Raw genomic sequence first — 124,783 nt, forward strand, 5'->3', positions numbered from 1 at the left:
TTAATTCTTGTATATTTTGTTAATAGGTAGTCACTATGAACTTTGAAGAAGAGAAAATTCATATAAAATACAATTAAACTAATGTTTGTAGGAATTACCAAAACAAGGAAAATTGTTCAATCATCTATACTATTATTTGATGAAGAGAGATTTGATTTCACATGCTTCACTGATAATTGGTAATTGTGGTTTAATTTGTAGATTTATCTTTTACGTTATTTTAAATTATTAATAAAACTTTAATAGGTTATTATGATGATGATACTCTTTACATGTGTGGTTTGGTGATAGAATAAATAAAAGATTTTGCAAATACCAAACCGTTATTTAAGTTGCGTTGTAATAAAAAAAATTATATCTTCCAATTAATTTAATATTTAAAATTATTTAAATAATTAAAATTTCTTATAAGCCATGTTCTCAGTAATTTTAAGTTATTTTGATTATTTGTCATGTTTTGTTAGTTTTAGAAACTTATTCGTCATATTCCATGATTTTAGGTTGTCATTAATTTTTATAAATAAAATTTTGAATTGTTAGTTTTTATACAATTTTAGTGATTATTTAATAAATATTTTAATTATATTCAGGATAATTATTATTAACGAGTATTATCAAATTTGAGCAATAATTTTATAGTTATGTTTATCTTATGTTTACTTTAGTAATATTAAATCTTTAATGTTTTTATTTAATATTTTGAAAAAGAAGCTTTTTGTTTTATGTGAGTGAACCATCTTGTCGTTGTAAATTAAAAAAACAAAATCCAGTTTTTATAAGACATATATAATATATTACTTTTGGTTTATATTTTTTTAGTTAAATAGAAATATGTTTTTAATTATTGTATATTTTGTTAATAGGTAGTCACTATGAACTTTGATGAAGAGAAAACTCATATAAAATGCAATTAAACTAATGTTTGTAGGAATTACCAAAACAAGGAAAATTGTTCAATCATCTATACTATTATTTGTTGAAGAGAGGTTTGATTTTACATGCTTCACTGATAATTGGTAATTGTGGTTTAATTTGTAGATTTATCTTTTACGTTATTTTAAATTATTAATAAAACTTTAATAGGTTATTATGATGATGATACTCTTTACATGTGTGGTTTGGTGATAGAATAAATAAAAGATTTTGCAAATACCAAACCGTTATTTAAGTTGCGTTGTAATAAAAAAAAAATATTTTCCAATTAATTTAATATTTAAAATTATTTAAATAATTAAAATTTCTTATAAGCCATGTTCTCAGTGATTTTAAGTTATTTTGATTATTTGTCATGTTTTGTTATTTTTAGAAACTTATTCGTCATATTCCATGATTTCAGGTTGTCATTAATTTTTATGAATAAAATTTTGAATTGTTAGTTTTTATACAATTTTAGTGATTATTTAATAAATATTTTAATTATATTCAGGATAATTATTATTGACGAGTATTATCAAATTTGAGCAATAATTTTATAGTTATGTTTATCTTATGTTTACTTTAGTAATATTAAATCGTTTAATGTTTTTATTTAATATTTTGAAAGAGAAGCTTTTTTTTATGTGAGTGAATCATCTTGTCGTTGTAAATTAAAAAACAAAATCCAGTTTTTATAAGACATATATAATTTATTACTTTTGGTTTATATTTTTTTAGTTAAATAGAAATATGTTTTTAATTATTGTATATTTTGTTAATAGGTAGTCACTATGAACTTTGATGAAGAGAAAACTCATATAAAATGCAATTAAACTAATGTTATGTTAGGAATCACCAAAACAAGGAAAAATGATCAATCATCTATACTTTTAGTTGATGAAGAGAAGTTTGATTTCATAGGCTTCACTGATAATTGGTAATTGTAGTTTAATTTGTAGATTTATCTTTTATGTTATTTGAAAGTATAAATAAAACTTTATTAGGTTATTATTATGATGATACTTTTTACATGTGTGGTTTGGTGATAGAATAAATAAAAGATTTTGCAACTACGAAACCATTATCTAAGTTGCGTTGTAATAAGAAAAGGTAAATTATATCTTCTGATTAATTTAATATTTGAAATTATTTTTATAAGTGAGAATGCTTACTTGCCATGTTCTCAATAATTTTTATTTATTTTGATTATTTTTCATATTTTATTAATTTTTAGAAGCTTATTTGTCATATTCCAAGATTTTAGGTTGATTCATGAATTTTAATAAATAAAATTTTGAATTGTTAGTTTTTAAAAAAAATAGTGATTATTTAATAAATGTTTTAAATTATATTCCGGATAATTATTATTAACAAATATTAATAATTTTTAGCAATATTTTTATAGCTATGTTCATCTTATATTTACTTTAGTAATAGTAAATTGTTTAATGTTTTATTTATATTATTGTTAAAAGGAAACTTTCTTATCTTTTATGTCAGGAAATCGTTTTTTTTTTGTCAACAGCATACACAGACTCAACTAAGACTCTGCAAACCATACTGGTAACTCGACATCCATATATGAACAACAAACAACGATTGCTGCCTAGCACTCTGTGCAAGACTGTCTGCCCTTGTATTAAGTGTCCGGGGTATATGAATGAGATCTGGGTGATTGAAACTTCTCTTCAGTATCTTGGTGTCTTCTAAATAACGAAATCGTCTTACCAATCAAAAGATATAAGTCCAAAGAATACAATTTCGGACCGTTAAAATTAAAAAAAAAAATCAGTTTTTGCTAGACATATATAATTTAGGAGAAATTTCATTTTTACCACTTTTATGGTATCATTATTCATCTTTACCACCACTAAATAGATATTTACAAAAATACATTTTTATTAATTGGCAAAAGACTTTTATACTCGTGTTCTCTATATATATAATAATAATTATTTAAATAATAAAATATAAATATTTTAAAAATATAAAATTTTAAAAATATAAAAAATATAAAAACATTTTTTTTTTATGTTTTTGAATTATACTTTTTCGAATTTGAACCTTTTTATTAATTTTTTTAATTTTAAAAAAAAGATTTAAGTATTTGTTTATATATTTATTAGAATCTCAAATTTAACATTCCAAAAACCCTACCCCACACTTCAACTCTAAACCCTAAGTCTAGATTAGTTAACCCTAGGGGTATAAATATCTTTTAACTCTTTATTAAAAGTGAACGTAAAAATAGTTTACGTAAACCTGAAAAGTGGTAATATAATTGTGGTATTTATGGTAATTTTCCTATAATTTATGACTTTTAGTTGATAAAGTTTTAGTCAAATAGAAGTATGTTTTAATTATTTTATATTTTGTTAATAGGTATCACGATCAACACCGATAAAGAGGAAATTTCATAGAAAATGCAATTAAACTAATGTTCGTAGGAATCATCGAAACAAAGAAAAATATTCAATCATCTATACTATTACTCAATGAAGAGGGGTTTGATTTCATAGGCTTCATGATAATTGGTAATTATGGTTTAATTTTGTTGATTTATCTTTTATGTTATTTTAAAGTACTAATGAAAATTTATTTGGTTATTATGATGATAATATTTCTTACATGTGTGGTTTGGTGATAGAATAAATAAAATATTTTGAAGTACCAAACCATTATCTAAATTGCTTTGTAATAAAAAAAAAGCTAAATTATATCTTCTGATTAATTTAATATTTGAAACTAATTAAATAATCTGGACAGAAATTAAAATTATGTTAAATTTGAATTGGTTGGAACTTTGTGTTTTTGAGAATTTAGTTTGAAACTTTGTGTTTTTGAGAATTTAGTTTGAAACTTCAGGTTGGTCATATGAAGCTTTCTGGGTTTTATCCTGCTGTGTATTCCTAATTGGGTGTAAATATTAATAGATCTTGGTTATTACACTGACCCGTAGAAGAAAAAACATTTACTTGGGAAAGAACCACTTCTGTTACAGCCTTGTTCATTTTCAGGCTCAACCAATCTCCAACGTATAATACTCCGTTTTACCAAAAAAAAAAACGTATAATACTCCGAGCGTGGTGTAACTTCTTCTCACTGTCCTTGGCTCGATTTCTCTGTTTCCACTCAGTGCAATGAGAAAGAAGAAGGATGTTCCTGGTGAAATATATGATCCAGTTTCTGAATAATTTCTTCATTTTTTTTCTTCTGTGTTTTTTCTTTCAGTTTCTTTGACATGAGCTAGGGATTAATACATGCAGCTCTAAGTCTTGTAAAGGCATCATACCAAGTACTGTGGTATCTTTTTTGGCTTATGGGCAGAGCCGGCTCAACATTTATTTAGCTTATGGACAACACAACGTTTTAAAGCTTTTAACATTTCTGTTTATTTAAAATTTAATTATATTTAAATTTTTTTATCATCAATATCTTTATAAAATTTACGATGAAAATAAATTGTGTAACTTAAAATATTTTTGGTGCCCTTTTCAACCAAATTTAATGAATATTTAAAATTTTATATCTAAAAATATGTAAATATATATAAAAATATTAAGCCCATTAACTATTAAGAAACGGTGGGACACGGATTTGGACGGTCGCACCGTTTGTCCCCCGACACTGCTTATGGGTTCATAGAGTACTTCCATGTTACCTGGGAGAAAGAAGTCAGTGAATGCTAAATTACCTCCTCCAAGATCAATAGGAGAGAGTAGGGCTGGGCAAATAAACCGAACCCGATAACCCGAACCGAATCCGATCTGATAAAAATGAATCCGAACCGATCCGAACCCGACGTAAATACCGAATGGATCTTGTTTTGTGGTATTTCGGGTTATGGGTATTATCCGAACCGAACCCGAATCTAAATGGATATCCGATAGAACCCGAAACATTCAAAACCTCGAAAAGATCTTGTACCAAACATGATCTCAATTCCTAATATGTATCCAAAATATACTAAAAATATTGAACATCTTAAGTACTTATCTATTACATGAAGGTTGGTGGTTCTATTACATGAATGTTGGTGGTTCTAGTACATGAAGGTTGATGGTTGAAGATGACCGTTGAATCTTAAGTATTTAGATTTGATTTTGTTTTCGTTAAACAATGTTTCTCAACTTGGTTTTCGTTTTATGATTTTATTTATTTGGTTTTCTTTTTATCAGTAAATATGTTTACTTTTCGTTTGATTTTGAATGATCATGGTTGATGTTCCTTATTTTTGAATCGATTTTACTTAAGTTTTGGTTACAAAATAAGTACGAATCAAGTATTTTAAAACTGAAGAAGTGATTTTACTCATGTTTTGGTTATAAAATAGGTAAAAATCAGGTACTTTTAAACCGAAAAACCGATTGGGACCCGAACCCGAAAGTATATTGGATTGTGTCGGTTCTTTGAAGATTTACTAACCCCGACCCGAACCCGATAGAATCCGAACCGGTCCCGAACCGAACTTTCATATAATCCGAATGGGGCTGATTTTGATAAACCCGAAAAACCGAAACCCGATTGGATAAAACCGAAACCCGATTGGGACCCCGAATGCCCAGGCCTAGGAGAGAGCCTTCTACCAGCCAATTTTTCAAAAGCTACAAGCGAGCCAATAGAAGTTCACGAAGATGGTTCAAATGTACCTATGGTTAGTATAGATCAATTCGGGTCTAATGATTCATCTCCTAAACCGACATTTTTTCAAGACAACTCTGCTACAATTGGTTCTATCCTTACTACGCATGTGGAAATGAGTAACGCTCTAGAAAAAATGAATGATGCTCAAGATGAAATGAGGTCAACTACAAGAGAAGCAGCCACTCTTCAAGAAGAAGATCTTTCACTAGTTAAAGAGGTGCCTCTTTTACAGTCTAAGCAAACTTTTTCACCATTAGTAGAGAATTCCTCTACTCCAGTTAGCGAAAAGATTATGGAGGAAACTCCATCCACAATGGTCATCACCGTGGTGAATAACCCGGAAGATGACGCTTTAATTGATCCACATCTTCCTCTATTCGACCGTTCACAAGAGTGTGGGGCTCACACTGTGAGTCCACAACTCACCTGAACACGACTAGGGGAGGGAGATCGATTAAACCAACTCAAAAAGTACAGGAAATGGGATGGACACTTGTCAAGGGAAGAGGAAAGCATATCTCGAGAGGTCGAGGTAACCGCAAAACGTAAGACGTGTGTTGGCTTTATTTCATTATCTAGCTTAATGAGCTTTTCTTGGATTGCGAATGTTGTAACTTGTAATACTCTATGGTTTCCATCAAACTTGTAACAAACTATATAGCCTAAATGCAATATCAGTTACCTTTATTTTAATGCATCAAATTAGTTCAGAAAAAAAAGATGGAGAGCACAATTCCAGAACTCAAACGTGAAGAGGAGCAAAAGTTTGCACAACAATCAGCAACAAGAAGAAGAAAAAATGACGCAATCAAGAAGGAGCCTATATCAGGAACAAGTGTGAAGTGAAACAAAAGTTTGCATCAAATTTGAGAAAACCAACCAAAACATTCTTTAAAGGAGTGAATGCAGCAAAGAGGGAAATAATTGGTAGAACTGCAGAAGCAAGACTTTAAGGGCAGAAGACTGTTTAATTAAACTGAGTTAAATGAAACTATCCATAAACTGAAACTTTTAAGGAAACACGTATTCATTTCAGAACATTCATCAATTCATAGTAAAAATTACTTGAGATAAACCCAACAAGGTGTTGTAAGATCAAACGTACTGTACCAAAACCCTAATCTTGATAATTACAATTCTGAGAAGGCACTGGACACAAACCTCAAGTAAAAGAAGTTATCTCAGAGGAACAAGGGCAAAAGAGAGAACTCCTCGGCACCTGAAAGACCAAAGACTAATGTTGTCTCCATCTTTCCAACCACAAACCGAAGCGTAGTTCCAAGAACCGTGCATCTCCCATCTCTTGAAAAACACACCCCACTTTTTAATGCCTTTATCAACAAGAACCGCTCCCAAACCCCATATTTTCTCTGTTGCTGATATCTTCCTCGATGATTCTCGACTCAGCAGGCGTCAAGAAGTCGTTTCGGATCAGTTTTGTGGAAAGGGATCGAGAGACGGCTCTGGCTTGGTTTGACATCTGTTTCAACCAGAGACTTCTTGACGCCGGCGTGTCTGAGACCTTTGCTTTCTTGAAACTACGCAAAGTTGTGTTGTGTTTACAACACTAAATACTGGCTTGACAGATTATTATATTCATTTATTATTGTTGCATGTATTAGTTATGGTCTCTTGCTCATGTCCTCTTTTCAAGGGGAGAGTAAGTCAGGATGTCCATGTTTCCCTTTACTTAATTTGCTTCCGTTGGAACTTATGGTTCTAATTTCTTTATTTAAATGAGAAAAACCAAAGGAAAAAATCAGCGAAGAAAATTGAAGTAACTTGTGTTATGTTTTATTAGTTTGTTTTTCACAAACTCTCTTACCTTTGAGAAGGAGCCTTAATTGGTATCAAAGCAACTTGTATTCAAAGGTATCAAAAGAGCGATTGGATTCACTCCTAACATTTTAGCAATTCGATCAGCTCTGATCAATGCAAAATACTTCGGCATCTCAAAAATCTTGTATAAAATCAGATTGTCAAGTGTTTGTCAAAGCAAGTAACTCAAAAGCTTTCTTCGGTTGAGATCTTTGGAATCGTCCGTGTCTCTTATCATGTTTCTTTCTATCTCTGTCTTTTCTTTTGTCTTTATTTCAAGAAATCTGAACTCTGCAGCTGACTCCTCGATAGCTAAAAGACTCTCTGTAATGGCTACTCTGTATCTACCACGTAGTTGGTAGCTTGAATTAATTTATGTTGGTGTTAAAAAAATCAATGGCGTCATGTATCAAACCGACCACACAAAACGCCCGGGCAGTTCAGCCGGATAAACTGGTTAATCACCGGTTCCGGATCCTAAATGGTCTAATCAGCCGGTTTAATACCAGACCGGAGTTTAGAAGTTCCATATTTTGGGATATTTCCCGTTCCGTTAGTTTTGGATCCGAAATTGGGGATGAACCGGGTCGGGTTAAAATACGGGTTGGAACGAAAGGCCAATGAATCTTGTTTTCTCGATAGGGGACGAGTTTCTTACGGCCATTCAAAAACTTACAACCAAAGGCGCTTTATCTATCTTGCTTGTTCCACCATTTAGCAATAATCGGATAACGTCCTTCCTCAATGGACGCCGCACTCTCCCCTCTCAAACCTCCATACCCTATTCAATCCAAGCGACCTCCACCACCTCAGTCCTCTAACCACTCCCTCAAATTCAGCTCCGCCACACTCCACTTACCTCCTCCTTCTCCTTCTCCTTCCTTCCCTCTCGATTCCCTTCTCCACCACCTCGTCCACCTCTCTTCCTCTCCCCGACATGCCACCTCACCCCCCGCCGCTCGTTTCCCTTCTCTCGAGGTCAAATCGGCGAAACCCTTCTCGAGCCCCGTTCTGGGTATCAACGGGTCTTTGAAGCTGCTGTGTAAGAAGGAAACTGTGCTGCTCAACTCCATCTTGGCCCACCCTTTGTCTGAATTGAGCAGCTTCTTCGATTCCGCGAAGTCCGAGCTGATTAGGACCGATGTGTTCAGTCTCGTCAAGGCTCTGGACGATTCCGGAAACTGGGAGAGAGCTGTTTTGCTGTTCGAATGGTTAGTTTCGGCTTCGAATTCAGGAGATTTGAAGCTAGATCATTATGTTATAGAGATTGTAGTTAGGATCTTAGGTAGAGAGTCTCAGTACTCCGTTGCAGCTAAGCTGCTCGATAAAATTCCTCTGCAAGAATACACGTTAGATGTTCGCGCTTACACGACTATTCTCTACGCTTATTCGCGTACAGGGAAGTACGAAAGAGCGATCAATCTCTTCGAGAGGATGAAAGAGATGGGCCCTTCGCCTACTCTGGTGACTTACAATGTGATCCTCGATGTTTTCGGGAGAATGGGAAGGTCTTGGGGCAAGATTGTACTAGTTCTAGACGAGATTAGAAGCAAAGGGATGAAGTTCGATGAGTTCACTTGCAGCACTGTGCTGTCCGCTTGTGCGAGAGAGGGTTTGTTAAGAGAGGCGAAGGAGTTTTTCGCTGAGATTAAGTCTAGTGGATACGAGCCTGGGACTGTGACTTACAACGCGCTGTTGCAAGTTTATGGTAAAGCGGGGGTTTACACGGAAGCGTTGAAGATTTTGAAGGAGATGGAGGAGAACAATTGTCCCGCGGATTCAGTGACGTACAATGAGCTTGTTGCGGCTTATGTTAGAGCTGGTTTCACCAAGGAAGCTGCTGGTGTCATCGAGATGATGACGGGGAAAGGTGTGATGCCGAACGCGATCACTTATACGACTGTGATAGATGCGTATGGGAAGTCGGGGAAGGAGGAGGAGGCTTTGAAGCTGTTTTACAGCATGAAGAGAGCTGGTTGTGTTCCGAACACTTGCACCTACAACGTGGTGCTTAGTATGCTGGGGAAGAAATCGAGATCTAATGAGATGGTGAAGATGTTATGTGACATGAAGAGTAGTGGATGCTCCCCGAATAGGGTCACTTGGAACACGATGCTCGCTCTGTGTGGGAACAAGGGTATGGATAAGTACGTGAACCGAGTGTTCCGCGAGATGAAGAGCTGCGGTTTCGAGCCTGATAGGGACACGTTCAACACGCTGATCAGTGCTTACGGGAGGTGTGGCTCGGAGGTGGACGCGTCGAAAATGTTCGGGGAGATGACGAGAGCGGGGTTCAACGCTTGCGTCACGACTTACAACGCCTTGCTTAACGCCTTGGCTAGACAAGGGGACTGGAGATCGGGAGAGGGTGTGATCTCCGACATGAAAAGCAAAGGTTTCAAACCGACCGAGACGTCTTACTCGTTGATGCTTCAGTGTTATGCCAAGGGAGGGAACGTTCTAGGGATAGAGAGAATCGAGAAGGAGATAGTCGAGGGGCAGATCTTCCCGAGCTGGATGCTTCTGAGAACTCTGCTTCTCGCAAACTTCAAATGCAGAGCGCTTGCTGGGATGGAGAGAGCCTTCGCGCTGTTTAAAAAGCACGGATACAAACCCGACATGGTGATTTTCAACTCGATGCTCTCCATCTTCACAAGGAACAACATGTACGACCAAGCGCACGAGATCCTCCAGTCCATCCGCGACCACGAGCTGACACCAGATCTCGTAACCTACAACAGCCTCATGGACATGTACGTAAGACGTGGAGAGTGTTGGAAAGCCGAAGAGATCCTCAAGAGTCTAGAGAAATCAAAGCTGAGACCGGACCTTGTCTCTTACAACACGGTGATCAAGGGGTTCTGCAGGAAAGGGCTGATGCAAGAAGCGGTTAGGATGCTGTCTGAGATGACAGAGCGTGGGATCAGACCGTGTATCTTCACTTACAACACGTTTGTTTCGGGCTACACAGCGATGGGGATGTTTGGGGAGATAGAGGATGTGATTGAGTGTATGGGGAAGAATAAGTGCAGGCCAAATGAGTTGACGTATAAAATGGTTGTGGATGGTTATTGCAGAGGAGGGAGGTATAGCGAAGCTATGGAGTTTGTATCAAAGATTAAAACTCTTGATGCTTACTTTGATGATCAGTCCATCCAACGGCTAGCTGTTCGAGTTCGTGAGAATTTAGAGTCCTAAATCAATTATATATTTGTTTTTTTTTCTTTGTAGATTTGTGAGTTTTTGTATTAAAATTTACATTTTACTTGAAATAAAAATAAGCAACTTTGTTCATGAATGATGAAAGGAATATATACTATGTTTTTACGAATTTCACATTTCTATAAATTATTAAAATATATTATTTTTATTTTTAATAGATAATTAATCAAACTAATTAAAAAAACGAACGTTACTTACATACATTATACACCATTGGATTATACATTGACTGAAAAAATCCTTAAACTTTTGGTTTGGTTTGGTTTGGTTTAATCTGATTATATCTGAGTATGAAAAGAAAAACAAAAGCTTGAACAAAAAAGAAAAGAAAAACAAAACCGAATAATTTAAAAGAAAAAGACTTTTTTTTATTGGTCTCTTTGGTAAGTGTGAGAACTGAAAAGTACATTTATACTGGAAACACAGAGATCGAACGAACCGTCTTCACTTTCCCTGTCTGCATCTTGCACAACTAGCTAGTACAGCTTCTTCTTTCTCAGAATCTTGTCTGCACAATTTGATTCCATCTTCTCTCAATCTCACCTCAAGATGCCAATCAACAAAGACCCATCAACACCTCCGCCTGTCATCGGAAAGATCGGGCCTTACACTGTCTTCATGACTCCTCCGGCGACTCCAAAACCACCTGAGTCTCCTGCCGCCGTGTCTCAGAAGGCTATCCTTCAACCGCCGGTTCTTCCTCCGCCGCAGCAGTTTAAATCGGTGGCTTCGTCCTCTGAACAAGACAGCTCAGTTTTGGGTTTCCTCAAAAACGCCGCCACAAAGGTTCAAAATGGTAAGGATCGCGACAAAAAAAGTTTCTTCATTTTCGGATCTTGAGGTCTGATTGATTGATCAATAAACTGATCTAAAGATTATATATTTAGAAAGTAGAATTGAGGACAAAAAAAAGAATTGTAACTTTGACATTCTTGTTTGTTTAATGGTTGCCACAGCACACTCAAGCGTGGATGATCACTTGGTGAGATGGTTTGGGTTAAACCAATCTAAGTACCAGTGGGCTTTGGACGAGTATTACCAAGACAAAGGATCTGTAAGTGTTCTTTTTAGTCTTTCATAGATTAGCGTTTGTTGTTTCCTTTGGATTCCTAACTTGTTATGCATAATGCATTGGTAGTCAAACGTGTCTTTGATTGGTTTTGGGCTTACTCTACTTTAGTCATTGATTTATGGCCTATTTAGGTAGAAATACAAATTGGAGAAGGTAATTGCATAAGTGTGCATATTTTATAAATAATTGGCGAACCATGTTAATTTTTACATGAGTTGCCAATTCTCTTCTTTAGCTACACCTTCTTCGTAACGTATGGTTACCTGCTACCGGGGTTGCTGGCAAAAAAAATAATTTTTATTGAAAACATAAACCGAATACATTCATGAGAAATTGGGACTCCTATACAAACATAACTGACTATTTTGCAGCTATGGAAAATTGACTTAATCGATGATGTATTTTTTTTTAATGGCAATTCTGCCCCTACTCCGTAATTAAACACTTACGTTTTTACACATATATAAACACTCTGTATATATATATTACGTACGCGTGAGAAAGCTTGTCAAGACAAACACGATAACCGATTATATGCATTTAATATAAACCGTAACTTCTCCTTTCTCTCTCAAAATCACTGTTCACTCATCTTCCCTTTTCATCTTGTTTTCTCTAGAAACCTCATAGATCATGATCTCCAAGTTCTTCCGAATTAAGGTTTCCAATCACATCTGTAACAGTCACATTTCGACTTCCTGATCAACGAACCTTCTTGTTTACTCCGCTGACCATTTTATCTAGTTTCCTCGCAAAACATCACCGGCATCTCTATCAATCCCTTTGGTTTCTCCGTAGCGTCGTTTCCTTTTTCTCACAATCTCCTCGAGTTCTCACCTCCTTGATATTTCTGCAACCGACGTTTGACGGGTCCTCTAATCGGTCGTTCCTTCCTCGTTAGTCTGATTTTACGATGGTAAGCTTTGTCCTACCTTTTATAATTTGAATTGAAGAAATTTCCAATATAAGGTCTAACAAATGCTTCTGGGTTTATTATTAATTTTTTTTTTGGAACATTACTACTGGGTTTATTCCTCTGCTTTGTTTTCTGTTCGTCTTCAGTCTCCTAGGAATCTACACCTTTTGCTTAGTTTTTTGTGGATTTTGTTTCAGATAAATATTTTTTTCATTTCTGTCTGATGTTTTATTTGATCAGGTCTCTGAAGATGTGTTAATCTCTGGAACCATCATTCAAATTCTCAATCACGTACATCCCCAAAAGCACCGCCGCGAAGTACGTCTTTTACGAGAATCCAAGGAACATCGTGTGTGGACTTCTCCGGACAGTGGGAAAGAGCTCTGCCGCAAAAATAGTGCTTTTCAACATCCCTTTAGTAACTTTTGTGATCAAGATTCTTTCTTTTCTTCTCTTTTTTTTGAGCAAAAATATTGAGCATGTGATGGTTCTATCTCTGAAGGGTTTCATTGCTTTGCAATTTTGGAGCAGAGGAGTTTCAACGAGCTTCTTCTTATCATGTTTTTTTTGTTGCCAAGGATGTTTGGCTTCCTGTGATATATGTGAAGATCTTCTGAAGTAAAACATGCATCTTTTGGAACATGAGTTTTGCCATTTCAAACTAAAGACAGTCAATTGTTCAAATAGCCATATAACAAAAAAATTAAAACCAGCTAAAAACATTGAGTGTCCGGTTATGTCGGAGGATAACCTTGCTAACTTATGATTGATGTTCTCAAAAAGTTTAACCATTCACCGATCGTACATGGACTATTTTAAATTATATATTTTTATAAAATAAATTATTCTTCAAGTGTCCAAATAGCCGGTAAACATAGCTATTTGTTAGTAAATAACTGTTTATATATATTGTTGACCGGCTAAACAAACGAATGTTATCCGGCTAAACTAACAAATATATTACATAAAAAGATTTGATTTGAATACGTTAAAATATATTTGTTAGCTGGCTAAACAAACGAATGTTAGCCGGCTAAACTAACAAATACCTAAACATATTATATATGTTAGCCGACTAAACTAACAAATATACTGCGTGAAAATATTTGATTCAAATACATAAAAATACATTTGTTAGCCGGCTAAACTAACTAATGTTAATGAATGTTAGCCCGCTAAATTAACAAACAGGTAAACATTAATAATTCATATTAGCTGGCTAATTATTATATTATCTTTGTGCGATGAACAGTCTCTATGGGGACTAAGGTCTTCTTGTTACGCCGTCCCTGTGAAGATTCTTGTGTCGACGAGCTTGTCTCGGGGATGGCTGTTCTCCGGGAAATCTCCCTCTTAGACGCTGAAGCTCTTCTTGGCCGGTAGACCTTAGGGTTTGTGCGCGGTGCTGTAGGATGTGTGTGACGGCAAGGCAGCAGCTGAACTTGGCAGAGGGAGTTTGAGAGTCGGGTCTCTTGTAGATTTCGGCGGTCGGGGCGCGAGGCAACTCTAGGGATGGCTGTTTTGGTGAAGACTAATCGTGGATGGATCGATGTACGGTTTCAAACACACCGGCTGCCGAGAAGCTGCGAGGTCATCGGATCCAATACCCATTTGCGTTCGTCGGGGATGGGGCAATAGCTCCTCTGTCTTTTTTCCCGGGCTATAATCTCCTCTCTTTAGATTTTGATCAAGATTTTGTTGTGTTTATGCTTGTTCATTTTTGCTGAATCCGGTTGTCTAGGGTTCTGACATTTCTTCGATATCAGAATGTATGTTTGTGCCGACGTTCCTTTATCGGGAAAGAATTAATTTATTTTTATTTTATTTATTTTAAAAAGAGAATGAGAGAGATATAAGTGGTAGGGTTAGCAGTGTATTTTCACACCTAACAATGTTGGGCTCCACCACTCTTTTCCATTCTTGCAAATTTCATTATTATTGTATATTTTCTATGCAAATCGCTCTACATTCATTTAAAATTATGATATAAGATATTGCAACCGGATGTAACTCTAACAATTGAAGAGAGAAGAGTTGTGAAATATTTTACAAATTGAGAGCTCTACCAGCGGTGGAAGCAACGCAATTAAGAAAACCAAAGAGATGAAACGAAGGCTCCGAGTTAGAAGCTAGAACTATGCTGGAGACGACGGGAAGCAGAGCATGTGCGTCATGGTCAAGAAGATCGGGTAGCGGAAGCCGTAGTAGAAGAGGAGGTACTTGTTCAGGAGGAGGACTCCTATGTTGGAACCGAACCAGGCGGCGATAATCGTCGCCGTGAGGACGGAGGGAGATACCGTGGGGGAGGAGAGGAAGAAGGGTTTTCCATTGGAGGAGGCGGAGGAGTGTGTTGGTGTTCCGGGGATGTCGATGACTGTTGGTGTGGTGGTGGCGGCGGTGTCGAACCTCGGGTTGCTCATCCGCCGCGTTGTCCATGATTGAGTTTCCACCATTTTGGTTAGAGAGAGTTTTTTTTTTCTTTGTCTGAGATTTGAGAGTGTGGTGGTCGCAAGTAGAAGAAAGAGGGAGATAAATGTATTATTGGACAGGGGAAATTTAGATTCAGCTGTAAACATGTTGAGTGATAAGGACATTTTAGGTATTACCTCAAATTGCACAGTTTCTTTACCATATATCCAATTTATTTCCATAATTTTGACATCTAGTGCAAAATCCCTTGATTTATTGTATATGTTACTCAAAAGTCAAAAGCATATTTGTGTGGTTAAGATTCATCTTTTATCTTCTTTTGCACATAAACGCAGGAAGGGAAGTGCGTGAAAGCAGAGGAGATGCCAGGGAAAGTACAAAGCGTATAAGCAACCATACGCTTGAGTCTTTATGAAAGTCATCTTGGATCATTGAATTTGTTTAACCTTGGAGATCTCTTGGCATATTTGAGAAACTATTGTAGTTCTTCATTTGGTGTTGTGAGTTTATAATATATATATATATATATATATGATGTCTCAATTCAAAACAGTCTAGCAAGCAAATATTTACTAAGTTGGAACCAAAACAAGGATCTTACATTGTCACCACTGGTTTATAGAAAAAAGCAATGCTAGGCAAAAAATACTTGACCCGAATCTGACCATAAGAAAAACCGCTCAATCTGAATCTGAATCCTACAGTAAAGTCGATCATGTCTTATTCAGTGAGAATTAGGTTAGGTACTTAGGTATGGGTAAAAACTAAAAAGTGATCTAATCTTGTTCAAAACGAAATATCCGAAGTTAACTAAATTCGATAACTTTCTTTTTACTGAAGTTTAAGTAATTCATATACTTTTGAGTGTTTTAGAAAGGTTAAAATAGTTCTTATACCGGACGTATAAATTTTGGATACTATTGAGTAGTTTATATAGTTTGACCCTATAAATCAATAACTATTTTAGATATTTATGAATATAATCTCTTAAACTTATGATGAGATGCCAATTAAAGAGTGTTTATAAAACATTAGGTGTCACTCTCTTAAGAGAAGTAACAATTTTATTTATATAGATAGCAATATAGTATTGGGAATGTGAGTCTTGAATTCCCTTGCAACTAGACTGTATTGGGAATGCATTTACATTGATCAACAGATCCAGAAGTGCCTTGACAATAGGAGCTTTTTTTCAAGAGTCAAACAAACAAGAAGCCAATCTTCACTAAAGCCAGTTATATATATCATGTCAGCAATTTCAGAAAGAAGGTTTAGATACTCAATAGTGAAGCTTAAATATTTGTATGATGCTCTTACCATCACCAATAAATCCTTCATCACATTCAAAAACATGGTTGATAAGAACTCTTCTCTCAAGAAGCATATATCATCCGCTTTCTTTCCATCTTCTACTGCCACATTCATAACTATCACACTTTTAAGGATCCTCTTGACAAGCTATTCAGCTAGTGTAAACGTTCTCTTTGTTTTACATCCGCTCAAACGCCATATTAATAAACAGAGAAAGAACTTGTTGGATATGACCATGATGATAACAACAAGCGGGGATAGCTCAGTTGGGAGAGCGTCAGACTGAAGATCTGAAGGTCGCGTGTTCGATCCACGCTCACCGCACATTACTTTTTTTTTCCAAAAACAATCTTTGAATGATTACATTTCTCAATCTTTTTGGTTGACAAAAAAAACATTTCTCCATCTTTTTAAAACGTATTGGGACTTTAGATAAAGATACAAAAAGGTTTAAGAACTTCTACGGATTCATTATGTGTAGTCTTGGACATTCGGATCTTTGGGTCGAGTCAGATTGTCTTAGACATTTGGACTCGACTAAGTACTTCAATAACTTTTGGTTCGGGTTTAGCCGGTTTCTATCAGATCTGGGTCGGTCTGAGTCTATAATTAAAATATATGTAAAATACTTAAAATTTTGGGTCCATAGCAGATTCAGATCAAGTTTGGGTATTTAGGATTCAGAAGACCAAAATATCTGAATTCCATAAAAAATGGCCGAAATCCTTCATATTTATTTTAAATTTTGTAAAATAGCCAAAAATAATTTGTAATAATTGAAAACTAAACATTTTTTAAATTCTAAATTTGACATATAAAGTTTCATATTACTTGAAAATGTTACAAAAACAATAATGAAGATTGCCAATAAAAAAGACATTTCAACTAAATTATAAAGTAAAATATATAAAACTAAAAAAATGTATGTCGGGTATGAACAAGTTTTTATCGGTCTATTAAGGTCAGTTTTGTATGTCCGGGTAAAATGTCCCTGCCTAGTTATGTGGACCGCTCTTTCGCTCTTTTTAAAGTCATGTAGTGAATTTGGTGGTTTCCCATATGGCCGAGACGTAGGGTTTACTTACACACACACTATGTGATCAGAACTTGTAAAACTCCTAGAGCGGCCCACAGATTCTCTCTAGTGTTTTCATTCACATATTTAAGTGCAATGCGATCTACTTTGTCCAAAAAGAGCAAAACAACCCATTCATCAAATTCTGTTGTTTACATGATAATTTGTTCTAAATAAATATTCTTCCAATCAATGCCGCTGCTTCATACAGAATCCTTGTCACCGCTTTCTTGATATGCAATCAGAGAATGTGTCGACGAGCTGCTCAGCTAAAGCTACTGAATCGTCCCCGAAAGCATCAATGAATGTCTTCACAACGTTCATCTCCTGAGCACTGGCTCTTAAGCTATACCAAGTCAGGAACTCCTGTCTGAAACTCTTATCAACATAACCTGAACACTCAAGCTGTCTCATAATCTTCACGCAATCCTCCAGCCCAAACCCGCAGCTTGTTGAACTCTTACCATTGACCACCTTCTCTGAAACAGTTTCTTCTTCTTCTTCTTGAAGGGTTCTTGTAGAGACTTTGGTTTCATCTACGCTGGACTGTTTGCCGCCTCTAAGGGAAACAACTTTGAAGCAACACTCTGGTGTATCTTGGAGAGATTTCAAAGCAGAAGAGCAAAGATCCTTCACTTTTGACGCTGAGCCAAGCCTGTTTACGTTTCCTCTACACATTGCCGATGGAAGATCAGTAAGAGGACCACCACACAACTCAGTTTCTAAACTCATCACAGCTTCCTCCACGGTCTCAGAAAGCTTTATGTACTTCTCCGTGCCCTTGAGAAGCTTCTGAGCCAATACAAGACGGTTACAAAGCACGTCAACGCTTCTGGTTTCCTTTGCAATCAACAGTTGCTTCTTCCAACACCTAAGAAAGAAAAATAAAATAAAGATCTGTCCAAACTGAACTCAAGAAGATTGATTGGTTGAGATTTTTACTCAAGCAAGCTGTTTGTTTTGCCACAGGAGACACAGTAGAAGCATCCATCAACGTCACTACTTGGCTTGAGACCTGATTTTTCATTCTTGAAAGCACAATCCAGATGGCAAGACAAGCCACAAGAATCACCGGGGAAGGGAGGATCAGAACCGCAGGTTAACCAGAGACTAGGATCTTTATTGTCATCATACTTGTGGCAGACACAACAAGAACACCTTTGACAGAACAAGTCTTCTTGTCTCAGCATAGCTTGACAAGCCAAGTTCTTACAGTAGATACCGCCTTTAGCTTTATTAACCGATTCAGCGCTCACATAGCGAGTAGGAGTAGCGTTCTTCCTTTGTCTTTTTGAGTTTCTCTTAGTTGTTTTTGTTGTTGTTGTTGATGAGTCTCTCTTCCTGTCTTCTTGATCTCCTCCAGAGTTTCCTTTAATAGGCGTTGGAGCTTTTTTCTCTGACACAGTTTTCAAGAGGCTGTTGATGAGCTGAGCTTTCGTCAAGTTCTTGTACTTTCTTTCTTTCCCTAACTCTGCGCATAAGACCTGTCGAATCTCTTCATGGGTCCACACCTGCAAGGCTTCGAAGGCTAAATCCGAATCTTTTGAGAGTTCATGAACAAGCTTTCTCTTTTCATCAACGCTCATTTTTCTGCCTTTCATGGAGTCACCTGCAGAGCTCATACATGATGAAAAAGGATGTAAATTTTACATGTTTTATAAAGACTGAACACTGTTTCTTCATGATAAGAAACCACATTCATTACTAAGTTCCAAGAACATGTACATATATATACAAAGAAAGTTTCATCCTTTATGGTACCATCCTTCATAAAACTTAGGAAAAGATTAGGAATCCATCATCTTCAAGAGTTAAAAACCAAAAAAGTTTCAAACTTTCAATTCCATTCGAGTTAAAACTAACGCAGAAACATCAATCATCTTAAAACCCACTAAGCACACATTACGACAAATCTTGCCAAGTTCTTGTTTTTCTTTTCTTGCAAGAAGTAAGAAACCTAAAGAGGACGTACCGTCGAGAGAAGAGTCCATGACAACAGAGATAGAACAGGAGGTACCAACCAGAATACTCAAAACCTGCAAATGGAAGAAAGAAAATGAGATTAGAGAGAGTGAGATCGTTCGTGCAAGAGGAAGCGAAGAAGAGGAACAAGAGATGTTATTCCACCATACAATAGAATCAAAACGGTCGTCCTTGGGAAGATTCAGCTGAAGCAGAGGAGAGACCGGAGAAGAGGAGAAAGAGACTACTTATAGTATGGGGCCCAACATTTAGTTTGCATGTCCATTGTATTCTTTTTTTTAAAGATAATGAAATTCAATACCAGATATATTTGGTCTAATTATTCCACAGAAAATAAATTTTACTCGTGAATACCTTCGGAAATTTGGATATTTGCGGTTTTAAAATAAAACTTTGAAGGTACTTCGGATAGATGAAATATTTGTATAAAACTTTGAAGGTACTTCGGATAGATGAAATATTTGTAATATTTGGTTCAATCAGTTATCCATATAGATCTTAAAAAATCTAGATATATGTAATTTATAAATTAAATCAAATATTAAAGTTAATATACATTAAAAATAACTAAAATCACAACTATTGATTTAAAAAAATTAATATGCAATCCAATAAATGCATACATATGTATATTATAAATTTATTTTCTTAGGTATGCAAGTTTTACAACATCTTTATTCACTAACTTCATTCTTTAGTTGAAAGATATATAATGAATACTTTTTCATTATGTATAAGATTTCTAGTTATATTTTATAATTTTTAATTTATATATATTTAATACTACAAAACAAATATTAGATTAAAAATATAGATTAGTATCTGATATCCAAAAATTAAGGTAATAAATAAAAACTAAAAAAAAAATACTAATCTAGACAATGTAAAACTGATAATAAATATTTTTAATGTGTCCTAATCATTTTTAACCATGACAATAAATTTGGTGTAGAAATTATACAAAATTTTACACCAGAACTAATATTATATACTTTTTAAATTTTTAATTGAATAATTTTAAGGGCAATTGTCAGTAATAGCAACTTTTGAAGTTTATGTCTAAAAAATAGCACTAGAAGGAGAAAAGTCACAAAAATGACATTCATTAAAGGGTAAAATATCCCTAATACCCTTGGTTTACAATTTTTTTTTTCAAAATTTTTTTTTTTTTATTTTTTTTTCAAATTTTCTTTTTATAATTTAAAAATACTTTTAAAACTGTTTTTAAAATTTTTATTTTTTATTTTAATATTTTTTTTTATAAAATTTTAAACCCTAATTCCAAAACCCCACCCCTTAACTCTAAACCCTAAGGTTTGGATTAATTAAATCAAGGGGTATAAATGTATATTTACCTCTTTAATGAAACCTATTTTTGTGACTTTGAACCTTGAGTGCTACTTTGGAACATAAACTTAGTTTGGTGCTAGTCTTTTTCTCTAATTTTAATTATTTGATGGATAAATTAAAGTATATACTTATCTGGTTGTTAAAATTTTTTGTAATTAATTTTTCTATAAAAATACTAGTTTCAATAAAAATATGAAATGTTGGGCCCTGCTCTCCGGACCGATATCAATGTAATGGACACTGGGCTATGAAATTGTTGCCGACAAAAAAACAAATACCTCATTGTTTAATCAAAAATCTTAAGACATGGCCTAAAACAGCTTAGTTTTATCATTGTTCCTCGAGTTCAATGAAAATAATATGACAAGCAAGTAGCACAACGACACACAACAGAGAGAATCAACAACAGAATTACAACATGTTTTTAGTATCTTGAAAACTGAGATTACATATAAGCACAAGCAAGGAAGAGAGAAGAATATCTTACTGTACAAATGAAGAAGCTCCACAAGAAGAAGAAACCAACACAAAAGACTTTACTTCTTCTGGGAAACTGTTATATCAACCATCATAAAGAAACTCTCAGACTATGTTTCTTCCTTCTTTTCCTGGAACCTTATTGGTCGTCATCGAGTTCAACAATCTGCGCACGTCTCTGAGCAGCTTTCCTTCTGATGAAGAAGCCCCATCTCATAGCTGCTTTGATCTTTAGCCATCCAACAACAGGCTTACCCGGCTGCGAACGGTCTTCTCCATAACCATCCATTGAAGACTGACCAAAAGATTGGAACCCTAACCCGTCTTCCCCCATGTTCATAGGAGTTTGCGGGCCACCACCACCACCACCACCACCGCTCATGCAAAAGAGTCTCAACAGCTGCTGCATATCATCGTTCTCCAGCATTTCATTACTTCTTGCCCTTATCTCCTCCTCTGATAAAAACCCATCACCTCCTCCTCTGTTCCCTGTGTTTGACCAATCATTAAAATGGTTGATCTCAGGAGGAGGCTGAACCAAGTGCTGGTTTTGCGATCCTGTTGTTTGACCTAGGGCCAGTCTCTCACCGCCATTGCTATTGATCATGATTTGTGATTCATGAGTGTTGTTAATCAGCTGGTCTTGCGGTGGTGCATATGAACTGTTTCCAAAGTGCATGTAAGAAGTAGTATCAGCTAGCTGAGACTGAGCCGGGAAGCTTGTACCCTGACTCTGGCTGTACACTGATGCTGAAAAAGAAAAAATGAATGACACTGTAACTTTGGTTTGACACCAAAAGAAAAATAATTTTATTTTATGAATAAAGGTTCGGGACGAAGCCCTATTAGTTTCGTCCCAGCGGTCACTCGAACTAGGGACGTCTGACACAATGGTCATGGTCCTGAGCTAATGACCCTTTGGTCAAAAAAAGAAAAGAAAAAAAAAGATTAGTGGCTAATGGATCTCTACCTTCACCAGAATAAGATGTAGAGGGTTGGCTTGGAACAGAAACTGGCATAGAGTAATCCAAAGCATCCACTTTGTTAACTTGATTGAAGTTCATAAGTGACTTGCTGTCATACTCAATAACTTGATCCCAGTTTTCATATGCTTTCCTCACCAATCCATCCACATAAACCTAAGTTATATATCTCAACATGTTACTATTTACCAAGTATAGGATAGAAGAACAAGTGCTCAAACACAAACCTTTTGGCTGTCAGAAAGAGAATCAGCAGGATAATACTGCTTCCCAGAGATGAGACCACTAAATTCATAAATATTGTTGAAAACAACACCAACCGAGTCCTCAGGATAGTACACATAAAGCATTTCACTCAAGACGCATGTCTTTGAATGCTCAGCAAGTGTCTCCCACATCCTATTTGACATCCCACTCCCAAGAATCTGAAAAAGATAGTAATAATCATCATCATGATAAATACTTCAAACATCTTTGATAAGATAATGCACTTACAGTCCTTAGCTTCTGAGCATCCTTGACCATAAGACGCAAGAACTCTTTAACATTGTAGATCCCTGCTTTGTTCAGTTTCTTATGGAACGCTCCGTCCTTTCCAATCTTCTCCAACCTCCATACCTCATCATCCAACGCAGGTGGATAATGTTTCTTGTACACTGTACATGAATAAACCAAACCATTAGGCCAAAAACAAGAATGGTCTTTTGCCTCAATGTGAAAGAAAGAACTTACACTCTCCACGATGGTCCTTGACTGTAAAAGCTTCCGTCTTCGCCTCACGCACACGCATCCCCTCACAGTAACCAGAAGAAACCTTCAACCCCAGCCTAAACTTTCTGCACCTTATCCAACTCGAGTTATCCGTAAAGATAAGCTCACCTAACGTCCCCACGCCTTCTTTCAACGTCACCTGCACGTCACCGGTCAAAAGAGGCCTCTTCCCTTGACGCTCTTTCACCAAATGACTTTCGAACTCTTCTTCACTCCAGCCTTCATCGTCTTCGTTGTTGAAATCACCGTCGAGCACAACGACATCGAGCTTAGCAGAAGCTTCGGGTCCTGTTGTCAGTACACGTCCTGTTGTGGAATCTAGAAGTACAACGTGGATGGCGGCGCCTTGCTCCCCTTCTATCTTCCCTCCGGTGAACAAAGGAACAGACAATCTAGACCTGAACTGTAGCTGTAAGTTTCTTCCACCAATGCCTTCGATACGTTTAGGAGAAGACCTGTAAAACTCAAATCATTACTCTCTAACCATTTTCCCTTAGAAATGTCATGTGTTTATTACCTCTCACTAACTCTTGCAGGGCCTAGTTTCGCCAATGCTCGCTCCACCTCTTCACTTACCTGTTTGACAAGAGAGGCTCAATAGACACCACAAATCAACAAAAGACATGAGAAAAGGCTTACCACTCGGCGAAGAATGGGTTCCAAAGAAGAGCAAAGCCTCTGTAAACTATCCATCTTCAGGGCTTCCACAATCACACTGAAAGAATCATACACAGTTATAAAGGCACTACCGTTTCAATCAATTTAGAAACAAAACAAAGTAAAGGGTTTGTAACTGATACAAGTATGAACATAGATTACCTTGCAAGAGCTGGCCTTTTACGCTCAGGCTGCTGATTGTTATTATCATCTTCTTCCTCAAGTTTTCTCTTTTCTCTCATACTATTAGTCCTCTCCATATACCTCGTATGCATTTTTCTCCTCAGCTAAAATCTCCAAAAGCTATCGATCTGTAAGATTGAGACAAGCAAAGACACTTCACCAATCTCAAACCCAATGATAAGGAATCACAAAGCTCTCGATTCTCCCCTCCAAATCCAACAATTACCACAGCAAATCAAACCTAGATTTTCACTTGAGCTTCTTCACAAACGTTAAGAGAGAGAAACTGGAATTCGATTTGAAGGAGAGAGAAAAAAATTACCTAAGAAATGGTGTTTGGTTTTGGATAGAGAGAGAGAGAAGATCCGAAGCTGTGTTGTGTCGTAATTAATTTCTTCAACCACTTGTCTTGGTCTGTCATTAGTCGAGTGCTTTGACTGGTTTTAGTAAATTTAAGATGAGTATCCGGTGCGGGCGAGACCACCGTAGTCTTGTATTGCCACCACTTTATTGTTTGTTTAATGGTAGTAGAGTAGACATTGTTGGCCCGGCGGCTACTGTATGTATTTTTAGCACATGCTACATTCTAAAGTTGAGAATATAAAGTTTATTGGGACTTTGGAGTTTGTATTCAAGACTAATTATTTGATTTTTGTATACGATTATAATAAGTGCAAAAGTACAAAACACATCACTGTATGACCGGAGATAAGATTCGATGTGGTTTTATAATGTAGATTACATGAATTAAAAGATCTAATTGCAATGGTAAACGATTAGGTTCACAGATTTCTTTATTTCTATGTTAACTTTACACAACACCTTTAAACGCTAACCATCACTATTTTTTCACATATTATTCTAATTGGTGTAGCTAACTTTAGTCTTGCTAAGGTTTTACGGTACTGGCATCAATTTAATTTAAAGTACAGACCGCACTTTATACTGATTGTAATATTATAATTTTCTATGCTATTTATAGTTTTGGGTTATAGGCGGTTAACAAACATAAAATTATACAAATCAAGACACCATATTTTAATTTAAATCAAACTGGTTATTTCTGTCTGAAAAAAAGTTGCAACAAATATCGTTTTCAATAAACTGTAATATAAAAACTCCAGTTTTTTTTTGAAAACCTATGACAATATTACGTCCATAAGATTCAACCAAGTTCCATAATTTTTCAAACTTGTCACTACATTGCAATATTACACGATCATGAAGAGAAGAAGGCATTATCAGTTAACTGAAGAAGAACTTAACTCAACATATATTTAGCAAAAGATTTGGAGATAGTAAAAACCGATCCACTAATCCTCGAGATAGTTTGTTGAGAACAGACATTACTTTCCCCTGTCAACATAGAAATGGATGATTGTGTTTTCAGTTTCTTGAACAAGTTGCTACATGAAAAAAAAAGAGAAAGGACAAAGTAGAGATTGTGTTAACTTACGTGTTCATCATCAGAGTTATGTTGTCTCCTTTGAGTAGAATCCTTCCTGCAAATAGTCATTTACATTCGAGTTACTGAAACAAAAGCAAACAAATCAAATTAGAGACTTGTTGTCAAAGAGTGAGTCCTCACCAAGTGGTTTCCTGGTGTTCTTCTTGATGCTCACTTCTTCAGCTTCATCCAACACTAGGTTCATGTACTCGTCAAAACCCTGTTGAAAAGGAGAGAAATTGAAACAAGGAATCAACCAGAATGTCATGATCTCAAATTTGTCCGAACTAACATAGATATGTGGGAAAAAAAGTATAGCGATACAAAAGTGAAAAGGAACATCTAAAGTCAGGTATGTTTAAGATTTAAACCAATGAGGATGCCGACATCATTTATCTCAAGTTTCTCTTAACTAGCACAGAGTCAATTTAAGAAAGGGTTGAATTTCTATAACTCAGAATAATAAAAGTATAGGAATAAAAAATGATTTCAAAGGGATATACAAAATCAATTACGCAACTCAATGTTTTAAACCAATGAGAATGATATAATCACAAATCTAAAGACACCTCGAAAGAAAGAAAAATAACACTCCGAAGAAAACTTTAGCCTTAACCCGAGAAGAAGTGAAACGAGGAACATACAAAGTAGACAACTCCAAGTTTTAGGAGAATGAGAATGACAATCTTAAGTTTCTCTGAATGAGCACATAGTCTAAAAAAAGATTCAGTCTTTAACTCAAGAGAATAAAACACTGTATCCAAGTGAAAGTAGGCAACTACATAATCAAGTAATAACAATGACACAATCATCTATGTCACATTTCTCTGAATTAACACAGAATCAACCCTAAAGAATAGCTTCATTTATAACTCGAGAAGAATCAAAGGAAAGCAATACAAATTGAAACAAGGAACATCCAAAGTCAAGTAAGCAATGACACAATCAAATTTTTTTTTTTTTTTTTGAAAGAAACACAATCAAAATTCTAAAAACACTCGGAAGAAACTTCAACCTTTTTTTTTGGTAAAAAGAAAACTTTAACCTTAAACCAACCAAGAAGAAGTGAAACGAGGAACATAAAAAGTAGACAACTCCAAGTTTGAAGGGAATGAGAATGACAATCAACATCTTAAGTTTCTCTGAAAGAGCACATAGTCCAAGAAAAGATTCAATCTTTAACTCTGAGAAGAATCAAATGATAGCAAAATACTGTATCCAAGCGAAAGCAGGCAACACACTCCTGAAGAATCAACCCTAAAGAACAGATTAAGTTATAACTTGATTAGAATCAAAGGATATCAATAAAAATTTGCAACAAGGTATACATTATTCAAAACTCGATTTTCAAACAAACTAAACGCGATGAATCTCATAAATTCATAGCTCCATTACTAACAAATTCAACAAGCAAAGTGAAAACTTACAGTAATCCTTCCTTCAATCCTCAGATCTTTCTGCTCAAATAGCCAAATCTGGATCCTAGCTTTCTGCATCATTTAACGAAACCACGAATCAGAACCACGCAAATCAATGCTTCTCCAAGTAAAGCAAAAGTCAAGAAGGAGCTTACACTTTGAAGAAACCTAAAAATCAAGTTCTGGATCCGCCGCCGGAAAACAAAGCGAAACTCAGTCAATTAACAGACAGAAAGTAAATCAAAATCGAAATCAAAGAGAGAGAAGAGTAACGTACGATAGGTTGGGTCATAATCCTCTGAACTTTGGTGCTCGCCATCGCTGCCTGCCGACGTTTGATTTCTCTCTCTCGACGCTTCGGGGGAAAAAGATCAAGTTAAACCCTAGAGAGACTGACGGAGAGGAGAGATACGCTCTTTATAACATTTTTTATTAAAATTCGTTTTTGGTCCTTATAGATCTTTCAAATGTAATTTTAGCCTCGTATAAAATAATACGACTATTTGAATCTGTCTGTGCAACAGATCTTATTCTGGATAGAATTTTCATACTTGGTTTAGTTCATTCAGTTATTCAAAACAGATAACTATTTAGTGGTTTACATTTTTAACTCATTCATTAATGGTCAATTGTCAATAATAGCACATTTTGAAGTTTATGTTTCAAAAATGGCATTAGAAGGAGAAAGTCACAAAATGGTATTCATTAAAGGGTAAAATATCTATAATACTCTTGGTTTAAAATTAAATAAACAAAAAAATAAATAAAATAAAAATAAATAAAATGATTTTTTTTTTATAGTTTCAGATTATATGTTTTCACATTCGAAATTTTTATAATTTTTTTTTGAAATTTTCTTTTTGAAATTTTTTTTTATTTTTCTTTCAAATTTTCTTTTTATAATTTAAAAATACTTTTTGAAACGGTTTTAAAAATTTTTATTTTTTATTTTAGTATTTATTATTTATAAAATTTTAAACCCTAATTCCAAAACTCCACTCCCCTTGACTCTAAACCCTAAGGTTTGGATTAATTAACCCAATGGGTATAAGTGTATATTTACCTCTTTAATAAAACCTATTTTTGTGACTTTGAGTCTTGAGTGCTACTTTGGGAACAAAAACTTGGTTTGGTGCTATCTTAGTCTTATTCTCTTTATTAATTTAGCAAATCCTGCAAGATTAGTGAAACATACAATGGTATTGTTGCCATAAAAATTCGCTATGATTTTTATTTGTTCTACAATTTAAATAAAATTTGATTGTAATATTGGGATTATGAGTTTCTGATGGATATCAGAGCGACTGCAATGGAGGTCCAAGTGTGATCCTTAGGCGTAATCCTTAGGTTAGTGATAATATAATAATATTAATTATCCGACTTAAGCTAAGGATTGACCCGTCGCGAAGGGTTTTAAGGATTTGATCCTTGTGTACGTGTCATGCGTTGAGTGGGCCGGTTTCGTTCGTGTTGCGTTGGGTCAAAAATGGTTAACTCATTTTCGACCGACCGCGTAGAAAAAAAGGGGCTCTCGAGAGAAAGGCGACAGGAAGGGCGATTCCTCTCCGTGTGCTTTACGAAGGTAGATCTCCCCGTTTTCTTCTTGATTCCTCTGATTTTTCGATTCACACCACGTTATCTTCTTGCTTTGTCTCAATCTGGTTGGGTTATGGGGTTTGAATCGTTTTCGTTTAATGATTAGGGTTTTGGGGTTAAAATTAGGGTTTCAAAACGATTTGGGGAGAGGGGTTTTGAGCTGGTTCAATCGATATGTTCTCTGTTTCGTTGCTAGTTGATTCCGTTTGATTAGGTCGTTGATTCCGGATAGAGTAGGTCGTTGATTCCGTTTGAGTAGTTCGTTGATTCCGTTACAGTAGCTCGTTAATATTTAGTTTTTGCTGATGATTATACGGTTTCTACTGGGGTTTTTGGTTGAATTCAAACCGCTAACTAATTTGTTTTTAAGCTCGTTCACTCTTCTTATAACTTTCTCTTATTAGTTCTCGTTGAAATCGTTTTTTGATGATGATTATTGATGTCTAGCTATGTTCTTACTTAATTTCTTTCAGGTTATCGAAAATGGGACAAGATTACAGCTATAGTCAGCCCTCTTCATCATCAGAGTCTCTAGACATAACCTCTCTTCTTGAAGCCGAATGTCAGATGTACGCGGATGAAGCTGACAGTGGCTACTGCAATTCATTGCCGGTTCAGTACCCACGTCAACCAGAGGCTGATGATGGAATTCCCACGACATGTTACTGTGGAGCTCAGCCTGTTCTCGGATGCTCTTACATTGTCTTTACGTGCGACAATGCGGATGATGGAGACTGCCACATTTGGAAATGGTGGGAAGTGGCAGTAATGGAGGAGATGATGGAGTTTCAGAGACAACTTAGGGATCTTAAGGTCCAAGGTTATGAGAGTGAGCAGAAGGTCCTTCACCTTGAGAAGACGGTACAAGAGTTTTCCAAGAACAAATCAGGAGTTAAGCTAACGGTCTGTCTGTTAGTTTTAATAGGTTTCCTGTTATTGATTGTGCGAGGCAAGTTCTCTCCTCTGTTTCTTTGTATTTTCTTAAATTTTGATGAAAACTTTTAATGTTGTATCTCATGTTTTTTTCCAGGAATCATTGGAAAGGTTTCAAAGGAGAGTGTCGGTCCTCGGGATTTTCTGTAATAAGGTATGATATTTTTTAAAAGTCAATACTCTTGTTGTGTTTGAAATGGACTTTAGTTTGCTTGTAACTTGCTATCTGTTCTGATTTGAGTTGCTTTAATTACATAGTTAGGAATTAATTCCGCCTTGCTTTGGTGTTAAATGATAGTTATTTGCTTTCCATCTACCCAACTGCTCTGATTTGATAGGCTTTAATTAGTAGGAAGTTAGCTTACTTAAGGGTCTTTGTCGGTAGAATAATGTCTCACACCAACTTGTAAACATGGCTAACATTTCCGGGTATGTAAACCTACTAACTAGTCAAATCCCCATTGACCTTGAATCACCCGGTAGCCAAGTTCCCGATGAGCCTGGTGACAAGATTAGGAGGAAATGGACTATCACAGATGATAAAATCCTTATTGGTGCGTGGCTTAACACCAGTAAGGGCCCTGTGGTGAGCACTGAACAGAAAGCTGATGCTTTCTGGAACCGTATCGTTGACTACTACAACGCAAGCCCTCTCCTGGTGGGTACTGAACCGAGGAAGCTTCGTCCTTGCAAGCAGCGGTGGGCTCGTATAAACGAGCAAGTATCCAAGTTTTCTGGATGCTATGACGGGGCTTTGAGAGAGCAGAGAAGTGGGCAAAATGATGATGATATCATGAAAGCGGCTTTAGACATTTTCTTCATTAATAACGGCTACAAGTTCGTCCTGGATCACTGCTGGAGGGAGTTGAGGCATGACCAGAAATGGTGCGCAACTCATACGGCTAAGGACGGTGGAAAGGAGAAGCGGAAACCACCTATGGAGGGTGATAGAGAAGAAGGGGGACACGGAGAACCAGAGGGTAGACCTCCCGGGGTAAAGGCTGCCAAAGCCGGATGTAAGAAGAAGAAGAGTGCTAGGGAGGAGGAGTTGACGAAGCTAGAGGCTGTTTTAGCAACTAAAGAAAAGATCTCTAGACATAAACTCCTAGATCGTTTACTCGCGAAAACAGAGCCACTCTCAGACATGGAGACTACTCTAAAACTCAAACTAATGTCGGAAATGTTGTGATTTATTAGTCTTGATTGTAGGTATTAATTTTGTTTTGTGAAGTTGGGACTTTTAAATTGTTTTCTATCGTACTAACTGTTGTCTTATTTGATGTGTCAGGACCGTGAAGGCATGTGAACCAAGTCACGGGTGCGTTGGGAGGTCTGAAAGTGTTTTGGTCGTTAGCGGATATGAAGCAAGTCACGGAATCTTCTGTTCAAGTCTAGTATTATAAGTAGTTCTCTTTGTTGCTCCACTTTGAAAACTTGTATCCTTTTGGTTCTTTATCTTTGTTAAAGAAGTAGAAGCAGTAGTTGTATCCTCTTCGTAGAAGAAGAAGAAGTACTTGTATCCTCTTGGTAGCTTCTCTTTGTATCCACCCTCGGTATTAGGTAACACTTATCACTCTTGGTGCTTAATCTTTCTGAACGTAAAAGTACCTTGTGTTGTTATAATCTTTCTGAACGTGAAAGTGTTACAAGTGTTACAAGTGTTAATCCTCGGTATTGCATTTTATGTTAAACTGAAACAAGTGTTGCATTTCGGTTTTGTTATAATCTTTCGGAACGTGAAAGTACCATGAAAATGAAAGAGAGTAAATAAAAGGAGACCAGAAACATGTGTTGCATTCTATAATCTTTCTGAACGTATTCATAGTCGTATAGTTTCATAGTCAAACAATCAGTGGTTTAGGACAGTTATTCATAGTCGTATAGTTTTCAAACCGCTAACAAATTTGTTATCGTAAATTTTTAGAATTTTGTTTTTACTCTTGCCTTGTATACATTAGATTACAAATAACTTGATGGCACATTCATATTATTTTATTAGTTCGCAATCGGGATTTGAATTTTCTCAAAGTGATTTAAGTATAGTTGGTCACATGTAGACGTCTTAAATGGTAATTTTTTTGAATTTTCACATGTCTCATAAACTAATATAGGTTTCAGTATGAAATTCTACTACTAACAAAAAAAAGTTATGATAACAAATTTCAAAATGCTGTTGTAATGTATATAAGTAACCAATACGTATAATTTTGGGTTTACGTAGGGATAAGATGTCATCATCCTCATCTGACAACGTCGATGAAAGATTGGACGAAATTATCGACGAAATTGTTGATGATACATACAATGACATTGTGGAGTCCCAACCCAATAAGCAGAAGAGGCGTGCTTATGTAGAGCGAAACCGTGAAGTAGGACACGACCGTTTATGGAATGACTACTTCAGCGAACATTCAACATTTTTGGCCCATTTATTCAGACGCCGGTTCCGCATGAGTAAGGATTTATTCTTGCGTATAGTGGTGACCCTTTCAGAGAACATTCGATTCTTTACACAAAGAAGAGATGCAACCGGGAGGTCTGGTCTTTCTCCACTACAAAAATGTACGGCGGCTATTTGTCAACTAGCTTACGGTTCAGCGGCTGACGCTGCAGACGAATATCTTCGACTTGGTGAAAGCACGGCTCTTTCATGTTTACACCATTTCACTGACGGAATAATACAATTATTCGGAAAAGAGTATCTACGAAGGCCCACACCAGAGGATCTTCAACGGTTGCTGGATATTGGAGAGAAACGCGGGTTTCCTGGGATGGTGGGAAGCATTGACTGCATGCACTGGGAATGGAAGAATTGCCCAACCGCTTGGAAAGGACAGTACGCACGTGGCTCGGGAAAACCGACAATTGTCTTAGAGGCTGTGGCTTCACAAGATCTTTGGATTTGGCACGCTTTCTTCGGTCCACCAGGTACTTTAAACGATATTAATGTCTTGGATAGGTCTCCTGTTTTTGATGACATTTTCGAAGGCCGAGCTCCCACGGTAGAGTATGTGGTCAACGGACACAACTATAACTTGGCTTACTATCTCACTGACGGTATCTATCCCAAATGGGCAACCTTTATCCAATCTATCACAAGTCCTCAAGGCCCTAAGGCAGAATTATTTGCTAAAAAACAAGAAGCAACCCGGAAAGATGTGGAAAGGGCTTTCGGAGTATTGCAATCTCGATTTGCGATTGTGAAGAACCCGGCTCTTTCATTGGACAAACAGAAGATTGGGAAGATTATGAGAGCATGTATTATACTATACAATATGATAGTCGAAAATGAACGAGATGGTTACATTCGGTACGATGATTATGAATTTGAAGAAGAAGACGGCCCAAGAAGTTCACGGGTCGGTAACAACATGCCTACAAATATCCATAATATTATCGGCATCCGGAATGATGTTCACGATACCCAGGCACATCATCGATTGAAATATGATTTAATAGAAAATATTTGGAATAAATTTGGTGATTCATAATCATGTTGTATTTTTAAATTTAATAATCTTAATTATTTATAAGATCTCATGTTGTATCTTTATATTTAATCATCTTTTTATTTAGACATGTTTTATTAAAATTTTCCTATCTAAATTTTCTTTTTTTTTTAAAATAATATATTTATATATCTAAGGACTCCGGAATGAGACTCACCATTGGACTCACCATTTCGATTCGGATCCTTCACTAGTCAAACAAAAACAAAAAAAAAATTAATATTTAACTACCTAAGGACTCCGCAATGGGACTCACCATTGCGGATGCTCTCATATGCGGCATAAACGGTATAAAAGAAGTAAAATATTTTTTATTATTACTATTATTATTATCAACCAAACCATTGATTATTATTTATTACAGTGGTCTACCAAATCCCAAAACAAAACAAAACAAACAATCCATCCATGCGACTATACCATTTTATGTGCGTCTCTTTAAAGAATTCAAGGCAATGCTCATGCTCCTATAAGCGAAGTAGTGGGTAGTGTCGTATACTCAACATCCCGCAGCCTCTCAACGTCTTCACCGTGGGGGCTCTTACATTGGAAATATGCAACGGTGTAAGTCATAAGTAAAAACATCGCCACAAATGTTAACACCGCTAGATACAAACCGGTGGCTAAGGTAAATGACTGGCTCCTATCGACCGATAGACTCACTAGAGCCACGATCTGAGCTAAACCAAAGATCAATAAACCGTAGAAAATATTCAAGAGGAATAGTTTTGGCTTCATCCCTTTAACAATCTTTGCAGCTTCTCCCAAAGCTTGTATCCCATAAGTTTCCTCCAGTACTGATATGACAATAGATAGGTACCAGACAGTAGCTAAATAAGACGCAAACAATAAGAACAGAACGAGTAAAACGAAAATCTTGGATACCAAGGAAAACAAGGAAGCAATACTCAAAGATGACAAAAGAATAGGAAAAATGATTATAAGGAAGAACAAGCAATAGCCAAGACTAAAGAGAGAAATGTAGAAAGAGGTCACAAGAGGTCCCTTCCAAGATTTAAGAATTAGAACCACAAAATCTTTGAACTTGACGTTCTCCTTTTTATAAGTAAGAGCTGAAGCGTGGACGATGACTAGAACGGATAATATGTTGATGATGAAGGAGACAGCGTTAAAGATGTCTGAAGAAACGACAAATAGGCGAAAATCTGCAAAGACCTTCATAAGTTGGGCCATGTATTCCGGGCTGCTAGGATCCATCGTAGGTAACAAATTTAAATCTTGAGTCAAGTTTGTTATCTCGGGTGTAATAGTAAGGACGTTGAATAAGTAAAGTAAACCATTGAGCACGAGATAAAATACAAAGACAGAGAACATCAGCTTCTTGTTCTTGAGAAAGAGTTTGCGGGATTCGTTTAACATACCCACCACCTCCTTTAGAAGTTTCCAAAACGAAAATAGACCCATGGTTTACAAGAAAGAAAGAAAAAAAATGAAAAACTTTTGGATATTGGTTTTGGAAATGAAGGTGAGGATTTATAAGATCACATATTCATACCCATCATCTGTTTATATACTACTAAGTTAGTGGTACTAACTACTAACCATAAGGCTGATTGATTGGTTCGCTACTTTTCAATGGAGGAAAAGTCTTTGGTTTGTATTTCTTCATCCAAAATTATAAGATAAAAACGAAGACTTAGACATATATAATATAACACGTCGAAGAAAAAGTCTAAACATGACTTCCTGATCGCGACATAAAAAGAGAGGAAACGAGAGGTAACATGTTCAACTGGCCATCCTCAAACACATGATCGTGACCAATACGCGCTTTCATAAATCCGTCTTGAAACAACGGTCAAGCAACACCGTCTGAATGTGAAATATCGAAACGTCTACATATATATATAAATCTTATATATACAAATATAATTAAATATTTTTTTTACCAAAATGTGATAATGTCAATTATACGCTAATATAATTGACAAATCACAAACCTAACCCTAAGATCATTTTGCCAGTCCCGAAAAAACGACAAAACCGCAAAAATGTATATTCTCGCCAAAACCACACAAAAAATATTTTTCCGATAAAAACGAAAAGTCGTATTTTTACTCGCCAATACCAAAAATTTCTTTTTCCAGCAAAAACAATAAAATTTGTTTTTCCACAAAAACTTTTTCCCATCAAAACTAAAAACTCTCGTTTTCATATCAAACCGAAAATGGCACTTTCCCACCCAATCCGAAAATATCCGCCAAAGCAAAAAAAAAAATTTTCTCGTCAAAATAGGAAAATCTCATTTTTTTCTCTAAATCAGAAAATATTGTTTTCCAGAAAAAACCAAAAATCTCATTTTTCTACAAAAACAAAAATAGCATTTTCGTGCCAAAACCGAAAAACACATTTTCACGCCAAAACAAAAAATAGTGTTTTCCTGCCAAAACAAAAAAAAAATCATGTTTTCCTTCAAAAATCGAAAATCTTGTTTTCCGCAAAAAAAAAATGTCGCTTTCCCTCGAAACAAAAAAAACGTTTTATCGTCAAAATTGGAAAATTACATTCCCTCAAAAACCGAAAAAGTCTTGTTTCCGCAAAAACCAAAAATTGCGTTTTTCGGCTAAAACTAAAAAAAATCTCATTTTTTGCAAAAACCGATAAAAATCGTGTTTCCCCGTGAAAACAAAAAAATGCGTTTCCACCAAAACCGAAAAATCACATTTTCGCAAAACCAAAAAAATTGTGTTTTCCGCCAAAACAAAAAAAAACACATTTTCCCGCTAAAAGCGAACAATCTTGTTTCCCGCAAAAATCAAAATCGTGTTTTCCCGCCAATACCAAAAAATGAATTTTCCGCAAAAACCTAAAAATCTCATTTTCCGCCGAAAATCATATTTTGCTGCCGGAAAATCATATTTTCCCGCCAAAACCAGAAAATGTTATTTCCCGCAAAAAACTGAAAAATTCATTTTCCCGTCAACATACAAAATTGTGTTTTCAAAAAAAATTGTGTTTTCTACTAAAACCAAAATTTCATTTTTTTCCTCAAAAATTGAAAATTTTACTTTTCCCGAAAAAAACCTGAAAACCTAATTTTAATATAGTTTCAATGTAAATATATTACTAAATAATAAAAGTCAATATAGTTAAAATTATCAAACATTTGATTAAATCAAAACAAGTGTATATTAGTAATTTGTATACTAAATTCATATGGATGGAAATAGAAATAAAGAAACTAACATAAGTCATTTCTGATGATTCATCTAGATGAACCATCTGGATGGACAAACAAACAGTCCCACAAAATTTGAATGGATCATCTGGATGGATCTTACAAATGGATCGGCTAGATGGAAATGACAAATTGTGAAACGAACCACTCCTTGGTTTACTATTAGATAAATAAAGGAGAAATAAAAATACAGGCCAATTGAGTGGCATTGTTAAAGAAGGAGAAAGAGCCCAACATGACCCATTATGACAATCTAATTGCCTAATACATTTTCTTAAGAAAATCATATACATAATGAAGGAGTTTACTCTCGTTTGCCCTCATTTTGTAGTGACAATAGCCCTCTTTTTTTTGTCTTAAAATTCTGTCACAATAGCCATCTTTTTTTGTAGTGACAATTATGAAAATTCTGTCACTACAAAAAAAGAGGGCTATTGTGACAGAATTTTGAGACAATTTTGTTTTGTCACAAATCTGCGACATTCTAGAGACATTAATGTGACTAAATTTTTCAGTCATATGATAGTAACTGTTTAGTCACAATATTGTGACAATCTAAGCCGTAGTTAATTTTCGTCACAAACTGTGACATTCTAGAGACATTAATGTGATTAAGAAGTTGTAGTCATAAAATAGCAACTGTTTAGTCATAATATTGTGACGATCTAAGCCGTAGTTAATTTTCGTCACAATTAGTAACATAACTATGACAAAAAGAGATTTCGTAACAATCGTGACATAGATCTTTTAGTAATATTCATTGTCGTTTATGTAATATAGTTATATAAAATTAAATGGAAGTGTTAGCAAACCTATGTTATGGAAACAAAATAAATAAAATGGCAATGGAGAGATATAAATTTAGTGATGCCAAGTTAAAGAAGGATTATGTTTGTATGGGAAATAAGAAAATAATTCTTACTGGAATTTTTAGCCCTTTCTCAGAAAAAAATTCTTACTGGAATTTTTAACTAGAGAAACAGTTTTCAATTTTAGGAGAGTATAAAATTTAGTAGTTGAAGAAAGACGGACGAAATAAGCACCAACTGTCATTACTCTTCGGTCATTGATATCCAAAGATTATCGGTCATTACTCATTAGTACCCAAAGATTTAATTTTACAAAGGAGTATAAGAAATTAATTAGAGAATCAAAGTGGTGCGATAAATCCCGGTAAATAAGCATTAAATCCGGGTTGTTACCGTAATAGGCACCAAACGTTATTACTCATTAGTATCTAAAGATTTAATTGAATACAATATATAAAAAAAATAAACAAGTTAACAACTTACTCTCTTCCTCATTCACAAGTTTACCTAAAAACCTAAGAACTGTTCTTGTACAAAATTGAAGCTGTCTCTTTTTTGGTTTCTAAATTTTCACAATCACTAATTTCAGTTTGCATTACGTATGGTTAATCTTCTGTAGGAGGTGTACATTTTCAATCAGTTCTTTAAACTGCTTGTTGTATTGAATCTCAATTTTTTTGGGCACTTGTAGATACATCTTCTAATCATCGGTGTGCGCCTTTATGAGAGAGGATCAAATTCCCAGCCTATCGATTTTGGAAGACCTTTTTCTCTTGGACTTTATCAAGAAGAGAAACGAGAGTCAACCCATATAAGATCACTCGACAAGATCACAAACCTCCCAAGATGGCCAGTTTATAAGATCGAGATTCTGTTAATAAGGCCGGTGCGGAAATAACACTACAAGATTTGATGAATCTATTCATTTGCTTTCCTCTGCTTCTGGGATTTTCTTCTTCGTTTAGTTTATTCTTTCTGATATTGTTTAACAGACTCTTGTTCTATGTATAATGTAGTATATTATAATAATCTTGACATCTATGTAAGTTTTTGTGTATGTTTTTCTTTTAATAATAATTTCCTAATTGTGTAGTTCTGATGAAAATTGTATAAATAATACTAATACGGAGCTAACATATTTAATACAAAATATTAACAGTTCATATACGTCAAATTAGTAGCTATATTTAAATGTGACAAAGTTTTAGTAATAGGGAAACCAAAATGACCGAATTGAGAAATTGTAATAATACTGATAATTTGAATGACGGATTCAAGACTTTTTTTAGTATGTAAATGTAACGAACTGATGACAATGCTGTAGGCACTATTTAGTAAAATTAGTAACTAAGTTATGTTGCAATTAATTACAAAATGGAAACATTTTAGTCGTCACCAAAGCCAATGTTTTTAAGACCAGATTTTTAGTCAATAATTGTGACGGTTTTGTTACTTTTATTTTTGTCACTTTTACTGACAAACTAGTTACTAGAATTATTTGTTACAAACTAAGACGTCTTTTTACCGCATAAATTTGTGAAGACATTATTGCGACTATTCATAAATGGTAACAATTCTGTCACAATAGTTATATTGTTACGGAACTATGTTTATTGTGACTAAAAAATTTGTCACAATATAAATATTTTCTTGTAGTCCTAAAGTGTCAACCTCAACATTTTTGTTGGTCCCACCAAAAAAATTTGGGTTATTAATTATTAATTTGGGGTTTTCTAATTTTTCCTTTATATATAATTGTATATATGAACACACTATTTTTTTTAAGAGCGATTTGCATAGTAAATAGCAACTAATTTGATAATTTGTAAAGATGGAAGAATCGTTAGCTCAACCGTGAGGCCCATGTCCAAAGCTTGCCAAATGACCATTTTATCCATACTTCTTTGTCATTTACAGAGGAAACGTATGAGTTTTGTAATGATGACATACATGCAATTATAATTTAGTCTATATATACAAACAACGTAAGTATTTGTGTAGCATGTACATGTCTGAAAATAGCCAGCAAATACTGACTAATACAACAACACTAATTGGCTATATTTTTTTTGGAGATTTGATCATTACATATACAAATATGCATACCATACAATCGATATATCGTGTATACCATTTCTGCAACGATCAATACATCGCTTCACAAGAATTTGTTTCTCTATTTGAGGGTTTGACATCATTTCAATTTTTACAGAAATCAACTACATAAATAATGGTATTTTACATAAAGAAGAAGCAGTAGATGTATGATCATTGTGATGGTCCACAATTTCACTTGCCTTAGAACTATATGTGTTTTACCGGGAAATAGTTTCTTAGTTAAAAATTTTTGTTTCTTCACAAGCCAGAATTTCATCTCGGGCGAGATTTCGGTGAGTCACATCGAAATTCGCCGTCTCAAAACACCCGATTTGAGTTAGTGGTCGGCTAATCTAAATGTATGTATATAATATATACCAATCAATACTATTAAAATAGAAGACCCTTTTTTAAGGTGCCCTTTTGTTTCAACAATATTTACAATTTTTTGCCACTGGATTATTTATAAGCTATGCTTTTAATTAAAATCAGTATTTTAGTAATTCTTTTTATTCAAACAGCAAGCAAGGGAATATACCCTAAATCCCTAATAATACTAAACGACATCTATTCTGTTTGATTTTATATCACTACTGTTGATTGTCGAAGATAATATAGATGAAGCTTGATACAAATGGTTTCGAGACTTCCATTCCTACGATTGGCAACAATATGCTTGATGATTTTTCTATTCTGTCCTCCACTGATCTTCCCCGAACAACATATGTGAATTTTATTTCTTTGATGAGATTCTTTTGTGTTCATCCGCTAAGCAGTGTGGGTTGTTGATTTTAGTTTTTGTTTGGGTTTCAGTTTGATGAGTTTAGTAAGAAGCTGTACAGATGGTGACGCCTGCTGAAGGAACAACCACACTCGATTTTTTCTTCTAAGGTGTCATGGTCGCTGCTGATTCTCGGGCTAGGAGAGGAGGTGAATCAATCGAGATGAAGGAAAGCCAACGACTAGGTATATACTTCTTTGCCCGAATTGTGTTTTTTTTTTTGGGAAACACTACCACTTGATTTTGCTAAGATCTCACTTTATGGTTTTGTTCTTGATTCCAGTGACTTGGTTTCTTTTGTTGATAAACGTATTGTTAGTTGAAATGCAATTTACTCGCACCTGTTCCATATTTCAGTGCTTCAGTGTCAATGATCTTTATCAACAAAGCTGTGATTATGCAATGTCCACACTCGATGACTTTTCTAACACTTCAGGTACTGAAGATTTTTAACAACAAAAGGTATCTCTCTCCTTTCGTCAGTCTACATTTATTATTACTCACTTTCCCCAATATTTTTTTATGATTTGGTCCTTTTGTTTTCTTCTCTTGGTTGTGTTGGCAAGTGGCTAATTCATCGCTTATACATTGTGGGAGACAAAATGGGACACAGCAGAGCCGACGTAATCATTTTGGCCACTTCAAAAAAGCTTCTCTGCGTTTCCATCATCTATAATGCTAATGTTGTATTTGTTCTTGCAAGGTTGAGATGATTCAATATTTTTTTATAGAGCAAATTAGCTCAATATACTGAAAAGAGTGGGATACCATTGAATTGGAAGAAAATGGTAGTGATGGGGGAAAAATTTTTGAAGGGAAATAATGTATGGAATGCAAATAAGGAGGAAGTTGTGTGTAGGGAGTACAAATACTCTTTTTTATATATCGCCATCTAAAAGACTTACTCCTTTTGATAGCCGGTTATATGTTTGGTAAACGGAATCCAACAACTCATGTATATAATATGTTCTGGAACTAGGACTGATTTATTACCTTCTTATAAACTTTATCATGTTTCAAACACTGAATATCTTGATCAAATCAGGTAGCTTCATATGTGCCACTAACAGCTGCAGGTTGTTTAATTTAAAATTTGGAGATTTGGTAGAGAAAACATGTATATGGAATAATTGTCGTATATTTAATCTATGACATTATTATCTACACTCCACGACATATTGATACTATTAACATATAGCATATTAACATCTTCGCTAACTGTTATCTTAACAGGTTGATATGGTCATTTATATGATATTTGACTCTCTCTTTTTGCCCCACGACATATTAGCAAACAAATATCTAGAGAGCCAATTATAGGATATGCTAAGTGAAACATTTGCTGCAGGCTTCCAATTTTTCTGAAAAGATTACATAAAAATAGATTTCAAAAAAAAATTTTAGGCTCCCAAATATATAATTTTTTTTTTACATAGATACAACTACGTACTCGCAAAATCTCAGGGCCGGTCCTGAATATCTATATAATAACATTTTAACCAATAACGCTTCTATGATATTGTATTGATATCCAAGAACACTTCTCAATAACTCCAAGACATATATGATAGAGGATATATATAGAAAATTTGTCGTATAAATATTCAGTATTCTACTTGGTATCTATTTAAGTATTTGGTAGAATATAGGCTAAATCTTTTCAATTTAAAACTAAAGAGAAATCTGGTTTAATTATTCAACAAATATTCTCGCACTAATAACACCATATAATCAATTTTATAAAAACTATTTAAAACAGAATACTAAATCTCAGATCAAACATATTGCCGAATCAACATTATTTAGAATCTCTTTACTGTGGCGATACTTTTAGCATTAATACTATTTACACAATATCTTAACAAACAATAAGTAAACAAAATATATTTCAAAACATTTGCAATCAGCCAGCTTTAATTTAATTGCCGTATAGTATGAAATGAATTACAATACAAAACGGTTACATATTTTTAGACAAACAAAAGATTTCGTTAAATTAAAAAAAAAAATCAAAAATATAAGTCTTCATATTTTTGGGTTGGCGGAAAAAACACTAATTTTAAAATTTATAATATATAAGTTATTTCAAATTCAACAATTAATGTCACTTTCAGAAAATACATGGTATTATTATAACAAATATAATAATAAATATGTCAATATTTATATACGTTTATAATACGGACACTGAAAAATTTAAATATATAAAGTATGTACACATATTAATTTTAATTAAATTTTTTGACAAAAAAAAATTAATTCTATAATGGGAAATGGGTGTCAAAATCAATATTATTAAGATAGAATAAAAAAATTGGATCCAACTTGTGTTTAAAATTGACTACAACCTTATACTATTTAAAATAAATAGGTAAATTTTATTCTGAAATTTCGAAAATTCATTTTAAACTATTTTAATTTTTTACTTTGAATTTTAAATATATATATATATTAATTCATTAAAATCTTAAACTCCATCTCACTCTAAAACTTCATCGCTCAAGTCTAAACAGTAAGTGTAGATCAATTAATCCTAAGAATATAAATGTTTGTTTATACGTAATCCTCGATTATACCATATTAAACATATTAACTTTTGGGATATGATCAATACATAGAATTAATATATAAATCATATATTTTTTTGCTAAAATTTAATAAATGATATTATAAGAAAATAAAAAAAGTAAAATATGTTCAAATCAACTTTTTCTAAACCCGACATATACATCAAACACTATTTTTGGTCATTAGGTTATTGTGCTGATCGCGGGTGAGCCATTGGTCAATAATTTATTTCATTTTATATAAATACATATATCAATATTAAATTACAAAAATCATGTTTAAAAAATATAGAAAAAATTAAATCAATTTTATTTAAATTGCTAAAATATAAATAGATCATTTAAACGATTTTCTAACAAGTTGGAGTTACGACATAATAAAAATACAATAAGATTAAAATTAATAAGTATTTAAATATCTATGCAAATATTGAAATTAATTTTTAAAATTTTAAAATAACAGTTTAAATCAAATACCATAAAAAAAATTCAAATTGGATTACACATTTGTCACCTATTGGTTCAACTGGTTGGCTTCTGGTGCCAGCATTTTTTTTTTTAGTTTTATAAGGTTATAAAATAATGAATATTTATTAAAACCAAAATTGGTTAGATATGGATTTACTGGTTCACATTTGGGTCTAGATCCGGTTTAAAAGGGTTGATTTTAAATAGATTTTTTTTTTACAAATCTAACAAACATTTATAACGTTGTTAATGAAATTTATCATCGTTAAATATCCCGCGCTTCCAAAGCGCGGGTCAAAATCTAGTTATCCAGTTATATTTAGTCGTCGTTGGTTCATTAGTTTAGTGGTCGACTAAGTTAAATAATTATCTGGACATTATTATTGTTAGTTGGATCTTTCGATAAGTATTTGATTATCACTATAGACTCAAACTTGTAGATTATTCTCGTATCTAAGAAAATTAAGTAGTGTATTTCAATTATACATATATTTTTATTGTTAGTTAAATTTTTCGATCAGTAGTCAGTTAACTTAAATAATTACACGGACATTATTATTGTTAGCTGGATAAAACTTCTTAAGTAGAACTAATGATTTTATTAGCAGTCGTTTGGAAAAGACACGAGAAGCAAGAACGAAGAGCTTTACACCATGACTCCTTCTCCCAAAAAATTTCCAAGGTTGATGTAAAACACACGATGTCCTTGTGCAAGTCTCACTCTTCTATAGAACCAAGGCCAACAAAGACCAAACACACTCATATCTTGTTCATGCATCTATGACTTCAAACCATCGGAGAATCCTGAATTCGCTGAAGAGTCAAAAACAGAAATCTGGAGAAAGCGAGAAGCTTTCATCGCAAAGCTTCAACGGATCCGAGGATGAAGATTAATGCAAATTTCGGCCACATGAAGATAAAATCAGCTAATAATTAGATAACTATTGATCTACAAGATAGACCAAAAATCTAACAAAAAAAGAACCATATCAATAAAAAAAAGAAACACAAAAAAAAATTAAAAAGGCACAACGACGAGACTAAAAAGTCGGACACTGGCTGGAAAACGTGCAAATGGTGGAGACAAAATTTCTATAAAAGAGATGCCGAGTGAATTAGAAGAAAGGAGAGAAATATATATTTGTGTTACAAGAATGAATGATATGGGTTAAACTGCCACTAAAAAAAACAGATCAGCAAAAAAATGTGAAGTTTCATTTTTGCAAATAATGCAGTTATTTTTGTATAAGAGCTGCAATTTCTTTAAAAAAAAATTATTATCATTTTAGAAAAAATAAAAACCGCACACACTATAACTGAACACTCCCCATCTTTTTATGTAACAGCAAACCTCAGAATAAACCTCACAGCTGGAACCAACTCTCCAAACTAAGTTATGTAAAGGTTGCTTCTCTAAAACATATCAAGGTCATTTTTGTCACAAACTTACACAGCCGTACAACTAAAGTGTTCTAAGATCAGAATGCCTCTTCACGCGTAAAGAGAATTCATAATGTGTCCTTTTATGTAACCTTCTCAAAAGAAATATTTACTCTCTCACACACTTTTCCAGTTTCTAATTACACTAAAGGTCACATTGGACTTGCTACACACTTTTTTGCTGTGTAAAGACATTGACACCCCTTAACTAAACAACTTACTCATGACAGACAAAAAAAAAACACCCTTAACTAAATAACTCTTCTTCCCCACTAGACCTCTATCTTCTCTAGCTTCAAAATAACTTTCTCAATTCCAATCCCAAATTAAACAACGGATGATAGATGTGCCAAAAAATTTGCCTACGAATATCAAATGGGTTGCCTACGGATGTTGTGGTCACCAAAAAATTTGCTCAACGTACGTCGTTTCTCTCCGTTTTATCCTCGGCGATCCTCCCTGATGTATCTGCAAATCTGAGTCCACTGTCATCTGGGTCACCAAGATTATTATAAGCTTTTCCATCTTCTTAATTGCATCTCTATTTCCATCAATAATCGAATATATTTTGTAATTAGCCCTCTTTGTAATTTGTTTTCATATTCTCCCTTTTTTGTATCATTATTTGAAATTTAAAACATATATATAAGAATCAAACAAGTTAAGAAAAAGAAAACAAATTATTTGTAAGAGTCTTTGTTAATGAAATAGTTATGGACAAGATACTTGTGGACAAGAGAATTATGTTAACTTTTTTATAAAGAAGTTATGTAATTGACTATTTGTGTTTCAAGTTTTTGTACAATCAAGTGGAAACTCAAGTATGAAATGTCTTAGACTTTGTGATCTTACGAACCATGTCTGAGAGCATGTGTACTAATTCAAGGATATCTGAAAACTTTCCTATCATCTATAATACTCATGGATGGGTGATTTGTGGACAGTGTTTTATGGATGAATGTATAGTAAATAGGATTCTCGTGGTTAGTGTGTCGTGGATGGTGTCTCATGAATATGTATGTGAGTATATCATGGATGAATGTATTGTGGAGAGTATAAACATAGCCGAAGAGAAACAAGTTACTCACAGCACCAAATATTTAAAAACAGGATAATCAGAATACAAAACTTTTATAATCGACGCTGAATGTATTTAAATGATGTTATGAGCGTATGAATCTTATTCAAGAAATACTTTCTTCGTCCACATATTGCTCTAGTAAATATTAAGAGAATGAATGATGTGGCATTACTTGTTCTACTATAGTTTGACTGAAGAAGAACTTGCTAGAATTCATGAATACAACTTTGACCATCCAGATGAGTCTGTCTTTTATAAATTGTACGCAATGCCACCTAATTAACTCATTTGTGTCCATCAAATGACGTCCACATAATGCATATAAACTGTGTCCAGTAAATTAATTGCATTTACTACGAATGCATCCACAACATTAATTGTCCATGAACCTAACCACCAGTGACTGATCCACCACGGACACATCCAGGACATTCCACTATGTTAACTTAAGTTAAATTTTTAATATAAATATAAATATACACATGGATATCAAAATAAAATGAAAAAAAAATCGTATTTTTGACATATATACTTATATATATATATACATATTTGAGAATTAGAAACTGATTATGGATCAAATATGTTGGGGTATGAAAAATTGATTTATTGTTAAAAAATAAAAAATTATGTAGAGAAATACATCAAACAGCAAACCTCAGAATAAACGTCACAGCTGGAACCAACTCTCCAAACTAAGTTATGTAATGGTTGCTTCTCTAAAACATATCAAGGTCATTTTTGTCACAAACTTACACAGCCGTACAACTAAAGTGTTCTAAGATCAGAATGTGTCTTCACGCGTAAAGAGAATTCATAATGTGTCCTTTTATGTAACCTTCTCTAAAAAAAAACCTCACAGATAAAATATACATTTGACCCAAAATATCATATGTAAACCAGATAACTTAATCTACTTGCCAATTTGACTCCATTTACTCTTTTTTTTTTTTGAAACTCAACTCCATTTACTTATACTCCTTTTTAACACTGGTGATTGGTAAAAAAGATAAAGAAAAAAAAAAACACTGGTGATTGGTACAATGGTTTAGCTTGGCGTCAATGATGGTAATGATTGTGCTTCCGTGTTTGAGACTGAAATAACCAAGCTCACCTCAAAACCTGCATCAATATCTCATTTTCGAGGTATTTTTGTCCAAACTAAACAACTTCTCTGACTACCATTAAGTGTATCAGAAATCACAACGCAAGTGAAATAATAAACTGAGAATATAATATATTGTACATGTTTGAGTGGGCTTGAGGAAAACGAAACAGTTCATTTTTCAGATATAGCATGATTATTGGTTAGAAACCATGACAGTTTCTAATAGAAAAAAAAAATTGATATTATACTTTTTTTATACTTAACATTTTATAAACCAATTGACATGTTAGTGGATTTTTTTTTTTGTCTTTGAGGGTTTTAAACCAATTGTTAAAAGTTCTGCATCAAAAGCTTTTCTCTATCCTCTTTCATATTTTCATTAATTTTTCTTTTTCTTAAACGATGAGAACTATCTCTATATACTACCGATAGAGCTATTCTACGACTTTCAAATTCACACTCTAACACCATGTTTCCAGCCTAAAAATGACAGATAAATACACCAACAAAGATGGTTCCATGATAGAGAATAGATTGATTGTTTAACATTTTATTGTCACAAAATATAAAATATTATACTGACAATTGTTTTTATTCTTACAGGTGACTGTCACAGTTTAGACAGACATTTCAAATTAATATAAACATACCCACCACTTCAGACAATAGTCAGGATGAAAAATCACCAAAGAAGAAAAAAGCAACAAAATCAGAAAACAAGGAATGGAAATCCGTCGCGAATATGGCTGTGATAGTGTTTCAAAATGATACACATCCCTCTTCCTCCATTTTCAGTTCAATTTATTTTTCTTAGTTTTAAGAATATTAGACCGTGTTTCTCTTAATCGTTAGTGCCTTTCTGCTAAAAAAAATTGGAAAAAAACACTCAACAAAATAGTGAAACTGAATAAAATTATAGATAGACCCCGCACTTGCTCGGGGTAAATTACCCTAGTGAAAGTAAGCGAACCCGATTGTCGAAACAGAAGTCTGAGAGGTACAAACCAATGGAGAAGATTGGCAGGAGAGGATGATTGACCCAGAGATAGGTAGCTATTCAGGAGTTCCAAAGCTGGTACATAGAAAAACTAAGGTTCGGGTTGGAGAGTCTGAAGCAAGCAATGCGATCTCTAACCGTATTTTCCAAGAGTAATTTGAGATTTTGAGGGAGGGATGCATGTGATCGAAAGTTGTTCCGATGGATTCTGTTGTTCCTCTTTCCATCCAGATAAAAGTAGATGGTTGCTTGCCAGACAAGGAGAGCTATTTTCGCTTGCGTTTCGATTGCATGCGTCAGGGTGATTAGAGATTCGATGGTGTTCCAGACCAAGTACTCGAAGAACAGGTGATCCCCTGTCTCGTCATGTAGCTTGACAAGTTTGTTTGTTTGTTAGCCATTGAAATTTGCTTCTTTTCCTCCATTAGCCAATAGTTAGAGAGATTTCCGTTGAGCACAATCTGTCTGAACCAAGCAACCCAAATAGATTTCCCTAAAGGACACCAAATTATTAAATCTTATGAAAGACCTTAAGGATATCTTATAAACCAATAAACAATTAGTCTCCTCAAAGGAATAAGTCATCATCGCAATGTTGAATCAACACATCATACTATGATACTATCTGACCAAACTTTAAAAAAAAACAAAGCTTCAAAAACATTAGGAACCAATATAAAGATAATAACTTACAAATTTAATTAGTGTCTAACCACAACAGAGCGCTTACATATTTACAACACTAATTCTCCTATCACTGCGGACCCATAATTTTTTTTCTGGATTATTTTTCAAAAAATAACATAAAACTTGTAGTTAAACACTTTTATGAAGTCTAAAGCGAAAATATTATACAAATCCTTTTTTGATAAGGACTAGATGATTTAGATATACATCATAAGATTTAGATAAGTTCTATTTCTAACTGAGATAGATCTAAGTCTTTTGTATATATACAACTCTCTTGTAAATCATTAAGCCACAACACAATAATATACTCATTCTAGAATTCTAAAGTTTGCAAACGAAAATTGCACATACTTTTTTCCAGATGGTGATGCGAATCTTCGTGGAAACTCTTCGAGGCAAGACCATACCTCTTCACGTCCGAAGCTCAGAAACCATTGCCAACGTCAAGACAAGGATACAATATAAGGAAAGAATCCCTAGGGACAAGCAGATGCTTATCTTTATCGGAATTCCTATGGAGGATCACCGTACCTTGGCTGATTACAATATCGAAAAAGATTCAACTGTATACTTGGTTCGTAGGATGGAAGGTATGCGAATCTTGGTAAAGGCTCTTACAGGCATGACCATTACTCTTAATTGTGTCCGAAGCTCAGAGACCATTGGCGACGTCAAGGAAACGATACAATTAAAGGAAGGAATCCCTAGCGACAAGCAGAGACTTATCTTTGGCGGCAAGCACATGGAGGATCACCGTACCGTGGCTGATTACAATATCCAAAAAGATTCAATTCTTTACTTGGCTTTACGAGGAATTATGCAAATCTTTGTTAAGTTCCTTTCAGGCAAGACCATAGCCCTTTTGGTCCAAAGCTCAGACACCATTGGCAACGTCAAGGCAAGGATACAACATAAGGAAAGATTTCCTCCCGACCAGCAGAGGCTTATCTTTGCCGGAATTCAGATGGAGGATCACCGTACCTTGGCTGATTACAATATCCAAAAAAACTCAAGTTTCCACTGTGTTCTCAGGATGAGTGAAAGTATGCGTATCATTATAGAGACTCTTGAGGGCAAGACTATAGCCCTTGATGGTGTCAAAAGCTCAGACACCATTGGCAACGTCAAGACCAGGATCCAAGATCAAGAGGGAATCCCTACGTACAAGCAGATGTTGGTCTTTGCCTCTCAGCAGCTCGAGGATGGCCGTAAGTTGTCGGATTACCATATCTGGAAGGAGTCAGTCCTTCGCGTCCACTTTTTACAGTGTCGAATGCAAATATTTGTGATAACACTCTCTGGTCAAACCATTGCCTTAGAAGTTGACAGGTCAGACATTGTTGAGGATGTAAAGACAAAGATTGAGAAGGAGGTAGGGCTCCCACCAGAGTTACAGAGAATCACGTTTGCTGGTAAACCACTCGAGGATGGTCGCACACTTGCATATTATAACATCCCAACGGAGTCAACATTTGACCTTTCTTTAAATCTCACATAAAATAGATTTTATCTATTCGTTTTTGTTTTTTGTTTTTCTTATCTTGTTTTTGGGTTTTATATCAAACTTTTTTCAACTTTTTTCTTATGGACATGAAACTTGATCGGATATTTGAACTCTGAGATGCCTTTCACTAATATGATGATGATCACCTATTCAAGAGTGATTAAAATACAAAAGTATAAAGACCCAGACACCCCTTTGGTAGGGGAATCAACCTAGGGATATGAGGAGCCTACAACTCCAGCGACAAGGGCCATTGAATCGCGAAGCACGGCAGAGATGATGAACTGCACGACCATTCCTGGATCTTGCCTTTGCTGTTACTACGGTGGTGGTTCAAATGTGTTCTTCAAAGACAGAATCTTGCCTTCTTATGCCTTTACTGTTTTGTTCTTTGTACAGTTTTCGCCAATTCTCCACCAACATCTCCCTCACGCACACTGGAGATTGTAATTTTTGCAAGATGACCTGTATTTATTTATTCAAAACAAAATTTTATGATTAATTGGGCCATAAACTATCTTCTAAATCAAGGACGTTGGCTCTTCATTCCATATTTTCTACAATAATATATACTTATCAGTCACAAAAATTGACCATTTACAGGAACCATATTCTCCAAATCAATGTATAGAATTAGGAAATATATTATTTGTAACACTATTGTAGTATTGTGACAATAATAAGTTGTGACTTACTGTGCATATTATGTAACTTGTAAACCAAATTAACACACAAGTTCATTTCTTTAAGAATATGTATAAACTTCAAATGACGTTGCTTTAAATTCTTGATTGAATGCCATCGCTTTAATTTTTCTTTTGATCTAAACATATATCCGGTATAAAGACGAAATCTATGTTCAAGAATAAAACTACCAACTTAATCCACTGAAAACGCTCTAGCGATGTTGATTTTGAATATATGCTAGTGTTGACTAAAAACACCAGTGAAAACGCTCACAAACAGTTTCATTCGGGTATTATAAAAGCCAGATCACGTACGAGACAGTCTTCCCGAGTCGGGGTAGGTTTTGGTTCTGATGTTTTATGAAGAGGATAGTAACTGGTTATCTGTTGTATCTGATGGGGTTTGGATATTTGAAACCAAAGTAACTACTCTTTTCTTATGTGTTAGTACGTATAAAGTTGGGCATTCTAGATTTGTATATTGTTTGCATTATGGAATTGCATATATTAGCTAAAGAATTACCGAAAAATCAGGTTTACATGAGTTTCATAACGTCCACAAAGAATAGAATAGATTTCGTCTTTTATGAAGAGCAACTTTTATGAGATTTATCTTCCGGCTTTGTAGTATAATAACTAAAAATATTGCTGAAACAATAATTTTATTACTCTTGTTAATAAAATAGTTTATGTGATACGCAATAACATATTTTCATTTGTTATATACTAAATCTAAATATCCCTTTTCTTCTTTTTGATCAAATAATTCATAAATTTTTTTCAATAATTAATTCTAAACATTATCTAACTAATATTTATATTTTATTAACCGTTGATAAGGATGTTCTGAGGCTAAACCTATTTAAGAAGACTACCCTTCATTATAAATCATGATCTCTTTTAAACTTATAAACGTAAACCCAAACAGTTGTGCAAGACTTTCATAATTCTTAAAAGGTATGTTGTTTCTTCAACTTTTTTAACCATATATTGATTGTTTTATGCCCTTAAACTAGATATTTTCTTCTTAGATAAAGATTCATTAGGATCTGTAGAAACTTTTGTATGATATGTGTGTGCTAACAAGAATTGCATACTTTTTTTTTCAGATGATGATGCAAATCTTTGTTAGGTTTGTTTCAGGCAAGAGCATAACCCTTTTGGTCCAAAGGTCAGACACCATTGACAACGTCAAGGCAATGATAGAAGATAAGGAAGGAGTCCCTGCTGACCAGCAGAGACTTATCTTTGTCGGAAATCAGATGGAGGATCACCGTACCTTGGCTGATTACAATATCCAAAAAGACTCAAGTCTCCACTTGGTTCTCAGGTTGAGCGGAACTATCCGAATCTTCGTAAAGACTCTTACAGGAAAGACATTACTCTTTACTTTCAAATCTCAGACACCATTGGCAACGTTAAGGCAAGGATACAATATAAACTTCGTATCCCTAGCGACAAGCAGACGCTTATGTTTTCCGGAAATCAGATGGAGGATCACCGTACCTTGGCTCGTTACAATATCCAAAAAGACTCAATTATCTATTTGGCTCTTGGGCCGGCAAGATTTATGCGAATCTATGTAAAGACTCTTATAGGCATAACCATAACTCTTAACGTCCGAAGCTCGGACACCATTGGCAACGTCAAATCAAGGATACAATTTAAGGAAGGAATCCCTAGCGACAAGCAGAGGCTTATCTTTGGCGGCAAACAGATGGAGGATCACCGTACCGTGGCTGATTACAATATCCTAAAAGATTCAACTATACACTTGGTTCTTAGGTTGGGAGGATTTATGAAAATCTTTGTTAAGTTCCTTGCAGGCAAGACCATAGCCCTTATGGTTCAAAGCTCATGCACCATTGACAGTGTCAAGACAATGATACAACGTAAGGAAGGATTTCCTACCGACCAGCAGTGTCTTCTCCTTGCCGGATATCAGATCGAAGATGACAGCACCTTGGCTGATTACAATATCCAGCAAGACTCAACTCTCCACTGTGTTCTCAAGTTGGGTGGAAGTATGCGTATCTTCATAAAGACTCTTAGGGACAAGATCATATCCCTTGATGAGGTCAAAAGCTTAGACACCATTGAAAGCGTCAAAGCCAGGATCCAATATAAAGAGGGAATCCCTAAGCACACGCAGATGTTGAGCTTTGCTGGTAAAGACCTGGAGGATGGCCGTTGCTTGGCGGATTACAACATCTGGAAGGAGTCGACCCTTCATCTCCGTTATTTAGGTGATGGAATGCAAATATTTGTGAAAACGCTCTCTGGTAAAACCATTACCTTAGCAGTTGACAGCTCAGACATTGTTGAGAATGTGAAGGCAAAGATTCAAGAAAAGGATGGGCTCCCACCAAACCGACAGATAATCACGTATGCTGGTAAACTACTCGAGGATGGTCGCACGCTTGCATATTATAACATCCAAAAGGAGTCAACACTTGAACTTTTTTGTAAATTTCACATAAAATAGACTTTATCTATTCGTTTTTCCTTTTTGTTTTGTTTTTCTTTTCTTGTTTTTGGGTTTTATATTAAACTTTTTTCTTATGGACATGAAACTTGATCGGATATTTGAACTCTGATATGTCTTTCACTGATCTGATGATCACCTATTCAAGAGTGATTTAAAACACAAAGTAGAAAGACCTAGATACCCCCTTGGTAGGGGAATCATCCTCGGGATATGAGGAGCCTACAACTCCAGCGACAAGGGCCATTGAATTGCCAAGCACAGCAGAGATGATGAACTGCACGACCATTCCTGGACCTTGCCTTTGCTGTTACTACGGTGGTAGTTCAAATGTGTTCTTCTTATGCCTTTACCGTTTCGTTCTTTGTAAAGGGTTCGCCAATTCTCCACCAATATCTCCCTCATGAACACTACCTTGAGATTATACTTTTTGCAAGATGACATGTATTTATTTATTTATATGCAAAATCAAAGTTTAATGATTAATTGGGCCATAAGCCATGTTCTTAATCAAGGACCTTGGCTCTTCAGTCTATTTTTTTTTACACTATTATATACTCATCAGTCACAATAATTACAATTTATAGGAACCATATTCTCCAAATTAATGATTAGAATTAGGAAATATGTTCATGTGTAACACTATTGTAGTTTTCTGACAAATAATAAGTTGTTACTTAGAGTGCACGTTATGATATTGCTTTAAATTCTTGATTGATTGCCATCGCTTTGATATTTCTTTTGATCTAAAACATATATCCGGTACAAAGACGAAATCCATGTTCAAAAATAAAACTACCAACTTAATCCAGTAAAACGCTCTAGCGATTGTTACATATGCTAGTGTTGACTAAAAACACCAGTGAAAACGCTCGCAAAAAATAGTCTCATTCGGATATTATAAAATACTAGATCGGATCGCGTACGAGTCAGTTCTCCCAGCTCCGGGTGGATTTGATCTGATGTTTATGAACAGGAAAGTAAATGGTTATCGGTTGATTCCTATGGAGTTTGGATATTTTAAACCAAAGTAACCAAATTACTCTTTTCTTACGTGTTAGTACGTATAAAATACCATTTCTAAACGTGTTTACACATGCAAACTTTTTCAATAATTTTTTTTCACTTTTCACAGTAAGATGCAAATATGAAAAACTATTAAAATATAAAATTTACGTTGGACTGAAAAAACAACTTCCGAACAAAAACAATACTCCAAATAAATAAATAAACAACAACGAAAAAAGCAACAACACAAATTTGTAAACTTATAATAGACAATCGCAATATCATTTTCGAATCACGACACCAGGCGACATTGTTTTGCCCATTCGAAGAGAGAACGATAAGAAGACCCACCTTGAGCCCAAGCTCGCTCGGAGCTAGCCCTCACCTCCTCAGCTTTAGCCCTTACCTTCTGTCCTTCTTCATCCTCTTCCACCATAATCTTTCTCACCAAAGTCGCCACTTCTTCTCGGCCAATCACTCTCTTTGATGGTAACTCCGACGTACGAACGGCCACACCGATGTCCTCCGTTAGCAACGTGGCATTCATCCATTGCTCCGCATAAAGAGGCCAAGCCACGATTGGAACTCCTTTAGTCAAGCTCTCTAACACGGAGCTCCACCCACAATGAGACAAGAACCCACCGATCGATCCATGGCTCAAAATCTCAACTTGCGGTGCCCATTGCGTGACAACAAGACCCATACCACGCGTGCGGTCCAAGAAACCTTCTGGTAGACCGGCACTTACCTGATCATCATCAGTCGAGCTCGCCCCAAGGTAAGAAGTGGGCCTACGCAGAACCCATAGAAACCTTTGACCACTTAAATCTAAACCGTAAGCGAGTTCCATAGTTTGCTCTAAGGACAGTGTACCACCACTTCCTAAACACACAAACACCACTGACTTATCCGGTTGCTTGTCCAACCACTCAAGTATGTTATCGGCCTTTTCAGTAGGCCCACTAGACCTAACAATAGGCCCAATACCATAAACCGGTGCTTTCATAACCCGGCTCAATTCTCCATCCTCCGTAAGGGCAGATAGTGTGTTTCCTTGTAACTCCTCCCAAGTATTTACCAAAACGCCATGGCTCATAGGTATCTCCATGCAACACCGCATACACTCTCGGTACTGTGGGTTTGACCGGTCTAACATTGTTTCCATAAGCTCGTCCGGTCCAACCGGTCTACAACCTGGTATTTTCATAGGCTCTTTGATATCAGTATATTCCCCTTCCACGACTCTATCCAATACCGGCGTGTACACTACTACAGCCAAGAACCACGCGTGGGAAGGGACGTACACGTACGTAGCGTTCACGCCAATATCATCAGCAATGGACATCAGGCCGGTACCAAAAATGTCTACGATCATGACCGTCGGTTTCCGATTCATTGATTTCACGGCGTCTTGAACCGCCGTCTTTGTCTTTGTTGCTCGCATCATCTCTATGATTTTTGTAGGTACCGTCGCATCTGGGGAGTGGTCTATATCAATTGAGGGTAGTTCCCTAACTTCGCATGTCCCTCTCGCCACGGCTGCACGTATGGCCTCTGTTTCTATTGGGGAGGAACCGGAGGTTACGGCGAGAATGGTGACGTGAATCTTGAGGACGGAGGAGAGACGGTTGCCTAGTTCGAGGATAGGGATGAGGTGGCCTAAGCCAGGGCTAGCGACTAGAACCGCGTGAGGCTGGTCCATGATCTATTCATGAGAAGGATGTGTTAACATGATTGTGAATCGAGAGACGGTTAAGTAAATAAAATGGTATTATTACGTGAGATCCTCCATCACTCACCTGTCCTTGTATAAGAAGTTGTTCCTTGCTTAGTTGCTTGTCAATGGCTGTGTATGAACTGGGATAAGACCATGCTATATATAAAGGGTCATTTTTAACAAATAAAAAGGGACATTTAGACCAAAAAAAATAAAAAGGGACATTTTACAGAGAGAGTATTTATTATTATTGCTTTTGAAGGGATGAATATCTAGAATAATTATTTTTTAAATCGTAATTGCTATACTATCTTTTTAAAAAACGTGGATTGTTTTCCATAGGGGTCACTGACAAGTGCATGCATGTAAGTGTTACACGTAAGACCAAAAGTTTTGTTAAAGAGACCTAGCAATAACGAGATTTCAATCTTTTGTACTGAAGCTAAAGTTCCGATCGAACGATAAAAATAGTTCTGCATATCAAACAAATCAAGAATAAGCGGAACAAAAACATATCAAACGAATTATGCAAAAGAACTGCAGATCAAACAGATCATATATCAAACGGACTAAACTGTTATTATAATTTTGAATGATAAAAATAGTTCAAATAAAATAAATTATATTTTTAAATAATAAAATTTACAATAAAATATATCACAACACATAATATAGTATATAATACATAAACAACAATAAATCTTGAACTAAAACCATGTTACTGTAATTTTAAAATCAATATATGAAAATGTTAAAATTTAATGAAAAATATATATATTTCTTTCAGTAGTATACATATTTAAATTATATTAATATATTTTGCTAATACATATAATAATTAAGTACACATTATAAAAATATAATAATTTAAATAAATGTAAAATTATATAACAAAAATAGAAAGATAAATATATAAATCAATGATATTTTTATATTGTTAAAATTGTAAGTAAAATAGAATAAAATTATTGTATTTATAAAAATAGATAAATGCATTTATTTTATTTATAAAAATAGATAAATGCATTTAAAATTAAATATTTGTAGATCTCCCACAAGCAACACCAAATATATAATGGATGAGATTTGCATGCAGATTTCATGCTTTTTTAGAAAAGAACAAAATAATTGAACTATATATAAATTTTTGTTTTGGACTAAATGTAGATTTTTTGCTATCTACAATGTAAAACCTTAAATGGTATAATTAATAGAATGATGAATGCAGTGTGGAAAAATTGCATGTTCAAATGATCTGCTCTTCTCCTGCTACAAGCCTACGCCATTCGAAGAACGTCCCGATATTTCTCAGATTTGTTCACATTAAGAAGAATAAATTGCTGATCCCGATGTTTCTCAGAATTGTCCAAGTTAAGAACACTACAAGAAAACATCGGGATACTGAGGGAAAAAATCGTCGGTATGTCGTCGGAATAACGCTATTCCGAGGACATACCGACGAAACAAGTCCTCGGAAACATCTCCTCGGAATTTTGTTTCCTCGGAATTCCGTCGGAAAATACCGAGGGAATTCCGATGGTCCAATCCTCGGAAGTTTCGACGAAATATTCCTCGGAATGTTTATCGGAAAATACCGAGGAACAAATGTTCCTCGGACTTTTCCGAGGAACTTTCTTCCCTCGGAAAATTCCGAGGGAGTGGAGTTTCTCGGAAAATTCCGAGGAACTTTTTCCCTCGGAAAATTCCGAGGAACTTAAAGTTCGTCGGAATTTGCCGAGGGGAGAAAGTTCCTCGGAATCTTCCGAGGAACTCCATTCCCTCGGAATTTTGAAAAAATTTATTTTTTTTTTAAAATTTATTTTTTTTTAAAATTAATTTTATTTTTAAAAATTAAAATTTTTAAAATTTAAAATTAAAATTAAATAAAACATAAAATAAAACATAGTAGATAATATTCAAATTTAAATAAAACATTCAGAGTTTTTGGAAAAAAAAAAAACCACGGGTCTTGAATGTTCGGAAACGTCTCGTTCGGGTACATCCTCTTCATCATCACCATCATCTGCTCGTTCAGCCTCTTCTGGGTCTCATAGCCCGCCTGTTGAGCTGCCATCTGGGTCTCCAACGCAGATATCCGATCATCCTTGTCCTTCAGCTGAGCCGTAAGAACTTCTGGATCAACATACGCATGTGGTGCAGAAGAAGGAGCAGCCGACCGGGAGCGACGACCCAAACCGACCAAACGTCCCTTTTTCTTTGGAACCGACTGAAATATAAATAACCAAGTTTAGATAATTTAAATTGATGATAAAATAAAAATCAAGAAATAATTAAATTGAACTTTTTAAAAAAAAAAACTTACCGATTCAACGATTTCGTTGATTCGAACCCGAGACAAGTTGGTCGAGGCCGTCGAATCGTCATCATCGGTTTGAAGCTGAGACACTTCGTCATACATCTGAGTTTGGACCAGGTCGACCACGTCCCTCACAAGACCATCATCAATCTGGCCGGTCTTCTTGTTGGTATACGCCCTTTTCATAAGGGCGAGATCATCAACTGGGTGGCCTTCATTTTCTTCCGCCTTGAAAAAAAATAAATTAGACAAACATTAGAAATTTGAAAATGCAAAAAAAAAAAAATTCTGAAACTTAAATAATTGAAGAAAAAGCGGTTGAGCTTACCATGCGATCCGCCAGAGTGGCAATAGATTGAGCACCCAAGTTATGCTTGTAGATGCCCTTTCCTTTACGGTCGCTCCTGCGGTTGTTGGAGTTGGTGGAAGAAGTTTCTTTCGTCTCTTCTTTATCCCAATGCGCACACAACTCCTTCCAGACCGTGTCGTTCATCGACTTTGGGACCTTTTAATTTAAAAAAAAAAGTTTAATAATTTTAAAAATAGTTTAATAAATTAAAAATTGTTAATAAATTAAAAACTACCTTGTTTACTTCTCACTTCTTCTTCCACTCGTACATCTGCTTCCCATAGTTGTCCATAACTTTATGGACAAAATGGTGATAGATAGAGAGCGTATCATCGGAATTCCAGTTGAATTCTTGCTGAAATAGTTTAAAAATAGTTTTTAAGCACAAAAATATAATAGTTTAATAATTACAAAAATCGTCGTTTTAATAAATAAAAAATAGTTTAATAATTAAAAAAATAGTTTAATAATTACAAATTTAAGTTTTAATAATATTTAAAATGTCTAATAAATATATAAATTAGTTTAATAATTACAAAAATAAGTTTTAATAATATTTAAAATGTCTAATAAATATAGAAAATAGTTTAATAATTACAAAAAATAGTTTTAATAATATAAAAAATATAATTTAAAAATTAGAATACTTACCGCAAACTGACGAAACCACAGATGCTGCTTCTCGACAGGGAAGTGAGTGAAAGTCGGATGTCCGCTGTCGAGGGCCGAGTACATCATACGGTTGATCCATGCGCTGATCCCGTTCCCGGATCGGTTGAACCTAATAAAAAAAATAAATTATTAATAAAAAAATAGTTTAAATAAAAAATAGTTTAAAAAATAAAAGTTTAAATTACCATGTTTGACCATGTCCATGTGGATACTCAGTGAGATAGGGAAGATGGTCACGACCGGGCTGTCGAACCAACTCCGCAACCCTCATCACTCCCGGAGGACCGGGTGCAGCAGCGGGACCAGGAGCGGGTGCAGCAGCGGGAGCGGGAGCAGCAGGAGCGAGTAATGGAGAGGGAGATGTATGGTATGAGCTGTGGGGCGAAACGGAATCCTGAACATGGCTGGAAGAACCCCGAGACTGGCTCCCCATACCACCCCGGCTACGACGCTGGCGAGGCCGGATCTGATCATCATTAGACGTGTAAATTAAAAAAAAAACATATTTAAAAATTAGTTCTAATAATTTTAATTAAAAAAAACAGTTTAAATAAAAAATAGTTAAAAAACATAGTTTTTAATCACAAACATATAAATAGTTTAATAATTAATAAAAAAAGTTTTAATAAATTTAAAATAGTTTAAAATTTTTAAAAATAGTTTAAATAAATCCCAAAAACATAATAATTACGAAAAATAGTTTTAAAAATGTTTAAAATGTTAAATAATTACAAAAATAGTTTTCATAATATTAAAAATGTTTAATAAATATAGAAATTTATATTTTACATATAAAATACATAAAACGTTTTATAACCACAAAAAAAATGTTTTTAAATATTATATAAATGATTTTTAATCTTAAAAAAAGTTTTATAGATTTTAAAAATGTTTAATAAATATATAAATGAATTTAAAATGCAAAAAATAGATTTTATATACAAAAAACGTTTTCAATATATATATATAATTTCAAATTTGATTTTTATAACTACAAAATTAATAAAAACTAAAAAAAAAATTCAAATCAAGTGAAATACATAATCAAACTCGATTTTACACAAATCTACCATTCACCCTAACAAAATCTATAAATCTCATTCCAAAATCATCAAATCTACTTAAAAACCATACAAATCTAACCTAAAAGAGTGGGATAGGGTTCTTACATGATTATGGGGGAGGATTAGGGGAGATTCGCCGGAAAAACGCGAGAGAGAACGGTGGAGTCGCCGGAAATCGCGAGAGGAGAGGCTGTGCGGCGCGGAGAGAAAGAGAGAAATGGGGAAGAAGATCGGGCTCGCCCTAATATTATGAGGCGTCCGACGGAAACTATCCGTCGGAATTTCCTCGGAAATATTTTATATTTCCGTCGGAATTTCCTCGGAATTCTTTGATTCAATTTTCCCGAAATATTTGGCGGCTTGGTTTACCCGGTTAAATGAAAATATTCCGACGAACCAGGATTCCTCGGAATACCCTCGGTAATCTCCGAGGAATTTCTGAGGAACCACGGTTTGGGGTTTTAAAACATCGATTATTTTCGCCGTATTTCATTTCTTATACAATTATAATGCATACCATTGAGGATTCTTTGTATAGATGATCATAAAGCATGAAATAACACAATTTCAAAAATAATTGTAAGTATTCCCTTTACCGTTTATTAAAGTGTATAAGTGTTTCTCTTATGTTGTGTGGTTTTCGTTCATGCAATCGTAAAAGTGTTTGTTATTGGATAAAACACCAAAGTTCATAGTTCCAAACATCATAATCTGGTTATGACACTTAATGAAGGTTATATACGTGTTATTCAATCCGTAAAACGTTGTTTTCGATTTAAAACCCCAAGTTCCTCGGAATTTCCTCGGAATATACCGAGGAGATTCCGAGGAGATCCTTATGTTCGTCGGCATTTCCTCGGAATATACCGAGGAGATTCCGAGGAAAAAGAATCTATAATCAAATCCCCAATTCCTCGGAATTTCCTCGGAATTTTCCGAGGAAATTCCGACGAACATAAAGAGTTCCTCGGAATTCCCTCGGAAAATTCCGAGGAAATTCCGAGGAACTTTGGGTTTTCAATCGAGAAAATCTATTCCGAGGAAATTCCGAGGAAAACCTATCTGTCCTCGGAATTTCCTCGGAATTTTCCTTAAAAAAAAAAAAAAAAAAAAGGTCGACGCTAGTCTGTTTCCGAGTCGTCATCACCAGATGAATCTGAATCTGGATCTTGGTGAAACTCTCCAATCACTGGTTCATCCTCTACGTGAACGGCGGCTTCTTCTCCGAAGTCGGTTAAATCGACTACAAGGCCAACTCCACCTAAATCTTCTGCTGCACTTAAGTTGCCGGATGTGCTTGGTTGTAGTGGGTCTTCCAGCTCAGAACTTCCCTGAACTCGGCCTCTCGGGTTGAGTCTTGTAACAGTAACCCATGGATCATTTCTGTTCCTTACCCGGGGGTACTTGATATAACAAACCTGATCGGCCTGAGAAGCAAGAATGAAAGGATCATAATATTGCAGCTTCCGTCTTGAATTTACTGATGTAACACCAAATGCATCTGTTCTCACACCTCGATCTGGAGTGTTGTCGTGCCAGTCACAATAGAAAACAGTACAGCGCAATCCAACCATGCCCAAATACTTGATTTCCAAAATCTCATTTATGTGTCTGTAGTATATATCATCTCCTGATGCAGAACAAACACCAGCATCGTAAGTCGTACTCGAACGTCTCCTCTTCTGAGTTGTGAATGCATATCCTCGAGTATAAAATCTCGGATATGACTTCACAACAAAGTTTGGTCCAACGACCATCTCGCGTATCCAATCGTCAAATGTTTCACCTCTGGCCAAACCATCACTCACATAAGTAAACATCCATCCACCAAATTCTCTCTGCTTCATTTCTTCTAGTTCGTCCTCTGTGGCGTATCTATATTCTAACCGCTTTTCTGCCATGAAAATCCTTTCATATTGAAGAACATCTTCGCAGTTGGTGAGTAAATATGTTTGCAAATGACTGCACTCCTGATCAGTAAGTCGACGGTCCTTTGGTTTTCCGCTAAGTCGTCCAACGTCTGTGAAAATGTCTGGAACCTTCCAATGATATGTTGCCCGTTCGCCTCTATCATCATGCCGAGCAGGTCTTCTGTTTTTGGTCTGAACTTCTGCTGGAAAGTAGTACTCGGCAAAGTTTGAAGTTTCTTCATTGATCATTTGTGCGACTATAGACCCTTCCACCCTACTTAAATTTTTCACCATCTTCTTCAAATAGAACATATACCGCTCATACAGATACATCCATCTATACTGCACAGGACCACCAAGTTCCAATTCTCTTACCAGGTGAATAACAAGATGCTCCATAACATCAAAAAATGAGGGAGGAAATATCTTCTCAAGGTTGCACTGAATCACAGCTATGTTAGTCTTCAAATTTTCAATACCTTCAAGAGTCACTGATCTTGTGCATAAATCGCGGAAGAAACCACTTATCCCTGCAATTGCTTCATGAACATTTTGTGGTAATAGTTCCTTGAAGGCAAACGGAAGGAGACGCTGCATCGTTACATGGCAATCATGGCTTTTCAAGCCAGTAAACTTTCCTTCCTTTCTGTCGATACAGTTACGCAAATTAGATGCGTAACCGTCTTCAAATTATCCTTTGTTTTACCTTGAACATTAAGGATCGTGTTCATGAGATTGTCAAAAAAATTCTTCTCGATATGCATGACATCTAAATTATGCCTTAGTAGATGATCCTCCCAGTATGGCAGATCCCAAAAAATACTTTTTTTGTGCCAGTTATGTAGGTTTCCAACACCATCTACCGGAAAATGCTCATGTCCACCGACGTCTGGCGTCCTTTCTGCACCAAAATCTCTAAGTTGTGTCTTCAAATCTTTCCCACGAATTTCCGGAGGTGGACTGTCAAACACCCTCTTGTTCTTCGTAAACAAATTCCTACTTCTACGATATGGATGATCTGGTGGTAGAAATCTCCTGTGACAGTCAAACCAACACGTTTTCCTTCCGTGTTTTAGTTGGAAAGCATCAGTGTTATCTTGACAATATGGACATGATAGCCTTCCATGCGTTGTCCATCCAGATAACATACCATATGCTGGAAAATCACTTATTGTCCACATTAGTACTGCCCGCATTTGAAAGTTTTCTTTATACGAAACATCGTATGTTTCAGCACCTTGAGTCCATAGTTGTTGCAACTCATATATTAGTGGCTGAAGAAACACATCAAGTGATCTCTTAGGATGCTCTGGTCCGGGAACGAGAATCGAGAGAAACAAAAACTCTCGTCGCAAGCACAAGTTTGGGGGTAGGTTGTATGGTGTAAGAATGACTGGCCATAGAGAATACTGTCTTCCACTCTTGCCAAACGGGCTGAAACCATCAGTACATAATCCAAGGTAGACATTTCTTCTCTCATACGCAAAGTCGGGATACTTTGATTGGAAATGCTTCCACGCTTTTGCATCTGAAGGATGTCTGATCTCACCATCTGTTGAGTGCTCCGCATGCCATCTCATTGGTTCGCTGTGCGTTCAGACAGATACAGCCTCTGCAACCTTTCCGTCAAAGGCAAATACCACATCCTTTTATATGGTACTGGAACTCTTCCACTCGTATCTTTATAACGAGGCTTCCCACAAAATTTGCATGAAACCCGCTGTTCATCCGCCCTCCAATAAATCATGCAGTTGTCTCTGCATACATCTATTACCTGATACGATAAACCAAGACCAGCTACGAGTTTCTGAACCTCGTAGTATGAGCCAGGAGCTACATTATCTTGGGTAGAATACCTTTTACATAATCAGCAATCGCATCCACACAGTCTTCAGCCAAATTATAATCCGTCTTAATGCCCATCAATCTTGTAGCAGATGATAAAGCTGAATGACCATCTCTGCAACCTTCGTACAATGGTTGCTTTCCAGCATCCAACATATCATAAAATCTCCTAGCTTCGGCATTGGGTAAATCTTCCCCTCTAAAATGATCATTTACCATCTGCTCAGTACCTACACCGTAATCTACATCCGTTCTAATTGGATCTTCTAATCTAACCGCTGGCTGAGGTTCGCTAGTACTACCAAGTTCATAATCAGTTTCTCCATGATGATACCAAATTTTGTAACTTCGTGTAAACCCACTCAAATATAGATGAGTCCAAACATCCCATTCTTTAATAACTTTTTTATTTTTACAATTAGAGCAAGGACATCTTAACATACCTGTTTTTGCTTCCGGTTGTCGGTGAACTAACCCCATGAATTCGGTTATACCTTGTTGGTATTCTTCCGTAAGCAATCTCGTGTTCGGATCCAAATGAGGTCGATCGATCCAAGAACGAAAATAATTTGAAGAAGACATGTTTTTTATGAATCAAATTCGTGTGTAAAGAAAGTGAGAGGGAGGATGAAGATATGGAGTGAATGAAGAGGAAGAGGGGTGCTTGTATTTATAGTTGAAATCCTGCCGACGGTCCGAGGAAATTCCGACGGAATTCCGATGCAAACGGCTAGTTCGTCGGAATTTCCTCGGAATTTTTAAAATCCCCCAACGGCTCTCCAACGGCTCTCTAACGTCTATAATATTTCCTCGGAATTCATCGGTTTTTTCCGAGGAATACTAGTTTCCTCGGTATTCCGTCGGAATATTCCGACGAGATGAATTTTCCTCGGAATTCCGTCGGAATATTCCGACGGAATACCGAGGAAGCAAAATTTTGTGTTTCCTCGGAATTGCCTCGGAAATGCCTCGGTATATTCCGAGGAATTCATTTTCCGTCGGAACGTCCGTCAGAATACCGCTGTTTTCTTGTAGTGGAAGAATAAAGTGCTTATTAAAAATGAATATCAAATGAAAAAGAATCTATCACTCGCTTCGTAGTCATATGTTCAGAAAGCAGTGAGGGATGTGGACATGTGCGTAAATGGTACGTCTTGTCATAATCGGACCCATTTCTCGAATAGATTACCGCACCACAGTGAACATGGATCATTTATTCAAGTTGAATGAACCAAAACTATTTAAAATAGAATGCAGAGGCTAATAATGAAAACTAAAACAGAAAAAACAATCACTCATTTAACATTTTACCAAAAAAAAAAAAAAAAAACAATCACTCTAGAAGTTCATAATGGATCAAGTTACAATCTTAAAAGTGAGCAGAAAAAAAAAACCAAAGCAAAACTTATTTGTCTCTCGCTCCATCTAAACACTGCTAGAGATGCCACCATAACAAAGGAGAAAACCGACCGGTGACTGAGCCACCACCTGGCTTAGTGACGGTATACGAGAGAAACATGAAAGCACCTTAGGCGAAGCACTACGAGAGAATGGACATTTTAAAAAGCATGACGGCATAAAAAGGAGAAACAGAGCTGATCGGTTTTGGAATCTTAGTTCTAAGAACAGCCACCAGCATTTCTCCCTTTAAGTACCCTCGCTGTCCTCCAAAACGGAGTTATACTAGACATAGCCAGTGGAACTAGCAAACTCCACCCCAAAAAGCTCCACCAGCATTTCTGCACCGACAGATGAGTGAATTACCTCATTAACACCTGTGAAAATAGTTAGCAAAAAAAAAACACCTGTGAGAATAAACAACAATTACTACGAAGGATTGAGAAAACAATTGGTGAAAAAAAAAAGCCTTGAGGAAGAGAGAAACCAAAATGGTTCTTATAGATCAAAGACCATAGAAGAGCAACCACCACTGGAGAACTTCAAACCGAAACATACATACCGAAAAAGAGTTAGATTTGCCACCACATTTGCTAAGATCCAGAGAAAAAACACTAGTAAAAGCATGAGAAAAGAAGAAAGCAGAAGAAAACATATTACAAATTTAAAAAAAAAATTAACTCACCAACCTAACAAGGTAGCTATTTCTCTAGTGGGTAGATTGTACACTTATGGATCACCTCAACTTAGTCAATGCATCAGCATTCCATATTTCACATCATGTTCATCCACTTATTTTTCTGACATAAGGTGGGTAGGATCCGTATAGCTTTTTTGAATTAAAAAAGTGTAATGTGTTTCTTACATTGTCTAAGATGAACTATCACTACCAGAAAAAAAAAAACAATTAGCCAAAAAAATTGTGGCTATTAACTCGTTTTCCTGACGATTTGACTTGTAGATACAAATAACTACAAAATAATTTTTGAACTTTGAACTTGTGACTATTTTCAAACGTCGCTATGTGTGGTTGCCATTCTACAACATACCACAAACGATATTTATGACTAATATCCATAAATAAAATTGTTATTTATAGATAACTAGGATCAGTCCGTTCTACGAGCGGTATGTTATTTAAAAATAATAATTGAAATAGTTAAAGTAAATATTTAGTATAAATTTTTATTAACTTAAAATTTAAATATTAGTTTAGCTCTTTATTTGTTTTCCTTTTTTTTGAAGTCTAAATATGGTTTTGTTGTGGTTTTATAATTCAGAACATTTTTCAATATTTTTTAGAAAATAAAATGTACATCAATGATATAGAGATCTACAATCAAATTAATATCTCTGCATAGTTGATTTTGAGGTTATTATAAAATAAATTTAAGTTCAAATATATGCACAACACTTATTTAAATATATCCATGACAATCTAAGTTTAAACATACGCATGACAATTTGAAAGTGTAATAGCCGATTTAACAAACAATTTAAACACACCCGTACTTTCGAAAATTTCAAATAAGATACATATTGTTTATCTTTTTGACAAAATCATACACCATACGCCACATCAGCTGCTATATCATCTAATTTTTGTGATGTGGATGCTAAATCAGCTAATTTTTCTGACAATGATACCACATTTACAAGTTTTTTTAAAGAAAGAAACAAAATAGTCATTTTTTATAAATATTTTTTTAGAAATTAGAAAATCTTATTATTAAGGAATATTAACAAAGATTAATTAAAGCATAAAATTTTAGTCTTGTATAACACATACATTCTTAAATATTTTGGTTCTATCACAATATCGTCCTTAGAAGAGTTATCAGTTAGTCATGGTTGTGTTTAGAGTTGGGCGTAAAATCTGTGACCTAAAATCTGAACCAAACCCGAACCGAAAAACCCGATCTATACCTGGTCCCAAATGTAAAGAATACTCGAATGAGTCTTGTAGGCTGTTACAAAACATATTTGATACATACTTACATAAATTCAAGGATGGGTCTGAGGATGAGTTACAAAATAGAACCGAAATCCGAAAAATCCGACCTGAATTCCAATGGATACGCGGACGCTACATTTAAAAATTTATGATGTAAATTTATTATATAACTTTTATGAATATATCTCTTGTATAAGATTAATTTTTTATGATTTATTTATGTTTTGTTAATATTACTACAAAATAAAATTTTATATTTTTAAAAAGTTATTTTTATGAAACGAATTTTTTGTTTTTTCAAAAAAAAAACTTGTATATGTGGCATTCTCGTCAGCAAAATTTGCTGACTTAGCATCTACGTTAGAAAAATTAGATGACATAACAACTTATGTGGCGACTGGTGTATGATTTCGCCAAAACGATAAACAATAGGTATGCTATTTGAAATTTTCGAAAGTACGCGTATGTTTTTGCACAGTCACATAAGTCGGATATGAATTGAACATATCTCAATATATTGGGTATGAAATGACCGTTTTCCAAATATATGCCTTATAATCATTTTTTTAAACAACATTTTTAATAAAGGAAAGGGACTGGGCTAAGGCCCAAATTCAATACAAGAGAGTAAACTTGCTTTTGCAGTTTAGTCCACGGGCATATTCCTTATAGTTTAGTCCACAGACCTATTCCTTATAGTTTCTTGATACAAATGAAATAAAACAAAAGTAAAACGGAAAAGACGAAGCAAATACAAGGAAATTAATGTCTGAAAGCACTCTCAAAAGATCCATCGGCATCTCCGTGAAAAGATAGCTCTATCGAGCACTTGAGAGCCTAAACAGAGCCATATATGGATGATGCTGAGGGAAATGGCTTCTCTTATGGCAGGAGCCATATAATCTATTTTGTTTAAAAATATATATCTTAATTTTAAATTTTCTGTAATTATATATATATATATATAAGAAAACTCTTACGTTTCTATCTCCAACCCATAATACTATAATAGTGTTAAAATCACACTAAAATAGTGTTTTGAAGTTGGATTGGAGATGACCTAATACTAAGGATAGGCACATATCTAATGTCTGGGTTTGGAGGTATTCGTGATTCAATACGGTTTTTCTAAATAATCACTTATCCGTTTCGATCTGATCCATAGCTATTCGGTCTACCGGATATCAAAACTTTTTATATATTTTTAACCGGACATCCGATTCGATCTATACAATAAAATAAATAAAAACAAAATAAAAATTTAAAATAGTATAAAATATTAGTATTTTATTACAAAAATAAAAACTTATTTACTTTTTAAAATTCTATTAACTAGTGTAATAAAATTATTGTAACCTTATATAAAATATAATATTTATATAATTTCTATATGCTATTTTTAATATATGTATATATGATCAATAATGGTTATGAACACCAATCAACTACACCAATTAATATTGTAATTTTGATAGGATTACGTGATTTTATATGGTTTTGGCGGAAAACTTGATTTTCGGGCGTAAAAATGTGGTTTATGGTTTTGGCGGAAAAACATGATCTTGCAGTTTTGGCGTAAAAACTTTATTTTGCATTTTTGGCGTGAAAAGATGATCTTATAGTTATACCGGAAAAACATGATTTTATAGTTTTGGTGTGAAAATGTGATCTTATGATTTTTGTGGAAAAACGTGATTTTACAGTTTTGACGAGAAAACGTGGTTTGTGGTTTTTGCGAGAAAATGTGATTTTGCGAAAAAATGTGATCTTGTGGTTTTGGCGAAAAATGTGATTTTGTGATTTTGGTAAGAAAATGTGATTTTGGTCTCATTGGTGATCAAGGAATAAAGAAAAATTATGCATTTCTAATTTTTTTTACCATTTATAAGTAATAATTTTTCTTTCTTATTTTTTCTCATTCTTTTATTCTATAGTAATATATAACAAATTTATTCCTAACTAAAACTGATAATGAATAAATTTTCTTTTGGTGGCATTTTGTGCATATCCTCCGACCTCTCTCTATAAGATCTGTTCTTGGTTTCTTTCCGATCACCGGCTCCGGCTGCTCTCTTAGAGCCAGAGTCGGATTTTCTTTTGCTTTCCGTGACTGAGATAAACTTTTGATCGGTACAATCTTCTTCTAGGTGTCTTCGGTTAGATCTTAGATCTATCTGTGTGGATCTGATTCTCTATCCAGTATATTTAACCTTTTGTTGTTGCATGTATGTCTTGAGATTTCTTGGGTTCTTCTCTGGTTTCGATCTTCTGTCTCCTTGTCCTTTGCATGCGACAGAATCCGGAGTCGATTGCAACTGCTCCTTGTCATTTACCATTTGATCTGATCGAGATCTGCTTTTCATCAAGTTTCAAGTTGGTGTTTAAAGTCGTATCCTCATCGACATCGCCTTACCCGGTTTGAAGACTTGGAAATAGATTGTCCTGTTGTCTCCTGGGTCTTGAAGCTTTGTTCTCTATCCTGTTTGGGCTATTCTCTATAGGAGGTTGCGTATTTCGGTGGTTTGATCAAGCTTTGTCTCCATCGGTTTGTCTATTCCCAAGATTCTCTTTTAAAGTCTACATGCTATATAGTTCTTAATGTGTTCTGGATTTAGTTGATTGTCCCTTGATGTTCTAGAAGTTTGATTGTGCTCTGTTAGTCTCTCAGTTTATGTTCTTGTTTCATCTTGTCTCCCTCTTGTGGGCTAATGTTTCCGGGGATATATGTTTATTCCGCCGAACTTATGGTTGTGTTCTTATGTATAAACTCTTGATGTAATCTTTTGAATCAATATAATCAATCAGTGTTTAAAAAAAAGAATTTTTTTTTTATTTCTATAATTTTATTCCTCTGCATTTTTTTCTATTTATTCATAACGTTCTTATAAAAGTCACCAGTTATATTGTTTCTAATTTTTTTATTTTTATAATCAAAAAGTTTTTGGATTTATAGGTTTATTAGACGTTCATGTCTAAATAATTTATAGGCCTGGGTTAGATATATTTCCGTCGATTAAAAACTATTTCGATTTTGGACATAATCATATCAAGCCTTTTAACTTTGTTAGTCCATAGTCATCATACCCAATTGTCATCCGAATACGCGATCAATATTTTTTCATGTGATCACACTACCCCATAGTCAGACTGCCGATAGTCATCCTCCTGATATGTCAAGACACTTCAGTAATCAATATTTTCATGTGATCACACTACCCGATAGTCATCCTCCTGATATGTTGATATGTCAAGACACTTCAGTATTTCATCGAACATATTCATTTATTCGAATCACCAGAACACGTGTCGATGTTACTATACACGTGTTCGCTTATAACGACACGTGTCTAATATCTGGCCCCACCTTTCCACAAATCCCTTATGTTAACACCAACAGTACGTTACCGGTGAAGAGATATATACCGCAACTCAAGAGTCTTTTCAATTCTATCAAAGGATGTCGAAGTTTACGATTATTCCACTATGTCTCCTTACCTTGTTCCTCTGCACCAACTCGTTTTCCGACCAAAACGACGGCGTCCCGAGCTCTCAGTCACCACTTCTGGTTAAAAGGCATCAACGGACGCAGCTCGTTGCTACAGAGTTTGGAGAGATATCAGCAGTCCATATCGGAGAAGAATACACTATCCAGTTCATAACATTGGAGCCAAACGCACTCCTGCTTCCTCTTCTTCTCCATTCCGACATGGTTTTCTTTGTCCACACTGGTACGTTAGAGAACCATCTTGATACAGTTGGATACTTGGATCGTACCAAATTTCTCTAAACCGGAGCTATAAATATGTGAATATTCGGTTAATTTAACAAATTTAAAATGTATATTCCTATTTAACATACTTTTATTTAATTTAGTTAGATAAACAGGACCTAATTAAACTGAACGTTTATTTATATTTTTGACTATTGACATCTAAATTGGAAGTATACATTTTTTTTTTCTTAGCATGGTTAAGGTTTATTTACTCAGGTAATGCTGTAATTGTGATTGTACAGGGAGTGGGGTTTTGAATTGGGTGGACGAGGAGAAAGAGAGGACGCTAGAACTAAAACGAGGAGATGTTTTTAGGCTGCGTTACGGTACAGTTTTCTACCTACATTGCAACTTGGAGAGAGATGAAGTTCCAGAGAAGCTTAGAGTTTACGCAATCTTCGATGTCGGGAAGTGTTTATCTGATCAATGTCTAGGAGCGTACTCGAGTATTAGAGACTTGTTATGGGGATTTGATGAGAAAACTCTCCGGTCAGCTTTTGCGGTATGTGGGCTTGTGTTTCTACTCGCGAAATGAGTTTCTACGTTTAGTATTGTTTACGTTGTGTGTGGTTTCTTACAATGAAAGGTTCCTAAGGACGTTTTTGGAAGGCTAAGAGATGCTGTGAAGCCTCCGTTGATCACACATGCTATGCCAAAAAACAGAACACAAGGGTCGGAGGAGGAGACGTGGGGATCACGGCTAGCCAAACTCTTTGTCAGAGTTGAAGACGTGACTGATCATTTGGAGATGAAACCGGTTGTTAATAAGAAGAAGAAGAAGAAGAAGAAGAAGTCCAGTGCTTACAATGTTTTTGAATCTGATCCAGACTTTGAGAATGACAATGGCCAGAGCATAGTAGTTGACGAGAAGGATATGGATGCTTTAAAGGGTTCAAGTTTTGGAGTTTATATGGTTAATTTAACGAAGGTTAGGTCACTAAAACTAAGTAATAATACCACAATGCCTTGGTTCTTGATTTCTTGTTTAGATGTGACTCAACACTTTTGTATCTAATCTCTAGGGGTCAATGATGGGGCCTCACTGGAACCCTAATGCTTGTGAGATATCGATTGTGTTACAAGGAGAAGGGATGATTCGGGTTGTTAACCACCCCTCGTATCAAAGCAAGAACGAGAGTGAGAGGTTCATGGTTGAGGATGGGGATGTTTTTGTTGTGCCGCAGTTTTATCCTATGGCTCAGCTGTCTTTCGTAAACAGTTCTTTCATGTTTATGGGATTTAGCACTTCGGCTAAGACGAACCACCCTCAGTTCCTAGTAGGGCAGAACTCGGTTCTGAAGATATTCAACCGGGACGTACTTGCCACGTCTTTCAACATGAGATATGCGACTGTTGAGAGGTTGTTGGGAGCTCAGAAAGACGGTTTGTTGTTGGAGTGTGTGTCTTGTGCCGAGGTGGAGCTTTCTAGGCTTATGAGAGAGATTGAAGAGAGGAGAAGACGTGAGGAGGAAGAAATTGAGCGGAGAAAGAGAGAAGAAGAGGAAGCTAAGAGACAAGAAGAGGAGAGGAGGAGACGTGAGGAAGAAGAAGCTGAACGAAAGAAGAAAGCAGAAGAAGAGGCAAGAAAGAGAGAAAAAGAAAGGGAGAGAGAGGAAGAGGCTGCTAAGAGGCGTGAGGAGGAAAGGAGGAGGCGTGAGGAAGAAGAAGCTGAAAGAAAAAGAAAAGAAGAAGAGGAGGCGAGAAAGAGAGAAGAAGAAAGAAAGAGGGAGGAGGAGGCTGCTAAGAAACGAGAAGAAGAGAGGAGGAAACGTGAGAAAGAAGAAGAAGAGGCAAGAAAGAGAGAAGAAGCAAGGGAGAGAGAGGAAGAGGAAGCCAAGAAACGGGAAGAAGAAAGGAGGAAGCGTGAGGAAGAAGAAGCTGAGCGTAAAAGAAGAGCAGAAGAGGAAGCAAGGGAGAGAGAGGAAGAGGAAGCCAAGAAACGGGAGGAAGAAAAGGAAGCGGCTAGGAGGAGAGAAGAAGAAAGGGAAAAGGAAGAAGAGATGGCTAAGAGACGAGAGGAAGAGAGGCAGAGGAAGGAGAGAGAAGATGTGGAGAGAAAGAAACGTGAAGAAGAAGAAGAAAGAAAGAGACGTGAAGAGGAAGCTATGAGAAGAGAAGAGGAGAGAAAGAGAGAAGAAGAAGCTGCTAAAAGAGCAGAGGAGGAACGAAGAAAGCGAGAAGAAGAAGCAGAACATAAGAAGAGGCCACCGCCTCAAGGCCCACAACCACCTATCCACCACTGATGTGTGATACAAGTAAAGGCCGAAATTCTAGTTTTCATACCCTTACTGTTTTTTTTGGTATGCTTCAGATTTTTGTAAATCGAGGCTGAGAAATAATATAAAATAATGGTTTGTCTGATCCAATCTTGTAATACTCAAATTATTATCGCAAACTATATTTCATTATATTATGATTACATACGGTTCCCAAAATAAGAAGCATCATTCTCGGATGTCTTTTTTTTTTTTTTTTTTTTTTTTAAGAATGTTAAATTAATTTAAGCAAAAAAACTGTTTTACATTTTGTGTTACATTAGAGCTGAAGTTTTTAATAAAATCTAATCAAAAGCTGAACCTTGAATGGTTATCTAGTGGCAAACCATTTGGTTAAACCTCCTGAGTGAGCCTTGTCACGGATGAAGGAGAGTCTGTTACGAACAATCTTGTCCACCATTTGAATTAGTTGGTCAGGGGTCCTTGGATTCTCCCCATGTTTACGCAGATTTCGTTCTCTCCATATTGCATATAGAGTAGTTTGGAACACATATCTCAGTAGAAAAAGGTCAGTCGCGTCTCTGTTTTTATCCTGCAATAATTGTATTATTTGGTCCCACTGGTGGGTATAGCTCACATGCATCAAGTTCTGAGCTAAATCTTTCCAAACTCGTCGTGAGAAACTGCAGGGAAAGAACATTACCTTCATTTATTCCTCTAGTAATCAGCCAGAACAAGAACAAACAGAACAAAAAACAAAAGATAACAGCCCTAGTCTTTTTTTTAATGGTGTCTACTAGAGTTTGTTAAGATGATAACTTGTAGATTCAAGAGCATTTCTTATAGAAAACCAGCAAAATCTATCTATACCATCAGTAAGCCCCAAAGCTGCTCATTAAGCAAATATCCTATCTTCAGGGCAGTTGCTTGAATGCACAGAGAAAATAGTTTTGGTGAACTTGTGGTGTCTAGAGTTTGTTAAGATGTTAACTTGTAGATTCAAGAGCATTTCTTATGAATCTTTCTCTTTATTAGTGGAACAACAACAACAAGTACTGTTCTTTTAAGGATCACAGCGTTAGCGGCCAGCGTCCAAAATTATAGGTTACTTTTTCTCATAGTATGTAGAGAGCAAGTCAACAACACCGGAAATTTAAAATTTAAAGGCAGTGACCGTAAAAATAATCGTAACAACCAATTCAGTTGAAGATGTTTTTTTAGGGATCAGATCAACACCGGCAACACCCATAAAAGTAGTCGCTGCGTTAATACTATATTTTCCATTTGTTATATTTTCGCGACTCCTTGCCGAACAGGGCTAACAACACATTACTTTTGTGAATGCAGAGTGGCTTTTGGCTCCCACAAATCCAAGCGCACAGAAAAGCAGATCCTATTCGTAAGCGGCCCGCCAACGCATCCTAATGTTCTCAAGAGTATACCGCGTCCGTTTGCCAATGGCGGTATGCAACCAGTTCCGATCCCAGTCCCACGTCCAACACCGCCACTACCACCTCCACAAGTCTACCAAACTTAGCCACCATCTTGGCAACCTCAGCGGCATCAACAACAACAGGCTTAGCGGTTCCACCGCCCATGCAATTCCGTCCTGAATGCCGCCGCCACCACCTCCCAGTTTCTTCTTCACCCACAAAGCTTCGGTGGTCCAAGGCCACCACCACCTCAAGCCATGGGAATTCACCAACATGGATGGGCGCCGCAACACATGCAACAAGGTGGACCACCACCGCCACAACAACCTATGCACCATCATCATCACATGTCTATGCCACCACCACCCACAGCAAGGCCGAGTGTTGGACCATTTGTAATCGCAAGGATTTTTCTCACTTTTTTTTGAACAGCTTTTTTTTTTCTCACTTCGCTTTTACATTAATCTAATAAACCTTTCCTTATCCAAAACAAAAGCTAGAAGAGAGAGAAAACAACATGAGAAAGAGAGCATGTCTGGTCTTTAGTGTTCATTTTTGTTGCAGTCTCTGATGCCGTGTGCTTTGATTTTTACCAAATTTATCTCAATTATTTACTTCTGTTTTCTCACCCTCGAGGTTGCTTTTTACACTAAAGTAAAAAGGACAGGAGTGATTGAATAGAGGTCGCTTGCTGTTCAAGCTATGGACCCATTCTCTCTACTCTTTTTCTTGCCCAAACTCCAGTAGTTTCTCTGTCTCTGACCATTGATTGATTCAGCTTCAGAGTGGCAAACCCTAGAAACAGTGAAGATAAAGAGAGAGAGAGAGAAAGACACACACTCACACGTCTGTATTGTGTCTGAGAAGGCCAATATTCAGTTTTAATTAAACTTTGGTCTCTTTTGATTTCAATCATTTGTCACTTCGTTTGCTGAGTCAAAAATGGTCCACATCGACAGTCCACGAGTCGTCTACTTGTTGAACGTGTGAAAGAAAAAGTGAACATCTGTTCTTTTTCTCAAGTGTTGTTGTATGCTGAAAATGTGAAACCTACAGTTCACTGGTTGCTTGAACTCTTCTTTTATAAACAGAATCAAACATTTGTAGTTTTATTTTATATATACTGTGGACGAATATGGATATCTATGCAGCAAAGCATTTAGAATCTAAATCATACAAGACAGATTATTTAATTTGAAATAGGCACAAAGCATGAAGATTACAGTTTTAATCATTGCACCACCACACAGTTTACCACTTACATTGACCATTTAATTATTAAAAAAACAGAAAGATAATCAAGTTAGAGATAAACATAGAATTTTAAACATTTATTGCTTGTTCTTTAACACTCATCATAATCGGAGAGTTGAACACTGGACCTCCTGCTGCCGTCATTACCACCGGAGAACAAAGCAACCCAAACCTCAGAAAACGCTCTAACAATCGCGCGGTGGTGGCGTTTCGCGTTTAGCGTTAAGAAGCAGCTGAGAAGCTGTTCAAGCTCAGCCATTTCAGACATGTTCTTCTCTACTATCATCTCCATCATTGACCCCTTGAAATCTTCGTACGGATCCTCCGATCTTTTCACCACCGCCACTCCTTCCATCGCAACCGCTGACGCCGCCGTACACGGGATTAATCTCTGCACGAACGACGACAATCTTGCCGGAGACAGTGGCGGAGAAGAAGACGACTCGCTTTTTCTCGTGGGAGGGTTTCTCCGTAGTCTAGTGACACGTGGCAACCCGGAAGAGGAACTTTCCGGCGAGAGGTTTGTAGAAGATGGCAAGAGACTCTCTCTCTCCGTCTCCTCGTCCGCGGAGGAAGTGCTCCCTCGCCGCCGTGCGTGTCTCTCTTTCTTCACTGAACGCCGACGACGGTCATCTCCGTCGTAGATTTTCGGACGAGGTTCACCCTCATCTTCTTGAACAATCACGTGCCATTTCCCTTCGCTTTCCCACTGAAACGTCGGCGTCTGTGGCGGAGAAACCGACGTTGAGTTCCTCCGGGAAATATCCAGTGGCGTGGAAGAGCGTCGCCGACTTGAGCCGCAGCCGAAAGTGGTTAACACGTGTTGTCTAAAAGAAGAACGACGACGGTGTGGCACGGTTGTGACGGTGGTTGATGGATCAGCTGATGGAGGAGGTCGACGGGGGAGTGAAGGGACAGGATTGAAAGGGAGGTCGGAGGAATCTTTTGAACGGCACGATTTGAAGGAGAGGATTCTTGATATCTTTACTTTGAAACGTTTCATTTTTTTTCTCGATCTCTCTTCCGCTTTCTTGTCTGGTCTGTATTGTGGAGAAGTAAAGAAGTATGGAGAATTAAATGAGAACTTTTGTGTTGTGTTTCTTAGACCATCATTATCTTTTAACCTAGGCTAAGTTAAGAGACGGTTATTAGTTTTTTTAGATTTTGACTAAGAAAAATTAGTAATTATTTCTTAAATAAGAGATATAAGAACCGTTTCTTAGTTGAAAATTGTAAAAAAAAAAATGTCAAATCATAAGTTAAAAACTCCGACTAAAAAACCGGAATTAATCATGCTTTTATACAAAAGTCTCCTTTATAAATGTACGCAAACACATTATGTCTACAGTCTACCGAATGTCTATGTACATAACTATTTTATATGCATTTGCATAAGTCAAACAGCACACTAGAATTTCTTACTTATCTTAGTTTTGTTGAATATGTGGATTATTGACATCTGCAAAAGGTTCTTTATCGGAATCATTTTTATCTTATGCTAGTACAAATTATATTATAAATTATAAGAAATTGTACAGAGCAACCAATAATTTTACTTGGTTTATGAGCATTCACATAAAATGCATTATTTTGAATCGTTTTCACTTACAATATCTTGAACCTCATTACTATGCATAGTTGTAACTTGTAATAAAAAAAATTCTCCATAACTTGAGACCCAAACATTAAAAGACTATTATTTATGCTAATAAATTAAAAAAGGTTTTGCACAAATATAGATTGATTCAAAGATAATTTAGTCTAACCAGTGCATATATAGTTAAGTCCTTGAATTCATCGTAATTTTAATTGACTTTGCACTTTACTCGTGTGTTTTTTCATCAAAAATTGTTCTATAATTTAAAAAATAATCTGAAAAGTAAACCGAAATAGAATAACCAACATATTTTTTTTTTATAAAATGGTTTTACAGTTGTGACTAATGGATGAATAATATCATTTCGAGTCCAAGGTACGTAAGAAATCTAAAAAAAATTGAAATCTCCATTGCAGCTACTATTTTCTTCAGCTCTCTGAAAATCTTGGTCATGCGTAAAATTCTTTAATTATAGATAACAAATCCTTATAGCCTATTCCAAAGTTTAGCAGGTTGAATAAAATAGCATACTTTTCATTGCTCAACCAAGTGATTCTATTTCCTAATGTAGAGAGGACACTCGTCTTGTTTATTTTATTTTTTGTATCAATAAGTTGAATTTGTGCAGGCGTGTGTAGACCATATGATCAACCATATCATAAGTTAAATGGATGATTATTAGTCAAATACAGTAGTACCACATTTCATTTGAAAAGTTACCGCGCGCGAATATAATTTATTCTAACAGTAAAATTATACATAATATAATTGTTTTTAATAAGGATAAAGTTATGTCTAGTTAGACAAAAGCTTGTTCTTCGTTGAATAAGCTTCCCCTCGAAACGAACACAAGAGGATCCAAGAAGACAATATCATCTACCCATGCCCCAAAAGTCATCTTTCTCCAATTCTTTTCCATATTTATTTATTTCAACTTTAAACATTTTTCTTCTTTGTTTAGAAATGGAACATAACAAAGTGATTACTTTCTTACAAAGTCTTTAACTATAGGTTTTACAAAGTAGATGCTCCTTAATAAATAAAGAGACAATGTCTTCTTCTTCTTTTCTTTTTTTTGTCATAAAGAGACAATGTCATTTCAATCGATTCCACTACAGATGATAACTCAGAGTTTTAACCATAAATCACTAAAGAAGTCCATAACAATCAGATGCACGCTTCGCTTCTCAATTTCAAATCAAACTATATGACACGAAAATTATTATTTTGAAAGCAAATTAAATAAAAATAGTATATCAAACGTTATAAACATAGAACACAAACGATAGGCATACAAAAATTCACAGGAAATCAGATCATAAATATAAATAATTTATTAGGGAATCAATTAAGTTTTGCTCTATAACTCAGAGTATCTCCAAAAAGAAACTCTATTTTGAAGTTTTCAAAACTCTATATTTAAAGTTTCAATGTGTTCCAATCACTATGTCTGATGATTTAGAAAATTAATTTTCACTCAACCTAAGATATTATACGCATTAAATTTGAATTTCGATAGGTTTACAAAAAATAATGACATCAATTCTCGTTGGCTAAAGACACTTTGTTCCACAAAGATTATTTCCAAGCAATCAAATTAGACAATTCCAAAATATTTTAAAAAACTTTCAAAACACACAATAAAATTATGGCCTTCTCCATGAGATTCATATTTTCATTACTTATATCTTCCTTCTTCGTAGACAAAGCTTATAAAGTGATAAGAACCTAGATATACCAACAAACAATTTTCTCCTTTTTTGTTAAAATGGAATATTAATGTGAAGATGATATTTCCCATAGTAAACATTCTGTTAAATAATCCATTATTTTATATAATTATTACATATTCAATACTTTGTAAAATAATAACCAAAATGCGATTATTTTACCTTAAAATAAACTAACAACTAAGTGTATGAAACAAAAAAAAAGTGTATGAAACAAAGAAAAGAGAGAAGAGAATAATATTATATTATTCCATAAATAGTGAACAATGTATAGAAAATAATGTTTAGAATAAGTAAATTTTGTAAAATAAAAAAATTAACAATATTCTTACATATAGTTCTTATAACAGATATTTATATAAAAATTCATTGGGATATCTATTGTTCTAAAATAAATTATAAATAAATTGTATGTTTTTTATTAAAATTTTATCATGGAAATATTTTTAATAGTTAAGAACTCATATTTATAAGTACATCGCTTAATTAGGATTATGAGATAACACAATTCAGTGTAATGAAGTATAATTTCTTAAGAAATAGCAATTGGAAACTCATAAGAAATCCATCAATCTTGATCTGTAGAACATGTACATCACCATTTTCAGCAATTCAAGACCTTTATGATATTCAAGACCTTTATGATGATTCATTTTGATAATTTAATTTTCATCTCTAGATTTCAGATGTATACGGAAAATATATCGAAAGAATAAAATACATTTTCACTATTGATAGCTTTGGGTTATCTGTCATTTGCATGTTTTTTTGCTTCATACCAATTTTTTTTTCTTGGTACACCCAGTCCAGTCCGACTAGAATCTATTTGAAAAAGGCTGATAATGACAACTTTGTGGCTTGAACTCAGTGTTGGAATTAAGGTTTCGAATAGTAACATGCAGAATAACTATGGTGTGGTGCTAATAATACACATATATATATATAATTTTGTTATTACTAAATGCAGTGCGGTGCAGTCTTAGGTGTTCTCATTAGGAGCTTAAAAGCACTGCTTATACCACTAAAATACAAAATTTCCTAAATACGTCCGCAAAATATAGTTTTTATCGAGGGCTGCAAAATTTTTTTTTTAACACTGCTTATACCACTAGACTACAAGTCCATGTTTCAGCTTTGCTACATTTTTTTTGGCACTCAACGTCAAAACGCTGTTAACTTCTTAAAGATATCTAAAATATTAATTATGTTCTATTGGCTTTCAACTTGACTACGTTTTCATACATATCTCTCAATTATAAAGAAAGATCAGTAACTTGTTCAAATATAGTTTAAACTAGTGGTATTTCGGTGCTTCACGCGGGATGTAGTATATTTGGTTAAACATAAGTTATGTTTATATATATTTATTGGTTTAGTTATTTTATAAATTTGTTGTTTATTTTTTTAAACTTCTACTGTATATACTATTTATTATTAAGTATACTTTTTCTTTTTAAATATGTGCTGAATTGGTCCCAAGCAGTTGAAACTATGCTTGGATGTTCAGTTTTTGGTTCAGCTCCTGTTTGGTTTTCTCGGTTTTTTTTTTTGGTTCTAGAAATATAGAAACCATTCAATTATTTATGAAAATTTCTTTAGTTTTGGTTTGGTTATTTTGATCTTTGGTTTAGTTCGGGTACCAATTGCAAGAACCAACTAATATTCAATAAACTTTTGGTTTTAATTCGGTTCTGATTTTTAGTTAATTTTGGATAATTCGCGTAAAAATCAGATCTTTTCAGTTTTAGAATTTAATATCTGATATTCCAGATAAATTTTAATATTAAACCAAAAATTATTTGGATAATTCTGTTATTTCGGATAACTCGAATAATTTTAAATATTTTGAATAAATAAATATTCAGGTATTTCATATTTTAGTAATATTATTTTTTTTGGTAAATTTAAAACTAAATATAATTTTACTCATTCGGTTCTCTGTTCGGTTCTAACACGGTTTAAGTTTTTCAGTTTCAGAAATATATGAACCGCTCGGTTATTTGTGAAATTTGTTCAGTTTCAGATTTATTTATTTTGTCGGCTTCGATTCGGATTTTTCTTCTTAATTAATATGCTGAGGCTTAGTTGAACTTGAAACCATAGTGATAGCGCATGTTTTGTTATTTTTTTGTTTGCATATTTTTTATTGTATTTATTTGTTGCACATGTTCAGTGGTGGTACATGTTTTTTTTTTCACATTTTGGGCTATTTGGTTTATAAATAATATTTTAATTTTTGTAATTTTATAACTAAATAGAATTACTATTTTAGGTTCTTATTTGGTTCTGTGATACGGTTTCGATTTTTCAGCTTCAAAAATATATAAACCGTTCGATGGTTTGTGAATTTCTGTTTAGTTTTAGATTTTCTTTTTATTGCCTTCAATTCGGTTTTTGATTCTTAATTTATATGCACGCATAGTTAAAACGTAAGTGGTGTCACATGTTTTGTTATTTTTTGTTTGAAGATTTTTTTTATTATAATTTTTTATTTGTTGTGTAATATTGTTATGGAAATAGTGTGTGTTGAGAGACACGAAACTTAACCCTCATTGTAAATATGTTTTGGGAAATTCTATGTGATTGTGTTTTTTTTTTTGTTGTGCCCTCATTTTAAGAGTGAATGTTATATTGTGATATCTAGTAAGTCGTGTTGTGGAAAGAATTTTATGGGTTGATGTTATTGCATACAATACTTCATACTTGCCATGGTCCATGATCTGCGAGTCACCAGAGAGCCTCGCGAAATTATCAACCATCCATCTCACCTTCTTTGCGTTTACTTTTCATCTACCAAGAGCATGTCGACACCCATGAGTTCACCTTCTTTCTTCGCATTCCAAACCTCCCCAATAGGGGCAATCACACCTCCATTGGTTTAAGAACACGTTTGGCTTTCATTTCAGTTAGAAGTAGGTCACTGTGGCCATTGAAGATATCTGAACTGCAGAAACAGAACAAATTTTTCTTTTTTGATAAGAAGAGAGAATGTGAAATGATTTGATGGGATTTGTAATTTTTATTGAATCCAACTATGGTATTTATAGTTATAGGTGTAGTTTTTAGATGTTTCCATGGCGGTGTGAGTGAGCTAATGAATGCGAGAGAGTGGAGGTAGCGATGAAAACGACAATAATGAGATCATTATAGTGGTTGATTGAATTCAGGGGGAAGTCGTTCTGTAAACCAACAGTCTTTGTTGGTTAATTTGTTCCGACCATACAAATCAAGAAGAAAGACTTCCGGGTCGAGATTCTGGAATAATGATAGGTCTAAACAAATAAATCAAATGCAACATGAGGCTTTCGTAAGTAGACAACCCATTTTTCAGAAACAAAGAGTGAGAAAACAACGCCACGTGTCACATTTTGGAATATCATTCGCTGAGGTGGCGCATTGTGAAGTCTTTTTAGTAAACTTTATTAGTATAGATAGATAGATAGATATGGTATTCCAAGATCAGTGAAAATGCTTTACAATAACTCTATACTTGCGGACGTTCAAAAAGAAAGAAAAACTTCTATACTTGCTCTAAAAGAAATTGATATAGGATGTGTAAGTCTTTTTAGATTTTTGAAAACGAAAATAGCGAATTTCCAATAAGGAGAAATCTTGTTCTTAGAGACTTTCTTGGAGTTTTTTTCTTCTGGTAACCAAGATTCTACTTCTTATTATTATTACTTTAATTATTAATAAATTAAAATGTTGCACCTTTTATATAAAATAGTCTTTTATTAAAAACCCATAAAAGTTGGTTTTAATCTTTTTCATAAATTAATTCAGTTTTGAAAAACTAGTTTTCCTAAATTTTAGGAATTCTATTTGTTAAAAGTTTTGATTGGAAAATAAAATGATTTTAACAGAAACACTAAGGGTGTACAATCCGGTAAAACCGAACCAATTAAAACCAAACCAAAATAGAAGAAAATGGTTTGGATTTGGTATCAATTAAACCGAATGAGTGTTATTTAAAAAAAGTATATAGATATGGTGGTATATTGTGATAAAAAGATATGGTGGTATATAAACCAACCAAATCAAATAAACCGAACAAACCGATTAGGTTGAATATAGTAATATATTTATATACTAATTAAATATAAATGATAATATATACATAATTTATTGTATTGATAAGATCTTCATATTTAAAACATTAAATTTAGAAATTTTGTTTTAAGCTTAAATTTTTGTTCTCATTTTTGTTAATTTAAATAAACTATAATTTTGTTGATATATATTTGTGCTAAAATGTAGTTTTAATAATATTATGACATTACTAGCTTTTCTTATTTTTGTTTTATTTTATGAAAATTAGGGTAATTATTAATTTTTTACTTATACTAATTATTTTAATATATAATTAAAACATAAAAGCCGTAAAAAAAATTAAAACATAAAATATTCTATTTAAATGTTAGAATACCGAAACTATCTTTATTTTATAATAAATCCGATATCTAATCATATAAACTAAAATTTACAAATATTATAAGAGATAAATGTAGTTAGTGATTTTTGGTATAAAACTGAATAAACTAAAAACTGATAATATATAATCCAAATCAAATAAAATTATATATGGTCTTAATACGATAACTAACTTTGAACAAATTGAAATACCAAAAAACCGAAAAAACCCGAACCAAAATCTGGATTGAACAGCCTTAAAGAAATAAAACCAAAATCTGAATCAAGAATGGCTAATAATATGTTTTTTGAAAATCTAAACTAAGGCTGTTTTAAATATAGAAACAATCAGTACTTATATCTAGTTCAGTTCTTTCCAATAGTCGTTTATCAGTTTTATTTTGACCATTACAATATTTATTTATTTTAAGAAAAATAATAGAATGATATGAATCTCCACTTATGAATTTTTGTTCCTAACAGTGTGATGTTATTTTTTGGGTACATAAAAGACTGTTACTGTTACTTTTTCTTTATATTTTTTATTTGCTTAATTTTGTGAATAAAATAATATGTTTCAAATTGTTTTTAAGCCATTTACAACCCAACTCCAAACACTATTTTAGTGTGAATTTTATACAAAACCTCTTTAACTAACACTAAAAATTATACTATTTTAGTGCAACATTATAATAATATTTTACAGTTAGATTGGAAATGATTTTTTTTGGTGTTGCGATCATACTAAAATAGTGTGATTTTAACACTAAAATAGTGCTATGAGTTGGAGATTACAAAAAGATGATATAATATACTTCAAATCTGTTCTACCAAAACCAAACTCTGTTTCTGTTATATTTATTTTTTTGAAACACTTTGTTTTTTGAAACACTTTGTTTTTTTTTTAAACACTTTTTTTTTGAAACCCTTTGTGTTTCTGTTATATGTTTTCAAATATATAATCTTGATATACTGCTAATATTGCAAAAATCAAAACTATAAGAAGTTGAGTTCAATTTCTTTATTATAATAATATGATGCAAAATCAAAACACAAAATGATTTGCTTCATGACAGTCATGTCAGTTATTAATAAATGGAACAAGCTCAAGAGTTGCTTTCTTGCTGACAATGATGGATCCAGTTTCTTCCAAGTCCATGTCATTCACAGTCTTCCCTTCAGGCAATCCCCAGTCGAAGAAGTAGAGCAAGTTCAACAATCCCATTTCCACGTTAGCTATCCCCATCATCATCCCTGGACATATTCTCCTACCCGACCCAAATGGTAAAAGCTCATAGTTCAGTCCTTTGTAATCTATCGAACTCTCCAGAAACCTATCAGGATTAAACTCATCTGGGTTTGTCCAAATTTTTGGATCGCGTGCGATCAAGTATACATTGATGATCATCTGGGTTTTAGCTGGGATGTCGTAGCCTTGGATCTTGATGTCAGACATTGTCTCTCTTGGAAGTAAAAGAGGAGCAGCTGGATGCAGTCTGAATGTTTCTTTGACCACAAGCTTGAAGTAGTGAAGCTGGCTGAGATCATCTTCTGTGAGCTTCTCCTTCTTGACTCCGAGTGTTGTCCGAATCTCATCTTGTACTTTCTTCATCACTCTCGGGTTTCGGATCACCTCTGTCATGGCCCAGGCTAGAGTGATGGCGCTTGTGTTTACTCCTGCTAAAAATATGTCCTGGCACATTCACATTAATTACGTGTAAGAATGATAGCTTGTCAGAATCTTTAACTGATAAGTAACTGGTAAACAATAAAATGGAATTATTGGATTAAAAATAAATGGAATATGAAAATAAATGAAATGCATTACTGAACTGATAGAACAAAATTGTAATGGAATGAATTTTTTTTTTTTTTTTTGTAGAATTGATAGAATGATAATTTCATTTCATTCATGACAAATGGTAAAAAAAGATTGTGGAATGAATAGAATAGAGAGTTCTATACTATAATTGACAATCCAGCTGCAAATGAAAAAAAAAATGTTTTTTTTTTTGCTTAAACTTTGAAGTGGAAAAAGATGTTACCGAGATGATTCCTTTGAAATGATCTGTGGTGAGCTTGAACGAGTCACCGTCTTTCCCTTGCTTCTCCATCAGATCAACCATCACGTCAACGACATCAGGGCTCTCTGATACTCTTCCTCCAGGCTTAAGATGTTCATCGAGCACTTTCTGGAAGAACGTGTCTAGCTCCGAGAAAACATTGTTCAGTGTCTTGTTCTGTCCTGATATCTGGTCGATAAACCAACCCACTCCAGGGAAGAAATCAGAGAACGCAAAACCATCGATGAGCAACTCAAACTTATGAACTAGATCCGCAACGTTGTCCTCATCGATGAACTCGCACTTGTGAATATCTATACCAAACGCGAGCCTACACACGACGCTCGCCACGAGCGTGAAAAGGGCCTTCGTAAGATTCACCGGTGATCCCGTCAGTGCACACTCTCGAAGTTTCTTGACCAAAATGTCATTCTCTTCCTCTCTAATATACTTGAACGATTTGAGCTTCTTCGCGTTCAAAAGCTCCATAACCACGAGCTTTCTTAAAGATTTCCATTCCTCACCATAAGGCGCGAACCCGATGTCTTTGAAGTTGTACGAGAGCATTCTGGTCGCGACAGTCTCTGGTCGGCTGCAACATTCAAGATCGTGGGTCTTGAGAGCTTCCTCTGCACCTTCTCTCGATGAGATCACGACCGTGGGGACATATCCTAAACAGAGAAGCATCACTGGTCCGAACTTTTGGGAGAGGTTTTGAAAACATGTGTGAGCCAGTCCGTTGAGGTTGTGTAAGTTTCCAATGATCGGAAGCTTCTGTGGTCCCGGAGGAAGCTTTCCACTTTTGAGTTTTTTAGAGATGATCAAGAAAGAAAATAAGAAAATGGATAAGAGTGAGAGGAAAAAGAGCAAGGGTGACATCGCTATTGCTTGCAGTGTATGAAAATATCGGGATAGGTGATAGTTTTTGATTATTCACAACAAGACGAAAAGCTCAGATATATTTAAACGGTTATGCTTGGAGACCACATAAAATCACATTTAACTCCAGAAAATCAAGACATTGAATTGTGACCAACCAAAAAGATAAGAATTAGGAGGAACACCTTCTAGAAGTAAATTAGTCCTATTTCTATAACTGTTTATATATACATCTATCTATTTATCTTATTAAAATAGAAATATTTAAGTTTTTGTTTGACTAGTGCTGGGAATATGAATCATTATCCGCAGGCTCCGCCCCATTTGATCCGCTGCGGGGCGGGTGCGGATCGAGTGATTTGAAAAATTTGGTTCGCGGGTGCGGGTGCGGGTTGAGTGATTTTTATGCGGGGCGGGTGCGGGTCAGCCAAAATTCAGTGCGGGTATCCGCCAACCCGCAAAAACTAAAAAAAAAAGATTTTTTTTAAAAATATTATTTAAAAAAAAAATTTTAATTTTAATTATAAATAGATTAATATTTATTATTTTTAATAAAAAATATTTAAAATATTAAATTTTATTGTTATTTTTAATAAAAAATATTTAAATTAATAATTTTTAATATTATTAATATTATCCGCGGGTCTAGCGGATCACCCGCGGGTTTTAGCGGGGCGGGTGCGGATTTCATATTTTCTTCTTGCGGATCAAGCGGGTCAAATTTTTTGAGTAAAAAAATCAGTTTACCCGCGGGTTGGCGGGTCAGCGGGGCGGGTTTGACCCGCAACCCAGCTCTATGTTTGACAACATAGATAGCAGTTAAAAAAATATAGTATTGTTTGAAAACATAGATAGTAATATATTAAAGAAAAAAAATAGACTTATGTTATTATTGTAAAGAAAAATTAGAAATTCATTATATTATGAAAACTATATATATGAGCCAGCTTTAAAATATGGATGGCCCAATCTAATTACCAAAAACATCTTTGTCTAAAATAATCATAAAACAAAATTTAAATTTTATATACATATTTCAAATTAAAATATTAATTTAAAATTTATTTATATCAAAAATTGATTTAAAATATACATATATTCAAAAACTGATTTTACTAAAATGTTTTTTGATAACCATTATAAAAATATTTTAAATATACTTAAGAAAAATACAATACAAAGAAATTTCAAACACCAACGTAAATTATAATTTTTATATTTCATATTAAATTTTAAAATATAATATATATGATTATTTATATGATGGTACGTATAAAATAATATTAATTATATGATTACTTATATGATGGTAGGTAAAAAACACGATAAATTATATGATGACGCATATATGATATTTAATAGTGACATGAAAATATAAATAACAACATAATTTTTGCAATATTATAGATTTTATCTATCTTATTAAAGTAAACGCACCTTTGGGAATGTTTGGAAACAAGAATAACATAATTAAAAAAAATATAATGTTGTTTGAAAATATGGATAACAGTATATTTAAAAAATGGGCTTATGTTATTAAAAAAAATTGAAGTCCATTATATTTTTATAAATTATCTGTTTGGACCAGATTTAAAATATACTAAAATGACTCAATCTAATTACTTTTTTTTGTGCAACTGGTCCAGTCTAATTAACTAAAAGCATATTTTGTCTAAATTGATCTATAAACAAAATTCAAAACAAAAATTGATTCAAAAATATACATGTATTCAAAAATTAATTTTTACTAATGTATTTTCCATAACCACTATAAAATTATTTTCAATATATATAAAAAATACAATACAAAGGAACTAATAGATTGAGTAAACCTTCTTTCTAATTTTTTTTATCGACCACCGAAATAGAATTAGATATACAATACTAGAAATAGCTATAATATTTGAGTTACAATATCAAATAAACAATGAAACAAAAAAATTAATATATGAATGTATTATTATTCCTTTATTCGCACGGGTCAAGATTTACTCTATATTATTTAAACTGAAGTACATTTTTTCTGTTTGGAAATATGAATAAAAATATAAATAAAAATTGTTTGGAAACATGGATAGCAGTATAGAAAAGAAATATAATGTCTTTTTAGTAATTTCGTTAATATAATTACATTAATTATCTTTCCATATTTCACTTAATTTAAAATTTTCATTAATTATATTACCTTAACAATACATAACATCATCAATTATATTATCATAATAATAATAGTGAATATTTTTATTTATCAGTTAATCAACATTAACTTTGTACCAATTATAAAATCAAAAATGTAAAATAACTGAGTTTTGCATATGGTTAAACGTTCGGTATAGTTTGTTCTACTAATTGTTTTTAATTTTCGGTGGAAAAATACGTAGCCAAAAAATATAATTCAAAGACATGCTTTTGTGAATAAAATAAAATGTATTATATTTATTGTCGCTTAATTTTTTACTACTTATAATTGTTTTACTAAATAAAAAAAACTATTTCTATTTCATTTAATTTAGCCAAACACATTGAAAGAGTTATTTTTATTAGTTTATAAAATCAGTTAGACATAAACATTGACAATCTATTTAGGTACATATTATTTTTTTCAGGTATCATTCTTATTTTTTTTTGAAATTAAGCCCGCTTAAATATTATAAATTTATGTGTGGGTTTTGAGTTGAGTTTTTGTGGATCTGGATGAGTTCGATTCATGAACCTAAAGATATCTAAACAACAAATGTATTTGAAACGGGTTCAGATATTTGTACCAAAAATAACTATGTATTTAAAAAAAAAAACAAAACGTGAGCTGCGTTGTTCTCGTCTTAGTATCAGACAAGCTCTTTGCTCTTTTGGTTAGTGTATCCTTCTGTTTGTTCTGCTTATGAAACGATTTCGAGATCTCTCAACCTTTTATAGCATTTGATAACAAAAACATTGATATTATAAGATCTATGTTCTCGCGCATCTTTGAGTTTGTTCCAACTTTTCTAATATTCTCTTTGTTATTGTTTAGTGTCTAGACTAATACAAGGCTTAAACACATACTCAAACTTTATGAACCTTTCACTCATATATCATAATGAGTTCAAAACTTTTCCAACATTCTTGGATTAACAAACGCTGAACGTCACCTAAAATCAGAGGCTCCACTGGAGACTTAACCTTCGGATAAAAAAAAAGAAACAATGAGTCATCGACTTTACACTTGTGGAATAGCAAAGCTTCCTGCTACAGTCCTGTGAATAGTCTCGGCGTCCAGCGTTGTTAGTATCTCTGGGATTGACATGCCACCAGATATGACTATTTCTGTAGCAAGAGAAAATGTTGAAACAGAGCAATGAGATCAGCTAATGTATAATCTCTCTTTGGGAGATAAGTAGATCAAGTTACCTATGCCTTCACGGACAGAGAGATTAGGCCTTATGATGTCCTTTGAGCTAATGAGGAAAATGTCTCCAAGGTAAAGATGATTAGTGGGGACATAGACACAGCAGAGCTCTTCTCCACCAGCACGGCCTCGGAGAATCACAGTCGATGTAATGAATCCAAAAGCGTATTCTCCCCTATGAGGATGCCTGATAATGGCTACCTCCTTGAATGCACCTGAGCTGTGATCTGATGATCAAAGGAGAAAAAGTTTAATGGTAAATAAAGATTTAAAGTTATTTTATACATAGTATAGTGTAGTTAGCTCAACTAGAAAAGCACCTTAGACAAAGTCTAAGGTTTACAAGACCAAGTAACGCTCAGGATGAAACTAATATTATATAATGTTGTTTTGGACGTAGAAGATAGAACCTCCCTCCTAATAATTCAATTTTTTTTTTTTTTGTGAAATTGACCTGGGGAGATAGCTCCGCTGATTTGTTTAGAAGCTGAGTAGATGTAGCTGATGAGAGGCATTTTCTTGATAAACCATTCTCCGATGCTGAGAAATGAAGCTCCTAGCCATGAGGACATGAAGACACCAACCACAAAGATGAATGTTATGGATGTCACAAACCCAAGACCTGACAGTAGAAGACAAGTCTTGTTACGTTTCATTGGGAAGTATCAAATGTACGTTAGCTGAGAGAGCTGAAATGAAGAACTAACCGAACATATTGATTCCGAGATGAGTGTAGATTGGGGAGAAGAAACCGTCAACGAAATGAATAAACCACCATGTGAAGTAGAATGTGACGGCGATTGGAAGAAGAATGACACTATATAACAAAATAAAACTAATGAAACCAGTTAAGTTATGTTTCAGCGAGACAAAGCAACCGAGATTAAGTACCATCCGGTCATGAACTTTTTGGAGGCCCAGCTTCGGATGACTTTGTAAACCGCCTGTTTGTTTTGTACATATAAAACATCGAATAACTTAACACACAAGTAACTAGCACTCTAGGTCAAACGCAAACGATACACCAATCATTACAAACTTGCATTAAATTTGTAAAGAGATAGAGAGAGAGAGGATAACCTCTCTTCCGGCGACGTGAATGGGCGAAGCAAGAGGAGACGGCGGAACCGAGAGAACGACCTCTCCGGACTTATGCATCGGAATCAGCCGCTCCAGATCTCTCTCCCTTGTTTCCATCTCTCTCTCTCTCTCACCCCAAATCTCAGTTTCTCGGTACCGATCTCTGTCTGAATCGGTTCGTTGGATCTCTGATGTCTCTTTCTTATACTGCGTGTGTGTTTGTGTGAGAGCAACCAACTGCTTTCGCCAAAGCTAAGCATGCATTTCGATTGCTGTTATCCCGACGCTACCAGATTATGGGCTTCATGGTCAAACTTGGGCCTAATAAGAAGGCCCAGTAACCAACGTGGCAGAAGAATTTTGAATAACTCTCAACGTGCCATGATCACCCCCACTTGTGAGAGGGACTCCAATTTTAAAACGAGACATGGTGCTGACAAAATGCCATTAACCATCGTAACGACCTTGTGCTGAGTACGTAGTAACGAACGGAGGAATGTGGCGGTTTGTGTCTCGTCGCGTTCGAGCTGCGTCGAGGAGATCGGAATCTGATGGTGCTCTCATCAGTTCTCAAGTCTCCACAAGATTCTTCTCTGCTCGTTCGGTACGACTACATTGTTGTCTTCATAGTGTTTGAATCCTCATTCTCGTTTGGAGGTTTCTAGCCTCTATTCGTAGACGAAACACGATTTGGTCGACCAATCTATATGATTTGTTCGTCTTAATCCATAACTATCTACGAGTTAAATGTGTAAATGTTCTTACGTGAGATATTATTGAGTTAAGAAAATAAATTGCATCCTTGTACGTATTTGTCTATTTACTTTTAAAAATTGTAATATTTTGTTATTGTATATTATTGATATCTACTATTTTGTTTTGTAATTTTCAATCGGGATTTCCGCACATGCTAATGAGTAAACGTTTTCGAGTTTAGAAAATAATTTGGGGAATTTTGTGTTTTGTTTCTTGGGAAGGAATTATTTAGTTTTATTCGGTTCCTTCCAATAGCTTGGATCTTCTTACTTTGTGAAAATATTTGTGAGATCGCATTATCCAATTCTGATTCAAAATTGTTTTTATTCTCTGTGGCAGACGACAGGGGATTATACAATCGTTGATCATACGTATGATGCGGTTGTTGTAGGAGCTGGTGGTGCTGGGCTTAGAGCAGCAATAGGACTGTCAGAACATGGTTTTAACACAGCTTGCATCACTAAGCTTTTTCCAACTCGTTCTCATACAGTTGCTGCTCAGGTATCAACTACTACATTGCCTTAATCTTATTTAATCTTTTGCTCCGTTGTTGATTAAGCTATGATTTGTGCAGGGAGGTATAAATGCTGCATTAGGTAATATGACTGAAGATGACTGGCGATGGCATATGTATGATACCGTCAAAGGAAGTGACTGGTTAGGTATGGTGCTGATCTTAGACTCAAAACTCTCAAGGTTTAGACAGATTGGCTGTTAATATTTGAAGACTTCTTGTTTTTCTTGCATTCTTGGTCAGGCCTGGTCTTGAACACATATATACCTTAAGAAACATATGAATGAGACTTTTGATTTTCTTATAGATTTTTTAGGAGCCATTTTTTCTATTATTGTGATCATGGAAAAAAGTACAGAGAAATTGTAAAAATCCATCTTAGAAAGATTTCGTATTATTTTTAAAACGAAAATTTGATGTTTTGTATTATTTAGAACTCCGAATTTTTATTGTATTGAATATCTCCAAAATCTCAGGACGCATTGTTATTGTTTCAAGTTTCGAAAGCTAGATCTTGATTTTTGTTTTATTGTGGATGTAACATGTTGATTTGCAATCTAACATGTACACTAGTGAAAGTAGCTTCTTTCTTACACTACATATTACTTGCTTTTACATTATCCTACTGGTTTCTGTTTTAAGATGTAAGTAACTTGTATCTTTTGTTTTTGTATAGGTGATCAAGATGCAATTCAGTATATGTGCAGGGAAGCTCCAAAAGCTGTGATCGAGCTTGAGAATTACGGATTGCCGTTTTCTCGAACAGAAGATGGAAAAATATATCAACGAGCTTTTGGTGGCCAGAGTCTCGACTTTGGAAAAGGTTCATGCAATCTCTAGTTGGACACTATACTTATTTCATGTGAAAGTTTGCTTGCTAATAGTTCCTTCTTATCATTGCACTTTATTCAGGTGGTCAAGCATACCGTTGCGCGTGTGCTGCTGATCGCACTGGGCATGCTTTGTTACACACTCTTTATGGCCAAGCAATGAAACATAACACTCAGTTCTTTGTTGAATACTTTGCCCTGGATTTGATTATGAACAGTGATGGTAAGTACTATTTAAGAGTATTTCTGATCCATCATTGTCTTTGAAAATTTATAGAGATCAATATTCGAAAGATTAAGAGCTTTTAAAGTTCTGCCTCCTTTTGGAAATCTTATATAATCAATAACAATAATATAATTCTTATTAAGATCCTCTAAAGGATGTGTTATACAACATCCAAATGGTTTTGGTCTATTTGATGAGCAGGAACATGTCAGGGAGTCATTGCACTGAACATGGAAGATGGCACTTTACATCGTTTCCATGCTGGTTCTACGATCTTAGCCACTGGGGTAAGATGATAAAGTGTTGCTTGAAACGTATCTTGTTCTGGATTTTTGAAACTACATTGTACCAAATCAGTATCTCTAACTGTCTTCAGGGGTATGGAAGAGCTTATTTCTCAGCAACCTCAGCCCATACATGCACAGGGGATGGAAATGCCATGGTCGCACGTGCCGGGCTTCCGCTGCAGGACTTGGAGTTTGTTCAGTTTCATCCTACTGGTATCTATGGAGCTGGATGTCTCATTACTGAAGGTATGTGTTTCTTCTTACATTTTAGGATTTAGACAAGACAATGGTTCGTCACTTTGTCAGTTTAAATATTTTAGGAGCTCGAGGTGAAGGTGGGATTCTCAGAAACAGTGAAGGGGAGAAATTCATGGACCGGTATGCTCCCACAGCTAGAGATCTTGCTTCAAGAGATGTCGTCTCAAGATCTATGACCATGGAAATAAGGGAAGGGCGCGGTGCAGGTAAGACCCTAGCTAGCTCCTTTTGAGAGAGTGTATATTACCTTAGTTTAAGACTCATATATTATACAAGAAAATGACATTATTCTATAACAGGACCTATGAAGGATCATATTTACCTTCACCTAAACCATCTACCACCAGATGTGCTTAAGGAGAGGCTTCCTGGTATATCTGAAACTGCTGCTATTTTCGCTGGTGTTGATGTTACAAGAGAACCTATTCCTGTGTTGCCTACAGTGCATTACAATATGGGTGGCATTCCCACCAACTACCATGGAGAGGTAAACAATATATGACAAAAACTATTTACAATTTATGGATATGTACAGCATTTGAAAAGTGTTATGTTCCAGGTGATTACTGTTAGAGGTGATGATCCAGATTCTATAGTTCCTGGACTAATGGCTGCAGGAGAAGCAGCATCTGCATCTGTCCATGGCGCCAATAGGCTTGGTGCAAACTCACTTCTTGACATTGTTGTTTTTGGCCGAGCTTGTGCAAACAGAGTTGCAGAGATTCAAAAACCAGGTATGCAAATACATATATTACCAGCTCTGCATGTTGATGCAAGTAAGTGTTTCTGAAAGATTTTTGCTTTTATGATGCTTGTAAAGGCGAGAAACTGAGACCTTTAGAGAACGATGCTGGTGAGAAGAGTATTGAATGGTTGCACCGACTAAGGAACTCAAATGGGTCGCTTCCAACTTCTAAAATCAGATTGAACATGCAAAGAGTCATGCAAAACAATGCTGCTGTCTTCCGCACACAAGAAACTCTAGAGGAAGGTAACAAACAGTCAAAACTTATGACCTAGTGAGGTTTTACAGCTGAATATGAATTAAAATTTTCGTATTAATATAGGTTGTGATTTGATCGATAAGACTTGGGACAGTTTTGGTGATGTCAAAGTGAAGGATAAGAGTTTGATATGGTGAGACTACTTCTCTTTGAGAAAAAACGTTAAAGAATTGTCTTTAGGCTGATTATTAAGCTATGTTTTGGAAACTTTGCACTTTAGGAACTCGGATTTGGTAGAAACTATGGAGCTGGAGAATCTTTTGATTAATGCGTGTATAACAATGCATTCTGCTGAGGCTAGAAAGGAGAGTCGTGGAGCACATGCTCGTGAGGATTTCACGGTAAGTTCTATGTTCCTTACATAACTAAATGTGTCTTGAGTTGATATGACATATAGAGGAACATTGGTATGGTTGTTTTTCAGAAACGAGATGATGAGAATTGGATGAAGCACACACTGGGGTAAAATCATAGACCAATGAATTTACTACATTAATGAAATGGCTTTTAGTAAATGAGTGTTGTTTTTATGAATATGTTGAATAGGTATTGGGAAGAAGGGAAGGTGAAACTGGAGTATAGACCCGTCCACATGAACACATTGGACGATGAGGTTGACACTTTCCCTCCTAAAGCTCGAGTATATTGACATTTCATAATGCTCTTTTTTCCAAGAACTTATGGTGGGTTCGAGGTCATCTTTCTCTATAACAATTCAACTGTATTTTAAAACATATCATCCGATTAAATAACTCTTATAAAATGTGGATACGTGTTGTTATTGTTCGCATTTGTTTTCAGAGGTGATTCTTCCCCCATCACACAGAATTTATAATATACAATATGTTATATCTACACTATAAATAAAGTTTTGAAAATTTGGTTTCTCTTTTGAAAATTACTTGTAATCCTAACCTGCGCATTAGTATGGATAATGTTATTTTAATTATGAGAAATGGTTTCATAATATTAGGAATTTTTAATTTGGTAAAACCAAATCAACAAAAGCCGAACTGAAATAGAGAAATTGATTTACATTTTTATTTTTACTGAGATTTGTGTTCTCATATATTTAAAATTGGTTCGTCATTTTTAAAATGCGGCTAAAAATGTGTTTAGCGATATCTAAGTTTTGATTTGAAAAACAAAAAAAAAACTATGCTTTACCAATTCATAGTATTTTAGAATAAAAATGATAAGAGAGAGACAATTCTAATGTATTTTAATGTAAACAAAAAATAAAGTTCAATATATTTCTAAAGTTATTGATACTTAATTACTGTAAATTAAAATTAAAACAATGATATATAAATATATATTAAAAATCACTTAATTAAATATGTATTTCATTGTATTAATATAAATCAAAGTTAAAAAATAAATATCAAATAATATACAAAACTTGGAGCTTTGATTTTTTGTGTGCTTAAACTCTGTATATTTTTATTATTAATATATATAGAAAACTCTGTATACAAAATTATTTTTGGCTCTAGAGAACACCTTGCTTCACTTTTCCAGATTAGACTCTTGGTCTCTCGTACATGTCCATGGGTCTAGAAATAGAGTGTCTACTGCTATTGCAGTAAGTGTTACCTCTGATTTCCGCATTCAATCGTATGTCGCTGCTGGAGGCTCTAGTTGGCTCTCACATACCATTATCTCAGAAGCACAAGCTATATGATTTAGCTATATGTGCAGCTGTTAGGGGATTTTTGTGTCTCAAGAAATCACTATCTTGTGGATCTTTTCCCTATTTCTATATTTTTTCTACTGTTTTGGTACCTATTGGTACCTAGTTTTTTAAATTTCTTGTCTTTGTACTCTATATGTTGCCATCCTTAGCTCTGTTATTGAAATTACTCAGTGTTAAAAGAAAAATTATTTTTGCAAAAATAAACTCTGTATATATTTATTATTATATATATATATATATAGAAAACTATATATTAATTTATTATGATTTTTAGTTTAATAGTGTTTGAAGATTAATTATTGGTTTATAAATAGTTAATTTTCAGTTTCCAGCCCCAACATGTAAAGCAAAAAAAAAAACTTTCCCCTAATGAAATTTAGCTAAACATTCCACTAATTTATTATGATTTTCGGATTTCATTCCACTAATTAAGGAGATTAGATAATCATGTGAACAAAACGATTCACTATAAAATCACATCCGATATCTCTTTGAGTGCACTCGTAGCATATCAAAGATGGATCTTAGAGAAGCTATGAGGAACCAAAACGACGTTGCCGTGAACCTTTCCATGAACGTCTTATCTTCCGCGACCAAAGACTCTAATGTAATCTTCTCGCCGGCGTCAATCAACTCTGCGATCACCATGCACGCCGCTGGTCCCGGAGGAGAGTCAATCGCTAGTGAAATCCTCTCCTCCTCAGATCTTCGTCAATCGAAGAGCTGAAGACCATCTTCCGCGAAATATCCTCCGTCGTCTTTGCCGATCAGAGTGCAAGTGGCGGCCCAAAGATCACGGCGGCGAATGGCTTATGGATTGAAAAATCACTTTCGGTTGATCCCAAGTTCAAGGATCTCTTCGAAAACTTCTTCAACGCCGTGTATGCTCCAGTTGATTTCCGATCAAAGGTAAAATTTCATCTTTTATTCAGAAAAAGAAATTAGGGTTTCGTCCCGCCCCAAAAAAATAAGTAAATTAGGGTTTCTGAGAAATATTGTCTTCTTGTAAATTAATCAGTGATCCCTTGATTTCATTAAAAGAAGACATTAACTAGTAGTTCTAGTGTTGTCTGAATTAGTTGAAGAACAGGATAGTTTGTGTAGTTTAGTTTCATCTTTTGTTCAGAAATTTTTTAGGGTTTCATGAGAAATATATATTGTCTCTTACAAATCAGCTAAGTTCAATTTTCATTACAATTTACAAGACTATATTAACTAGTTATACACTTGTTCTCTGAATTAGTTGAAGAACAGAATAGTTCGTGTTTCATATTGCTTCAAAACCCTTATTTCCAATAATAAGTATGAAGAATCTCATCAAAGTTTTTATGTTTTTTATTTTTGGAAGGCTGAAGAAGTTCGTGAGGAGGTGAACTCATGGGTCGAAAATCACACCAATAATCTCATAAAAGACCTTCTTCCTGCTGGTTCAGTGGCAAGCGACACCGACAAGATTTACGCAAACGCATTGTATTTTAAAGGAGCTTGGAAAAGACCATTTGAAAAGTATAATACAAGAGACAGAGACTTTCACCTTGTCAATGGCACATCAGTCTCTGTGCCATTCATGACCAGCTCTGATGACCAATACGTAAGAGCTTACGATGGCTTCAAGGTCCTCAGGCTCCCTTACAGACGAGGCAGTAATGATAGTCCCATTCGTAAATTCTCAATGTATTTCTATCTCCCCGACAAGAAAGATGGGTTGTATGAACTCCTTGAGAAGATGGGATCTACACCTGAGTTCGTGGATTATCACATTCCAGGATTCAGAGATGAACTCGGGGCGTTCAGGATTCCAAAGTTTAGAATCTCGTTCGGGTTTTCTGTTTCAACTGTTTTGGATCAGTTGGGAATGCGTTCGATTTCACTGTACCATAAAGCTTGCGTGGAGATCGATGAGGAAGGTGCTGAAGCTGCGGCTGCAACTGCTGATGATGATATGGGTTTTTCTCTTTATATGGAGCCTCCTAAGAGGATTGATTTTGTGGCTGACCATCCATTTCTTTTCTTGATTCGAGAAGACAAAACTGGAACCGTTTTGTTCTTTGGTCAGATCTTTGATCCTTCACAAACTTGTTGGCGCAGCGTACAAACTGTTGAACGGTCGATCAAGAACCTTTAGGGTTCTAGAGACCTGTTCTTGGATCAATCAAAGAGTTTCTTGCGATAGCTTCTTTGAAACCAACTTCTTGTAGATGAATTTAATCGAATCAAACAAGGTATAAAGCAAAAGCTCTGTTTTTAATTATCAAAAGTCTAATTCATAAACAATGACAAAGAAGGCTATATATAAGCCAAAGCTAAACACCAAACCCTAAGATAAACATGCTTAAGATAAAAGACCTAAAGCCCATATAATTATCAGAATTATAATTAAATAATATAAAAGAGGAAAAATCCTAAGTCATAACGTTAACCACGTCGGTCAAGCATGATGCCGCTGCATCAGGTCCCACCGGGTTTGAAAGATTCGACCTCGAATCGAAATGGAAATCTCCGCTCCCAAACATTGAAGAGAACCATCTGACTTACGTTCTTGTCCCTCTCTTCTGAACCACCTACAACCTCATATGTCCTTTTAATCTTCCATGACAAAGTAACTGGTGCTTGATCACACGTACACTCATCTTGCTCCAGCCAAATGACGTAGCTGGTGCTGTGGAGAAATCTTGTTCGCCTTGTGCCGTGGAGAAATCTTGTTCGCCTTGTGCTGTGGAGATCATGAACACTCACCCAAAACTCCAAATGTTCCAACACTTTAGCTCCTAACACCTTATCACATTGATTGACGAAACACATCACTGTTTTTTTCTCGTGGAAACAACACGACGAAGTGCATACGGTCACGAAGCTGCAAATACTCCTTGATAATAACTTTCTGAAGAAAAGCTCTAGTAGGAAGTATGGCACCATAAAGATCTACTATCCCCATCAGAACAAGCCCACGAAGATAACTAGGTGGCCACACCCATCGAAAGAACCACTCTCCACACCAAACACCAATTTCCATCAAGTCATCATAAGAGAAGCGGAATGATGTTGTACGCATAACTCCAAGCTTTCCCACATTCACATCAAAGCATAACCCAAGTAGTAGCAAAGAAAGAGGAAAGAACACTGTCATTCTCCACAGTCGATGCTTCAGCGTAAACTCTTCTTGGATAATGATCAGATAGATCGTGGAACAACCAACTTGATTCACGTGATGTGAAAAAGAATCAACAAAGAAACGAGAACTTTGGACTACTCCAAGTTGCATGTTGACTAAAAGAAGATTAAAAGAATCTGTCTTCATAAAATGCCAATCCCATTCAACACCACAAGCGTATCTTCTTACGTCCTCAAATATCTTTTCACAAGTTTTAAAGTCAAGGAACTGGCAGTGGTTATTGATCTCACCATTTATTGATCTCAGCAAAATCTTCAAAAGAGACCAAAGAATAATATACGGTGGTTGCACAAGTCCACAAAGCTTAACGTGAAATAGATGGTAATTTGCTAGAAGCTGGAACACCTTATTCCATGGATCTTGAAAAGGAAATACTTCTTGACTAATGGCTCCTAGTAGAGTAGAAAAATCAATCCACGATGGTAGTGGCAGGAAAATGGTGTTACAATGAAACCATATAACACAACTGTAGGCCTCCCACAAATACTTGCTTGAGACGCAAGTAACGTAACTCCTCCAAGTTGCTGTCGTGGATATGTCATTTAAATTCTTCAGTAACTTATCAACATCCCATATTCTCAACTTATGAAATCCACAATGCCGCACTTGCCAATAAAAAACTGACTCCAAGCTCCCTTTTCGTCGCAGAAAAGAAATATCATATATAGCAGTTAGGACTTCCGCATGATTCTCTTTGATAAGGTTCTTTAAGTAACTATCACTACTCTCGTTGATATTCCAGTTGACCATAATCACGTTTGTCCAACATGCTAAGAAGGTTGTGTTTCTCTCGAACAATACATCCACGTAACTATGACTTTCACCAGCATGTAAGGATCGTCCACTGACAAGTGTCGCCATATAAAGCTCATTCTTATGAATTTCGACATGGATTGATGCTAAAAATACCTTGTTAAGGATGAGTATGCTTTCTAAAGAATGATGAAGGGGGATCTCTAACCCAAGAGAGATTATCGTTTGCTCACTACTATCTTCATCAGATGTGGGATAAACATCTCCCCCCACCTTCTCGTCATTGCAATCCTCCACTTCCTCTTTTTTTAAAAGTCTCATGTGAGCTCGATGTAGGTGCCAGTACTGATCGTTCCTCTGTTTTACAGGTGTGACAACACATTGTTGCAAGATGCTGACAAATTCTTCACCAATCAAGCATCTCTGGGTTTTAAGAATAGCAGACATGCTTCCCGTACTCCATTGTTGACGCACACAGCCTTGACGTTGCGAGAGATTTATCTCACAATAGCGAGTGTACACGTTTGAGACGGTGGGAAACTCCATAGCTGGATTCTTATCAGATTCGAAAACAAAATCAGGTTTGTAGATTTCCACATAATTACTTCGAACAAATACAGTGTGTGAACCTGATGGACCTCCTTGATAACCAAGACCAGCCGTTGTCTTCTCTGTTCTACCCATACGTAGGATCTTGTCTAAAGTTGTGGAGCCTTTATTTAACATTCGTATGTTCCTGCGTACTTCACTCAACTCATGCTCCAAAATCAGGTTTTTCTCCTGCTCTAAGAGAAGAGCTTCTTCAAGTTTAGTGATCTTTGTAGTTAACATTTTTGTATCCTCTTGTTCAGCCTCACGATCTTGGTGTGGAACACGATCCGGTGGCTCACGATTGATGTGTCGGTTAAAATTATTTCTCCATGCACCATAATTCATATGTTTCTTCTGTAAATCCAAAAAGGTATTGCCAGCTCTCTCGTCGCATATAGGAATAAGTTCTGGTTTGGGAACATCCATGTGATCTTCTCTTTGGTTGGACCTATTGGTCTTCCAAAAATAATTATCACTTTGGCCAAGTGTTTCCTTCATCGTTTGACAGAGAGGAGAAGTATCCTTGAGATTAAAATCAGGTATAATATCATTACTTTTCACAAAAGCTTCATTAGAAAAAGTTAGAATTTCTTCGGCATAAACTGATTCATTAAACTTTATGCTTTCATCTTCCACTTTTCCCACTATAACTTGGTTCATCTCGTCTTCTTCGAACATGTCATAGATTGGAGCAATTTCTGTAACGTCTTCATTAGCCACGTCATGGGTTGAAAAGTTTTCTGTATCGTCTTGATCAGACACATCAAATATTGGATCAAAATTTTGCTCTGAAAAATTTTCTTCTTCTTCTTCTGTATCGGAAACGTCAAAAATTGGACCTCCAAGTTGAACAACATAAGAGTTATCATTGTCTCTTGTGTCATAAACTTTTATATCCAAGTCTTCATACTTATTATCAAAGTATGAATCGTTGTTGTTGTTGTTGCGGATAAGGGGTTGACAACGAAGGCGAGATAAAGGATTTTTGTCCTCCTCAAATTCGTCGTCGATAGCAGTTTGGTTGTTGCGTTCTTGGCGAAATACCGGAGTCGCATGCTGTGTACTCAAGGCGGCCACTGCAGCTGTAAGGCTCTCGATTTGAGCTTGAAGATCTGCGACGGCTCGTCGCGTGATTCCAGTCTCTCTTGGAGGAACAGCTTTCTTTAGCCTCACCATTGAATCGTAGGAGCGTAGCAAAGCTCTGATACCAACCTGGCGCAGCGTACAAACTGTTGAACGGTCGATCAAGAACCTTTAGGGTTCTAGAGACCTGTTCTTGGATCAATCAAAGAGTTTCTTGCGATAGCTTCTTTGAGACCAACTTCTTGTAGATGAATTTAATCGAATCAAACAAGGTATAAAGCAAAAGCTCTGTTTTTAATTATCAAAAGTCTAATTCATAAACAATGACAAAGAAGGCTATATATAAGCCAAAGCTAAACACCAAATCCTAAGATAAACATGCTTAAGATAAAAGACCTAAAGCCCATATAATTACCAGAATTATAATTAAATAATATAAAAGAGGAAAAATCCTAAGTCATAACATTAACCACGTCGGTCAAGCATGATGCCGCTGCATCACTTGTCCAGGATCTCGTTTGGAACCTTGTTCGAATTATTGGTCGAAATCAGATGAGGATTAATATTAACTGGGTTCTATAGTTTGGTGAAATGATGGAGAAGTCAGAATTAGGTTTGGTTAATGTCTTGTCTTTAGTTCATTTTCTATATTATTCAGTTTCACCATGTTTGGTTTTACATTGTTTAGTGTAAAGAGAAAAAGAACAAAATAGCACTAAATCAAGTTTTTGTTTCCAAACTAGCACTCAAGGCCAAAAGTCACAAAAATAGCACTCAAGGGGTGGGGTTTAGGGTTTAGAATTTAGGGTTTAGAGTTTAGGTTTTAGGGTTTAGAGTTGAGAAGTGAGGTTTTGGGGATAAGATTTCAAATTTTAAAAAATAAAAAAATTTAAATTTTTCAAAAGATAAAATGTTATTTTGGTCATTTTAGTTTTTGAGTGCTATTTTTGTGATATAAACTTAGAAATGTGCTATTTTGGAGATTTGCCCTTTAGTAAACTGTAAACCTTAATTGATCTCAAGTTATTTTCTTATTACATTCGTTTGGTTTGATTTCATTCGAAGTTTTGGCCCTTCAAAGAATTATTTTATATTTCTAGTTGCTGTTTTTCATTGACAACAACAATGATGAATTTGCCTATTGACACGAAGTTCTTGTCGAAATAATGGCGTCTTATTTGGAAGTGTGTGTCCAAACTCAATTATGATTCCTGCCTTCCTGGTCATATGATGTTTACAAAGGTTCCATCTCAAGCTTGGTCCAGTTTGTAAACTGGCCACCGAATACATCTCTATTCTCAAGGAATGATTTTTTTCTTTGTTCATTTATAAAAAATATGATAAGGAAAAATTATTTCTTATGAATAGTGATTTTTTAGAAATAATAAAAAATTAAATGTTTTTCTTCGTTCCTTGGCCATATGTTAAAGACGTGAAAATCAACTCGGTTTATGCAACATCCAATTGACTCTGGAACCTCGAAACATTGATATTCCAACGACCAAGTCTCATGAATGTTGATTCTTCTCAAGTTTGTTTGTGGTTCGTGTTCGTTTTTCTATCAGGAATGACTATTTAGATAGAAATGAAAATTGATGTTTGTTTAGTATCAAAATTAATCCATTTAAAAAAGGGGATATCTAGATGAGTCTAATTGGTTCATTGGAATAGAGATGAACATGAAAATTTTATCTTTATCAAAACAAAATATTTAGATTCAAATTAAGACAAACAAATAATTATGATATATATATTTTTTAAGTATAAAACCATATTTTTCCGTTTGGACCACAAAATTATATTTTCACGTCAATACCGTAAAATTGTAGTTTATCCGCAAAATCCGCAAAATATATTTTTCTATCGAAACTAAGTAATTACATTTTTCTACTAAAACTACAAAATCATATTTTTGGTCAAAAAGAAAACTCAATTTTTCACCGATGGGTTTGTAAACATCCGAGGTAGCATAAACAGCGTGTCGTTTTAAACGTCTAAAAACGTCAACCATTTCTAGTCTGCATTTCAAAGTAACGAAATCAAAAGCAGAAAAGGTTTTAAGGCCGGAGGAGTCGGGCAGTAATCTGGATCCGCCGGCGAAGAAGTAGCACCGACCCATTGGTCCTCTTTTCTTTTCGCCGGAAAGCGAGAAAGGTATCTGTTTCTCTTCTATATGGATATCTCACTATCTTCTTCTTCTTCTTGGCTATTCCATTAAATTACGTACAAATGATTTCGAGATCTTTTGTGCTTAGAACTCACAGTGTTCATGGACATTATGGAGAACATACTGTGCTCATGTAAATTGGGTTCCTTTTCAATTTCAACTGTTCTCGTAGTATTGCACGGAAAGTGTTCGACGTATTTCCTGTTTAGCTCATCGCTTGTTTCCAGGATGGTTCCTTTGTCTGATTGAGTAATATAGGGACGAAGTTTACTGACTTAGTGTGAAACCCTTTTGGTATTTTAACTTGACGTTTCTGACAAGTTGAGAGATTTTCTCGTTGTAGACAGGTGAAGCATTCTGTGTGGTAAGAAGGGAAGATGGAAGCCAAGTTCTTTCGGTTCTTGAAGATTGTTGGAGTTGGATACAAAGCCAGAGCTGAGGAAGCAGGGCGTTTCTTGTACCTCAAGTTAGGTTACAGTCACGAGGTCGAACTGGCAGTTCCTCCGGCGGTCCGGGTCTTCTGTTTCAAGAACAATGTCGTTTGCTGCACCGGGATTGATAAGGATAGGGTGCATCAGTTTGCTGCGACTGTCAGGAGTTGCAAACCTCCTGAGGTTTATAAGGGCAAAGGCATAATGTACATTGACGAAGTCGTCAAGAAGAAGGTTGGAAAGAAGTCGAAATGATCTCTTCTTTTCTTTGTTTATCTGTGGCGAACCTTGATTGTTTGGTGGTAGCTTTGGGATTTGCTTATCAATAAGTTTGACTTGGATGTATGAAACATCATTTTGTGGTTTTATGTTAATTTTCAATCAAACAAGAGTAGAAGATTTTTTGCCTTCAAACACGTATATAATGTTTGTTGAATCATTGTTACAATAAGGGCTGAAAGAAAAGCTAGAGTGCAGGTGTGAAGTCACTTGAGCAGAATAAAGATAATGGTAATAGCAGGCACCATATACAATGTGATGTGTCTGCAAACAATCAGCATAACATGCCATTGCAATGCGGTAGTTGAGGAATATAAAGATTAGTCAAGCATGTAAATTCTGGAGGCAATGTCTTGAACCAACCAATCGAACCCTTCCAACAAACCTTCACCGGTGTATGCACTGCAGCCCACGATTTTCCAATGCCTGCTTTTATCCATGGACTCTAAGTTTAGCACCTGCACAAGCAAGAAGAAAGTAACCCTTTTAAGACAAAGAGACAAAGATTCAATCATTCAAGCCGATACAACAAACACATCTTACCAAACCTCACTGAAACATAGAAAGAAACCCTATCAAGACAGAGATACAACCCAATGGTCATGGAGTTTAAAATCCCTTACTTTGCCAATCTCTTCAGGTGTAAGAGCACCTTGAATATCCTGCTTGTTTGCTAGTATCAGCAAAGATGACCCAGCAAGCCTCTGCCATACAAAAAACAAGTTCAGTACCCAAAACTCACTCCACTCATCAGAAACAGCAACCAACCAAGCATCAGACTGCATAGTTTTTGACAGTTTGAGAATACCTCTTCCTTCAAGAGATTGTCAAGCTCCATCTTGCAATCATCTAGCCTCCTGAGATCAGAGCTATCCACCACCCAAACCAACCCATCAGTCTGCTCAAAGTAGTTCCTCCAGTAAGATCTTATAGTCTTTTGCCCACCCACATCCCATATATTCAGCGTATACCTACACACACAGTTACATGTTTGATGATATATTACTACTCAACCAAGAACATGAAAAAACTAGAAAGCTGTTGTGAAAAAGGAGCAGACTTTTGGTAGATAATGGTTTTGATGTTGAATCCAAGAGTCGGACTGATCACGCTTGTGTCTTCTCCGTTCATCTTCAGAACAATCGTCGTCTTCCCTGAGTTATCAAGTCCACTACACACAGCACAAATCATCAAATTTGAGATACATTTAGATGGGAGGAGATTGTGAATCTGACATACATACACCATAAGTATACGCATCTCCTTCTCTTTCTTCTTGATCTTCCGAATGATGCTTAACAGTCCCATTCTTCGATTCACAGAAACAGCTTCTAACCAATCTCGCGGTGGCTCTCGTCGACGACGACGGAAATGGCCTTTAATTTGCAAACAATATGGGCCTTCGATAGTCTATAGGCCCATTAATTCTACAACAACAAGTATGGGGCTTACTCTATTGGGTTAGTGGGCTACTAACTACGTCAATTACCTCTCTATTGGGTTAGTGGGCTACTAACTACGTCCATTACCTCCTTGTCTTGACAGGTCAGGGGTTCGAGGCCCCTCAGAAGGTTAAACTGATATACTATAAGTATATGCACTCTGAGGAGTTATAAGTGGACGGTAAGTTATCTAGAAAGTCAATCTGTCAAAATCATATAGTGGGCCACCGTTGCTAACTAGGGCTTAGGCCATGAATATCGCAGTTTCCTAAACTGGTGGGTCAAGCGGATCAAATTTTTTGAGTAAAAAAAATCTGTTCACCCGCGGGTTGGCGGGTCAAGCGGGACAAGTTTGACCCGCAACCCAGCTCTACAGATATATAGTAGTCGCCTTCTCTAAACTTCTAATTCAGGAGGTTGATCCGCTTCTACTAGTCAAGTAGCTAACATATGGCTGGCTGCAAATCTTGTATAACAACACTGCAAGATATTGCAGACATGCAGAATATTCAGAGGATGGAGATTATCATCAGACTTTTCAATACACTCATTGTAGATGATTGTGAGAGAAATAATAATGATAATTAAGCAAAAGTGGGCTATAACGTGAATTTGGAAATTGTATTATTTAAAATTGGAGAATTATAGATGTTGGTGTAGATTGTGCTGTAGTGAAAGTTACTGCTAATATAAATGTAAAATTCAATATTTTGGCATGACTTTTGTTTTTAATATATTATATTGGGTAAGTTAGTTAGGTTATGCATATGTCTTGGCCATTTTGGATTTGTGCATATTATATTTATAATCATTATGGTACAATTGTGAATAAAACACTCAAAGATGTCGTGATTACTTAATTACTAGGTTAAGATCTGCGCCCTGCGCGGAATAAATATTATATATAAATTATTTTTTAGTATTATATATTTTTTTTTATTTTATGAAATAATAATATATATTGAATAATAAAAAAATTAGTAACTATTACGTATATAATTAAATTGGTACAAATACTTAAATAAATTGACAAACACTTTTTTCTATTTTATATGTTATAAAATTAAGTTTAAATGATATATACATAGATACATATTATATTTTTAATATTGACATCTGCTAAAAATATTTTATACTCATATTAATTTTGATCGTTTGTATTTCTTTATAACAAAAAATTTAAATCAATGATAAATATTGACAACTTGTGGAATGTTTAAATGTTTTAGTAATTTATAATTTTAAAAACATTCAATGCAAAGTTTAAAATCTAAATATTAAGTTGTCAATAATTGTTCAAAATGTTTATAAAAAAAATCAAAACAAATTCGAAATTAAAATACTTATGTATTTTATATGGTATATTATTTATTTTAAAAAGTTATTAATATACATATATAATATTTATTAAATGAGACTTCCTACTTATGTAATTTCGTATTCATTTGTATCTTGTTATAACATAAATTTTAAACCATGGATCACAAAAAATTTAATGTGAGATTTTTAACAACTTTAGTCATTTATATTCGTTTTTAAAAGTTTAAAATATAACATATACAAAAAAGATATAAATTTTTATTATATAGTTAATGTGGTTATTTAATTTATTTTAATAAGTTAATTTTTTTTAAATGATAGAGAATAGACTAATTTTTATCAAATCTTTATTATTCAAAATCATTAATTGTCATATATACTTTAGCCACATTAGGTAATTCTGGTGATTTTTATTTAAGGAAACAATGAAGAACATTTATGATTAATTTATGGTTAGTTTAATAAAAAGCTTATTATATATTTATATGGACCAACATATTTTTCTAAAGATTCTAAGAATGATTGTGGTGATGACACGTGGTTACAAAATATGTTGTAATGTTTCTCTTTTAATATATAGGGGATTGGAGATTTGGAAGTTATGGGTCATGTAGTCCAGAGAAGGGTTCATTAATCACAATATAATTAAGCTATTTAACTCATATTAATTTTTGTCTAATCGCGTAGCTCAGTACGTCAATTGACAATATAGAAGCCGTGGGTGGTACGGACCACGTTGGGTTTCTTTGCAGCATTGTAAAATTGACCTGTATAGTCCATATAACACGTGGAACACAAATGAATAAAGAAAGAAAATGTATATCTCCAACTTTTGCAAGATTCGGAGTTTTCATGCAAGACAAGTAAGAACTATATTTCCACAATAATCATATTAATTGCTGAAGAGAAACATTATACGAGGCACTCATAATACTTTTGTCGGTAACATTACACGAAATGGTGGAATCGTACGAACCAATTATGCGTACCAAAATGACAATCTTGCACTATATAAGCTACATCCCTACTAAAAAAGAAATAAACTTTACCCCAAATTCAAAGAAAAACGGTTCTCCCTTTTATTTCACTAAAGTTGAATAGTTACTACATTTTGCAAAGTTACTACCTATTTCGCAAAATATCAATCAAAACAAGTCTGACAATATAAAACTAACAATGCAAAACACGAAATGAATGGATTGGTATAAATAAGATCACATAACACCAAATACATTATAAATAATCACAACTCAAACTATAAAATCTCACCTTTTCTTTTACTTATTTCATTATCAAACATAAGAAGAACAAACAAACAAACAAACAAACAAAAAGGAAACACAATGGTGAACTTGGTAGAATCACCAAAACCAATACTGTACGGCCTCATGAAATTAGCGGGCGTTATTCCATACACCGTAGAGATCGAACCAGGGACAAAGATAAACTTCTGGATCCCCAAAGAAACCCTTAAAAAAACCAACAAATCCAACAAAAACTCTGACGTGAAACCCAAGAAACCTACTAAACCAGCCATTTTGTTCATCCACGGCTTTGCAGCTGAAGGGATCGTGACGTGGCAATTCCAGGTCGGATCACTAGCCAAAAAATACTCAATCTATATACCGGACCTCCTCTTCTTCGGTGGTTCCTATTCAGATAAACCGGACAGGTCACCCGCCTTTCAAGCCCACTGTTTGGTCAAATCTCTTCGTATCCTTGGAGTGGATGAGTTTGTCCTTGTAGGGTTTAGTTACGGTGGAATGGTGGCTTTCAAGATCGTAGAAGAGTACCCTGAGATGGTTAGAGCCATGGTGGTGTCAGGTATTTACCATATTTTGGATATCTTGTGTATAGGGTGGTCAAAGCGGGGTTAGCCCACGACACTTGACCCTAGTCACCCGACATGTAATGGGATAAACGTTTTCTAAGTTTCAGTGGCCTGGCCTGGACCTCTGATATTTTTATCTCTATCATGCAAGTATGCAACATGCAAAGCAATTTATGCCTAACCATCCATTGCCTTTTTGTTGTTTTCCTAGCCAAAAAAAGACTTTTTTTGTTGTATATCAATCTTTGGTCATCTTATTACAAGCTATTTGGAAAACCTATTGTCATATATTATTATATTTACGCAGTAATATCATTCTTAAACTATATATTAATTTATATATATATATAGATACAGTAATAATTTATGTCTATATCAGGTTCGGTACTCGCGATGACTGATACGATCAGTGAGTCGAATTTGAACCGTATAGGGTTTAAGTCATCAGCGGATCTTCTGTTACCAACTTCGGTTATCGGACTCAAGACTCTTTTTGCCCTTTCTGTTCATAGACCCATGTGGTTCCCGAACCGTCTCTTCAAGGATTACCTTGAGGTACGAACTTACACAATTTTGAAGATTTTACATATGGGTTTATTCTTTTCTTTTGCAAGAAAAAAAAAATCATTCTCATTTGGTTAATAATATATATTGTAATTGTTAAGGTGATGGATACCAATAGGAAAGAAAAAGCAGAATTGTTAGAAGGTTTGGTCACCAGCAGGAACGAAGATGTGACCATCCCTCGTTTACAACAGGTTTTTGTATAATACTCCATACAAGAATAATTACATAATTATTCACACAATATACATAATTGTTTCATTTATCTAACCTAGAATTTCATACAAGAAGATTCCGACAAAAATATCAATTATTCTCTACGTAAAAGTACTCTAAAATACCACAAAATTATCTAACTCCAAAGCAAAAGAAATTCAAAGTTAAGATTTAGAAAGATTTCTACGAGTTTGGAAATGGATTCTAATCATTTATAGTGTTCCTAAATTTTTAGAATTTTTTTCAGTAAATCTTAAGATTGTTGGACCTCTTTTGGAATTTAAGAAAAATATAGTGGTCTATTTGAGAAAATATATTATCCTTGAGAGTTGTAATTTAGTCTTAGTGGGGATTATTGGATTAGGAATTTCGTTAAATTTTTAGGTTTTGTTAAATCCTCCTTTATTGAATACAGTATTTATAAAAACTTTTATAAATCCAAGGTTGTTGGATATAGGATTTATAGAAATCCTATCAATTTTATTTAGTCTGCAACAAATTGATTATTAGAGGTAAACCCCAACAGATGAAAGCACAATTTGAAAAAACAACCAAAATAAGATATAGAATAAATAAGATGGAATTGTTCTCGCTACATCTAAAAATCATTATACAAAGAATGAAATTACTTCTAGTTAGAACTCGACTCATGACTTGTCTAGAAATTTAATAGTTTGCATAAAATGAAATATTATTTTCAAGATTTATACAGAAAACGAAAATAGTATTACTTAAATCCAAAACATTAAGTATTTACCACTTAACAAAGCGATATTATTATTATTTTTTAACAAAATTGGTTATGCAGAAAATTCATCTCTTGTGGGGCGAAAGTGATAAACTTTTTAATCTTGAAATGGCCAAGAACATGAAGGAGTAAGTTGCAATGCAAAAGTTACTTTTCATTGAAATTATTACTGAATATTAATAATAATATATACACATATTCTCATTTCAATTCTGTTTCACAGGCAACTAGGCGAAAATGCAACAATGGACAGTATAAAAAAAGCAGGTCACTTGGCACATTTGGAGAGACCTTGTGTATATAATAAACGTCTCAAAAAGTTTCTTACTGCAGTTTACTCCGGAAACTAAAATGGATGTAATTGAATGACGCATTATCCTCCTCGACATCAAATTTGTGCTATTTTCTTTGTTTTATTTATTCTTCCTATTTCAAAAATAATGTAATCATATTGAAATGGTATACGTAATCATATTGTTTCTATGATTTTGCATTTTGTCACTATGCAGACGTTTTTTCTATGAATTAAGAGAATGAGATAAGACTTTTTCCCAATTTGGCCTAATTAACTTAATTCATTAACCTTCTCCGTTCTAGCATGTAGTAGTTGTAATAGGACGGGGAATCAAAATATAAAAGAAAAACAAAAGTTGGAGTGAGAACGAGCAAAGACCACATGATTACGCTTGTTCATGAAGGATAGTATCAAAATTTATATATAGTTATGGACTTATGGGTGAAATTTATACAAAGCAGTTCGGAGTAAATTTTAAATCTGAACCAGATCCCATTAAACCGAAATTGAACCGGTCACTCATCTTTCATAACAAAGTCAGAACAGCGGCTAAAGAAACAAACAATAGAGAAAGAATGACTACCCCGCTTCTAAGGAAAAGATTGGCCACCTTCAGTCGCAAGTCTGGCTCTCTGGTGGTGTTCTTGGATTTTATAATCAACAATCTCTTCAAAAAGTTGTGCATCCAAGACGCAATCTGGTCGTCCATACACCGCAGCTTGAACACCAGCAACAAGCTTAGCGATCTCACGACCAGAGAACCCTTCTGTCTTTTTCGCAGCCTCTCTGATCACTTGGTCGGTTAGGTCTCCTTCAAATGTTATCTTTTGTGCCTGCTTCTTGAACAAATGGCTCCACTTAGTCTTCATGTCTTTATCATCTTTCTGGTCTTCACCAGTTAGGTACTTGTTAAGGAGCTTGAAGCGTTCATCTTCACCAGGGAGCGGAAACTCGATAACTTCGTCGATCCTGTCAGTGACCGCACCGTCTAGATCCCCGGGTCTGTTTGTGGCCAGGACCAGAACTATGTCCCGTGACTGATCACCGGTTCGAAAGAGTAGAGCGTTCAGAGCGCTATGCTGAGCCTCGCTCATATACGTGCTGTTACGTTTACGATCAAGAATTTGATAAACCATTAAACATAACTCTGACGACACCATAGAAGTAACAATGCGCTTAACAAAGGCGAGATAATCTTACTCGCATAGGAAAGCATCAGCTTCATCGATGAAAAGCAGTAAACCTTGTTTGATTTCTTAGCCCAATCAAAAATTTCATGGATTTTTGTAACAGCCTGTGCACCCAGAGGAGCAACATCTCCTCCTGTCAGCTTATTTCTGTAAGTTAATAGGACCTTGACTCCCCCTGTCAAGTTCAATATAGAAACGCAAACGAATGTATATCAAGAAGTGTATAACTCTCAGGGACAATGCTTATAAGTTCCATACCTTCAATGTGACCGAAGGTTGTGTTAATAGCTGCAAGCCATTTCTCCATTTCACCATTTATCTTATCCAGAAGCATTCTTCGATTCTGCTCCTCCGTAAGTTTGGCTTCATGAGCTCTGCCTTCAGCCTCCGCCATGGCTTTGACGCGAATTGTCTCTCGCTCAAGTGCAGCTCTCTCTTTCTCAGTCTGGCGCTGCTGTGCTTGAATCTGTTCTTCCGTGGCGAGCCTTGCTTGCCCTTTCCGGATAGAAGACTCCTCTTGCATCTTAACCAACTCAACGTTATGCCGTCTCTGAGATTCATGATCCGTCTGCATAAAGTTCCAAGTCAGAGAGTTGTCAGTAAAGGTACGATCTTTAAAACTATTAAACATAGTTTTATATCTCACCTGCAGTCGTTTTCTTGCCAACTCATCTTCATAACGAAAGTTTTGAGCTTTTGCTTGTGCCTGCTGCTGCAGTAGATTCCTCTGATCCTCAGCCAATTTCCTCTGCCTTTCCTGCCCCATTCAGATCCCCACAAAACAATCATATATGTTGCTTCTCAGCTTAATGATAAGCAAAATGTAGATGATGTAACCAATTTACAGCAAAACAATGAAGTCATAGGAACATACTATCTAAATGAACTACATCAAATGAGTTCCATTAGCATAAGGAGAAAGTGACTCACAATATCATTTTGCGCCTGAACAGCTTCGTTACGCGATATATTCCGTGGCACCCACGGTTTAGCCCGTTTTATAAGCCTAGTTTTTCACTTTTCGTCCTTTGTTGTGTTTGAGCTCTGTATATAAGATTTTGATACCTTCGCTCTAGTGCTCATGGTAATTATATGGTCTTTAGTTTTTTCTTTTCGTATATACTATTCTTTCAGTTACCTAACAACATTTGGTTGATTACATGCATTAACAAGAACCATAACATTTTTTTAACTAGTATTTGTTTAAATTTTATAATAAAAGTGAATTGGAAATATGCGTAAAGACGTTTTAGTCAATTTTACAGTGGGTGCATATCGCAGTAGACCACTAATTAAGCGCTCTTCATTATATTCAAATGTGCGAAATCATCGTTTCTAATAAGGAACATGCAAAGAGTTGTTTGATATATCCTCTTATAGGCATGCTTAGTCCATATTGTTAGAACCGAGAGTTTGATCAGAATATTATTACTATATGAGAACTTAAATCGATTGGATTACATTAGGATGGAATTGAGAAATGATTATTACAAAGTTGGAAACCAAACAGAAATAAATAAAAGCTAATAGAATATAAGCAATAATAGCATGTAATCAAACACTTTTACTTATATATGCTCTTAATGTCTCCATCTCAATAGAGTTTAAAGGCACATAGTTATTTTTTTCGGAGCTCACAAAGAATCTCAATGGCTTCAATTAGTGTTACGGTACCTAGGTTGTGGGTCGTGACGTCCTGATTCAATGTCATTAACATCTCTAACGAGCAATTCATAGCGTCTTTTTACCTCTTCAGCTGATTTTCCACCAACTACTCTTGCCACATTTTGCCATCGGTCAGGAGTGTCCTTCTCGAACTTAGCCAAAGCCATTTCGAACTGTTTGTCCTGTTTCGCTGTCCATGACGAGGTAGAGCTCCGGGAAGTGCTGATAATTGAGTTGGAAGCCATTAGTGTGAAAATGTAGAATAACAAAAGAGGGACGTTAGAGAAGCTGGTTTGTATTAACGATGAAAATGTTGATTTGCATTTAGTGGAAGAGTTTGAAGCTCCTTATATATAGGAGAAAAAAGCATATAAGCCAGTTGGAGGAATATATGTTTTAAATATGAGAGATTTTGAGTGACCCAATAGACCAATATTCTTTAAGCAACCACATAGATCTATGATGATGATGATCATCAGAGTATAGTCTCTAGTTAGTGAAACTTAGAGATTCTTTAACCATTGCTATAGAAAATTAGGATGCTTCCTTTTCTAGATAGCGCGCATCTTTACAGTAAACCAAAAATACTATTGAACCCTCCCTTCCCTCTTTCAGCATTTTTGATCTTATAATTACTACGAGCACTAGAGCCGATACTACTCAAAAGCCCTCAAAAGTGATAAGAACATTAAGATCAAATTACATTTTGTGTTACATTTGTGTTATATCCTTACAACAACTCATTTATATGTAATGACATATCTCCTACTCTTAAATACAATTATCTCTATGCTTAAATATAATTGATTGTGTATAGATACACCACAAACTAAGAAATGTATTTAGCTGATAATTATCTCATCAAAAGCATGTGACTGTTACGCTTGTGTTAATATTTCTTGCAATTTCCATCTTGTGTGATTTTTATAATAATATCTATTAGAGTTCCTTTTTGTAGCTATTATTGGCTTAACGGTTAGATGATGTCTTTTATCTGATTAAGCTTTTATTTATTTCCCTTCCATCGCAAGGACTGTGAAAAGAAGCGAATATTGCCATTATTGGTCTCAAGCTTCTTGAGCAACGTCAGGTAACCTTACAATAACTGGTTTATATTGAGCACTATTAAAAAAGGAACATCTTTTCATGAATATATATTAAACCCTATTTATGTCCGATGCTTTAGCTAGTCTGTGTAGGTGTACGTCAGAACATGATTCCAATCATTAGACAATAAAACAAATCTCAGACAACACACAGTACTACTACTAAGATTTTGTCCTTTGGCATAATCAATCAGAGATTTTAAACCTCTAAAACCGTGGGTGCCACGAATAACATTCTTATATTAGGCCCATTCATTCAAAAATATCAAAATGTCAAGATGTTTTCCTCATCAAAATTAATTATTTTTTTGTTGCATCCTCTTCTAAAATAGCTTTCCTTACGCTAGCTCTTTTATTTCTTGCGATCTTGTTGTTGCACAATTTTTTAATGAAATGAGAAACGGAATAGCGAAACATATTTAGGAATATTCAGGTGTTCCTGTCTTCTTTTTCCTCCTTTGAACATGGGTTAGAGAATCGGACAAATTCCTAATCTTGGGATCTCATCTTTGAGAGATCTTCTGCGCCTTTCCTACGCTTGTTGTGTTCTTTTGTTTAAAACATTATTCAATTCTCAGATTCTTCAACTACTGAGAGGTTATTGTCTAGATGGTCTTCCTTTATGGTTCTAACATTAAATATATGCGTCTTAATTTTTTTTTGTCACTGAATATGAATCTTATATCTAATAACGGGTATTATTAAGTGTTTAAATGATCCAGAAATGATACGAAAACTAAGTATTACTGAAATATAGAATAACAGTCTTGTGGAAGTCTCTTTAGTCCAGTAGTTTGACTCATGATTTATTAATGTTTTTACATCAATAAATTCATGTTTCAATTTTTGGAGAAACAATTTATTAAACAATTATGCTGACTACTGAAAAAACAAGTGATTAGTATTGTTGAATTGTCTAAGTAATATATTTCGTAACTGTAATATCATAATAAATCAGCGTTAAAGAAAATATCATTCTCTTATATAATAGGTATAAATCGAGCACAAAGATTTGGTCTTCTTCATGAAAAATTGTGATATTGATATGTGGCTGTCAACGATCACTGATTTAACCAGTAATGACTGTCATCGAGCGAACATTGCCTAAGCTAAATCTTACCGACTCTAGAAATCTTCAAAACACAGGCTTTGGACTCAAAATATGCTAAAACATTTTTTTATTGCCAGATAAGATGATCGGATCTATCTTTAAAATCATCAGAGCAGGAAATACTAGACAATTAGTTCCAAACACTCTTCAGACAACCACCTTCAAAAACACGAGGAAAAAAATCAAATCTTTGAGCTCGGATCCAATCAACCTGAATATTTGATGATTCGAACATAGAAAAACTTTGCACCATACTGATCTCTTTAAAGCAGGCAAAAGGTTACTCTCTCATGAGAGAAAGTAACCAATAAAGCGGGCAAGTTTTATAAAATAATAATATTGAAGATGTTTTAAGAGTTTGATGGGGAAATTAACCAACAATGATCAAGCAATGGTCTTCTACCTTCCAGTCACTTATCTTCAAACCCATTTTTTTTTCATTATACAACAAGTCATGTTATGAATTTATTTCTAAAATATTCAGTGGTTGGTGCCTTGGTGGTGTACTGTCATTTGTTGTCTTTCTGTATTATTCATCGAATTTCACTTGATTCATTTACGGAAGAACCCGAAACGACAAGATCTTGTTCATGATCTTATTTGTCTTTATTTTTCACATATACGGAGAATATTATTATATAACATACAATTTGGTAATCATCGAGCTGGAGTAGCTCAGTTGGTTAGAGCGTGTGGTTAACAGGTCAGAGGTTCGACCCTCTCTCTAGCGTTTTTATTTTTACTGTTTTCTATATTTTTATGAAGACTTACTTTTCTATGCACTTCCAGAGTCGAAAGATACTTTTCTATTCTCCAAGTAAGAGCTAAAAAACCAAAATATGTTTCAGTTATCCTTTTACACAGTCTTTTTTTCATAACTACTCTTTTACACAGTTTTATTTATTTTAAGTTAAAGCTTTCTGTTTGGGCCTTAGGTTTGAACTGTGTAGGGCTTTGCCTATTTGGGCTCTGACCAATAAATAAAATTTCCAGATGTCAAAAAAAAATTAAAACGTGAAACCAACAAATGTAAAAAGATTATTTCATAAGATTCATTTATAAAAAAAATATAAGTGAATTAAATTTTATAAGGAGAATGTTAATTTCGCATGTGCTTTATAGGAATCTAATGTTACTCACGTGCAAATTTATTGTTATTTTTTTTAAATGATGTGTTCTATTTTTATAATTTAATAGAGAAATTTTCCTAAAATGTTAAATTTCTATAACAATCACCCTGCAATAGTTTATATGGTTAAAACTTAAAAGTTAAAATCAGATATTTTGTTTTTTAGTTTTTCCAAGTTCTCTGTATTTTGCTCTTACTTAACTGGAAATAAAAGAAGTTAACATACATTTATATCAGTTTTTAGTAAAAAAAAAAACATTTATATCAGTACAACATAAAATAAAACATAGAGAATGAAGTTAGCCTTCGGGTTTATAAATTCAACGTTTATGATATCTAGAAACACTTTATAGTTTGAAAGAATTATAGACCATATTCTAACCCATAGCTAAGAGGCCATGAATCTAAAGCTGAAACCACACAACAAGCAATACAATGAAAACATGGAAACACCTAACTTCTCGTTTAAAATATTTATTAGTTGGGCTGAACTCATATATGACATTATACTAAATTTTGACATGCACTTTTAAAAGCGCGGGTTTGCATTTGTTTTTAAAAAAATTCTGGTAGTTAATAATTTAATTAAGGTTATATAATTTTTAAGCTTAATTGTGTTAGATTATTATATTTTTCTACATATATTATGCACTATTTTTTTAAATGAGGCTAAAGAATTGAATTTATAATGTAAACAACTTAATCAAACCTTAACAAATGGATTTCGGTAAATGTGAGAGGCTTATTGTAAAATTATAAAGTTATTAATATATTAAAGTATTATATAGTTGTAGTGTCAAGTGTGTTAGGAATATAACTGATGATAGATAACTGAAATAGCATGGGTATTCATGTATACGTACGTTTAGATAGATATGTGTTATGCTTACAACGATTTATAAGCTTCTCAGCTTATGTGTGCAAATGAGATATACTTAATAGAGAAACGCCTAAGAAAAATACTGCAAGAATGATAACATAACGTTTCTACTGTTTTAACAAACCTTTTTAAATGAAAACCTAAACTGTTGTCTGGAAAACACTTTGTTGAATAAAAACGAATTGTTTTTTTTAAAAGGGCTTAATAAAAACAAACTGTTTAATATGTAGATTCTACATGGCACTATAATGGAGCTATTTAGATGGGTGAACTTACATTATAATCGGAAAATATGATCTTTAGCATCTCACCGGTTTGTGTTGTGTAATGCTTTGAAGTTTGAAAGACTTTAACATTGATTGTCAAACCGGTTTTAAACAGCTTAACATTGTTGAAGCTAGTAGATGTCATGGCTATGGATCTTTTTCTGCTTTAGACGATGTGTGTTGTGTTAATTTTAGGTTAATGTGAGGGAAATCGGCCAATTCCTACGTTAACAGAGCCCAGCGGTCCCGATCAGTACATGAACATATCAGCTGTGCAAATACATACATCAACACTTAGTTAATTTAAATTCCATACACGAACTAACAAAATACGGTTTTTACATACATTGACCAATTTACCGTTAGTCAGACGTAACGGAATATGAACTGTCGCTTAGCTGTCTATCATACGTGGCTTTTACGTTTAAAATAATAAATAGTAAATAAAAAACATTTCCTTAAATTGGCTAAAGGTGGAATCAAACCCAGGTTAGCACAATGACTCTTTGATCACTCAACCACTGGGCCAAGTTTGATACATTGATTTTGTCTCCTCTTAACTTCTATTTATACCTTGATAAATCATTTTCTGTTTTTTTTTTCCTTCCTGTGCATGTTTTTATTATCAAAAAAAAAAAATCTCTCAAATGTTAGTTCCTAATTTAAAAAACAAGTGGTTTAGAAATTATTCAGTAAAACATAAAAGATGATATTGTTTGGCAACAAAAACAAGCCTTTGAAGTTCTTTTTCTGTCAACTAAATATAATCACAAACCGGCGTGTAATCAAGATCGTTTCTTGTCTATTACATAAGTTTTTTGGTCTCAGTATGCTCATCAAACAAATATTATCACAAACCAGCAAATGGAGTTCTTTTTTTTGCTTTGAAGCAAGTAATGAATCATGGAATTGGAATGACAGACATTTAAGAGATTCTGGAAAAATTTGGATGAAAAGTCAAACAGGGAAAGAAAAAAAAAAGAAATATGTGAATGACATATCTGTATAAATAAGAAACAATTGGGATTAAAAACAATGATTTGGGTCTGGCACAATGGTTTCTTCTTGTGATGGATATTGCTCACACCCGGGTTCGACTCCCCCCTTAAACCATATTTTATTTCTTTTTATTAATTTATTAATTATTTAAAAACGTAAAAATCCACGTAGGCGGTACATAACGGACAACTCATATTCTGTTACGTCTGACTAACGGTAAATTGGTCAATGTATGTAAAAACCGTATTTTATTAGTTCGTGTATAGAATTTGAATTAACTAAGTGTTGATGTATGTATTTGCATAGCTGATATGTTCATGTACTGATCGGGACCGTTGGGCTCTGTTGACGTAGGAATTGGCCGATTTCCCGTTAATGTGATATAAGACGTCAAGGTAGACTTAGTTACATTTGTTTATTTAATTATTTTTTTTCTAATAATTAGGATTTGCACTATAAACTTATTTTTATTATGCGTGGAGGATAAATAATTTGGATTTGCAATATATATTTTTAATCTAATAAAGATATTCATATCACATATTATAGTTCCCGTATTTAGTGGATAGCAAGTATTTTGAAAGTAAAATACAAATATCGTGTAATTAATAAAAACAAATGTAATTAACTGTATCGTGTAATTAGGATTGTGTTCAAAAAAAATATACAAATATCGTGTAATTAATAATTAATTTTAGTGTTACATAATAATTAATATATTTTCTGAATGCAAATTTAATATATTAAAGAACTTCATCGTGAATGAATGTTAACCAAATCTCGGTGGTTAAAAATAAAAAAGAAATTGAAAATGTAGGAGTTGGTTTCCATGCTAAATAATCGGTTGTCTTTTTGTAGTTAATAATAGATTATTTTATTAAATTAATAGTTAGAATTGTAATTATTAAGGTGAAAGAATGGTTATTTTAAAAAGTGTTTCAACTTTAATAAGATAAATAGTTATTAATCCAATCGCATGAAATTGTAATTATTAAGATGAAAGAAGAGTTATTTTTAAAAGGTAAACTTTAATACGATAGATGACACCAACAATTACAAATAGTTAAACTACTTACAAAATATATTTGGAAAACATGTATTATAGTTTAGCATCAAAATATATTTCAAGAAAATAATAGATAATTTACTAAATGTTCCTATTTAAAAAAAAAAAGAGTTAAGATGATATATATAAAATTCGAACATATTAGAAAATCAAGATCACAATCAGGCATAACAAAGAAGGACCAGTAGTGAACTAAAATGCAAGATCAATTGCACAATCTTAACTACTCACAATGATTTAAAAAATTTCAAGTTTCATCAACTGTACCAGTAAGACTAGGAGACAAAGGGATAGGCTGTAACAATTATAGAATGTAACGCAGTAATCATCAGCATATGAGAATTGTGAACTTGTCATTTCACATGTTTAGAAATGGTCACAGAGGATTTAGAGTATTAAAACAAAACCTAAACATTCGAGATTCAAGAAAACTATTACCACAAGCGGCAAGATTTTATCCTTCGTTAATCTCTGAATGCAATATACATAATACAAGCAACAAACAAAGTAACAATCTAAACACAACTAATGTTCTGATACCAGAGGATAAAATATACGTTTTCATGAATGGTTATATTAGCAATCAGTTTCTAGAATCCTACAAACACTTTTTTTTCTTTTGTAACACCAAAGCTACAGATACTAAATCACAGATAGTTACTAATGATATGAAGTTAGTTCTTTAAAAAACATTTCTGATGCTTAAATTGTATTTTCTTTTAAGTATATAACTTGATGTTTTCAAGGATTAACAAGCAATAAGTTTCTACATTCTCACAGAATAATAAACCAATGATAGAAATGTTGCCAAGACTTAGAGACCATGAGAAATTTCCAATCATTGTTATTGTAAAAACTAAAAACTCAAGTCAACATATACAATTTATAGAATCTAACACAGTAATCATTTAGCCTCCTATGCAGAGTTGTGGAGAAATTATTTCACATGTTTACAATGATCACTGAGGGTTAAGAGTATAACACAAAACAGAAACATTCAAGATTCAAAGAAACTACGACCACATTCTGCAGGAATCTCGCATACGTTGATCTAGAAGTGACTTCATAGAAATAAGTTATATTATAATACATACAAGGACCAAATTAATTCTGAATAATAACTTTTTCTGATCAACATACAGAATGCTAACGCAGTTTAGAAGGATCACTGAGAATAGGAGAGGCATAACAAAAAACAGATAAATTCAAAATTCAAAGAAACTACTCACACAATCTTATAGGAGTTTCACCAGTTAATCTACAAGAGACTCTAAAACATACCCGATTCATAAAAGAGAGACCTTAAAATACATAAAAGCACCAAACTAAAGAGATGCTAACACCGTTTAGAATTTTCACTGAGGCTTAAGAGCATATCACAAAACTGAAACATTCATCAAGATTCAAAAACAGAACTACTACAACAACCAATGGAATCTCTGACCTATGTTGATCTACCAAAGTCCAAGATACATAGATTTCATAAAATGAGAGACCTTATAATACAGAATAGCACCAATATAAAGAGATTCTAACACGTTTTGAATGACCGTGAGGGTTAAATGCATGGCACAAATCAAAAACATTCAAGATTCAAAGAAACTACAACCACAGTTTGCAGGAGTCTCTCAACTTTAGGATGATCTACCAGAAACTCTCAAGATACATCAATTCATTAAAATAAAAGACCTTATCATACATACAAGCACCAAACTAAAGAGAACAGAGAGAGATTACACTTTAAACACACTAAAATGTTCCAATATGAAAAAAAAAAAATCTACTTGCTCATCAATGGATATGTTAACAATCAGTATCTAGAATCTCATGAATGCTAGATAAATGACAGAAACATTATCAAAGATAATAACAGAGCTTTCCAATTCCTTTACATTTACGCATATATCACTTAACTAGTTTGTATTCATGTGTAACAATATCATTTTGTAAGATAAAAAGTGAAGAAAAGCATATACCTGGGTAAATCCTTGGCGTCAATGAAGATATGAACAGTTTGTGAAGAACGAACCTAAACAAATGTAATTAGTCTTTGCTTCATAGTCTTTGCTTCATATCAGTCTCTCCTGCTTGTGATTTTCATAATTGAATGTATCGACTAAGTAACAAACAAGTTTGAAAAGCACATACCTGGTTAAAGAAATCTGATACACTTGAAATCATCTCTGAGTCTTCTGAAGCACATACAAAACCTGAGGAAATCATAACTAATTAGTCTTTTCGTTCAAAAAAGAGTTACCTTGTGAGTTATTACCGTAAGTAGTAACTATGACATAAGTCTTTGTATAGGGACTTCCTAAGCCGTACATAGTGAGGTGAGGAATCAATTTTTGGTTCATAGTCTATGTCTTAAGACTGCATTTAAGCTGTTGGTCGTTTTTACCATCCAACAAGCCAAAAACTGATTCAAATTTTTGGCTCATAGTGTCTTCAGACATGGTTTAAACTGTTGGTCGTTTTTACCATCCAAACAAGCTAAAACCCGATTTGGTTTAGTCTCTATCTTGAAATTGGTTAAAGTTGTTGGTCGTTTTTACCATCCAACAAGCCAAAAACTTGGTGTGTAGTCTTTTTATAAAAGCTTTGACAAGGCTTAACTTTAGTAAGGAGTCTGTTTTTGCTCTTTGTTTTAAACTGATCTTTTTGGTCGTTCTTTATCAAATGATTTTTAAGCCTTGTGGTTGATGTGAAGAATTAGTTTGCGGGTACATAGTCTCTGTCTCAAGACTTCTTTAAGCCGCTGGTCATGAGGAGCAATATTGTCTACGGTTTCTTCGTAAGCCGTTGGTTGTAGCTGTCTAGACTTCATAAGCCGTGGGTAGCAATATATTGTCTAGACTCTTCTTAAGCCTCATGTGGTAAATATAGGATTATGGAAAGTGTAAATATTATTAGAACATATGAAGAGTATATATACATGTACACGAGAGTATTCTAGGGTAATGTATTTACAAAGTAGTCCATAACTTTATACTATTTATATATGTTCTATACGCCCCCTCAAGATGGAGGGGCTGGAGCCACACCGATCTTGTGACAAGCAAGTTGAAACTGACTCCTTGGAAGTGGTTTTGTGAGTGTATCTGCAAGTTGATCTCTGGTTGAGACATGAGAGACCCGAAGCTGTCCTGCTTGAATCATATTCCTAGTAAAGTGATAGTCCAAAGCAATATGTTTCATTCTAGAATGAAACACCGGGTTAGCACAAAGATAAGTTGCGCCAACATTGTCACAGTAGATGACAGGAGGATGATGAAGATCAATGCGAAGCTCCGAAAGAAGCGAACAGAGCCATGTAACCTCTGCAGCCGTGTTTGCTACTGCTCGGTACTCAGCTTCGGTGGAGGAACGTGCAATGCCTTTTTGCTTCTTGGATGACCATGAAATGGGGTTCTTACCCAAATAGATAATGTAGCCATTTGTCGACATATAGTCATCAGTGTCACCAGCCCAATCAGCATCTGAAAAGGCATGTAAGGTGAGAGGAGTGTTCTTGTGGAAGAAAATACCATGGGTTTGTGTTCCAACAAGATATCGCAGCAGTCGTTTCGCTGCTTGCCAATGATCTTCTGTAGGTTGATGCATGAATTGTGAGAGTCTTGTCACCGCATATGATATATCTGGTCTAGTGAAGGCAAGATAATGCAGGCTACCAACAACTGAGCGATACTGAGATCCATCAGATAACGGTCGTCCTCCTCGGAGAGTGAGTTTTGGATGCGCGGGAAGTGGAGTGGAGACAGGTTTAGCGTCGGTCATATTCATCTTGTGGAGAAGATCTCTTACATATTTGTGTTGCATCAAGTGGATTCCTTGTGGTGTACGTCTTGCTTCGATCCCAAGGAAATAGTGGAGATCGGTGGGATCTTTAATGGAGAAACGGTCAGCAAAGGAGGTGAGAACTTGTTGAACAAAGCGCTGATCATTCCCGGTTACTAGTATGTCATCAACATAAACCAACACATATGTGAGTGTGTGAGGCGTGCAATGAACAAAGAGAGAGGCGTCAGCATGCGAGTTAGTGAAGCCGGTGTGAAGCAGGTGTTGCTTGAGAGATAAGTACCATGATCTAGGCGCCTGCTTGAGACCATAAATGGGTTTGCGTAGACGACAGACATGATGTGGTTTATCCTTGTCAATGAAGCCAGGAGGTTGCACCATATAAACTAGTTCAGTAAGATCACCTTGCAAGAACGCATTGTTGATGTCTAG

At 34.8% G+C, this 124,783-nt stretch overlaps 19 protein-coding genes, 3 long non-coding RNA genes, 1 other non-coding gene and 2 pseudogenes across 33 annotated transcripts in view; 12 read left to right on the plus strand and 13 right to left on the minus strand.

The window, feature by feature from the left end:
• The window catches only part of LOC117126188, a 6,576-nt gene extending 4,519 nt beyond the window's left edge, over positions 1–2,057 (plus strand). The window contains exons 1-2 of the long non-coding RNA XR_004448647.1: positions 1–1,754; positions 1,810–2,057. The exon at positions 1–1,754 is cut by the window's left edge and continues 4,519 nt beyond it. This is a non-coding gene — a long non-coding RNA (uncharacterized LOC117126188). The remainder of the gene's footprint in view (positions 1,755–1,809) is intronic.
• A 5,884-nt stretch (positions 2,058–7,941) lies between these two features.
• LOC103874057 (pentatricopeptide repeat-containing protein At2g18940, chloroplastic) lies at positions 7,942–10,708 on the plus strand. Its single transcript, XM_009152463.3, has one exon. The coding sequence runs from the start codon at positions 8,122–8,124 to the stop codon at positions 10,573–10,575; it is 2,454 nt and encodes an 817-aa protein (XP_009150711.1). The 5' UTR covers positions 7,942–8,121; the 3' UTR covers positions 10,576–10,708.
• A 198-nt stretch (positions 10,709–10,906) lies between these two features.
• On the plus strand, positions 10,907–15,587 carry LOC103874058. 4 transcript variants are annotated; one of them, XM_033273659.1, is made up of 4 exons: positions 10,907–11,395; positions 11,556–11,653; positions 12,828–12,984; positions 13,090–13,717. In XM_033273659.1, the coding sequence occupies exons 1-4, from the start codon at positions 11,149–11,151 to the stop codon at positions 13,182–13,184; spliced, it is 597 nt and encodes a 198-aa protein (XP_033129550.1). In that variant the 5' UTR covers positions 10,907–11,148; the 3' UTR covers positions 13,185–13,717. The 4 variants fall into 4 exon arrangements, with proteins under 4 accessions (XP_033129550.1, XP_009150712.2, XP_033129551.1 ...); XM_009152464.3 differs by lacking the exons at positions 12,828–12,984; positions 13,090–13,717 and adding an exon at positions 15,353–15,587; XM_033273660.1 differs by lacking the exons at positions 12,828–12,984; positions 13,090–13,717 and adding an exon at positions 15,357–15,567.
• A 992-nt stretch (positions 15,588–16,579) lies between these two features.
• On the plus strand, positions 16,580–16,652 carry TRNAF-GAA. The gene has a single exon. It is a non-coding gene; the product is annotated as a tRNA-Phe (tRNA).
• An 801-nt stretch (positions 16,653–17,453) lies between these two features.
• Positions 17,454–20,525, minus strand: LOC103874060 (VIN3-like protein 2). 3 transcript variants are annotated; one of them, XM_009152467.3, is made up of 4 exons: positions 19,536–20,525; positions 19,376–19,439; positions 18,346–19,012; positions 17,454–18,274 (listed from the first exon to the last, which is right to left on the minus strand). In XM_009152467.3, the coding sequence occupies exons 2-4, from the start codon at positions 19,392–19,394 to the stop codon at positions 17,623–17,625; spliced, it is 1,338 nt and encodes a 445-aa protein (XP_009150715.1). In that variant the 5' UTR covers positions 19,395–19,439; positions 19,536–20,525; the 3' UTR covers positions 17,454–17,622. The 3 variants fall into 3 exon arrangements, with proteins under 3 accessions (XP_009150715.1, XP_009150714.1, XP_033129520.1); XM_009152466.3 differs by having other exon boundaries at positions 19,531–20,525; XM_033273629.1 differs by having other exon boundaries at positions 19,376–20,525.
• Positions 20,526–21,018: 493 nt separating this feature from the next.
• LOC103874061 (calmodulin-binding protein 60 C) lies at positions 21,019–24,376 on the minus strand. Of its 4 annotated transcripts, none has more exons than XM_009152470.3 (9): positions 24,130–24,376; positions 23,787–23,935; positions 23,607–23,682; positions 23,485–23,543; positions 22,929–23,422; positions 22,692–22,852; positions 22,424–22,621; positions 22,184–22,352; positions 21,019–21,963 (listed from the first exon to the last, which is right to left on the minus strand). In XM_009152470.3, exons 2-9 carry the CDS (start codon positions 23,897–23,899, stop codon positions 21,353–21,355), a joined length of 1,881 nt encoding a protein of 626 aa, XP_009150718.1. In that variant the 5' UTR covers positions 23,900–23,935; positions 24,130–24,376; the 3' UTR covers positions 21,019–21,352. The 4 variants fall into 4 exon arrangements, with proteins under 4 accessions (XP_009150718.1, XP_033129511.1, XP_009150719.1 ...); XM_033273620.1 differs by having other exon boundaries at positions 23,787–23,943; positions 24,130–24,288; XM_009152471.3 differs by having other exon boundaries at positions 24,034–24,221.
• A 538-nt stretch (positions 24,377–24,914) lies between these two features.
• Positions 24,915–27,147, minus strand: LOC103874062 (small nuclear ribonucleoprotein E). The gene is made up of 6 exons (XM_009152473.3): positions 26,950–27,147; positions 26,828–26,854; positions 26,682–26,744; positions 25,396–25,474; positions 25,264–25,309; positions 24,915–25,163 (listed from the first exon to the last, which is right to left on the minus strand). Exons 1-6 carry the CDS (start codon positions 26,989–26,991, stop codon positions 25,154–25,156), a joined length of 267 nt encoding a protein of 88 aa, XP_009150721.1. The 5' UTR covers positions 26,992–27,147; the 3' UTR covers positions 24,915–25,153.
• On the minus strand, positions 26,273–26,682 carry LOC117126184. Its single transcript, XR_004448643.1, has 2 exons — positions 26,496–26,682; positions 26,273–26,438 (listed from the first exon to the last, which is right to left on the minus strand). It is a non-coding gene; the product is annotated as an uncharacterized LOC117126184 (long non-coding RNA).
• A 2,466-nt stretch (positions 27,148–29,613) lies between the features above and the next one.
• LOC108872366 (glutathione S-transferase T3-like) lies at positions 29,614–30,390 on the plus strand. The gene has a single exon (XM_033273543.1). The coding sequence runs from the start codon at positions 29,614–29,616 to the stop codon at positions 30,388–30,390; it is 777 nt and encodes a 258-aa protein (XP_033129434.1).
• Positions 30,391–31,429: 1,039 nt separating this feature from the next.
• LOC103874164 (putative nuclease HARBI1) lies at positions 31,430–32,692 on the plus strand. The gene has a single exon (XM_009152580.2). The coding sequence runs from the start codon at positions 31,430–31,432 to the stop codon at positions 32,690–32,692; it is 1,263 nt and encodes a 420-aa protein (XP_009150828.2).
• Positions 32,693–33,006: 314 nt separating this feature from the next.
• LOC103874063 lies at positions 33,007–34,380 on the minus strand. The gene has a single exon (XM_009152474.3). It carries the CDS (start codon positions 34,133–34,135, stop codon positions 33,170–33,172), a length of 966 nt encoding a protein of 321 aa, XP_009150722.1. The 5' UTR covers positions 34,136–34,380; the 3' UTR covers positions 33,007–33,169.
• Positions 34,381–42,347: 7,967 nt separating this feature from the next.
• LOC103874064 lies at positions 42,348–53,532 on the plus strand (annotated as a pseudogene).
• Positions 53,533–53,786: 254 nt separating this feature from the next.
• On the minus strand, positions 53,787–56,814 carry LOC103874067 (UDP-glycosyltransferase 72D1). The gene is made up of 2 exons (XM_009152477.3): positions 55,430–56,814; positions 53,787–55,335 (listed from the first exon to the last, which is right to left on the minus strand). The coding sequence occupies exon 2, from the start codon at positions 55,330–55,332 to the stop codon at positions 53,923–53,925; it is 1,410 nt and encodes a 469-aa protein (XP_009150725.1). The 5' UTR covers positions 55,333–55,335; positions 55,430–56,814; the 3' UTR covers positions 53,787–53,922.
• Positions 56,815–64,823: 8,009 nt separating this feature from the next.
• LOC117126179 lies at positions 64,824–70,214 on the minus strand. The gene is made up of 2 exons (XR_004448636.1): positions 65,390–70,214; positions 64,824–65,279 (listed from the first exon to the last, which is right to left on the minus strand). It is a non-coding gene; the product is annotated as an uncharacterized LOC117126179 (long non-coding RNA).
• Positions 70,215–70,271: 57 nt separating this feature from the next.
• LOC103874069 (vicilin-like seed storage protein At2g18540) lies at positions 70,272–73,047 on the plus strand. Its single transcript, XM_009152479.3, has 4 exons — positions 70,272–70,584; positions 70,871–71,130; positions 71,215–71,556; positions 71,651–73,047. Exons 1-4 carry the CDS (start codon positions 70,314–70,316, stop codon positions 72,869–72,871), a joined length of 2,094 nt encoding a protein of 697 aa, XP_009150727.1. The 5' UTR covers positions 70,272–70,313; the 3' UTR covers positions 72,872–73,047.
• A 637-nt stretch (positions 73,048–73,684) lies between these two features.
• Positions 73,685–84,021, minus strand: LOC103874070 (transcription repressor OFP7-like). The gene has a single exon (XM_033273640.1). It carries the CDS (start codon positions 76,532–76,534, stop codon positions 75,623–75,625), a length of 912 nt encoding a protein of 303 aa, XP_033129531.1. The 5' UTR covers positions 76,535–84,021; the 3' UTR covers positions 73,685–75,622.
• A 226-nt stretch (positions 84,022–84,247) lies between these two features.
• Positions 84,248–86,318, minus strand: LOC103874071 (cytochrome P450 71B7). The gene is made up of 2 exons (XM_009152481.3): positions 85,314–86,318; positions 84,248–84,961 (listed from the first exon to the last, which is right to left on the minus strand). The coding sequence occupies exons 1-2, from the start codon at positions 86,208–86,210 to the stop codon at positions 84,350–84,352; spliced, it is 1,509 nt and encodes a 502-aa protein (XP_009150729.1). The 5' UTR covers positions 86,211–86,318; the 3' UTR covers positions 84,248–84,349.
• Positions 86,319–89,029: 2,711 nt separating this feature from the next.
• Positions 89,030–95,203, minus strand: LOC103874072 (protein LIKE COV 3). The gene is made up of 6 exons (XM_009152482.3): positions 90,679–95,203; positions 90,490–90,542; positions 90,306–90,415; positions 90,053–90,220; positions 89,601–89,825; positions 89,030–89,516 (listed from the first exon to the last, which is right to left on the minus strand). Exons 1-6 carry the CDS (start codon positions 90,793–90,795, stop codon positions 89,410–89,412), a joined length of 780 nt encoding a protein of 259 aa, XP_009150730.1. The 5' UTR covers positions 90,796–95,203; the 3' UTR covers positions 89,030–89,409.
• LOC103874166 (succinate dehydrogenase [ubiquinone] flavoprotein subunit 2, mitochondrial) lies at positions 91,175–95,747 on the plus strand. The gene is made up of 15 exons (XM_009152582.2): positions 91,175–91,282; positions 91,774–91,935; positions 92,009–92,096; positions 92,625–92,771; positions 92,861–93,001; positions 93,206–93,291; positions 93,381–93,537; positions 93,612–93,755; positions 93,849–94,036; positions 94,109–94,283; positions 94,370–94,540; positions 94,617–94,686; positions 94,774–94,894; positions 94,978–95,015; positions 95,100–95,747. The coding sequence occupies exons 1-15, from the start codon at positions 91,175–91,177 to the stop codon at positions 95,200–95,202; spliced, it is 1,899 nt and encodes a 632-aa protein (XP_009150830.1). The 3' UTR covers positions 95,203–95,747.
• Positions 95,748–96,760: 1,013 nt separating this feature from the next.
• Positions 96,761–98,635, plus strand: LOC103874073 (serpin-Z1-like). Its single transcript, XM_033273632.1, is given in 3 exon segments — positions 96,761–96,944; positions 96,947–97,158; positions 97,598–98,635. Coding segments are annotated over 3 exon segments (1,167 nt in total). The 5' UTR covers positions 96,761–96,766; the 3' UTR covers positions 98,375–98,635.
• A 5,126-nt stretch (positions 98,636–103,761) lies between these two features.
• On the plus strand, positions 103,762–104,845 carry LOC108872165 (60S ribosomal protein L6, mitochondrial). Of its 2 annotated transcripts, none has more exons than XM_018659437.2 (2): positions 103,762–104,002; positions 104,359–104,845. In XM_018659437.2, the coding sequence occupies exon 2, from the start codon at positions 104,393–104,395 to the stop codon at positions 104,699–104,701; it is 309 nt and encodes a 102-aa protein (XP_018514953.1). In that variant the 5' UTR covers positions 103,762–104,002; positions 104,359–104,392; the 3' UTR covers positions 104,702–104,845. The 2 variants fall into 2 exon arrangements, with proteins under 2 accessions (XP_018514953.1, XP_018514954.1); XM_018659438.2 differs by having other exon boundaries at positions 103,771–104,002; positions 104,363–104,845.
• LOC103874074 (ADP-ribosylation factor-like protein 2) lies at positions 104,836–106,107 on the minus strand. Of its 2 annotated transcripts, none has more exons than XM_009152484.3 (5): positions 105,969–106,107; positions 105,786–105,896; positions 105,534–105,696; positions 105,349–105,429; positions 104,836–105,183 (listed from the first exon to the last, which is right to left on the minus strand). In XM_009152484.3, the coding sequence occupies exons 1-5, from the start codon at positions 106,031–106,033 to the stop codon at positions 105,046–105,048; spliced, it is 558 nt and encodes a 185-aa protein (XP_009150732.2). In that variant the 5' UTR covers positions 106,034–106,107; the 3' UTR covers positions 104,836–105,045. The 2 variants fall into 2 exon arrangements, with proteins under 2 accessions (XP_009150732.2, XP_009150733.2); XM_009152485.2 differs by having other exon boundaries at positions 105,965–106,088.
• Positions 106,108–107,883: 1,776 nt separating this feature from the next.
• On the plus strand, positions 107,884–111,332 carry LOC103874076 (putative 2-succinyl-6-hydroxy-2,4-cyclohexadiene-1-carboxylate synthase). The gene is made up of 5 exons (XM_009152486.2): positions 107,884–109,311; positions 109,698–109,873; positions 109,984–110,076; positions 110,907–110,974; positions 111,070–111,332. The coding sequence occupies exons 1-5, from the start codon at positions 108,831–108,833 to the stop codon at positions 111,194–111,196; spliced, it is 945 nt and encodes a 314-aa protein (XP_009150734.1). The 5' UTR covers positions 107,884–108,830; the 3' UTR covers positions 111,197–111,332.
• Positions 111,333–111,539: 207 nt separating this feature from the next.
• LOC103874167 lies at positions 111,540–113,510 on the minus strand (annotated as a pseudogene).
• A 233-nt stretch (positions 113,511–113,743) lies between these two features.
• Positions 113,744–118,533, minus strand: LOC103874077 (protein RADIALIS-like 4). The gene has a single exon (XM_009152487.2). The coding sequence runs from the start codon at positions 114,239–114,241 to the stop codon at positions 113,987–113,989; it is 255 nt and encodes an 84-aa protein (XP_009150735.1). The 5' UTR covers positions 114,242–118,533; the 3' UTR covers positions 113,744–113,986.
• Between the last annotated feature and the right edge of the window lie 6,250 nt (positions 118,534–124,783).

The sequence above is a fragment of the Brassica rapa genome, chromosome A06 (genome assembly GCF_000309985.2).
Source record: "Brassica rapa cultivar Chiifu-401-42 chromosome A06, CAAS_Brap_v3.01, whole genome shotgun sequence".
Taxonomy (NCBI): domain Eukaryota; kingdom Viridiplantae; phylum Streptophyta; class Magnoliopsida; order Brassicales; family Brassicaceae; genus Brassica; species Brassica rapa.

Excerpts from the sequence above, each read along its gene's own strand:
- LOC103874057 (XM_009152463.3), top strand. The coding sequence starts at position 8,122 with ATGGACGCCGCACTCTCCCCTCTCAAACCTCCATACCCTATTCAATCC.
- LOC103874058 (XM_033273659.1), top strand. The coding sequence starts at position 11,149 with ATGCCAATCAACAAAGACCCATCAACACCTCCGCCTGTCATCGGAAAG. Across the intron at positions 11,396-11,555 it reads CGCCACAAAGGTTCAAAATG|CACACTCAAGCGTGGATGAT; the intron begins GTAAGGATCGCG and ends TGGTTGCCACAG. Across the intron at positions 11,654-12,827 it reads ATTACCAAGACAAAGGATCT|GTCTCTGAAGATGTGTTAAT; the intron begins GTAAGTGTTCTT and ends TTATTTGATCAG.
- LOC103874060 (XM_009152466.3), bottom strand. Across the intron at positions 19,013-19,375 it reads CATGGACTCTTCTCTCGACG|GTGACTCCATGAAAGGCAGA; the intron begins GTACGTCCTCTT and ends TGAGCTCTGCAG. Across the intron at positions 18,275-18,345 it reads AAAACAAACAGCTTGCTTGA|GTGTTGGAAGAAGCAACTGT; the intron begins GTAAAAATCTCA and ends TTTCTTTCTTAG.
- LOC103874061 (XM_009152470.3), bottom strand. The coding sequence starts at position 23,899 with ATGCATACGAGGTATATGGAGAGGACTAATAGTATGAGAGAAAAGAGA. Across the intron at positions 23,683-23,786 it reads AAAAGGCCAGCTCTTGCAAG|TGTGATTGTGGAAGCCCTGA; the intron begins GTAATCTATGTT and ends TGATTCTTTCAG. Across the intron at positions 23,423-23,484 it reads CCTGCAAGAGTTAGTGAGAG|GTCTTCTCCTAAACGTATCG; the intron begins GTAATAAACACA and ends TGAGTTTTACAG.
- LOC103874062 (XM_009152473.3), bottom strand. The coding sequence starts at position 26,991 with ATGGCGAGCACCAAAGTTCAGAGGATTATGACCCAACCTATC. Across the intron at positions 26,745-26,827 it reads TTTTTAGGTTTCTTCAAAGT|AAAGCTAGGATCCAGATTTG; the intron begins GTAAGCTCCTTC and ends TAAATGATGCAG. Across the intron at positions 25,310-25,395 it reads GAACACCAGGAAACCACTTG|GAAGGATTCTACTCAAAGGA; the intron begins GTGAGGACTCAC and ends GACTATTTGCAG.
- LOC108872366 (XM_033273543.1), top strand. The coding sequence starts at position 29,614 with ATGGCTAACATTTCCGGGTATGTAAACCTACTAACTAGTCAAATCCCC.
- LOC103874164 (XM_009152580.2), top strand. The coding sequence starts at position 31,430 with ATGTCATCATCCTCATCTGACAACGTCGATGAAAGATTGGACGAAATT.
- LOC103874063 (XM_009152474.3), bottom strand. The coding sequence starts at position 34,135 with ATGGGTCTATTTTCGTTTTGGAAACTTCTAAAGGAGGTGGTGGGTATG.
- LOC103874067 (XM_009152477.3), bottom strand. The coding sequence starts at position 55,332 with ATGGACCAGCCTCACGCGGTTCTAGTCGCTAGCCCTGGCTTAGGCCAC.
- LOC103874069 (XM_009152479.3), top strand. The coding sequence starts at position 70,314 with ATGTCGAAGTTTACGATTATTCCACTATGTCTCCTTACCTTGTTCCTC. Across the intron at positions 70,585-70,870 it reads GGTTTTCTTTGTCCACACTG|GGAGTGGGGTTTTGAATTGG; the intron begins GTACGTTAGAGA and ends GTGATTGTACAG. Across the intron at positions 71,131-71,214 it reads CTCTCCGGTCAGCTTTTGCG|GTTCCTAAGGACGTTTTTGG; the intron begins GTATGTGGGCTT and ends TTACAATGAAAG.
- LOC103874070 (XM_033273640.1), bottom strand. The coding sequence starts at position 76,534 with ATGAAACGTTTCAAAGTAAAGATATCAAGAATCCTCTCCTTCAAATCG.
- LOC103874071 (XM_009152481.3), bottom strand. The coding sequence starts at position 86,210 with ATGTCACCCTTGCTCTTTTTCCTCTCACTCTTATCCATTTTCTTATTT. Across the intron at positions 84,962-85,313 it reads ATTTCAAAGGAATCATCTCG|GACATATTTTTAGCAGGAGT; the intron begins GTAACATCTTTT and ends TGAATGTGCCAG.
- LOC103874072 (XM_009152482.3), bottom strand. The coding sequence starts at position 90,795 with ATGGAAACAAGGGAGAGAGATCTGGAGCGGCTGATTCCGATGCATAAG. Across the intron at positions 90,416-90,489 it reads AAAAAGTTCATGACCGGATG|TGTCATTCTTCTTCCAATCG; the intron begins GTACTTAATCTC and ends TTTGTTATATAG. Across the intron at positions 89,517-89,600 it reads CTCTGTCCGTGAAGGCATAG|AAATAGTCATATCTGGTGGC; the intron begins GTAACTTGATCT and ends CTCTTGCTACAG.
- LOC103874166 (XM_009152582.2), top strand. The coding sequence starts at position 91,175 with ATGTGGCGGTTTGTGTCTCGTCGCGTTCGAGCTGCGTCGAGGAGATCG. Across the intron at positions 93,538-93,611 it reads TGGATGTCTCATTACTGAAG|GAGCTCGAGGTGAAGGTGGG; the intron begins GTATGTGTTTCT and ends TAAATATTTTAG. Across the intron at positions 95,016-95,099 it reads TGGATGAAGCACACACTGGG|GTATTGGGAAGAAGGGAAGG; the intron begins GTAAAATCATAG and ends TATGTTGAATAG.
- LOC108872165 (XM_018659437.2), top strand. The coding sequence starts at position 104,393 with ATGGAAGCCAAGTTCTTTCGGTTCTTGAAGATTGTTGGAGTTGGATAC.
- LOC103874074 (XM_009152484.3), bottom strand. The coding sequence starts at position 106,033 with ATGGGACTGTTAAGCATCATTCGGAAGATCAAGAAGAAAGAGAAGGAG. Across the intron at positions 105,897-105,968 it reads GAGATGCGTATACTTATGGT|TGGACTTGATAACTCAGGGA; the intron begins GTATGTATGTCA and ends TGCTGTGTGTAG. Across the intron at positions 105,697-105,785 it reads AAAACCATTATCTACCAAAA|GTATACGCTGAATATATGGG; the intron begins GTCTGCTCCTTT and ends CTGTGTGTGTAG.
- LOC103874076 (XM_009152486.2), top strand. The coding sequence starts at position 108,831 with ATGGTGAACTTGGTAGAATCACCAAAACCAATACTGTACGGCCTCATG. Across the intron at positions 109,312-109,697 it reads TAGAGCCATGGTGGTGTCAG|GTTCGGTACTCGCGATGACT; the intron begins GTATTTACCATA and ends TGTCTATATCAG. Across the intron at positions 110,077-110,906 it reads CCATCCCTCGTTTACAACAG|AAAATTCATCTCTTGTGGGG; the intron begins GTTTTTGTATAA and ends TTGGTTATGCAG.
- LOC103874077 (XM_009152487.2), bottom strand. The coding sequence starts at position 114,241 with ATGGCTTCCAACTCAATTATCAGCACTTCCCGGAGCTCTACCTCGTCA.